Genomic DNA, 143679 nt, shown 5'->3' on the forward strand with positions numbered 1-143679 from the left:
CAGCAAGGCTCCAGTATCTACTTATTTAATGCACCAAAGTTTTGAGCAACACTGCTCTTCATCTGACTAAAGTGATACTTTATCTTATGTACACATGAAAACAGTCACATGAACAAAATCTCAAAATCAGATAACAAAAAAATGCATTTCTAATGAAGAGTAGTGTTGCTCAAAACGTCACTACTTTGGTGCATTTAATAAGTGGCTGTTGGAGTCTTGCAGAAGCGTAAAGTTGCAACGTGAAGAAAAGTAACGTTGCAACGTAAAGAAAAGTAAAGTTGCAACATAAAGAAAAGTAAAGTTGCAACGTAAAGAAACGTGAAGTTGCAACATGAAGAAACATAAAGTTGAAGCATATCCATGGTTTGCAAAAAATGTACACTGACAACATGTATTGTCGCGACTGGGTTGAAACCTGCTAAAACAAGTTCTGTGCAGCTGTGAACTGGTTAGCTAGAAAATACCCACCAGTCTGTGTTGCATTTATGTCTGCACGCCCGTCTGTGTGTAACATTCTTTCGCCTGCATGAGCCCCGTACGAGAAAGGGCCCTTCTCATGCCAGCTGAGGTCAGGTCCGGACACCGTGGGGTGCACCCTTCTCCCACCGCGGTGGGCTGAGAGGCAGGGGGGAGGCCTCCAGCGCTTCTGGGAAACAGTCTGGGCCTAATTGGAGCCCGACCGGTCTCACATGTCTCCACTTACTGGAGGAGACGGAGGATCCCGCTGCCTGGCCTATGAGGGCTGCTGAAGGCGCAGGCCTTTCCCACCTCATTAGCATAACCACAGAGAAGAGAATTCACCGAGCAGCCTTAGCATGACAGCATGAGTGAGTGCTGTGGTCTGTCTCAGGGCAGCGAGGTCACTCGATTTAGTTTTTCTAAAGAATATTTAACCTTAATAAATCCCTCTCGGTACAGTTTGTCCTTTCTGTACATTGCACCCTCCTCCTACAGTTGTTCCCTCTTAACTCGTTCTTGTTAAGCTGTAATGAAACCTCCCCTCCTACTGTATCACATTCCCCTTCTCATGCACACGAACCTCACAGAAGAGACACACCAGTGCTCTGTCTTTTCATGTGTCTGCTGTGAGAAATACGAGAAGTGAAGAACAGCGCAGATGGTGAAAAACAAAGACTTCCCTGCTGCTGCTGCTGCTGCTGCTTCACCACCACCAAAACACATTCTCAAACTTTTTTTCTCTCTCTCTCTCTCTCTCGTCGTGGCAATGTGCCTCTCATTTCCCATCAGTCATGGTCACCTCCTTGGCCCTGCTCTGTAATTCTCAAAAACGTCATTACAGCGCTGGTGCAAAATATTGTTTGACTGCAGATGTGCAAAAAAATGATTACGGGCAATTTACCATCCACATTGTGTTTTTCAACAATGGTCAGAATGCACAGATGCAAAGCAGGAATCTTTATTTTGCAAATGTCTTTTTGAATGCACATCTGGAACAAATTGTTTCATGATTTGTGTGCAGGAGGAAAATATCATGCAAATGAGCACCTTTTCATTTAGCCTCGAATTTATATATCTTTTGGTTTTGCGGAAAACAAACTGATTTCAATCTTTCTCAGATCAAAGGCCTTTTGAAAGCTGCTTTTTTTCTGCCTTCTGCCGATGAGATAAACACGTTTCAACTTGAATGAACTCAGGTATTCAGAGGCCTCTAAAGCCCAACATAGAGCTGCTGTAGGTTTTACTACCTGTATGTCAGTGTATGTATGTCAGTACAATTTAGCTTTTACTGTGACTGTTCAACTGGTACTTGTTGTACTAGAGGTTCTTTTGTAGCTGAAATGTTGACCCAAACTGCTTTGAAGCAGAACATTTAAAGTTAAATCTAGATGTGAAATGGCACAAACACACTTTCTCAACTTCTTACCACAAAGACTTCTTAGCAACTGCTGCAACCTGCTTTTCACCCGTGTCCGGTTGTTGGTTTGTCAGCCAGATTACACAATAACTACTGAACAGATTTCAATGAAACTTGGATGGAGGAAGGATCTCAGCCCAGAATAGATCCTATTAACTTCTGATGCAGATCTGGATAAAGGGACAGATCCAGGAATTTCTTTAACATTGCAAGATAGGGTGTTTTTTGACAACTAAAAATTAACAGAATATGAAGAAATAACAGTTTTAACCACATGTCAAAGACATATTTGTATTGTGTTGCAGGGATACCTACTCAAGTTAGCATGCTGACCAGCTAGCCCTGCACCCTGTACCTCAAGAGGTGATAGTCTGACCAACACTAAAACTCCCAGTGCTCTGAGCTCCCAGTCTGGGTAGAGTCAGCTGATAGAAGCGCTAGCTGCACGGCTAGCTGAGCTAACCACACTTGCCAGCCTTGAGATGTCAAAAATGGAGACGATTTCGAAACCTAAGCGGGGGGTTTTCTGGGGGTCGGGGCAGATTCAAGGACTGTGTTTCCTGCATTCTGGTGACATTTAGAGAATGAGAATAAAATGTCAAACAATTTGAATTTGACTGAAATTCTCAGAAAACAACGTAGAATAAGTTGCCTTCTAGTGTAAGGTTGCATAAGTCTTGGAAATTCATTAATTTCTTGCCCCTGCCCTTTACAGAATCTGTGCACACCACCGCCTTGTGTTTGTCAACTTGTTGATGAGAACTGACCTGGTGTAACCCCATGTGATTGACAGTAAAACTCGACATTGCAGGTTTTACATCCCCTTTCCTTTCACTTTACATAAGAAGAAGGAATTCTTCTCACCAGGGTGTCTAGTATGTGTTTAAATACTATTTTCTCTGTACATTTCTCATTGGGGATGACGAGGCGCAACAGAACAGCAGACTACACACTGTGCACTGCCAGAAACAGGTGATGATGACTGTGATGAGTGTGTAAAATGGTGACAAATTGTCATGAATCGGGAGGAAAACGGGAGTCTCTGGGAAAATCTGCAAAGGTTTGCAAGTATGGAGCTTACTAGCTAAAAGCAGCTACAGTTAACAGCAGTTAGCTCTGGTGATTTGCAGCCCCCTATTTGACGCATGGCCAATTCCTACATATTGCAGCTTTTAATTTCTCAGGGAATAATGCATGGATCTTTAAAGAAAGAAAATTCCGCCATATTTAGGTGGCTGGTATCTATGAGTGAGTACAGTTGGATCTGGCTTGATTGAATTACAGGGACTGTCGGGCCTTGGCAGAGGTATGCGTTCTACTGAGTGTCATTCTAGTTCATGGGAACTTTGGTCATTTCTTTTTAACGTAACCTATAATCTGAGTTAATCTCACCAGACACTCATAGGAATCAGAAGCTGCATGTTGCACATTGATAACTACACACATGCCCTTCTGTTTCCTGCATGCCCGTTCCATTGAGAAAGTCATTTCTATTGATTGCTGTTCCAGGCATCATTTAATATGATACATATTCACTTGTAAATATCGACCTTTCCCCGCTGCCCCGACGTTTGTGCCATGAATACTTTAAAAGCCAGGCTCGTGAAAAGATATGAAATGTTATGAAGCTGTAAATAAAGTCTGGATTTAAACAGGAACAGGAGATTGTTTTTTTTTATTATTTTTATAGAGGGTAAATGTGGTTGTTGGAGTAATGCAAACTTTGAGAGCGGTGTATGATCAAATTTCAAGGCTGCCCTCAAGTGAAAGTAGTATTCAGTATTCATGGACATAAAGCAGGTCGGCCCCACTTAACCTCTAATTTAATTAGCGCTTGATTTGGCAAGACTGTAATTCAGCCGAAATTCACAAGCAACATAAAAAAAGCAGGTTTAGCTTCCTGGCTTGGAGCGGTTTGCCTCGTCAGTCCTGATCACATACTGCCACCTGCTGGAGGTATTTCACTACTGCGACATGATGTTGTGTAAAAGATACTCAGAGTCGGTGTTGTGACATCTGTCTTTATTTCAGCTTGATTAAATGGTAATGATAGAAACCTCAAATCAAACATTATTGAACAGGATAACAAAAGAAAATGGCACAACTAATAAGAAACAAAAATGAGGACAAAATACCCACTATACATTTAAGTATGTACAACTTTGATAAATAAACCAATACTGTCTACAGAATTACGATTGTTTTGCATTTTTCCTTATTTCTCTAGGATTAGTGAGCAGAGAGGAAGAGAAGGAGGAACAGGCAGGAAGTGAGGAGAACGACCAGCAGGCACACATGAAGAGAAGAGAGACGACTGGAGACGGGAGTAGAAAAGACAAACTGCTCGATGCACCCCCAACGCAGTTTCTGCTATTTGGCAAGATGACATGTCACTGCCTCAGCGTGACCCATCAGCCATCCTGCAGCTCCATCTTTCTGCTTCACCGCAAGTACATGGCTGCAGAGGCCCTGAGAGGCAGAAAAAATGATGGTGACGCGTCCTTTAAGTTTGATGTAAATTATTTTCTCTTCTGTATTTATGTCTTGAGTTAAGTTTGTTGATTGTTCAGTTTTTCACGTTGCCGTCTCATGAAAAATGACTTTCCCCGTCTCTCTCGGTTGTCTATACAAGCCTGTGGACGATTTGTTTAATGCTGCTGCGCTGTGGATTTCTTTGAAGGACAGGATTTTCCACCACAGTCCAAAGGATGCGCCTTTCTGCGCGTTAACAGAGCGCAACAGTAGCTAACGTTAGCTTAGAGATGGAGTCTGCTCACATAAACTAAGCGGCTTCTTGCACAACACAGAAGCGCCACAGAGCTCCTTTGAATAAAAAACAAAACAAAAAAGTTTTATGTTTTATAAAGCCTTCCAAGGCAACACACTTCTCTCTACCCGTCTATTAATCAAACACAGAAAAGAAAACAATTAGATCAAACTTCACCGGCATGTATTTCTTGCCTCCCAGTGCTTCCGTACATTCCTCACACTTCTAGTAGTTTTGTATTGTTTCACATCACGCTTTGGATCCTGAGACGGGGACAACCCACTTTATTCCAGGCATAGCTTTGTTTATTCGTGCCACCTTAAATCCTCTACAACAATATGTCATATATTATGTCTTATACATAAACAACCTGAAGCACACAGTATTGTACAATGGATCAATGAGGTCTGGCTGAAGGCTGAAAATGTTTACCATTAAATAGGTAACCCTCTCCAACGAATATTAAAAGGCAAGGAAACAGAAAAGTGTGAATTACTGTCGCTAACCAGCAGCTTTTCTCATCACATTTCATCTAGAGCGCCAGGCACTGTGCAGCAGTAAAAGTAACTAATAATTAAATTGCGTTTTGTATGATACAGTAATAGAAGGTGGTTGTGTTGGTGAGAGAAAGAGAAAAATGTATAAGAGGAGAAAATTTAAAAAAAGGGGGGCCCCGGGGTCGTCTCCTTACAAAGACACTAATCCCCAGAATGCACCTTCAGGACCTTCAGGAAATGAACACCGAGACCCTGTCCAGACAATCAGACACTCTCACGTGTAGCTTCACATTTACAAAAAAACAGAAACAGTTCAGTCTGGGACACGGATGAGTTTTTCATTCCTCATGTGGCTGTCGCGTTGTGACCGGGATCCATGTCAGCGGCAACATGGAAAGTTTCAGAACATCATAACAATCTCCTGAGTGGCAACTTTTTTTTTTTTAAAAAACAGATGTTTTTTTCTTTTTTTTATAAAATCACTAACAGTTGGCAAGTTAAACCCTCCCTCCCAGAACCCACCCCTCCCTGCAGTTTAAGTTGCAAGACCGTTTTTATTCTTATAAAAGCAAACAAAAAGAAAAAAGAGGAATTGCCAGAAAAAGCTGTAAAAATAGACACGTATTACCGTAACATTAAAGCACGTCAGAGAAGCTCTACTCTTCTTTCTGAATGTTTTGGTTGGGGCTCCACACTCGGTCAGACCTGCTGAGTTTAGACGATTGTGTGCTACTGGGGGGCAGCATGAGTGTATGCATGTTGTCGATGTGTGCAACGTATATGGGAACTGTGTTTGTTTAAAGCATCTTCAAAGGGGATTTCACAGCAGGAGTCCTGTTCGGCCTCATAGACCGAGAGCACATACAAAGCTGAGAGAGAAAGAGAGACATTCAGACAGCAGGTTAGAGGAGGCTTTGGCCCCGACTCTTATCTAGAAACCCCAGCATGCTTCCTGTTTTCCTGGCCTGTAGAGTCCAAAAGCCAGAGCTAGTATGTATCCTAGAGAAATCCCCTGGAGAGGTCTGAGGCAGACCTCAACCGTGGCCTCTGCACTGGCCCAGACAGGGCGAGCAGACACCCCCGGACCCCCCCCCCTGCTCTGTCAAGTGCAACGTCGGGAGTGCTGAGCAGCTTCAGTGCCTCTTCATGGACGACACCTTCTTCTTCCTGGCTGCCAGCATCTCGTAAAAGGGGTCTCTGCTGATGGCGGCTCTGTGGGCACACGTGCAGGCGGGAAAATGTCAGTGAGAGAAGGACAAATGGCATTAAGTGTGCAAATTGCTGCACTCATAACTATAGAGATGGTGCATTTGCATCTAAGTAGGGCTCCAGTTTTTATTTCAGACATTCTTGGAATTTATGTGTGGATGTGAGTGATATAAGTCAAATGAGATTGTTAGTTGTCCATGGCAACTAACCATCAATACATTTGCTTAGAAATCACAGAAAAAGACAGGTCTGATCTGTACATTCATGGGTGCATTTGGTGAAATTTTAAATGACGCCAAAATGTAAACAAATATAGGCTAAAAATGGTTATAGCAAGGGCTCAGTGGGCTCTTCTCATTTCTCTATTTTGTGTCTCCTCAGTTCTTCTTCTGAGCTAGAAATCAATCTCAGCGTTCCATACCTAAAGATGTCTCAATTCCTAAAATGTATTTCGAAAAAGAAGAGCAAGGCTTGCCAGAGGAGCTATGAGCGAGTATTCACAGGTGTATCCTTTGCAGAAGTCTTTTTTGTATACCCACGACATGAGAGGCGTGACAGAGCTCTGTGAATGTTTTCTATTCTATTCATAAGTTGAAATCAAACTTTCTGCTCTTCCGCGTGTTTGTCTAACACCTCGTAAGGTGCTGTTCTAACCACATTACATAATGGCATTTCACCACTAATGTGGGAGGGACTAAGGTACAAGGAGATGAGGTAAGGAGAGGAGTCAAGGATGTACAAACAGCAGCTCGGCATGACAACAAAACCTGAGGAAAGAAACACTTACTTGATGCTGTTCATCCATTCCTCTTTTTCCTCAGCAGTGGGGGCAGAGATACGGTAGAAGGTGTGGTTGCCCTCTACGACGCGTCCGTCAGCCTCTGTCTTACACGCTTTTATCACCTGGTCCTTGTTGTCAGGAATGAAAAGCTCAAAGCAGTTCTGCAGAAGCGAAGCGGAAGAAGATTAGACATGAGAGAAAACGCTATAAATTATTATCTGCATCATATAAAGATGTTTTGAGTACATCACTGCCAGTAACAATTGTTTTCAATTGCTCTGCTCTGACTGAGTGTAATCACAAAATGAACCAGCAGAGGGAGCTGAACTTACAGGCTTCTTGTCCTCCACCTCCTTGATGCTCAGGTTCTCCAGTGGGATGATCCCTCTTGGCTCTTTGTCCTGGACAAAGACAAAAATGTGAATGACAGAGACAACAGGAACGGAGCAGGCGTCTTCACTGTGAGAGAAACTACGTTGTACTCACTGTAGTGTACTCAAAGTAGTACAGACAGTTGTCCGTGAGGATGAACCACCTCCTCTTCCAGGTTTTAACTCGTCCCCCTGTGGAGCAGAGACAGCCAGCGTCAGAGAAGCTCGGCAAGAGATAAAGAGAGAGAAACGAGCACCGAAGCACCAGGTCGAGCAGCAGACAGGCAGACAGATGTATGGGCAGACAGACAGATGACGGCTCCAGAGGACTCCTTTCACCCAGAAAATCACCATCACCACAAGTGCAGAGTCTTCAGCTCTCTGGGTGTTTTTCTTTTCCTTTTTAATTGTTGGTTTTCCACACCTACATTTCAATTACAGGTGCTGGCCACTTAGGTGATAAATGCCACATTAAAGCTAATTGGAGTCAATGTGAAGATGCCATACGATACATCTACATGTCTCCATAAATGTCTTGATGTGTCTGGAAACTGTCCTCACTTGCTGACTCAGAGGAGTAAATCTGGAGAGCCAGGATCGATAGACAGGATACAGATCTATGTGCTTTGCGCTCGCTGAACTTAATGAACTACCACCCAAATGGAGATTCTCGAGGACGGTTATAAATGTGGAAAGCACTCTGATGGAAAGGAGTAACTGAGGATTAATTTCTCTTTAACGCCCAGTGGGGGCTCTCTGGTTAACTAACGCTCACTGATTTGTAGCTGATCTCTGACCCCCCCCCCCCCCCCCCCCCGTCACCCATACTTCCTGTGAGGGGAAACCTGATCACAGTGGCAGATGGCAGTCTTGCTCTGAGAGGATGGGATGCCAACAAACTGAGGAGGGCAGGAAGCTCAGCGCCTGGAGCTATGCTCAGCCTCTCTACAGGCATCTCAGACTTGAATTTCCTGTTTTTGGCTTTGTTAAGTAACTTCTCCAGTGAGTCTTTCTAAACATGACAAAGACTTAATCCTTGTCTAGACTTGGCTATCCCACCACCAGTGTTAGTAAAAAGCTGCATCTTGAAACCCATCTACCAAGATAGAGAAGATACAGACATGTAGAACACACTTGTATCATCATATAACAGCATTATCGCTGTATATGATCTCCCATCATCTCGCAAACATCATGACAGGTGAAACACTTGAGTCTACGCTTGTTATCATCTACAGACGCCATCAACACGCTTCACTCGACAGGCAGAGATGGAGAGCCCCTCGCCGCATCTCGACTCGTCGGTGTGTTGCGACAACGAAATAAAAAAGCAGACAAACAGAAAACACAGACGCGATGGCAGAATCACACAGCTTGAGAGTTGATTGGGTTGGGCTGGAGGTTGTGATTGGTTTCATGGTCATGTCAAGTTCCTGTCACGCCAAAAAAGACAGATGACCTCCTCCTGAGCGCACGAATGTCCCAGCAGATTGACGTAGTGCTGCGTGGACGGTGCTAGGCCGGAGTGGAGCTGAGTGGAGGGAGGCACTCATGCAAGACGGGACTGTGGGAGGCCGGGCGAGTAGAGGTGAAGAGGGTTATCAGGTTGTTGATAGTTTTATGATGCTTTTAGAAAAGGATTTATCTTGCCAGGATAAATTAGCAACTGGCTTATATTTTGTGCAAAAATTTGCATCTTGTAGCACCAACACAAAGGCTCTTATTTAGAAAACTAATAGGAAAAGTGCACTTATTCCAGCAATGCACAGTCAAACTACTACCTATGTGCACTTCAAGTGTATAATAAGCATGCCTGAATCTCTTTCAGCACACTCCTCTGCCCACGCTTCTCTCCCACAGTTTAGTCCAGTCCGGTCCAGCACCACACCGGGCCGCAGCCACGCTGCTACCGTTCAGATCTGTTTACAGCATAAGATAAAGAGAGCAGAGCCACATTGTTGAAAAGGTGCAGTATTCCCTTTCCATGCAACCAGCGAGCAAAAAACAATAAGCCAATGGGTTCATGATCAATTTGGAGAGTCAAGTAAAAGTCCTTTGTTGTGCTCGCTGTATGGTAAAAAGGGATAATGCAGCTGTCCAAAGAAAAATAAAAAAAATACACAGATCAAAGAGAGTGACCACCACAGCATACAGAGAAAAAAAGGGTCAAACTGCTCGGTAGAGTGGTCACAAAGCATCAGCTCCCTGAGCCGAGCCCACATGGTGGCAGCCACCCACAGAGATAAAAGAGTGTGGACAAAACCACCAGCTCAATGAGAGACTGAACAGACAAACATCTGAAGTTCAAATGAGTCGATGGCGAGACAAGAAATAAAACAAAATCTAAAGCCGAAAATAAAAAAAACCCTTATGAAAAATGAGGAAGAAAACAAAAGCATGGCGGACCACCAAAAGCACCTGAGAGCTGAGAGATGGACTAGCGATTGGGAAGAGCAGGTGTACATACCTCCTGAGGAAAGACAACAGCCAAAATCATGGGAACAAACAAACAAACGAAGAGGAAAAGAAAACAAAAAAAATTAAATTAAATGATAAGGAATTATTGCACCACAGTCCTGTTAATCTGGTTACAGAGAGGCTTTGATGCACTGCTTTACAGCTTTCATTTTTAAAACTGACAGATTTTATAGATCTGCTCTTACTACATCAGTCCACAAGGGGGAGCTCTACTGTAAAGCATTACATTAAAGTATTGCCTCCACTTGGGTCCACTTGTGTTATATCCAGTAATTTTACCTTCCACCCGGATTGTTTTACTCAAATCTGCCAATATGGAGTAATTGGAGAAAGAGTAATCCTTCACTCCCTTGGTGTAGTCGGTTGTAAAGATTCACAGCGATTGTATGGTTCAATTTTATGCTTCTCTATTGAGCTCATTGTGAATCTGTACAACAGAGAGAGGTCTCAGAGGAAACAAAGGATGAAGAGTTCAGGGGTCCGGGGGTTGTGTTTTTCTGCTTGTAGAGCGATTGTGACCAGTGAAAGTACCGGCTGACATCCTGTGAGACATTTGTAATGATATACGTGTGTGTGCATGTGTTTGATCAATAGGTTTAAATCAGAAAATGTGGAATAAATCTCTTAAAGTGTCAGAAAACACTGGTAAAATATAATTAGTGCAAACAAAACAAGCTTCAAATCTCCAAAAAATTGCACAGGAGGACCGAAATTTCCACATAATGAAGCAAAGAAATCTGATCAATCAAAAATGTCCTCTCAAATCAAACATTTCTAAACTTTGTGCATGTACAGTATGTGCAGACACTTCATTTAAAAGCTATAAAAGCCGGCATTAGTGTATGTCGGTGTATGAATATTCCCTGTCTTCAATAATTCAGAGGCCTCTACATGTGGTTGTCTGATCTCGAGGCCACATTCATAATACATTAAAGCGGGCCGAGATGTCTTCAGATGTCTCAGGTCGAGTGTGTACACACCTATCCACACAAGCTCACCACCTTAACACGCACACACCCGTTGCTAACCTCAGGGGAGACATTGGTTATCACATCATGGAGGGAGATTTTCAGCTTTGTGCTGCTATGAAAACAAAGTTTTTTTTCTGGCAAATCATTATGTGCCCAAGTAACTGTGTGCATGTACTTCCAGCGTCACTCACCCAGTTTTAGCAGCCAGCCCTCTCTGTCTGGGTTGAAGAAAGTGTGCGTGAGGTCGTTGCCGTCATCCTCCGGGATTTTGAACGGCTCGTTCTTGATGCTCTCATACAGATTCTACAATAAAGGAGGTTAAGTATGAATACGGGGCAGGTACGCGGGGGGAGAAATCACTCACCAGAAGCCATACTGACCCTGAGAAGGTCTTCAGGTAAGTCTCCTCCATCATTGATCCCTCTGTTCATGGAGATGAATCGCTCCACTGTAGGCTTGTCCTTCACATTCGGGTTGTGGAGGCTGGTGTTTAGCATGATGATGGCAAACGACAGGATGTAACAGGTGTCTATAAAACACACACGCACACACACACACAAAGAGAGATAACCCCACAAGAGAGGAATGAGCTCTATGAGATAGAAAAAATCTTTCCTGCTGTTTAGCATAAAAATGCTGCCAGTGTTTAATGTCGTATTTAAATATGAATGTAAATTAGCTGTGCTGAGAGGACTGCACTTAGGGGACCACAATCAAACAGAGAGGAGCTGATAGGCGAAGCTTCGTTAGCGAGGAGAGTGGGTGGGAGTGAAAGGCTGAGCGTGGGCCGCTAAGTATGCATGTGCCCTCTAATGTGTGTGTGTGTTTGCGTGTTTGCTAAGAGACGACGTAGCCAGTACACGGCTGACGCAGCAGCACTTTATCTGGCCCGTTAGGCTGTTGAGAACTCCAATGCATTATTCACATCCATCTGTATCCATGTTAGAGGCAGTCGGCTGTCTGCTCTGGGCATTATTTCCCAAAAGCCAGACAGTCTTCCACAACACAGTTCACCTCAGCAGACTTTGTGTCTGCTAAATAAAGCAGCTTAGATACGAGATTCACTGACATGCTTTTAGGTCTCAGTACAGTATGGAAAATAAAGTGCCTTAGGGAGACAAAATATCCGTCATTTTGGTTTTCTGTTTCACTGCTCACACATTACAAACACGGCACTGTGTGGCACGATGGTGTTACCTGTGGACTGGAAAACGCCAGGGTTGCATTGACAGTAGCGCTGAGCGAAGGCCTCCATCATGCGGTCAATCTTCTGAGCTTCTCCCGGTAGCCGAAAACTCCACAGGAACTGTCTGTTAGGGGACAAGGCTCAGTAGTCAGCAAAAGATTCACTTCCACTGTGAAAAATGCAAAATAAGCTATAGACTGAAACTAACAGCTGCATCTTTACAATTTGCAAACAAAGGAGGCTCTTAAAAACAGACTGTATCACACAAAGATATGAGGATCTAGCCAAGGATTTGGTGAGTATGTTCCTGTGGAGATGCGGTCTTACCTGAGGGCCTGAACCAGGTTGAGGTCTGTGAACTCGTGAAGCTCCACAAATGCGTGGAGGACTTGGATATTGAAATCATCTCTACAGGAGAATAAACATGACACATTTCTGACTGTTAGACATTTGTAAACAAAGTGCTATTCTGCTTAACCAAGACAACATTAATATACAAATGATTACGGCTGCAACTAACTATTGTTTTCAGAATTGATTAATCTGCCAGTTAGTTTCTCAAATAATTAACTCGTTTGGGCTATAACATGTCAAAAAATAGTGACTAGTGGCCATCACACTTTCCTTAAGCCCAATATGACATGAATGAATTTCTTGTTTTGTCCACTCCCAGTACAGAACCAAAAGTTATTCAGTTTCCTATTACATAAGACGAGGAAAAGCAGCAAATCCTCACAATGAGAAGCTGAAATCTGGAAATGTTTGGCATTTTTTTCTTCAAAATTGACTGAGCACTGATTAACATTGTCAGACAACGATTAATGATTATTAGAACACTGTCACCACAGTGTGACAAGTGACATTGAGGCAAGTTGTCAGACTTCGCACAGCTCCCTCTGAAGCCACAAAATACACAGTAATACCCCTCAAGACCTGTAACCACAGCAATGTGTAAAATCAATGTCTAGTTTATAATTTTCAGTAATTTTCTGGTGGTTGAATAAACATTCGCTCATTCTTACTCTAAAAGACATCAGTTCCTACAAGCAAATCCATAAAAGTATATTTTAAGGCTCGGGACCCTGACACACCGTCGGTAAGCATCTGTGGCCCCTAGGTTTTGCAGTGTGTCCCACACAACGCACATAAATGTGGCTATATCAGCTAGAGTGGTGTGATATGATAGGAAAACGCTGCTCAGTATGGAAACTTCCAGTTTCCCTTTTTGAGTGATGAACACAGACTAGCACCACCTGGTGGTACGGAGAGTTATTTCCTCTCACGCAGGCACAGAACAAACGAGGTAGTTGGCTGCTCCCTGCAGCCTTTGCGCTGTGTTTAAGTGCAGCTTTTTGTCCGAGTCACAGGTGACGCAACTGTTGCCACTAATTCTTTAATGTTGGCTTGGTGTGTCTGGGACCTAAACTGTGCTTGTTACAGTCTGACCACTGCCTCAGTTGAAAAGTGGACCCCATCAGGGACGTGTCTGAGACTTCAGCTCAGGATGTGATCTGGCTCTCGTGTGCTTAAGAGCTCTGATAAAACGCTACATACTCCCTTACAGAAAACAGAAAAGGAAAAACACCCTCCACCTCCCTTTTCATTTATCAGCTAATCTTGATCATGACATCATCCATGACCTTCGTGCTCATCAGAGTAAATGATCTGCCCTGTGGGATCATGGAAAGGCTCTCAGGAGCTCTCATAGACTGAGTCATATCCAGTCACTACTGGTCCCAGTGGACGAGTGACCAATCGTATCTTGAGGCCCCCACGCTGCTCTTGCCCCTCCTTACAGAATCAGAAACCCTTGAAGAGCTTGATAACAAGCACATGAAGAGCATTCATCACCAGGTTGAGCTCCATACCCTGGTCCGACCTCCAGACCACACCCTGACTGTAACACTGCCAGCCCTATAGTCCCAGAGCAGTGCATACCATACATTAGAGCCATTACTATTTCCTGTATTATGTGTTCAGTCTAACAAGGATGGTCTGAGGATGGTTTGAAGGACGGTTTAAACACGTGCATTCCCGAGGTGTGAGTCTCTCTATGAATGAGTAAGATAACCAAAGACAGATGGAGGCTATTGAGCAACGGACATGGTCTTGAGAGGATGATCTAAATGTGGGACCAATAAACTATGTTTGGGAAAGGATGGGCGTGTGCCTGACCGAGAGGAAACACAGCAATACGGAAAATATGCACTCGCTATTCAATGCTTTCATTAACCACACTGATGGGTGCTGGTGCATTAGATAGAGAGCACAAGAGGGAGATGGTTAGATAGAGGAGAAAAACAACAAGTCAATCTTCATCCTGACCTCTCTCCGAGGTAATCTCCAATGGCTGTTTTGTTGAGGCCCTCGCCCTTGTAGAGGAACTGAGCAATGTCGTCGCTGGTATTCTTCAGCAAGTCATTTTCAATGAGGAACTGGATCCCCTGAAACAGACACATGGCCCCAGGTTACATCCTGCTTATGAAAACATATGCGACAAATCACATTTCTGAAGAATAACAACACCTACCTTTTTGGGGTCCATGTTGAATTTCTTTCGGCCCATGGCCACCTGTTTATTCCTCTGCATATTTTTCCTGGAACATCAGAGAGAAGGCTGTTAGTTTTTCTTAAATATATTAAATTACTGCGGCACGTAAATAACAAAACAATACTTCTTTCAATACCACGGCAAACAGAAAAAAAAGTCCTGACATCCTGTACCAGTACAGAAAAAGTCGCTGAACACATACCAACACATTTGTAATTATGTCTGCTTACGAATCTAACATTGATGGTCTGTCGTCATAGTCTTATTCATCACGGCTCAGACTTCTGCGATAACTGTATTCACTGCATTTCCCGAAAGTATCGTTCCCATTAACATTTTCCATTTGTTTGGCAGAGGCTGGCGTTTCCTCCCCCTCAACAAGTGATGACAAAGTGTTGATAAAGTGTTTAACATCATACATATGGGAACGTCTCATTTCTCAGGCCTTGAGTAATTCACGAGGTCAAAGTGCACTCTGAGTGTCCGCCATCACCATGGTTACATCTCCATCCCCAGCCCGTGAGAGGTCACCACTTCTTCCCACACCAGCATTCCTTCAGCTTTTGTCTGCCAAAGTCCAGCACTCAACTGAACAGACGCTCCACGAGGGTTCACAGCACAACCTATCAAGTGCGTTACTCAATAAATGGATCACAGGAAACTTTGATCACAAGGTGCTGCTGTAACCATTAATGGGCTTTAGATCCAGGAGTGCTTCAGGATTATTCGGTAGCTGATGGGATCCCTATCCACTTGAGTAGACCAAACCCAAGCACTCGCTCCCCTGGGACCATCCATTGTCTGCTTCTGCCCGTACACCCACTGCATTATTCAATGAGGCCTCCCATCATGGGGGTGTGCCTGATGAAACATTTAAACCGCCTTAAAAGCATAGCCAATTTGGGGAGCGGATTTGGTGTGATGGGACGGCCCGACTTGGCCATCAAACATGAATAATTGACAGCTTCATTTGCGAAGTTAATAGAAGGCAAACAGCAAGCCAATTTAGATAAAACGGAGTGGGAAATGTGTAGATGAGATGATTTTCTTACCTCTCCTCAGTGGAACCCAGGTTTTCGATCTCACTCGTCACTTCTGCTATCTCATCCTTCAGCCGCTGCAGAAAAGACACAAACGTTAGTCTTAAAATGTCACGAGAATGACGTGAGAATTAATACATCATCAGTCCACTCATTTCCCTCGATGCAGGAGGTGTGGAAGGGTGTGACCAACACAAACAACATGCAAAGTGTTTTTCTGAAAACACACACGAGGGCTCGATTAAACAGTGCTGAGGGAGATGCTATCATCTCTGAATCACCTCTGTTTGCCAGGAGGCCTTTTATCACGTAGAGTAAATACACACATCGGAGCCATCAGCACATACACATCTCCTCGGCTCCCTTAAACCAAAAACAGATAGCAACTCTCTTAATCTCATATCAACGAATGTGTTTGGGCGTGTGTGCACTCCTAAAAAAATCCTCTCATTCTGAACAAGATTAGGCGCAGAACATTAAAGGATAACCTCAATACAAATGGAGTAAGAAAGCGTAAAAGTGGATTATATTTTGTGTGGCGTTTTAGTGATTAATGGCCTTAGAGGCAGATTTAGTCGATTGAGCCAGAGCTGCTGGTGCCAGACTGGCGCGGTAAGGGCATCGGGCAGAGGATGCAGAGTCCTGTGTGGAAAAATCGACTGTAGCATAACAGAAGTGAGGGTTGCTATCATCAAGACTCACATGCAGCTGCAGTGTTAGTGAATCTTTACTTATGTGAAATAGCAAGTCACTGTATAGGGCCAAACCACAAAGAGAACATCTGTGTTTTCAAGGCCTGCGCAATCACAACACATTCCTCAGATGCTTGCCTCCGCAAACAAAGACCGTGCTCATATGGGAACGCGGGTGGTTGTGTTGGGGGGGCCTTGACATGCAGGAGCAGCAGAGGAGGGTGTGGGAGTCGAGGAGGAGGAGAGGGGTCAGTGTGCAGACCACAGAGTTGGTGGCAAGAGAGGGGGGAGGGGGAGCGATGGTGGCTCATAAAAGAGAGGATGTCGGATCACGCCTCCAGTGTTTGTCCGTCAGAGACAGCGGAAGTTGCGGACTGGGACATCTGAGGCCGACTCTCTGCCGGGGCATGACAGTGTGTCACCCCTGTGTGTCATTTGCTTACGGAGCTGGTTATTGAGTGACAAAGCTAACCTGAGCAGCTAGCTTTGACAACAGCTGTGCTCTCGGGTCAAGGCAGCAGCCCAGAAAATCATCCCGGGCTATGGACAGGAATCAAACAAACCACTTTAGGTAAATTCGGCCGAGCTGATTTGAATCCTGGCTCTCTTTGGAAAACAGAGAGTGCATGAGGGATATTCAACTGGCTTCATGAGCACATTCCTCATAAGAGCATAATCCTACTTTATCTGTATGCAGCATCATTTGCTTGTCTTATTTTTATACTGACATTATATTCAAACCCACATTTCAATACAAATACCTAAATCCATTTACCCAGATCCATAAATGGATGTCTTTGTCAACACAGTTTATCTACAGAACACAAATGGCTAAACAATAAACAGAAATGGTTTGTAAAGGAAGAGAGCACTTGGCAGGAAATACCTCACATTCCACTTGAGGTCAAATGTTTTGAAGACTTCTTGGAAAAGGGAAATTTGTGCAATCGGATCGAAGGTAAATGTTTAATCAAAAAGCAGAGAAGTCGCAGTCGAGCTGAAGGCAGTGGAAGTGAGCCAAATGTCTGGACCTTGTAGGTCACAAAAAATGAAGATCCTCTTGCCCCTCGAGCCTCTAAATCTTAAGCCCGCTCATTTTATTAGGGAGATCTCTTAAACATTTCATCAAGATTGGCCCGACTATGATATAAAGTTTGATTGGAAGCAGCACAGTGACATTATGAGCTTTTACAGCCTAACTGACACTGTGTAGCAATAGGATAAGATAAAAATCATGTAGTGTTTTTCCCCTTTAGTGACACTTTTTAGCATCGAGAACTCGAAAAATTACGTTTTAAAAATCTCAGTTGTCTCACGTTTTCCACAAATGAACTAAAAATTAGAGTAACTAAGGTTAAGAAGGACATTTTCTGCAGTCGAACACGTGGAGTAGATGTACTATATGCGTGTTTTTACCTGAATGTCCTCCAGCAGCTCCTGCTTGCGCCGGCGGATGTTCTCCAGCTCCTGCTGCTCCTCTGGGGTGAGGTCGTCCGGCACTAGGGAGAGAAAAGAGAGCAAATGAAGGGTCAGGAGAGAGCGCCCAAAATATAATGCACCTTTACCCTGTTCTATGCATATCTATCCCCTCAGGCGTGTCCAAAGTAGATTGACCATCCAGAGTGAGTAACATGGAGTATGCCACAAAGAACATACAATGACGGTCATGAAAGGTGTTTATCAGCAGTAACCGATAGGAGGACATTAAACTAAGTCTGCAGCAGCACAGGTGCACTTTAAAGAGGATATTTAGGTGACAATGAAACAGCTAAGGTCAGTCAGGCAGCTCACGTGCATCAGTGCCTGAGTAGCACAAATGTGACAGGTCTCAAAGCGCTGGCAGTACTCCTGTCACTCACGTTATAGACTGTTATAATTAGTCTGCACCGAGGACTAAGGGGCGAGCAGTGTGTCCCGATTGATGAGGGTTGTGTGTCTGTGTGTGTGCTACCTGCACTCCCAGCATAAAGGGACAACACCAGATTTACATTATTTTTACCCGAAAATCATCATGATATGCTTAAAACTCTTAAAATGGCACTAAAATGTACTGGAATCCCTTTACCTTACATTTTGATAAGAAACAAATATTTTTACTGTACCACAGTTAGGACACACATCTTGTGATATTTCAGAATGAATCAAGAAATCAATCCAGGACAGTAATTTAATTTATTCAAGTTAGACAGCTTTGCCAATGCCAATGAGTTAAAAGACCAGTATTTCCAATCAATATGAATAATTATCATAACCTGAACTTCTTGTTAAATAAAAGTTTGGGCCCCCTGACGTTTGAGACAAAGCCATATCACAAAACTGGAGATATTTTGCACTAAAACCCCCTGAACCATGAGCTGCTCAACCCGCAGCGTCTGTGATGTTGGAGGATCATTTCCGTCACTCACTGTCTTTTTCTCTGATTCCCCCAGTGGCCAAGTACAACCCGCCCTCCTGTGACCTCTCCTCCTCCCCTCATTACCACAGCAGCAGGGTTCAAAAGTTTAAAGGAGCTGAGGTAAGGGCAAACGTGGTGGATGTCTGCAAACGGTTAACAAGGGAATGGTTATAGAGTGGTGTGGAGGCAGAGGACGGAGGAATCTTCAACACATGGTTTCTAATTACTCATTCCACCACGCTGTGTAATACCATCCTTCCTCCAACATTTTCTAGGGATTGATCGGATATTCAGCATTCGATTATAAGAATTGCTGTTATGCTTTTTTGTCAGATTGCCAATAAAATTAATTAATTTAAAAATGTTCTACTTTGGCTCTGATTCCAAATAATAATCAAGTATTAATAATCTGAATCTGTAAAGTAACAAGTAAAAATATATATATATTTCCCTCCAAAACAGTTAAATGGAAGTGTTAAGTAGCAGCAAGTACCTCAAACTTGTTCTTAAGTTCAGTACTTTTTTCATTTTTACTGCAAAAGTATCGGTTCCAAATATCAGTCGATCCCTACCCATAATCCTCAGATACTGCAGGTAAAATTCCCATGACAATGTGAGTGCCTAAACTATGGACACAGTGTACCTGCAGTAAAGGGTCAGTGAAATGAAGGTCACAAAAGCTAAACAAAAATCTGGCACAGCAATCAATAAAGTAAAGACGAGGCCAGCCATCCAGAAATTCTAAGCTTCATTGTGCTTTGAGAGGCACATACAGAGCTTCACAATCAGCAAAAATACAAGATCAGCTCATTTAATTTTCCTCTGAATGAAGAAGTAAGCCAAGCGTGAAAATCCTCAATAAATGAGCTTCCTGCGGAGAAAATAAATGCTGTATAACGGAGAGCACTCTTAATAATAGAAGGCATGCTATCCTAAACATCTTGTGGTAAATACCCATGACATTCACTGGAATGTCTGCTAATATTTAACGCAGGGATATTAGACAATGGAAGACCAAAACAAGAGCCTTATAGCGGGGCTGTTAAGAAGCTCCAAAACAAAGCCATGTTGTCTTCCTGTCTTGTTTTGCAGACAGTTGGAGGAGCACGGCGGTCCACTCGAGGTTGACCTTTCACACATCATACCTCACAGCCTACAGCATCCATCCTAAGTGTTCAGCGTATCCATGGCAACCGCCTGTACAACTGAGGAGCTGACAACAATATAAACAGTTGCATAACCTTTTTTTTTTTGCCGTTTTGGCCAGATAGTTCCTGTGACAGCAGCTCATATTTAGCAAGACATGAATGTTTTGATGCAGGGATGCACAAAAAAGTAGGCACACACGCACACAAGTGCTGACAGGTCTGAAAATGCAATAGTCTTCTTGCATTTAACGACCCTGTCTCCCAATCGACTGGACGAGTTAATGTCACATTGACAGAACCCAGAGCAGGCCGTGTGTTCGATTGCACAAGAGCGACAGGGAGGACAGGCTTAAAACAGGAAGTCCGTTCATCTTTTTGGAACTGTGATGTCAGGTTGGGCAGCTGGTGGATGCTGAACAGAGCCACGCCACACAAAACACGAAAACAGGACCCATCGCAACACAACCTCAGCATTCCTGGCTTAGAGGCGGACCACAAAGTGAAGAAGAACAGCAGTGAAGGACTATAATTTGACACAAAAGCGGGAACAGAAAGGAACGTAATCATTAGAGGATGGAAATCGCCAAAGAGCTCGTACAAAATCAGTATCTTAGCTCATCAGCAGAGAAGACGCATGACGACACCCTGGTCCTGTGATTAAAAGAAAGGATTTCTAGCCAAAGAGCCCATAGAGATGTATTCAAGGAGCCAATCAGATGCCAACGTCACTGCCTTCCTGACTCCACCCAAAATAATCAAACCACATTAGGAGAAGGGAAAGGCCCCACCCACGCATGTGCCAGAGGTGGGCACCAAGTGGGTGTCATTTCCCAGAACACAGCAGATGACGGGGGAGAACCCATTCACTTAAGTTAAATGCTGAGAGCTGCTTGTTTCTCTTCCGACTGGGAGCGCTGCTTGGCTGTCATTCAGCAAACCTCTGCACTGGTACGGCCAATGAAAAGAGGCTGTCATCAGAAACAGACTGGGAAAGGGGGAAAAGGGAAAACACAGAGCGATGGAGGGATGTGCAAATGAAAGCTAATTATCTTTAATTTAATGATACCATAATAATATCCATTTCATGCTGATGCAGTGATACCACATTCACATGGACTCCTCATCTGCCCCCGTCTATATCTGGCTTCAGGGGCCTCCCAGAAGCAGAGGGCCCCTACAGTAATCTGACTGGGGCAGGCCTGTATGTAGTGATTTCCACAGGCTGAAAGAGAAACACGGGCTGCCCACATCATCACTCCTTCAGGGACTCGCGCTGCCTGGAAAACAGGTCATTCAGGGGAATCACATGCGCAAGAAGGCGTGTAGTCGTGCACCAGGGTGCAGTCACATGCACTCTCATACGGACACTTTCATAAACACCCACACACGGACGCTCAGGGGCCGACACAGAGCGTCCCCCGCTGTGCCTGGCTGGCACTGTGTCAGCAATGTGCAACTTGGTTTTTGTTTCAACTATCAACACTAACACCATCTGACTGGAACTGTCCAGACTGTGATATTCAACCTGAATCTATTACATCACAGCATAACTGTCTACTCAGTTTCACTTTGAGGGATTATTAACCAAAGTCTGCGTCAGGAAGCAAGGCAGGACATTTAGGTCGTGTCTAGATGGTAAACTCAGACCTGTGAAAGATTATGTGAGACATTTTAACCCAAAACATGATCTTTCCCCAACTCTACTAAGAGTTTTTGTACCTAAACCTAACCAGATCTTAACCAAAGTGTTGTGACTTTATAAAACATAACTAGTTTGTACAACTTGGCCATAAAAACTAAACAGTGTGTAAAAATCTTGAGAGTTTCTCAAAGCTACAGTTACCATCTAGCATTTGCAGGACATTTTCAGTGATGTTATAAGTCCATAACGCCAGAGATGGCTGTTGTATGACACATATCCCGCCGCTTTCTCCCAAAGCTTATTGTCTTCTGTGTCAAAGCGAGAAACATATCAGCCACTGATGCGAGTGCGCAGTTGAGATTCACAACAGTTTCGATTTTGCGCGGCTGCAGACGGATTTCTGATGGGCATGGAGGAGGAGAATATAACGAAAGGTGAGGTTATTCAAACATTAGACACTAAACTGTTGCGTGTTCTGGTGGGATGAGCTGTAAGATAAGTTGGTGTTGTGAAACCATGCCGATGCGTAGTAGAAGTATAACCTTGGGGAAAAAAGCATTTCAAAACCTTAGTATGCGACAAAGACACAACTTTTTAACAGGTTTAACTGGTGATTCTACATGTGGCTCTCTCCCCTTGTCTTGTTAGCCTGAAATAACTTCCTTGGGGCAGTGCCAAGATGGCTGCAGAACGGCAAAAAAACTCAATATTCAAGTTGTTTACACTGGATTGAAGCACTTGCTAAGACCAAGATGGAGCATATTGATTTGGAAATGTGCAAGTGGAGAGCAAATAATGACAATGTCTCTGGATGGACACGAGTGTTTGCCAAAACTGGGACTGTATAATCTGCGCTTTGTGCTGCCATATCCTGGTCCTCATTACTACTGAGTGCTGTTTAACCTAAATGAATGACTTCAAACACCCAATACATTGCCTCACGGTGCCCATCTGCCAACTGAAATGGTGCATCCTTTAACAAATACAAACTCTTCTTGCAAACCTTTGTGCCTTTAACATTTAAACTCACAATGATGATTAATTTGAGCCTTTTATTTCCATTTAACATCAATATATATGACCGTGTAAAACCTTATCTCTAGCTTCTAAGAGCGTCTGCAGAGTTTCTAGATGGGCAAAGCAGTTTTTAGAGAGGGCTGGGTCAGCGGAGAGAGCGCCGGGGAGGTGACATCAAGGGAGATACCAATTATAGCTCCCTCTCCCACAGCGGCGGAGCCCACTAATACACATCCTGATTGCCATCCTGGCAGAAGAGGCAGACGTCTCATTTCCACCCAGATTCACTGAAGAAGTCTCCTTGGAAAATAAGGAAATTAGAATTCTGTGTGCTTGAAGGATCACTAAGCCACCCCTCCCTGCAGATGTGACCCAATTTAGGGAACTCCTTTCAGCGCACAAGGACTCAAAAAATGATTAACTAAAAAAGCTCCTCATCTGGCCTGGCGGGAGTGACTGGACAGGGTCACAAGGTACACACAGGTGAACCTTTAAAGCTCAACACAGACCCGAAAGGTGAAATGACACATCTATTCTCTCAACATGTGCGACATAGAAGGAGCTCTACAAAGGTTTCACGCTAAAATGTAGTTCTCAGAAGCAGATGGAGATGTTAATGAATATATTTACACCCCAGCTTTGCCTATGATCTGCTGACTGAGGGAATATGCAAAGAGATACACATCCATTCCCGCAGCCACGTGCCTGTACATGATTACATTTTGATGAAGTGCACACACTGATCGAGGCAGATGAATGACACTGGGGGCAGAAATCACTCCCTGCATGAGCTCCTTCATGTTTACAGCCTTTTTCATCCATATCTTTGCGGAAGAAACAGCCTCCATTTGGTCCTCACGCACACTTTCCATTAGGCTTGATTACCCTTCCTCAATCATCTCTCCTCTCATCATGATACCCCCCACTACCCAATCTTATCTCCACAATGCAACCAAGATCATCAGCTTTCTCCTCCCCTCCCCCTGTTCCTTAAAGCTGTATAGGCTTTGTCCTTATACCTAAATGGATAGTTCCCTTTAAATTTGGTAAAATGCGCCCTATACTCTCAAGGTCCCTGTAGGCACAGATCAATCGACTCCTTCCCTAAACCAATAAGAGCGCCAGCAGTAACAAGAAGCAGTCTACTTCATGATGAGGTTTAATGCATTCAGCACAAAACACACACATACAAGCAATCGATTATGTGAGCTGGGATGGGCTGAAACACACAGAAAGTGCACCACGGGTCTATTAAAATGGCTTTAAGCTTTCTGATCTCTGCTGCTGGAAAAACAAAAGGTGATTTACGTCTTATCCGCTGATCTCTGATCTGAGACTGAATCTCATTACTACAGTAAATCCCAAGGGGACTCTCCCTCATATATATTTGAAACCACACAAACACAGACACACACCTTCCATTTCTGAACCAGACAGCTTGTAACAAAGCCGAGCAGGGGCTGTGAAGGAATGCCAGTCTTTAACATGGGCACCAGCACGAAAGAACTTCTTCACCTCTGACCTCCAGATCCATGGGTGCCCAGCACGAGAACGGATTGAAACGGACCACCAGTTATGTATCGAGAATCCACAAAGCGTCCAGCCTGACCTGGCCTGAGGGTAGGTGGTGAAGGCGGACTGAGAGATAACAGGAGAAGGAGCCCTGTGTTTGGCCGGGGAGGCGTGGGACGGCGAATGGCAGGAGAACACAGAGACAGTGGGAAGAGCAGTGGGACGATCACAGCTCTCCCTTTGTGTCTAGAAGTGGCCTCGCAGGACATTCCTCAACAAGGCCCAGGCACGGGGACTGCCGGCTTCAGCATCCTTGGCTTTACTCGACATTTACTTGTTGGTCGTCCCAGCTTGCTGAAACCATGACATGAAATCTCTATAGTTGTGGTCATCAGATATATGATCCTAGAGATCCACCATCCCCGCAAATCGTACAGACATACCTCACAGCACACTTCCCTGTCACTGGCCTGCTGCACCGGCACTCAATCATCTCAAGCACCAGTCAGTGGAGCTCCATTCACCAGCAAAACCACAACACAACAAAACCAGGCTGGAGAATGACAGGGAGGCCCAGCAGAGACACACAACGAGGCAAAAAGTCAACAGTACTTTATATTAGTCTAATCCTAGCAGTTCTTGAGCTTCACCTATTGCGTGGCTGGAGCTGGACAGTCCCATATGACAGCAAAGATGACAAACAACACAAGATTAACACATGAGCAAATTTAAGCGCTAACCTGTGTGAAAAATCCTCCAAAAAGTCTTCCCAGTGAGCACCTCTTCTTGTTTCTACTCCTTGATATAAAAGAAGTCCCTTTTTATGTCAGCCCATGTGGCTTAACACAAGCGAGCCGGATGTCCACATGACATAAAGTGGTAGAGAGAAGGAGCCCGCTCCTCCGGTCAGGGACAGTAGATACAGCACAGCACAGCTATCAGCTCCCAGCATGCTCACAGCAGCACACTGACACAGTCCATTTGGGGAAGGAGCCTTACTCACTACCTCCTCTCCCTCCCTTTCTCTCTCTACTCTCTCTCTCTGTATTTTTGCTGTCACTACCATTAACATGGAGGCTCCACCCAGTGGTCAGTCCTTTCTCTGCCTCCTCCTCCTCACACACACACACACACATACACACACAGCAAGGCAAATGCAGGTGTACATCACAATAATCACCTGGCTTTCTTTCAACATCTACAGGAAAGGTCATTTTCAGATCATGTTTTCAGGTATTTGACATTAATTGGGAGAAATGTGACAAAGTAAATTAATGAAATCAAGATAAATAAGTACACTTACTTAAATGATGATGTCTGAATGAATGAATTTCTAACTTCAATACAATACCTTACCTTCTACCTTCTTTGCTAGTAGCAGAAAAACAGCAAAAAGACGGTACTAAACATTAAATATGCCACTTTTTTTGAGAAACATTAGTTTTTCTCTTTAGATTAAGCTTTTAAAAATAATGTGTGTGTGTCAGCTCACTGTCAGAAAGAAGCACAGCTGATACTAGTGTATCGATACTGCAGAAAATGAGTATTGAAACTGTTTCAAATATTCAGAATCGATATGTATTGATAGTTCAATATTTTTGACAACACTAGTGGCAACTAACACTTTGTTTTCATTGTTATTTTCTTGATAAATCAATTAGTTGTTTGATAAACCAAAAAATATTCCCATGTCACTGGTTGGATTCAGAGAAATACACTTTTTCTCTTGAAAAATTACTCACAGTCAATCGATGCAGCTCTACATAACACCATTACAAGGAATAACAAACACTAAATGATACAAAAAACATGAACAAACATTGTTTATAGGGCATGATGCTATATCACACGACCCAGAGCCGGCAGCCCAAAAGAGAAAAAATAATAGACCTTATAAAGCCTTAAGGAAAAAAAAAAAAGGGGCCATATTTTCAAAAAGGGGTTAACTCAACACGTCACATGTTCTAAAAATCCTTTCAGAGACTCCAGAAATCACATGTCAAGCAAAAAGGCACACCAATACAAAACACACTGAGCTTGAAGGTGAAAATAAGTATTAATTCTTCTTTGGACACATCCGGTCAGATCCCAAAGAGACAGAGAGTCATAAACTCCAGCATGAGCTGTTAAATGAGTCAGCATTTTGAGCCAGGTCATCTCTGCGGATAAGTCATACGACCAGTCATGCCGTCATTATTATCACCTGCAGTTTAACAATGAAGTCTGTGCTCAACACAATTGTGCTTTTTTTGTATTGTTAGGAATAGTGTATGAGCGCTATCCTAATGCTAATGATGCATGTCAGAGGATTGTGCAAGATTCTCAGCATTCCTCTGCGGCGGCTTGTTTTTACAGCATGAGTGTACACTTGCCCCGGGTCCGTCTGCAGCTGAGAGCAGACGTGAGCGCTTGCCTCATGTCTGTGCGTCTTTATGAGTCAACCTGGAGCCCTCTGCTGTGCAGGCTGCACTCTGCAGTCCCACAGTGACAGAGCTTCCTGTGACTGGTGTCAATATGGGATCCAGGTGTAAGCAGTGTTATAGCTGCTTCTGACATGGAGCTGTCAAATGATGATACATCTCCTTCATTAATAAGATAAATATGTATGTGGAAATACACGTCTAAAGAAGATCCCAAAATTGACCTGGGGACGACATGTAAAGGACGATAACTATCATAAATAACCATAAATAAATAAAAATCATTCTGACTCAGGTGGATGACGGAGTCCACACCACAGCTATACTGAAAATAGCAGTGGTGAACAGTATCGTTAGGATCGCTTTCAGAGCGATATGATGAAGGATAGAAACACTTACAGCCAATCAAAATCCATCTGAATTTACAAGGCCATCAATTAGCTTGATTTTGGGGACATTTTCCCACACAATAATGTGACAGGGTATCGGTTTCTTACTGTATCCTACCCTACCCCTGACACTCATATTTTGAGGGTCATTTATGTGCCCAAAAAAAACACAAGACACACAATAAACAAAGTTAAAGATGGATTTGATTGCCAGCATTTTTTATTTTTTTTGACAAATTTCTATAGATATTGCAATAATACTGTTATCATGAATTTGTTTGGCCACGATAATCATGTAGTTAAAATCTGATTTCCTGACAGACCTACTTCCGACACAGCTGGAGCAGTGCTTTGTGCCACTGTTTACAGAATGTTATCTATCATCAGTATAAATCCTCACATCGTTATCAATATCGCTCTTGTGTGGCCAACCATAACGAAGTCCTTCTCAGGAGGCCGGTAACAGACAAAAAAAACTTTTATAACATGGGGCCTAGTGTGTAGTAGCCCTTTAATCATGGCCAAGTAACCAAATATGAACAAAATTGGTCCAAACGCTCATCATACCAGAATAGAAACTAAGACCAACAGGGACAGATGTGGAAAAAATGCCAAACATGACCCCCTGCCACCATCGCTACAAAACAGTCACAGAGGAAACACACATTGCAGGATTAAAACCATTCCATATTTTGGACCCTTGTCTAGAATATTTACAACCCCGAAACGGTTCACAGTCAGTCTGCTCTCTGTGTTACATCTGCTGTGCAGGAATGCTGGGACCGGAGGATGTGACTGGGTGGGAACTGGAGCTGGAGAACATATAGCTCGGCCTGCCACCGTACACACAGCTTCGGTGTAAAGAAAACATACAGACGACTCCACAGCATAAACATCCTGCCGCTGCACACAGATCCATCCCATCATTATGAACACAAAAGATCAGCTTTTTTATATAATCTGTTTTATTGGCATTATCAACATTAATTGTTTAGATAGGCCGATGAGGAGGCTTCTCGATGTTTTCCCTCAAAAGCGGAAGTGCTATTTCTACCCACAATGCATGCCTTTGTCCTCTTGATGCTGGTGGCCTTGATTCTTATCGGGGCTGCCCTACTATCAACATCCTCTCTCGCCGCCAGTAAAACCCACACACGCACATCCAGAAAACACATGATGGGACAGCTGTAGGAGACACAATTTTTAGTCTATTAAAACCTTCATTTCTGTTTCTCTGTTGCTGTTTTTCTGTGGAAACTTCAGCCCACGCACAAACTGTCAGATGTCACTTTCTACACGCATATTATCGACTTCTCCATTTCCTGTTTGTGAGCCGTCTTATAGTTCATTGGAGAAGTGAAGGCTGTGGGTAAACCCACCCATCCTGTGGGAAAGGCATAAAATAGCCATTCTTCCGTCTTCATAACTTCAATCCTTCAACTCTGTCACAACACGATGGCATGCGTGTTCAACTGTGATCTGATTAGCGCACAAAAACCAGGGGTTGCAAAAAGACTCCAACAAAGCCGTTACACAAGTCAGCACGCATTGTTTACCTCTTTGACAGCGTTTCTATGGTGCCAGCTCTTTATCAAGGCCTCCTTTGTGTTTTCAAAACCATACAAACAGCATCTATGCCAAATTACTTGGAAAACCAACAAGAGATCTCTCTAGAAATAATGCTGCGCAGACTATTCATGTTTAACTGGATCGTAACCAAATCCTGACCTGCACCAGAGCTGTGCTTCGGAGGCAAATCAGCACACTCCTTCAGAAATGCTTTCTGTATGGAGTTCCTATCAGCCGCCATTTTGAATTTCATGGCCCTATCAACAGGGACGATCACAAGAGTTTTGTCCTGTATGAGGAAAACAACTCCAGGCGTGCCTAAACCTGAAATTCACTCAAATCAGTGCAGAGAGAGAAGAGGCAAGCTAATCTCTGCAAAGCAGAGCGAAAAAGGCAGGAGTAGCAGTGACAAAAATCTGGTCTAAGACAAACTGTGTGTGACTTAAGATGTTTCTGACTTGGACGGCAGTAAATTATGACCAAACTGAAGCCTCAGCGCTGACTAACTGACTGACTGGCAAGCTCTTATCTGCAGCATCCCCTCACACACTTTTAAGTTCAGGAACAGTTGATCTACTTATGGAAAGCTGAGGATATGGCGTCTCACAAAAGTATACGTATGACAGCAAATACAGCTCCCACGCAAATCACTGTCAACTGTGTTTACAATGAATGTAGTAACATTTACAGGCAACACTGAGAGAGACAGCACTAAGTTTAGACCAGGGATGCAAACAACAAATCAATCTGCCGATTACTGTTTTGATTCAAAGACATCAAACACATAATCATATAAAAGAGAGAGGAACAGAAAATGCTCATATTTGAGAGGCTGAAACCAGAAAACATTTGTATTTGTTTTAATAATTTTGCAATTACTTGATTATCTAATTTTTGACAATGAATTGTTTTGGCTTAGACTTGGAAAGAGATGCAGCATGTGGCAAAGAAATCTTATTTTGTTGGATGTGATAAATAACAATCATCTGGCTCCATAATTTAATTTTTTTTAAGATCTGGACAACAATAATAAATCTATCAGATGTAGAAGTTGATTATAAGAATCTTTTTAACTGTTATAAACTCAAATTTACATTTTTCCCTCAATGCATGTACATTTTGTTTTTAAAATTTGTGCTTCTTCTTTGTTTATTAACTCTTTTTAATTCCTGTACCTCTCCTTGGCGATTAAAAGGGATTCTGATTCATACCGTTATAAAATCATTTACATTTTGTTGGCTGCTTATGAAACTAAGACTTTCCAAAGACAAAACGTGTTGCTATGGCAACCAATGAAAGGGAAGTTGTAATTTTATTGATATAAAAACAAACAAACAAACAAACAATGAAAACAAAAGTATTGATCGCAGTTCTACATCGAGCCAAACACTGCGGCAGGTTGCAGCTGTTTAAATGCTGTATACCGCTGTTTTTCTATCTCATTCACCGGCTGGTGATACAGCCCTAAAAAATGTCAGCAATGCAGCCTACAGGGTGTTGCTGTGCTACCAAACATCAGACTTATATTACAACACCACCCAACTGCACTGTCCAGTAAATACACATGTACAGTTGCATTATAGCAGTAAGTATACAGAACGAAACTCTCCTGAGTCATACGGAGGGCTGCAACCGATGCAGAAAGAAGGCTAAAATATGATTATAGGGAGAGAATGACGATTATCAAACCACCGGGCATTAGTGCCAGGCAGGGTACACAGCTCTAGAGGGCCCATTAGGGCTCTCAGCGCCACTCATTAGGGAGCCATTAGTGACAACTACTTTAACTTCCCAGACCACCCACCTCTAAGTGGCAGAGACAAATGGACTCGAAGAGAATCGACTGTTCCCATCTCTCATCCCTTTGAAAACAATGCAGCTGTGTGCCAGCCAGGCTCAGTCGGGGCCACCGAGGCCAAGAGAGAGTGTGTAAATTCCCCCTCTTCATCAGCAGAACAAAGGAGCAGCAGCATATAACAGGATCAGTCAGTCAGACTGTTCACTGTTCTGTAACACGATTAATTGTGACGCAAGTCAAGGGTGCTAATTAATGCTGCCGGGCTAACCGAGCCAAAGAAGATGAAGGCGTCATGCTCGGCAACAAAGGCTTTCTGTATGACTTCAAAGGCTGCACACTCATTTATTTTGTATGGTAACACACTTTGTGGTAATAATAAAAAATAACCGCGCATAAAAGAACTACAACCATTCTTTAATATTATTTAATTAAAGCAGTTTGAAAAGGGATAATACCGTGATTTTAACTAAGATAACCTACTCAAAGTCAGAAATGATAAAGAAAATGTCACAAGAATACGAATAACAGTGGTGTTTTGTTTCTTTCAGGCTGACACTGGAGGAGTTACTGTCTGCTGTCACACCTGTTGCTGCTGGTAGCTGAAAAATGACACTGAGGATGTTTCCTCTAATGCATAAAGCTGGTAAAGTGCGTCCTGCATGAAAGGCCAGGCATTAATATTTAAGTATTAACACGTGGTTAAGAAATAACACCCACAGTCGGCTGCTAAAATTGAAAACCCACAAATATTGATGTGTCTGCAGCTTGACAAATACACTAACCAAAATCAGTTAGGGATATTTTAGGGTTTCACTTGATTGTTTATTCTGTGACATATCTGGATTTTTGTTTAATTTTTTGTTTGGCCTTTATTGCATATCCCAATATCCCTAACTAAATTTAAGTAGTGTATTTAAAGATGCACTCTGCTGTTTTGGGGGAAGACATTTTAATCAGAAGAAAAACTGACTTTATTTTTTATGCCTATACAAACTAATTAAACAAACTCTCTTTGCTTTTAAGACTGAATAAACTTGAATGAACAAACTGACTTAAAGGACAACAACTTTGTTTATTTGTGGCGGACCCTGCCACTAGCTTCAAACAGTGTTCTGGGGACCTTAATTTCCCCTGAGAGCAGCTTGTTTATTCAGTTAAGGAAAACATTAATATGTCTGAGTTTGTGTTATTACATCATTAATATTGTAAATATCAAAATTCTGAGTTTGAATTTCGTCTCCAAAACTACATAGTGCCCCTTTAAATAACAATATCACTATTAGTTTAAGTTGTGCATTTCTCCATGTGTTTTCTCAGGGAAGGAATGTTAAGTTTAGTATTTTTAGAAACCACGGGGGTTTATAAAATATGCATAAAGTAGACTGAGTGAGTCCAGCTCAACTGTGGTGATACAAACGGTGGAGTAAACACTGTAAACAAGGCCACACGCACTCACACGCATTTGGCTCCACTTGGGATTTACGACAGAAAACTTCTCCCGTGAACACAACCTAACAGTTCCGGACTAGCTCGCCGTGTGAACGGATCATAAACACACATTAAACCCAAAAAACAGTCCCGTGAAGACATTTAAACGACATGTCGACGATTAAAAACGTCTTTCCTCGTGAATTTCACTCACCTACGCCGTCTTCTGATTTTAACACCATGCTGTCTCCGCCCGGCAGGTCCGAGTACAAAAACTTTTCAAGCGTTGTCCGAGCGTCAAAAGTCAGAGCAGATACCAGTTTCGGTAACTATATCGATCTTTTTCAAACAGTTTTCAGACGACTTAACAAATACACTTGGGAATGGTGGCTCCGGTGAGTGAAGGGTGCCTCCGTCGACAGCTCAAGGGAGTGGTTTGAGGAGACGGAGGACTTTAAGCAGCCAGTCTTTACACCGCGCCGCTCTGTCACCGGCTACTGAGGGAGATACACCAGCTTCCGGCCACGACCTTCACAATAAAACTCTGAAGGACGCTTCACCAGGCACGTAAGCGGATTAGACTCCTCTGGGAAATGTGGCTGCTGTATACATTTTATCATTTGGTGATAATTCGGCACATGTGGTCATAATATTTAGTCTAAGTAAACCCCATGGAGATTATAAAGCTATGTTGCATCCATTTCGTTTGACTTTTATTGCATAACCATGCATATGCATATATGCAGTGTGTGTTATTGTAGGCCTATATTTCTTGTAAACCAGTAGACCTATGTTTATTTTTTTTATTTTTTAATCAAAAGCTATTCTTCAAATTTGCAAAGGAGGCAAATGTTTCTGCAATGTACGGCACGCAGAATTAAGTAGGAATATTGGGATATGGGTGCATATATGCATGTGCATGGATATGCAATAAAAGTCAAATGAAGTGTGTCACATTATTTTCACACAACACACACAATAAAATTATAAACAATCATGTGCAACACTAAATTTGTATCCATAACAGAAACATATGTGTACTGGTTTACAACAACTATAGGCCTACGGTAACACATAATAATAACCTTCCTTGCAGGTCGTCTAGTGGTCGTCGATGTGCTTAATAGATTATTTATAACGCATGTGTATAGCCTAAAATATACTATTTACTAATAATAGCTATTATAAAGTAGCTATTACATGGGCTGCCATATGATCATTATTTTGGGCTTTTATTTTTAAAGAAGAGGTGCCACATATCCGGTACCAGCCTCCTGTTTCTGTTGACTTGACGTCTCGCAGGATGAAGGTGCAGCAGCGGGCTAGATGACGCGTTGGCTTCCTGCATTTCCACCCTGTTGCCTAGGGCGCACTCTCACACACACGCACAGACACGCACACATACATATACAACACACACACATAGGGCAGAGTGGGGGCAGGGTGTGAGTGATTGACACACACACACACACACACACACAGAGATACAGCACCTCGCTTCTGTGCTGATGGTGCGTTTGTTGCTGTGTTTGATTCACCACATCCGCAGAGAGAGGGAGAGCAGACTTTTACCACAGAAACAAACAAAATAGCAACAACACCTGTCTGTGGCAGAGCAGAGACTTTCAAACACCTGTTGAATCACGTATATCCACAACTGTGAGTGTGTAGGGCTTTTTTTCTAATAATTTGCACTTAAAGTAACATGTAGAAAGTTTGAAAGTCCTCCTAAAAAGTCTTTTGACTTCGGTTGCTTCTCAGATCACACCAACAGCTACACACGCAGGGATGTGTTATTAATGGTGAAACCGGTTTTACCAAATCCAGGTGAGAGTGAGCGACATGTTTTATGTCCGTTGCAGCAATAACACTCCCTCCGTTTCTGATTTAGCACTTTCATGTTTCATCCTGGCCCTTCCACACACACTACGTTCATATTTTATGCCGTCTGTGATCAAAGGTGCATATGACGGGGGTCTCTTTGTTCCAGCAGGCTGCATATTTTAGGGAAAACTGTAAAAATTCTCTCATCCCCGTGTTAAATATGAATAAATCAGCCTGCTGTTTGTGTAGCACCTGTGCTGGGCCGAGCCTGTCCCTGCCTGTTGATGAGCACAGCAGGGCCAACAGAGGAATGCTGCTCTCGCTACCAATGAAAGAGGCCAAAAGAAAACACCTCCTCCACCTCTTCTCCTCTCCTTTTTAGTCTTCATTCCTGCACTTGGAACAATTAAACTGCAAGTTTAATTGTTCCAAGTGCAGGAATCAAGACTTAAAAAGGGATTCAAGACCATGTTGGCTCAGAGAGTAAAATCATCATGACATGAACAGACTCCTGAAAGGCTTTAGTCTGCACGGGTACTTCAGTCGAGGGTCTCGTCTTCAAGCTGTGTCCCATGAATGCCTCAGTTGTGCTGCTCAAACTCAACAACTGACAATGCAGCCTGTGTGGAGTAAACCCTCCTCACACAGAGTTTCAATTCATTGTTACGAGTTCATCCATTCCCGCAAGCGCTGTTGTAAATCTTTGCTAAATAACCCCGAAGAAGTGAAACCAGAGAGCTGTTTGACCTTCAGATGAAAAGCTCATCAGATGAAATCAACACACTGTTGTCTGCGACTTCCCGAGCTACATAAAGACGCGTAGAGCAGATTCTCGGATAACCGTGACGTTAATGAAAACATTAAAACGGCGTGAGGTTACGAAGTGTAAAGAGGGTTTTGTTCTTGCATGTGAAAAGACGCAGCTGAATAAGTTTCAGTGACTTATAGAGAATTCCTCAAATGTTTGCTTCTGCTTTATTTATGCATCACTGCTTTTTTTCGAGCAGTTTTGGTTCATGTTTTTCCCATTTTTACAGTGCTGTGGTTTGAAAATAACAGGAACTGATGATTTAATGTAATGTAACACACCTAAATCATAAACCATGGGCTCAAATCCTACAAAAATACACATGCCAGTATGGAGGACTGAAACTGCCAAAATGGAAAATACATTAATGTCTCAATTAATAAGTAAATATGCCATTAAATGCACCACTAATAAGGCTGCTTCTGTATATATTAACTTCTGTATTAATTCCATTTTTTAAATTTACTTTCCCATTCATTTATAAACCTTTTTACTTATTTACATTTTTATGTATTTTCTTGCGAAATACAAATGAAAAAATAATACATAAATAAATACATTTTTAAAATGAATAACTACATAAATAAAATGGAAAATTAAATGGGAAAGTAAAAGAATAAGAGAATGAATACAAATGTTAATAAATACAGAAGTAAATGAAAACAGAAATATCAATTGTGTCACATTTGATACATTAATTAATGGTTACATTTATTTTTAATACAAGTTTTGGTGTATTTAATTAATTTATTTAGTGAGCCATTTATTTATTTACTTTTGATTTTTGGCAGTTCCAGTCCTCCATATGCGACACCTTTATGACACATAAAGTTAAAAATATAGGCTTTGCAGGTATTCTTGGCAGGGATATTAGACTGGATATTGTCTTGTTCCTCAGGGACGTGAATCTGCGCTGTCTGCTATGAAGGGACGGTTAGAAAATAAAGACAGAGCTTCTTTCGACAACTTTCCAGCTGTACGTGATCTCTCTTTAAGCAGCTAAATCTGCATAAGCTGAAAGTAGCTCGCTAACATCCGAGCACATTTCAACCTGACACGAGCCTCGGTCATATTATGAAATAGCTGTTGCTCGGTCTTAGCGTACTAAGTTGATCCTGTGGATTAGTGTTGTTGCCAGTGACCGAGCCAAGAGATCCTGGTTCGCATGTTTGAAGGGTGCCTTCCTGCGAAACAACCTCCTACTCTGTCCACTGGCTGACCTTCGATCCATGAATCCTACTGACTCAAACAGCAAAGCCGGTGATTTTTTCAGCTTCAGCTCTGAATAAGATATTCCAGGGAAATAAAGGTCAAAATGAATTCAGCAGAGAACGAGTCTTTAGTATACACTGAGCTCCAAAAACACTGGATCCCACACTTTCAAAAATGAATCCTTAAAGTTTATCTGTTTGTTTGGTAAACAACACACAGGACTTTCAAACCCCATGTCTCCAATTTATAACAGCCTTTCCATTACTGGCAGCAGCAGCAGTTCAAAACTGCATTTCAACATTTGTGAGTATGAAACCAGTAGATATTATTATTATTGCCAGACGTGTTTGTGACGTGTGTCTTTACGCCAAAACATGAAATTTTCCCAACCATAAGTGTTTTTTGTGCCTTAACCTATTCAGACCACAGGCACAAAAGTGTCACAAGATGTAAAGTTTCAACATATCAGTGGTTTGCAGAGATCTGCATTGCCAACGTTTATTCTGGTAATAGTTTTGAAACTGATCTTGATGTGTAAAATCAGGGAATGACCCTTTATTGCAAGCCTGCTCACATGGGGGCTCATTCCTGAAACCACAAGGCTCTGTCTTATATGTGTGGGAAAATTCTGTTTAACCATGTCATGAGAAGAGATACCTAGACTGACCCCTGCTGATCATCTATAGTAATTACAGCTCTACCTGCAGAGAGCAGAAAGGACACGAGGACAGATAGGCCCAATCCCAATGCAATATATATATATTAAAAACAACAGACAGGAGTGCATGTAGACACAAATAGCAACACATTAGTAGCTTTGGCGTGTTAGGTCACTTCACACGCACGCTTTTCCTCTGCCTCTTTGACTTTCAAACACAATTCATTCCTACTAAGAAATAGGACATTAGTTTCCACACACCTGCTCGCCATGAAAAATGAGAAAATATTACCGCATGCACGGCAGCATTCTTTGGCACGAGCTGTGGCTGCAGTTTTTGTTGCTCCGTGCCCCCATGACTCACTGCACGAGCTGATTTTGAAACTTTCACAGGTGCAGACAGACGTAATGAGACCTTTGGCTCAATCCATCCTATAATTTTCTGGGTGAGAGGCAATGCAGACTGGAGTGATACATTACTGACATGAGTCATGTAATAAATACAATCTCGCTCTCCTGTCGCTTTTCTCATGCGGTTGTGAGAAACTCTGTGGGCGGCGGATCACTTTTCACTTACAAACATAAAGCTCTGTTTTTAATACGTATAAAATGCTCTCCATGAATTCTGAACTGCTAGATAATTCTGCCTACAGCAGAAGTCACCTACACTTACGCAAATATGCACACAGAGATAGTGCTGTTGGAGGCTCCAACAGTTTTAGAGAGCTAGTGTGAAACGCCTGATGAAGTAGGACAGCTGTCTAGAAGTCACTCTTCCTCAGGCTAGACTCGCAGCAATCTGCACTGCGTACATTTCTGAGACTGACATGGTCACCCCAACCAGCACCATCACTGTCTCGGTAGACTGACAGAGCATTTGTTCAACTGTGATTAATTATGCATAAGTCTTGGGGAACGAGAAGATGAAACCCCTGCTGTTCATAGATGGATCGTGTCTGCAGGCATGAAAGCTTGATGAGGCCAACATGTCTTCACATTTACAGCACAACAGTGGGACTTGGAGCGCGTTAGACAGTAGCCGTAAACACACAACTGAAGACATTATTATCCAGCTTCTGTGCAGCCGCGCCGCCTTCGTGTTATTTTTTTTCAAAATAAAAAGCAAGAACTCGGAGAAAAACAAATCCGCCCATGCCAAGAGAAAGGTCTTATTTGGCTCACAGAGCTGTGTGGATTTCATCTGCCTCTGTTTGGATTCCCACACACTCCTCTTTGAAGCAGCTTTCTGGCAGTCTGTCTCTTTCAGCATCCAAAACACGTCAAACTGTGTTTTACCAGTGGATCAGTTCTGTCTCACCGAAGCAAAGCATACATGAAATCTGTCCAATTAGATATTAACATTATGATCTTCTTTCATGTAAGTGTGCAGAGGCTTACTAATCAATTAGGCCTTAAAATCAGTGCTTTACTTTCATTACTATCATTACACAAAGTTAGAAGTGTGCACCCCTGAAAGGGTTGCAAGGAAAAAATGTATACATATATATATATATATATACATATATATATATATATATATATATATATATATATATATATATATATATATATATATATATATATATATATGTATATACACACTTACAGTACATATATACATGTATATATATGTACTGTAAGTGTTGTTACAACACTTATTCATGGAAATTCATTCTTTTCTGATTTTTTATATCTTATCTCTATCTATTGTCCAATACTGTTTTCATAGTTTCACAATTACTTCCAGTAAAAACCTCAAAGGCCATCCGCTGTCGTCAGCATTTACTGGAAGTGTGTTTAGCTTGCTTAATAGCCTAGTTGTGCCCCTACGCATAGCACATGATGGCAGAAGATAGTGTACAGGCAGATGAAAATCCGTCGTGTATTTAACCAAGTTTTACAGTACATCAGTGAGGACCTGGATCTCCAGGACTCCAGACAGAACCTAAGGGTCACAAGTCAAAAAGCTTAAAACCACTACTGTTATGACGTTAGCATCATCACCCACTGTCTAACTACATCATCCCCTCCTCTACAACAAGCTGAGTTGGCCAATATTCTCGAACACTCTTGTTCTTGCTGTCAACAGACTTGTTCGTGCTCCTGAAGAGCTTACTATGTCCTGAGCTGCGCCTGGAGCCTACAGTAGTAATTTCCATGTCAGAAAAAAAAAGCTATTAGCGAGCTAGTGGCACAAGGATGGCAGAAAAAGTGCAGCCAAAATTTCCCAATGCTAACATGCTACCTTTAGACATGTCCGTTGTTCCCATTTATTATGATTTTAAGTTTTCTTATTGGATATGGTTGTTTAACAGTAAACAGCCTGCAAGCCTGTTGTTCAGCAGCTAGTTAATTCAGCTAGCACAAAACACACAGACTCTGAGCCAAAGAACAAAGCTGTAGCGACAGCAACAGTTCTTCAGTGGCTAACCAAGTTAGCACAAAGCATACAGCTACAGCAGTAAGGAGTAACTGTCGTGTCGGGTGGCGTTTCTGGACTAAGGGACATCCGTGACAGCTATTTTGCTTGTGTTTACATGATTGTGGCATTTAACAAAGGTGTTTAATTATGTTCTTTTTAGGCTAAAAAAGCTAAGAGAGCTTGTAACACGTAACACTTGATGATACGTCATGGCTCCGCTTCCTGCCAGCATTCCCCATTGCGTCCCAGTCCCAGGATGGACCACTAGCTGCATGGCTAACTGAGCTCACTAGCTGATAGCAGCTACAGTTACTAACAGCAGCTGTTAGTGGTTACTTTGTTGATATGCTGCCTCCAATTCATTTGGAGAATGAATTCAACAGGTGGCCATTTCTTACATACTGCACCTTTAATGGGCTAAATTAAGATCACGTCTGCTTTAAGTGATACCCCGCATGGTATCATTCCCAGGCCTGTGACCTGTGATGATTAACCAGGACTGTTGAGCCACACTTGACGGTGAAGGTGAAGGTTAGACTCACAGTAACATCCACAGTCAGTTATTGACTTAGATGCAAACGGAGATGTCACTGCATGAGGTCAGCCAGTTTTTTTTAAAACTTCTCTCTCACGTGTGATTTAATACTTCTGCTGATACAACGTGAACTCGCTTGACAACCCTCAGATGAGTCACACATGAATCACTCGCATGATTCACAATCAAAAACAGAAGCACACTGCCCAACCTCATTTTTTTTTTTTTTACAGTATAAGCAAAGAAACTGACACTTGCAGGCGGGCGACAGCTGAAATTAAGCCTTCGGGAATTCATTGCTTCTCAGCCCACGAACTGGCCCGGAGGCTGAATATTCAAATGACAAACTGGCATTATAATACCTAATGAGAAACTTTCTCTTCAATATATCTAAGTCACTCTGCTGTTCCCATGTTCTTGACTCCAGAGCAATCCAGATAACTTCCCCCATTGCATGTCCGAAACGAATACAGTCCGCGCTTTTCATGCAGCTCCGTGCTGCTGATTCAGGTGTTTTGAAATCACTGAGACAGCATCGCTTCCCCTTGCTCCACACTCAGTCAGCTGATTCACCACAGCCCAACGAAGGCGCTTTAGTCATGTCAACAGTGTTTTAAACACAGAACGCTTAACCCCACACAGCAGACTACACACGCACACCTCGGCCTCGGATCTCGTTATTACGACAGTGTGCAAGGACAAAATGTGAGAGCGTGTTGACAGACGGGGAGTATAAGAAAGAAAAAAGAGGCCAGCTCCACCTCCATCTGTAATTAAACTGGGAAAGCACCGGGGGTTTGTTTATCCAGGTTTAGGAAGACACAGCAATATTATCAAGATCCTCGTGAGCATGATCGCTGCGCGGCTGTGATTTCACTTGAGGTGTCACTCAGTCTGGCGGTGGATGTGTGTTGGAGATTAAATCTGCTCAGTGAGTATTAGCTCTCTCGGTGTGTGTTTGTGTGCGCGCAGAGGTTTAAGTTGTGCGTAATGAGAGAGCCTCCTCAGCCACGAGAAGCTCCCTCTATTTCTGTCCAGCTGGCATCATCGCTGCTGCCAGCGGGAACACACACACACACACACACACACACACACACAGTCAATCAACAGGTTTTCTTCCTCCAAAACACACGAGAAGTCATTCAAAACTAAAACACCATGATGGCTTAAAAGGGCACGGTGTTGTTTTGGAGAAGAAATTCAAACTGAGGTAATAACACCAACTCAGAAATATTTATATTTTCCATAACTGAATAAACAAGCTGTTCTAGATAAGGTCCACAGAACACTGCTTGAAGCTAGAAAGGTGGCAGGGTCCGCCAAATATAAACAAAGTAAAACATAATGAAACCGTGTTGTCCTTTAAGGGCAGTTTGTTTATTTAGTCATGCAAACAAAGAAGAGTTTCTTATTTAGTTTGTCTAGGCGTTAAAAACTACAGAGTGCACCTTTAAAATGAAGCCAACACACCACGAAACACGCTGTCAATACCACAAAGATGCAATCGAGGCCCACTGGTGTGACTTTACCTGGAGCATCTTGGGGCGGCTTCACAGCTGGACACAAGAACGTCTGAAGGCTGGACACGCAAAGTTCGCTCACCGTCCCCATCGCGCCTGAGCGTGAAAGTGTCTCTGATAGTGTCTCTGCCGCTGCCTCCTGACCGTTCACACCAAGAGGGAGTAAAATGGGAAGTCACGGAGGGCCGGGCTCCCCGCTGTGCCTGCACAGACTCACTCAGAGCTCCCACGGCCGTTCAGTCCATGGAGAGGGCTCCGACTGTGAGGTCCTGCTCCTGTGTCACTCCGCCTCACCTAATCCTGCTGGCTGGGATGAATCCTCCGCTCAGCCTCCCCCACTCCTCCTCTCACACTCACCTACTTTCTCTTCCCCCTCGATAAGAATGTGCAACTTGCGAGGACGCCGAGATCACTTCTGCTTTCTCCCTGTTCCCCTTTTGTGCAGCCTCCCTCTATCCTCCTCTGCTCTCCCTCTCTCTTTCTCTCTCTCTCTCTCTTTCTCTCCCACTTGCTACTTTCCATACTAATTCAAGCAGATATTCTTAGAGCTAAAATATTGCACACACAGACGGAAAAGTCGGGTTTGTACTCTGAAGCGCATGCTACAGCTACATCATAAGGGAAAATCAATTAGGGAAACAATTAAGGAGGAAGTTTTAACGTGGCGAACTGTCAGCTGCAAAGTCCCTTTATTGTCTTGTGCGGCGCTGCGTTTGAGTTCCCTCTGTTGCTTTTTGCTTCTAGTCACTCATCATTTTTGGCTTCAAAAAGCCTTGTACATAAAAAATCAAGATTTCATTGTTGCTTGGCAACGGGGTAGAAGAAATGATTTGCTCCTGGGCAAAACACTGTGAGCCATTTGTTTTGATTAGGTTATTTTCACACCTATTGAGGCAATTCACCATGACACAATCACATTTTGGAGAGCACACACACTCAGAGCAAAATAAAACCCGCCCGGCTCTGCCACAGATGCGGTCATAATCAACGTCAATTGATTTCATCTTTGGATTTTTCACTTCCTCTTGTGGCGCGAAGCAGGAAATGTTTACCCCCACCCTTGAACCTCTGCCACTCTGAATTAGCCCGCACGTCACTCACAAAGTGCCACTCACTCCTTGACAATGGCCGCTCTCATTCAGTGCCAGCCGTTAATTAAGACGTCAAATCTACGCTCTCTGTCAGACGCCGCCATCAAGGGCTAGGTGGCAATTACGGAACAATGTAGATTCGACACACGCTTCATTTCACCTCCGATCCAACAATCGTCGGCCTCCGAGCCCCCGAGCGCCTCACAGTGACCCCGGCGTGAACTGCAAAGTCAGTCCCGACCACCCTTAAAATGCTGCAGCTGCACATCACCCAGAGGAGCAGCACTGTCACGAGAGGCACACGGTGAAGTCAGCACAAAGTGTTCATCTTCTCTTTTTTAGTATGCATGTTTCTCCACTCGTTAGCACTCTGAATAAGAGTGTGTTGTCAGCAAGTAGCTGAGCACCTGCAGGGAGCATAAACAGGTAAACAGGTGGGTGTAGATAGATAGATAGATAGATAGATAGATAGATAGATAGATAGATAGATAGATAGATAGATAGAAAGAAAGATAGTGGGTGTGTGGAGTGCACTCGTAAGCCTAGTACTCCTCGTCCCTGCTAACAAGGTCAAAAAGACATCAGTTCACTGCCGTAAATGGAATAATGTCAACATATTACACTGAACTGTCAAGTGGCTGTGCCTGAGTCCACATAGCGAACTGTAAGTGCCCCTAATGACGTCCATGAAGGCAAATTAGCCATAGCAACGACAGTAAATTTCAATTCATTATGCGTATTATTGCCTCATAAGGTCTCAGAGGGTTTGCTGAGCGAGGTGCAACACAAAGTTAGAGACGAGGATGGTTTCACACTATTCCCCCGATCTGCATGTGGTTGTGGTGATGAGCCAGAATATGCAGCAGGAACAGGGAGGAAAAACACTCCCGGCAAGTAAACATGGAGGAAAACAATGTTGAAAAGCTTTTGCAAATGTTTTATGAGGAAGGAAATACACCCCGAGGATACAAACAGTGGTCGTAGTGCCCATAGGTGCCAATACACAATGATCAATTATACAGTAGGATTGCTCTCAATGCGATGATTATTTGATCCCACAGACAGCTCATGTGGCTCTGGAGCGTTTGTCCAAGAGTGTTAAACTAGGATGGCACTCAGTAGAACGCATACCTCCGCCAAGGCCTAACTATCCCCTTTAAGGCTCCCTTGTGCTCAATGTTAGCTACGCATACGCATACGGATACAAACAGATCCTCCGGTCCACACTCTGCATTCATTACGTCTGTCTTTTTCCATGTTTTCTGAAAGCTTACGGATACAGACCAACGGAGCAGTACCTCAGGTAGTCGCAGGGGGCAGTGTAGCCAATAGTTCAAGCGAGACACGACCACAGGACAAGAGGAAGAAGTTTTAAAGATGGCAGAACTTTTCGAGGAGAAGTTATGCGAGTTGGTGAAAGAATTACACATCTGTATGATGTTCTCTTCACTATAAATAGGCCTATGTCACCACTTTCTGTGCGCTGGGGCCCCCCGCTGGTATGTGATGCCCTTTTTATTTTTTCCCCCCCGGGCCCCTCAAACATCCTTAATCCACCAATGAAAGGACAGCTGGGAGGAGATTGGGCAGTGACAAAGAAAAAGTGGAGGTCCATTCAAGACCAATTTGACTCTGAGCAGCGCCCTCTAGTTGTTGTACTGCTTAAACTATATCATTTGTGATGGACATATCTATTTTATTATGTAAAGGGAGTATAAATAAGCCTTTATCTGAATCAAGTTGTACTCACTCATCACTAACAGCCACCAAAATACACCTGATTTTCTCCATCAAGATCCATGTATTATAACCTGAGAAATTAATGAAAATGTTAATGGTGAAAGAAAGTGAGAAAAATGTTTTGGATCCATCCCTTAATCCGGATCTGCACCAGAAGTTTTGAGGAAATCTGTTCAGCAGCTTTTGTGTAATCCTGCTGACAAACCAGCCAATCAACAAACCGACACAGATGAAAACATAACCTCACTGGCTGAGGTAATCACCTGGATTCAAACATAAATAGTTGTGCACGTACTCAGTTCAGACGACTGTGAATAGTCGAGAGTCTCCCGACGGGATAAAGAACCTGCGAGAGAACATATTGTCATCTGCCCACTATAATAGCACGTCTACCATAAAACCAACTCAGTATCATATTCTAATCAAGCTTTAATCCAGATTCTGTAGTTTATCATACAACCTCTATTAATTGAAATAAGAAGCTTCCTATAATCAATACACTTTCATAATATCTAGTGACTAAATGTGCTTATGCATCATGAAACAAACACCTTCATAAAGCAGGAAACAGGCTGCTGAGATCTCCTCTGTACAGTGCTGCATATGTAGTCTTGGCTTTGAACTGGACCCAAATGAACACTTAACTTGAGTGGTTATGCAGACATGCCACCAGGTGGACAGAGTGTGGAACAACACCTTTACTCTTGGTTCACTAAAGCAGCCAGAAGGCTTCAGTCTCACAACAAATTAAGTTCATCACAGCTGATCTAGGTTTAATTCGTCCCCTTAGACTTCTTAAATGTGCTAAATTTACTGCCTTTCTCTTCAATTCATGACAGTAAATGAGTCTTAAAATAGTTTGTTGTAAAAAAGAAGCACAAAGACGTCACTTTGAGCTCTGGGAAATTGTGATTCGCATCATATATCCGGGCTTCCCACACCTTTTCCCTTGGAGGGCCAAAACTGAAAGTTATTGGTGGCCCACAGGCCAAAAGCAAGCACCTATTGTGTTAAATTGCAAAACGGTGAAAATGGAGAGGCCAGAAAGAAAAAAATTCTGATGATTAATACATTGTTTTCTCTCCTGTGTTTGACACAAAAGTTGAGTTGTTAAAAAAAATGTTTTCACAAGCCTCTCCGGGCTTCCGTAGATCCCAAGTTCCCTCACAAAAAAATAGAAGAGCATACATAGCTATTCGTTATATAACTTTCTCTTTCGCTAGAAACATGTGGTGGGCCAAACCCTCACACTCTTGTACAAATATTATAAGCAAAAGACTCTCAGTAGACAGTCTACTGGACTCATGTGTTTGTCTTCAAACGCTCGGGAAGGTAGACAAGAAGTCTGATGAAAGAGTTTCCTCAGTTGGATGTAAAAACCTACACACAGCTCCCTGATCTGTGTTGGTGGAACTCCTACATAGCACATTATCACCTGCAGTGACTAACAACTGGCTAGGTGGGAGCAGAACACCTCAGCTGAACACACACCACAGCCAGACGTCAAGCTGACGGGGCTAAATATAGATTAAATGCGCTAAATAACATCTTTCTGATAGTAAGTTGCAGCAGCGTAGCCCACTTTCTGTTCCATCTGTCTCGGAGCTTTAAATATCCTGCCTTTGTGTGCCTCTCTCTTTATCTGCATCTCTTTGTGATCGGCGTGAGATCATGTTTTGAGCTTAACAAATAAATATAATAACGGTTGTTTCTATACTCTTACATGGTTAAGTAAGAGGTGCAACTGCAGCACAAGTTGACTATGAGGTGCCAGATTTCACCTTCCTCCTTTTTAAAAAAATCTTTTTTTTGAGGAGTACGTCTGCACAAGTCCACTGAGGATTTGCTGCTGCTGCGAATTTGACAGTTTTCATCTGAGTGCGCTTTGAATGTAAGAGGAGCTTAGTGCTGGAGTAAACCTGTCTTCTCACATGAGTAGAGTGACAGTACATAGTAGAAAAACAACTTATTACAAGACAGCAGAAGCAACTATATTTCCGTCAACCCCCTTCATCTAGGAAGGAGGGGTCAAACTGAGACAGATGACACCCATAACCGCAGCAACCACACGTACCTGCCGCTGTAGTGCACCACGCCTTTAAACCAGAACACTGTTTCCTTTGTGTGCATTATGCAAAGCTGCACTGACAGGTAGATGGAAAAAAAGAAGATAAAACAAAGAGGTTTTGACAACCTGCAGCTTTTGAAGTTTTGAAAGAGTGCAGCACCGAATGAATGCTAAGATAACTGGTTTTAGGGCACCAGAAAGCAAAAAAAAAACAGTGTGGTAATCCTGCTATAAAGTATGACATATGTGGCTGTGAGGCTATATAAAATATACAGATTATCCTCAGGCACGTGGCAAGTCTTCACACGATTACGACCATTTTTGTTGCATAAGTCTAGCCTGTATAAATAATAAGAAAAAAAAACACACAGCTATGCCAAAATAAAAGCATGAGAGTCAAGTCTCGACAGCGGATGGATTCCTTCTACGCTCTCTCCTGAACAGTCTCTGCGTTCAGGAACAGAAACGATGATACCACTTACTGTTAATCATTCAGGTCCACGAGTCATGGACAGTGAGAGTATTATTTGAATGTGCTGGACTTCAGCTTCGACACGTCCTCACACTTTAGCACATAATTACATAATCGTCAATTGATTCTTCAGCTGAATGGCGAAGTGCTGACGAGGGGGGCGGCTGCAAATAAATATAATTATGAGTCTGTACAAGCTGCCGAGAAGTCACTCCTGGACTGTGTTTACTTTGTGTGAATAACCCAATCAGAAGGCAAATGTTTAAAGGGGCATTATGTAGAAATTCAAACTTTATGCAACATTCAGGCTTTTTTCAGATATTTCCTCATATATTCTTGCCACTAAGTGAATCCAAATGCTTAAATCATTGTCAATTTTTGACCATTGCACACAAATTCTTTGTAAAATGTGCAAAAATGTTTATCTTTGAGCAACATAATATATAATATATTGAGGAAAAACATCTAGAAAATAAATGATATCCCTTAAACTGTGCTTTATTTTGTTGGATTTAACTGGAGTTCCCTTTTATGTAATTGGTTCTGCTTCTGTAAACATCCTTGTTTTTTGGCATGATGAATACTTAAAGGGGCACTGTGTAGTTTGGGAGAAGAAATTCAAACTCAGAATTGTAATATTTATGATATAAGTGAGGTAATAACACAAAATCTTTTCCATAACTGAATAAACAAGCTGTTCTCAGAGTAAAATAAGGTCCCATGATACTGTTTGAAGCTAGAAAGGTGGCAGGGTCCGCCACATATAAACAAAGGGAAACAGAATGAAACTGCGTTGTCCTTAAAGGTCAGTTTGTTTATTCAGTTTGTTTAGTCATGAAAATGAACCGAGTTTGTTGATTAAGTTCATTTTTTTCTCTTCTGATTAAATCGTCTTCCCCAAAACTACATAGCGCTCCTTTAAAACTCAATGTACAGCTTTTGGCAGGAGTCAAAACGCAAGAATACGTGTACGCCAGTGCGAAATGTTCATCTCCAACGTTCGATCTGAACTTCATTATGTGGGGGAGCGGCCCTCCCTTCCCTCAGCAGAGCATCAGTTGAAATCTTGCAATGAGGCCATTGCTGGTGCTTCTATTTTGAGATGCATTAAGCTCAGAGAAAAACTAAAGTGCTAAATAATTGAGATGAAGCCTCTAACGGAGCTTAAAAACCGAGCCATCATCTGTAGCTCATCGTGGCCTCACGTCGTCACCCTATACGTTGAATTTCCTGCACAGAAGAGGTTTTGTGAGAAGGCGTTTCAGTGAAAGTGTGTCATCTAGAGAGCCGGTGCACCACAGACTGGGTGGTATAAATAAACCAGTTTGCATCATTTCCCATCAAAACATCAACTTTTTCTCTGCATTCACTCCTCTGTGTAAATACGTGGATTTCTACAGTGTCCAGCATGCTGTCACAGCAGCAGTGTGATGCTTAATAATTCATCACACGGGTTATATTTTTATCCCTTCTGGCTGGGGATACTACACATGCCACCTGTTTTTAAGCTGGCTTACAAAAACCCAACTGTTTCTCCCTTTTCCTGTGTGTGCATGCCCATTAAATAAACACGAGTGAGGAGTCCCTGTATGACTTTTTTTTTTTTTTTTTACCAAATTATGAATGCGCACAGTCCTGTCAGTCAGTCACACTGAACATCTATCATGTCTGGATTTCTGTATTCTTGGCACAGCTGAGCACGAACAACACCAGTGCTAAAAAAAAAAAAGAAAGAAAAAAAGCAAACACTCATGGTGCAGTTAGGTGCTCGGAGCGTCCTCTAAAAGCCGAACTAGACTACATGAGAGTGGGATGAAGACAAACCGTGATTCTCCCCCTCCATCCTGGTGGTCCTGATGCTGCTGCTGCTGCTGCTGCAGGCGTCGCTGCCCGGGATGTCTCTCGCCAAGCGCCCGCAGATACCTTCTGCCCGTCCTCCCTCTTTCCTTTCCGGTCTCTTCTTCGCTTTCAACTTGATAGCAGGCTCTCAAATTATGCTGCTTCACTCTTAAGGCGGTACTTTTCAGCGTGTTGCCGTTGTGAAAGGTGTGTGTGTTTGTGTGTGTGTGTGTATGTGTGTGTGTGTGCCGCTGCTCATATGCAGACGCCGGTGCACATGCTGGCCCCGCCCATCCCAGATGTGATGTCACGCTCCAACTTCTCTGTGACCAACAACTTTGTTTATCACTGGTGTGATTTATTGACTGCTTATAGTGTCCTGAAATCTTCATAAACGTGTTATAATTAACATGAAATATTTTAAAGGTACAGACATTTTCCACAAACCATTTTTTTAATAGGCTTTAAAGGTGCAATACGTGAGAATTTTAGTTTAAAACATTCAAAATTAAACAAAAACTATGAACAGAATGTGATGAAATAAAGACGTCAGGCCTGTGTAGTGTGTTGCAGAGATGTCAAGTGGAGGTAGCATGCTAACCAGCTAGCCCTGGGCCGGATAGGCTAGCCCCTTTCACCTCCCCCAGTGGTCGGACTAGCTGCACGGCTAACTGAGCTACATGGTAATAAAGTGGTGTAGGGATGATGTTTGTTTTTTTTTCTGGCTAACCCAGAAGTTAGTTAGTTATGTGTTTTGGTGATAACTGAAAACCCGCTCAAAAAACTAAAAAAAAAAAAAAAACGCGAAGGATATCAGCCGAAGATCTTTATCAAAAATCCATTAATTTCTACCCTCAAACTAAGCATCAATGATACAGGCTAATATGTAAGAATTGAATGTCTACTGAGTCATGACATAGATTCTCATCTGCAAAGGTGGTTGTTTATTGGTGTATTCACCACCAGTGAAGCAAGTTTCAAGTAAGTGTGTTTATTCGCCTCAAACAACCTGATTACTTTACTATTCATTAGTCATATGCTAGTGAGCAGCGGCACGCTAGCATAGGAAGTGTGTGTGTGTGTGTGTTTGAATTCAGGTCAACTCTCACTAAATTCAGCACTCACCAGACTCCAGTTCTCACTCCTTTTTCCCGTCTCCTCTCTGTAACATTATCCTCAGTAAGTAAAACACATTTCTGCTCCACGTCCAGTCAGCCGTCAGCATTACAGTATAAAAACACCCGACAGTAGCAGTCATCTCTGCAGATTGCTGCTACAGTCAGGCTGATAAAGAGGAGTGAAGATAACTCGTCAACAACAACATTGACACTGCATTGTTAGCAAACACGTTTAGCAGTTATGGAGCCCTTATTATCATTCATGTGGGGTCTTGCTCCCGGCAAATGGTGCATTTTAGTCCAGTATCACTCTCTTTTAGCTCCATTTTTGGTCTCCACCAACTCTGACATTCACCAGCTAGGTAGCTGCCAACTGTTTCTGATTTTTGACGTTGAGCAGAAAGTGTTGAGTGGCTTTTTTGGAGCTTTTTTAGCTGAAAAATATGCTATGAGGAGAGCTGTGAGAGTGAACCAGAACAGTAACATTATGGACCTGACTGCTCATTTGAAAAAAAAAACGAGCTAAAACTTGCGATAAAGCTCCGTAAAGCTGAGAGGAGCTGCAGATCCATTGAATAATGGGTGTGTGAGCGACCCCTTTAACATTTGATACATTGTTATAACAAATTATTGTTATTGTAAAAATAAATAATGGATTATTGCAGCTTTTAAAGGTCCCATATTGTAGAAAAGAGGGTCTACATGCTTGAAACACCAGCAGAGAAAATGCAGAAACACAGTGGGCGGTGCCTACTCCGGCCTGTGAGAGCTGACCAATCAGAGCAGACTTGGCTGTTTGGGAGGGGAGCCTTAAAGAGACAGATCATTCAGACAGAGGGTGTGAAATATGAGAATAATAATATAGATTGATTTATTTTTTACCTTAAGAGGATGTAAACATTTTCTAGTAGACACTCAAAATAAGTATAAACCTGAAAATGAGCATAATATGGGACCTTTAAAGTTGCAGCACCTCGAGCTAATCAGTGATGTCATTCTGTGTTTAGCCTCGGGTTTCAAGGAAAGAATACTTATGACATCACATAAAGGGGCGTGGCCACAAAGTAAGACGCCTTAACATTTTGACAGCGATGCAGCAAGTTTTTGTGAATCAGCTTTTTAGAGTTCAGATGTGATACAAGCTTGATACAGAACAACTAGACCAACACATTTGTATAATCACAAACACATGATCAAATACTGAATTATTGATAGCTTAATGTGCTTTGGCTAATGCTGCATTGCTGTAAAATATCTAATTACCTTCTTGCTAGAGTGATCCAACTGCTATCATAACTATATACAAGACAAGATTTATGCAGTAGAAGACAGAGAAATACACAGCGAGTTCACAAAAGTCACAACTTTATTGCACCTTTATAGTTATCTATAGTGTGGTAAGAGCCACTTTCATTATGAAAGGTCTCTTCCCTGGTCAGAAAAGGTGGTGCGAAATATTGAACCATCAATGCAAAAATGTAGACCGTCCATTCACACCGGTAAATGTTCCTGTGTCAGTTTGAGAGTCACATCCTACGTCGATTTCACAGCTGACAAACACATCCTATGGGAGGTTAGACTGCCGTAGCCTCTCTCGTACTTCACGCACTACAGCGACATAGGGAAGGTCTCGCGTGAGAACGGACAACTCTCTCTTATACACAAATGAACTAACACATTTGCAGATTAATTCTCGAGTTAACATCCACCAACTGATCCGAGTATTAGTAGCACATTAAAGATGTGTCTTTTCTTCTTTAAATTATATATTTATAACATTAAATCCTATACTTTTTATAGCCAATTCAAGGCAACATCTCTAGAATGAAAAGAAATGCATGGGCAAATCTTTACAGCGTTGGAGGGAAACAGGTAGCACAAGATGGACTGTACAGTCTTCTACATTGGCAAAGCATTTTTGTTATAACGTTAGTTTCTCTACGCATCTGTGCCCGGTTTGGTGCAAGATGATCCCATGGTTTCCACACCTGAAATACTTTGTATAAAACAGTTTCTACAGGATGTACAGGATGCAAAATGGTGGTCCGGGGAGAGGGACTACTCTGATATGAAACAGGGGCTTCCGATCAGAGACGAGGATGGGATGCAGGATGTCTGGGTTCCTGAGTCTTAGCCCAGATTCTAGGTGACCAGCATGACAGTCAGAAAAATTGCATAGAGATATAAGATACGGGGGGAAAAGAAATTATTAGCATGTGGCAGTCCCATTCTAACACAGTGCCTGAAGTATAAAATGTAACCCTTTTATTTCAGTACATTGGTAAAGAACAGTTTGTGGCAGAGAATGGAAAGGTCGAATCTCCAGACGGAGAGCTTCTGAACGCTGGACTGGTGAGATGAGCTACATGGTTAAATAGCTGCACAGTAGGAAACAACTGCTCCCGTTCAAGTTCCTCCAACTACCCCACGTCTACTATGCAAATGCACATTGCAATATGAACTGTCAGGAAACAGTAAACATACAGATATGATGAAACGTACAGCCTCTGATGTGTTGTTTGTCAACGCTTCCACAAACTGTTAAACTGTTCATACAAATCAGTAAAATGCATCAACACTGAATCTGAAAAAAAAACCCAAATTCATTATGGAACAAATAAGGGGGAGAGCAGAAATAAAAACAAAATCCTTAATACGTTTTTGAACCAGTTCAGACATGCATATCTTTTTTAAAAAAAGAAAAAAAGGTGGCAATTTTAAACCTTCATTTTACCAACAATATGCAGGCAAAATTTGGTCCTTAAAAACAAGCCACATGGCACAGACACCACAGCAAAATAAAATGACGGCGGATAAAGGCATAAAATAAGAAAATTAAACAGAAGTCTAAAAATAATATATGTTTTAATGAATAAACAATATTAGATCTTTATAATTTGGTATAAAATAATTTCAAGAGAAGGGTAGAAAAAGGTCACTTTTTTTTTTTAAACGTCCAACTTGCTGAGCCCTTATGTCTGCAAAAGTATGCTCTGAGATTGTGTACAGTTTTCATTACAAGGCAGCCGGAGCGTGGCTGCAGGCGTACTTTCTCATTCTTAGCCTACCCTTCTCAAATATGGCAGACTATATTAAATTCATCGTAGCCTGATTGTTCGGAGGATACCAACATACAGTAACTTATTTGACATGGTTTCTCTTAAATACTGCGTGCATACTACTGTGGTGTTTGGATTAAAAGGAGATATGAGGGAGTCGAAACTCACTGGCCAGTCTTAAATGTTACTGAAGCCTGACGACAACAATTCACGTTCCTGTATTGGGATCGATGAGGGCGGGCTCGTGTCTAATTAAGGAATTCGGGTCTTTAACTTAACAAAAGAAAGATAAAAACAAAAAAGAGTGAGAGAAGGTACAGAAGTTTGGTATACAGTATTGTTGTCTCGATATCCAGTCAACATGACCTCAACAGCAATTTGGACTCTCAGCGACGGATTCCAAGAAATCTCTTCCCTCCGGGTGTTACAGACCACTTGTTCCGCCTGTCCTGGATCTTTTGGAAGATGCTGCTGCCACCTCTCCACTTCTCTCTTTTATAGTTTTTTATTTTCTTCACCTGTTCAGTCACATGAAAAAAGACAAGGACAAGATGAAGGAGAGTGAGAGCAGAGGGCCTTGAGATTAGCAACACTAAAGGCAAACTGTGATGGCAAGACATTACAGGTGAACTAAAAGATATCATATATAGATATAACACGTTTTCGCCTGTAATATGTGGCTATAAGATGACATTCTTATCATTTCCTGTTGTGTGTTCCCTCACCTTTCCCCTGTCAAAGTCTTCATCCCACTCGTCGATCACAGTGTCACACCTGGCGTGGCGTGCATCTTCAGCAGCATCTCTACTAATGGCAGAGACCTCTCCATCCCAACTGAGGACTATAAAACACAAACAAATAACCTATAAACACATATACAAACTTATTCTTTTGCTCAGCTCATCAAATCAGAGTATTTCAACAACCCATACATGTTTGAAAGGCACTCTCACCGTTGGCTCCGTAGGCCTTATCTGTGGCATTCCTGAGCAGCTCCTCTACCACCCCGCTTGTCTTCTTCCCATCCCAGGCAGCAGTAGCAGCACGAGCTGGGGTGTCGCCTGACGCACCACCATCGGCGGCTGGCGCCTGGCTGCGTTTGTAGCCGTCCTTCACTTGGCTGTCCCACACGACCACTGAGGCTGCATTTGAGATAAAACAGCGATTAAATCTGGCATTCTCAAAATGTAATGACTCATGGCCTCTTAGTGAAATTGTGAAATGGCTCGTTATTTAAATGAAAGGCTGAGAGGCTGTGGTGATGCAGCCATTTTCAGCAAATGACTGATCAATGCTGAGCAGTATTGTTAGTTCTGTGTTGGCATGGAAACAGGATCACACATTCATTTCACACTGCAGATTTCATAGTATGAATACATGTGCGAGTCAAGGCTCACATACCTGCGCCTTGTTTACTTATTTTGCCGTTCTCAGTGGCATTCATTTTGGAAGGGGGCTCCGCTGCCTCAGGCTCTTCGTTCTGCCCGTCCGAGCATCGCCTGCTCTCCTCCCACAGTCTCACCTCGTCTTTTAGCCTCTTCTTCTTCCTCTTTAGTTTCTTTTTCAACAATATAGAATCTCCTGTGTCGTTCTGAACGACTGTGGCCTTTGTCTCAGAAGTGCTGTTGGAGAAAAAATAAGTTCAGTTAGGTTAATGTTGTGCGTAAACAGAGTGTGAATATCTGTCTTTGGCAATGAAAGCAAAGGAAACAGCACCGGGTTTGCCTGCATTTGACCTTAAATCTTTCCCAAGATGAGCTGATTAAATCGTTTCAGAAAGATGTATGATGTTATTTGCTTTGTAGAAAGCTGACTAACTTAACTAAAAAGAAAACGCAAACAACAAATACACAGCAATAGGGGTGTAACGATCCCTTGATCTAGATTGGTGTATCAATTCAACGATCCAATGTAATCGATCCATATCATCATCTTTAAGATATGCCCTTCCCATCTTGGGAATAAATCAGCAGGGTGAAAACATTTTGGATTTTGAAGTAAAGTCTTGTCAACCGGCAAACAGGACATCTCACCCAATCGTCAGCTAACTCGTTGCTTTCGATATGGCAACATCAGCTGCTCTGTTTCTACAATGTTAGGCTGAAAACATATGCATGCAGGCTGAAATTCAGTCCTGATGTTTTTGTTGGGAGATGCAGTGACTTCAACCAATGATGAGTCAATTTCGGCACTGACGGCTGTGCTGTAATTAGACCAACATGCCCTGACAATCGTCATTTACATTTTTTATGAGGTGCACTTGAATGCACCATGGTGCACATCCTTTGCTGTATGAGCAGAGTTTTTAAATAAATTTCCTTTTTTTTCCAATTTAAAATCGATTTAGATTGTGAGACCCCCATGATACATTTGATTTGTTAAGCTGTGGCCAGGGGTTAAAGTCTGCTAGCCACTATTCTAATTTATGCAATGTAAAATGGCATAGGTTTGAGCTTAAAAAGGTGGCAAGCTAAAAACAATCGCTTTGTTGAACTGAATCGACTTTATGACATCAGCAAATGTATTGTTGTTCAAAGATTTGATGTATCACTGTATCGTGATGAAAAGAAATTGTGATTTCCGCCCCTGAACAGGAATAAATAAAATTGGGCCAAGTACAGGTACAGAAGTACTCATGCCTTTCCTTCTTAGACAGTTAGTAGGTAGCACACTGCTGCACTGTGAGAGTTTCTAGAAATGTCTGAGCACAGTTCAATGATGGGGCCAACTGGTTGTTATGGAAACAACGTTATGTGCCTCAGAATTTACTTCAGGCAGCACTTTTTCAACAGACAAAAACAATATTGGCAAAACAATTAGAACCATAAACTTCCACCCACATTTCAGATGCAGGGCGCGCTGACGTTGTGTCCTTCAGAGCCTCCACCAGCTGCATCTTCTTTTTCTTTTTCTTCTTCTTCTTCAACTTCTCAGAGTCCATTTCCTGTTCTTTCTGACTGGACTCGCACTGTGTTGACGTTGCGGAAGCTAACGGAGGCTCTTGCTGAGACGGTTCTGTATCTGGTTTAGACGTTAGACTCCACATGCCACCCTGACACCAATCCTCTTCCTGGTTGTCCAGATGAGACGGGACGCACTCCCTCTCCTTGACTTTCTCGACATCCACGTTCTCCCTCTTTCGCTTCTTCTTCTTCTTCCGCTTCTTCTCGCTGGCCGATTCCACGAGGTTGGCTGGCGTCACTGTAGCTGGGGACGTGATTGGCTCTGCGTCAGCCTCCACCTCAGAATGCCGCCGCTTCTTTTTCTTCTTCTTCTTTTGATTGGCCTTTAGAGGGCTATTGAGGTCTGGTTCTTGGGCCGAGGAGCTGAGGTTGTTGGAAGACTTGGGGTTCTTTGGGCCGGTACTGTGCAGCCCGTTGGTTTTAAGAGAAAGGCTGGCGTTTGGTTTTTGCAGTGTGGAGAGAAGGGACTGTTGTTTGAAGGATCCACTTGAGTGAGCAAAAGGCTGCGATGACTGGACTTTAGGTGAATGGAATGGACCAGCTCTGGGAAGAAAACAAGAGACAACATCTGGATTAACTCGGTCATCTTTATTCTGAGCGCACGTCATGTGTGGTGTGAGGTTCAGAGTTCCTACCTGTGGGTGTGCGAAGGTGAGGCGAAGGTGAGGGGGTTAAGTTGATTGTGATGCGTGGGGTCACTGGACAGCTGGCGTGGCAAAGGGGGCAGAGCATCAATGCTGCTCGGACTCCGGCTGCGAGCCTGCAGTTATCGACATAAATAAAAACTTGGTGGTCTAAAGAAAATAGCCATGAATGTGACAAAAATAAGGAAGATTAAAAAAGGGATGGCAGGAAAAGATGGAGGGAGGAAAACAAAGAGGAGAGGGTATGGCAGAGAAGAATTAGAAATGGTTAGAAAAAAAGGACAAACTAAAGGAAAAGAAGACAAACTCTAAACAAGAGCTACCATGTGGTTGATTAGACAGGCACACTGGAGATAAAAACACATTACATACAGCAGGAAATAAACCAGAAAAGGAGAGTTTTCTTGCCTTAATAAAACTACTTATTGAAACCAAACCGAGGTATCATGAGCTTTCACTGAGACAGGAAGTGGTGCTGCTGCTGTGGATGGGAGTGTTCACCTTCTTGGCTGACAGGGCCAGTTTCTTGGCGGGTGGAGGTGACATGGTGCTGGTGGCTTCAGACGAGATGTTGTTGAGAGCCGGGGGTTTAATTTTTGCCGTCTTCTGCTCTTCTGTGCTCTGAGAGCGCTCCACGCTCTTGGCTGGAGACGCCAGGCCGTTGGAGCCTTTCCGAGGGGTGGAGGGCGTCTCTCCTACTGGCGCACTTTTGGTGCCGATGGAGTCCTGGACAAAAAAACAAAGGAAACATTGTAGACCAAAGGATTAATCGATTACAGCTGGCACAGAAATGTTCATAGTATGCAATATAAGCAACATGGACAGTTTTTGTCAGCATTATGTTTTTTTTATTCCCTGTGTTGTTAAATAGCTTGTATGCATATCACAGATCACAACAGTATGTTTTTAGACCACCATGACCGTCTCAATACTTTCACATCTAGTTAAGCACATTTTGGTCTATTTTGGGCCGGTCTAAATGATGATATTAGATGAGAATAGCAGCCTAGATGCTGCCTTTGAAGTAAGATTCCTGCTTGTCTGTGCCTTTTCAGTGCAAATATTACCTTTGAGTCAGTGGTGTCGGCAGAGGAAGAGTCAGACAAAGACTTAATTGAGGTAGACGCTGCCATGCCTCTGCCCTCGCCACCTTGCTTTTTATCTCCCTCCGTCCTGCTGACCCCGTTGTTGGAAGGGGTCGGGGTGCTGCTGCGGGACTGCGCTTGGCTCTGGGGGGAGGGCTTCTTCAGCTTCTTGAAAGGCTCTTCGATGGTCGTGGGTCCGCCTGGCAGCTTCGGCGGGCCGTTGGAGGACGACGTCCAGTTGGAAAGTCTGGGCTGTGGCAGAGAGCTCACACCGTTCCTGGAAATGGGCAGGCCTAAACCACCGTCCATGGACTGGATCTTACGCAGCTGTGCAGGCTCAAGTTTCTGGAAGGAGGAGTAATTTTATTTAACACTTAAAATGAGCTTAAAGTCCAATGAAAGGCTGGCTGTGATCTGGTCTCATACCTTTGTGACCTGCGGCGAGGAGAGAGGCCCGTTCAGGTTGGCCCTCTTTATCTGCTCAGAGGACGCACTGTTCTTCCCAGGATGCAACATCCCCTGCTTGGTGGTCTGCCCGTCTGCATTCTTCTTGGTTTCAGGGATCCTTTAATACAAAAACAAAGAGTCCAGTTTATTTTATTATATATCCAGGGATAAACAGACATGGTTTTGATCTCTTGCAGCAGCCCACAGTGTCTTACCTCAGGTAGAAAAGCACATAAGCCTGCTGGTTCAAGACGACTTTGATGTTACTGGAGTGCACCATTGAATCATTCATTTGGTACCATTGTCCGTTGCTTGCCTAAGAGGAAACAAGAAGGTTTTTAATAGAAACCTTTGCAATACAAACTTCTTATAGCTAAGCAGCTAACATCTGTTTTAGCCTTCTGTTAATTTGCATGGCAATAAAACAATTTAATGGTGCAGCTCTTCTTCAAAGTGTACCACGAGGGAGCTCTCGATTTGGTAAGATATCATGTTTTAAATTAAGTGTTTCTCAAACTGTCTGCGACACCGAGCGCCTTCAAAGCCTCGCAGTGAGCAAGACAGATGTGTCAAACATTATTCAAACTGGCTGTGTTGCTGTGTTGTCAGACTTCAGCAATGTCACTGAACATTTGGGACCTTTATGCGACACTGCCTGAAAAGGAAAAAGGAAAAACAAAAAAAAAAAAGGATGTTCATTCACTCCCTCATCTTACCTTGACATAGCAGTAGTAATGGCCAGCGTGACAACTGTAGCCAGAGTGCACCAGGACAGCATAGAGGCCGTACATAACAGGATCGCCTGAGCTCTGAGACATGTAGGGTCGGATGTTCAGGAATTCTGGGTAACCAACATCCTGAGAAATACAGACGACAGAAACATGAGATCACAGAGAAATGAGACAGCACTTTCAAAACGGCAGACAGTGTGAGATTCCTCCGTTAACCTTTGTTATTTTTCCTCCGCTGAAGTTGGCGAACCTCTTCAGTGAGAGGGTCAGTACGTTAGAGGTTCGATGGACTGTGAAGCGCTTGGTGGCTGGTACTTTCTTTTTGCACCTGAGGAAGACAAAAGAAAGTTATAAGTCATAAAGAAAAACCTCTCTCTTAACTTGACTATTTGAGACTGTTTTTCAAATCCCAGCAGATTTACTTAAATAAATAAATGTAGGATGTTGTTGGACAAGATAAGCTGCACTCACTTGGCACACATGTAGGCATTCTCTCCACTGAGTACGTCTGGTTTAACAAACAGTTCCAGCGCTCGCACAATGTTTGCTGCTTGCTGAAAGAGAAAAACAAAAACACAAAATATTATACACTTACAGAATATTTCCACAGAAGTGAAGGTTATATTGAGATGTTGTGGAACATACCCGAATCTCCACGGCGATGTCAAGGTAAGGGTCATACGTGTCCGACACACTTTTACAAATAGAGCATTTCACTGAAACACAAGATTAAAAAACAAATAAGTCTCTGTTCATTTAGTGGGGTGATGTGGTGTTAGTGGAGCATTTTACACTTTACCCCACTTCCTGTAAACAGAGCAGTAACTACCAACAACTGCCTCTGACTCTCAGATCAAACATTATGGGGAAATACCTTCACATGTTTCGATTTCAGATCTGGACCAAACGGACACTTTCACTAAAGGTTTTAATTTGTTTCCTAATCTAAAACAGCTGCATCTTAAAACTATACACATATAATCAAACTTGACTTCACTCTATTTCATGTCTGCTGAGGAAATCCTATTGATTTTGATATTTTTGACAACACTACTGCCTACTACTTTGTATCGGCACCCGTAAAAGCAGCGTAAACTACATTTTTAAAGCTGTTTTTAATGATGTACATATATATATAACAATGTTATAAGTCTGGACTGCTAGATAATGGATCAATGACACACAACCAAAAGTTACAAAAGTGGAAAAATAACAACAGTGCACAGCTGTAGAGGCATTTTTCCCCCCACATTTCCATTTGTGACAGTAAAAAAAAAACATTCAATACCTCGTGACCTGAGGTAACCTCCAAAGATCTGATGCACCAGCGTTGTGGCCTGGGTCTGCCTGTCGAGCCTACAGACAGGAAGGAGAAGATCGTCAAAACAATATTCATATGAAACATATTCATGCCTTTAACAGACAACAATAAAAGCCTTACTTCGGGTAGCCATTGAGACAGGCTTTCTGCATGGCATCGATGGTGTACCGCAAAAACTCATGGGCGTCCTCTTGGCTTCCGAAGCGAAAATGCCTGGCAATTTCTGTGGGAGACAAAAGTGCGTATTAGCTGTGAGCTAATTAAAGTCCTATATCACAATTTTTATTACAATTATTATTTTAGCCTCACCACTTACTGAAAATGGGTTTGTAATGACCAGTGCTTTAAATTTAATAAACAGGTGAGCAGATGGGTTTTTTTACGTCACAGAAACAAACACTCAAATATGTTAAAACACTGAAAAGGCAGACTTTTTTATATTCGCATTGTGTCAACGATGATCCGCAGACATGCTGACAACAAAGGGACAGCCCGAGGAAGCATTTTTAACAATCCTTTGTTCTGCCAACGCTCGTATTCTCTAAAAATATGTTTCTGCAAAACACCAGAGAAGAGGCTCAATAAAAGAAAAGTGCTTCAATTCTTTAAAACTTCCTGTCAGACTTTTAAAGGATGCAAAACAAACTACAACTACACAGGCTTCTTTCAGTATTTGTTTCAAAAAAACATTCATATTATTCAAGAGTAGCAGGTTAGAACGTGGTTTCAACTATATAAGATGTTTATGCATAGGAATATGCACATGCACACGTTATAAAGCAGTACTCAGTGAAGATTTAGGTCTATTTTAAAGGTTAAAGAGTACACTTTCATGGGCACTTAGCTTCCCTCTGAAGTTAGTATCTCAGACATACATTCAACAGCGACCTAATAAAAAGCTTATAGTCACTTACTGACTCCAGCCAACTGTCTCATCTGAAAGTCTCACATTAGAGATAATGTAGCTCCGAAACCATTTGCCTCTACTGTTATTTCCTAATGGAACGGAGGAAAGTATGAGCTGGTAGAATTATGATGTGGTCATCACCACATTCCCAGCATAGGACAATGAGTCACCCCTGAGTGGGAAAAAAGGAAGGAGACACCATCGCTCTAATGACCTGTTCAGGGCACCTCTTAGGATGAGAAAGACAACATCTTGAAGATATGAACTCGCGCGATTTTATTTCCTTTGCGAGACCCCAGCTGTGAGATCCTCGGGCGATTTCAGGATCAGTTGGAGGAAGCTTTTTCAATTTTAGTGTGATGACACTGCAAGTATTTGCATTTTTTTGGGGAGGGTGGGCAGGCGGGCTGAGAAAGAGGCACAGATGTTCAACAGAAGAAGAGTCACAAAATCAGCCAATTTTGAAATGAATCTTTTTCAGTTCAGTTTCTTTTTGCATTAAAATCATCTTAACTTAATTGAGGAACACAATTTATCTAATGTGCTGGAGCCTACTGCTCCTGTTTGCAAAGACACCTATACAATAAAGCGCAGCAATAGGGAGCAACAGAGGTGAATGACTTCTGTCCCAATCGTAAGCAAACATAGTTTAGTTTAACCCTAACCCTGCCCTGATGCGATTCCTTCATCACATTGAAACTCGTGCAAAGTCTGGCTTAGGAAGCAGCTGACAACAGACAGCAGGACTGCAGCAAGGTGGGCTAATTAAACTGTTTATTCTGCCGTGCAGTGTAACATTTGTCATCATGTATTTCCCACCATTAATTTTTTGTTTGGACATGTCATGTTTTAAACTCATTTCAGTTAATAGTCTTTGGGCTCCTGTTGTGAAACTAGTAACAACAAATAGAGGTCTCTCGCCCAGAGCGACAGACACGACCGTACCGTACGTGTGCAACTCGTTACATATATGTTACACAATGTAACGAGAGCTGGGTTAGGTATGCCGGCGAGAAGATACCCACCTCTCTTCAAAACATGTCGTACAACTTTGTCACTTTGATTTAACATTTTAGGAAATATATGTATTAAAAAGGTAACACAAAAAAAGAGAAAGACCCAGAAAAATGACCTCGGCGTCCTTAATGGTAGCTACGGCCTGTATAAAACACATCCAGTACATCTCTATGTCCGGGTTGAAAAGAAGCGAAAACGGTGGCCGGAACATTTTTGTGCTAAAGCTGCTCCTCTCAGCCTGCAGTCACAAGGAGACAGAGAGGGCATCGGGGAAGGAGGAGGGGAGGAGGGGGGAATGGAAAAAAAAAAATGAGGCGCAGGAGGTGGAGACATGATTGCAGCAGCACATAAGGACGAAGCAGGCAGGTAGGGAGGGGACTGGGACGGAGGGAGGGCTCCTCCCGTGTGACTCAAGCACAGTGCTTCACCATGTCAAGGTGCAACTCACACCTCTTCTCTGCTCTCTACACGGTGTTCATTCACAGCCTGCAGCCACACCGCTCCACTTTTGGACTGCAGTTACTGGCTGCTGTCACATGGGACACCGTGGCTAGTGTTGCGTCATCGAGCCTCTGGCAGTAATTCAACAACAACAAAAAAAAAGCAGGTGTCTGTGCTTCCTGATACAACCTACACTGAAAACTAGCGAGCAAAAACTCATCTGACACAGTCTGGCAGTGTTGAAGGAAGCTGGTGGTCTTACTTTTCAGGTCTCTGATGAAGGAGACAGGCTTGATGGCATTGCCCGTGTTGGCAAAAGCTTGGATGATGTGGTTCTGCATTACACAGATCATACAGAAGCCTGACTGGTGACCTGAAACACAGACAGCAACAACAAAGAGAATCAGAGTTATTATTAAAAATTATAAATGTGTTATTATGACAGTATTCAGATTGCGAAAAACAAAAATGCACTGTAAAATGTAATGCTAAATGGATCTTTCACAGAGTAAGTACAAAAAGCCACAGTGCACAATCAGAAAGTGTGTTTGCATTTAAAAAGTGAAAATCAGATGAAAAATAATCATATGAAGGACACTGGTGATGACTGAAAGGCGCTCAGCAGCGTACTTTGCTTCTCTCCCCCATGTATGGCTTCACTTTTAATTACCTAAAGCATAATCTAAGCTGTGGCATGCTGCAAAAGCAATTCATTTACTGTAAACCCTGGTGAACCATGCCATATAATGGCAGAAAACAAATGGGTGCTTGAGACTTCAAATCTGGGTGAAAAATCAGCTCAATCTAATCTGCTACCACTTTAAAGAAATCGGTAAATTTTTCAGTAACAAATGGTAAAATACACGACGCACATGTGAGCAAATTGACTTTTAAAGGCATAATAACTGCATCTCAAAGCATTTCACACACATAAAAACAAAAAATAAAAAGTCTTGATGCAATAATAGCTTACTCATGACTGTGCACCTGCAGTAGAAAGTGAGTGCGTTTGTTGTTTGATGCTTACTATTTCAGAATTTAACATGAAGCACTGAAACTTAGAAGTCAGTGAGTCTTGTTTCACAGCCTGAATGAAACTTAATGTGAGCTAACTGGCCGGCTGAAGCAGCTGTTTTTGTTTTTCTTCTTCAGCTGCTTTGGCTTGAATTCCAGAGTGACATTCAGCCACACGTGTCTGAACACTTGGTCACAGTAGCTCGTGGTGTCATTTCCATAACTTAAAGGGTTCATATCATGCTCATTTTCAGGGGCAAAATGTTTACATGCTTTTCAAAAAACATTTTTCTCATACTGTCCATTGCTGCAGCGCCCTCTATTAACCCTCTGGTGCCTTTCTCTTTAAGGCCGCCATCAGCCAGTCTGCTCTGATTGGTCGGCTCTCACAGGCCTGAACAGGCACTGCCCACTGTGTTTCTGCATCAGCTCTGCTGGTGTTTTTGCAACCACGGCTGAGGGTGACAAAAGTTGTGACATCACACCTTCATGAAGTCCTGACGGTTCATTTGAAAGCACAGTTTCTTAATACGTGTGCATTTTTCCCAATTGAGTGTTTTAACACCTTCAAATATCTATATAGCACTAAGAGGTGCTTTAGGAATAAAAAAAAAAAACAGACAGGAAATCTCACTTTTTACAATATGGGAACTTTGCAGGTGTTTTCAGAAAAATATAGGTGAATGAGAGCGTACATGCCCCGAGTCTGGCTGCATTTTAAGAGCTCGATTCAAGTACTCACAGGCACGGCTGTGCTCCTTTGAGAGTAAGTAGTTGGCAAGTGGCGGAGTGTAGGTGAGACACTGCACTGTGGAGTTGAGGAAGCAGGTGTTCCCGAGGTTGTGGAGGCCGGCTCCCACCCTGTACACGCGCTCCCATTTAAGGGTAAGCTTGTTCCCTGGAAAGAGCATCTTTTGCGGGGCGGGGATCCCATCGCTCTGGCCCCCAACCACGTTCTCTGAGACTGAAAGAGGGGATTCAATTATCAAAAAAGTATTATACAGGACTTAGAAACTGAGCTTTCAGGCCTGGTAAAGCAAATATGGAAACACTTCAAACTATCCAGTTCAATCTGAGAGCTTACCTTGCCTCTTTATTTGGGCAGGCTCTGTGGCCTTCTGGCCCGTAGCGCCCTCATTCCTGGGATTGAGGATCACATACTTGTTCTTCAGGCTGTCCAGTTGATAAGAGAAACCCTTGCTGGCAGGCTCAAACTCTATCTTCTGCAAAAGGACTTTCTTGGCAGAAGAGGCCAGCAGTTTGTTGAGGTCGCCCTCATCGCCCGTCTCCTTTCGACCAGGTTTTAATGCCTCCTTGAGTTTATCAACTATCGGCATTGTTGGAACATCACTGCAGAGAAAGTCGGATTAAGTGTCAGTGTCAGAAATTTCTCACACAAGAACTACATAAAAACAATGTGCATTTTCTCCTTTTTGCTCAAAGAGATCAATCACATCATCTTATTAGGTCGAGACCCTCCTCAAAAGAACCGTAAGTAACTTTACTGTCTTTTTTTTATTAAATGGTCAGTTTGCTGGCATATGAAACACTGGCAATGGTCTTTTACACAGCCTGTTCCAAGGTGGGACAGCTGTGCCTTTATTCAGGGTATTTCTGCCTCCGAGATGGCAGTAGAGGTAATAACGGCGTCAAATTGACGTTAGCGGTGTGATGCTTTGACGACATGTTACGTGTGCGACCTACAGCTCAGAGATTTTTAAAGCAGTTAGCAGCAGTTTGCAGCGAACTAAAAGAAGGACAGCAACCTAAAATGTCTGCAACTTCAGGAGACATCGAGGTCGGGGGGCTCATAACCGTCCAGCAGAGGAAGACATCACCTGCCTTACCAGTGAGGTAAATTATGTTTGCCTTCTGACGTGATCAAAAAACAAAAGTAAGCCTTGAGTTGATCAAATATATATTGAATCCTATCTCTCAGATAATCACTTAAAACAAGCAGGATGTATTTTCTGCCACTAGGGGTCTCTCAATCAAAACAGTAAAAATAATTTGATGACCTTGATTGTGAAGCTGTGTGGGATCATGGAAGTTGTTGTCTTCATTGTTTAGCAACCAACACCGCTGATGAAATTATATCTACGTGACACAGGCAAGCGTGTTCACAGACTAGGTAATGTTTTAAAAATGTAAAGTTACGTTTTATCACGTTCGCTGACATTTAAAATGCACCTTTACCTTATATACAATAACGGATTTCAGCGGTTTGAAATTGTTGGAAACATTTTGCATAGTTACACATTATATCTTAAACAGCCCAATAACGCTCCTGTCCTCCAGCAGGTACCTCTTCAGGACATACATCCTGACGTGGCTCCACAAGGGATGCGAGCACCGAGTGCATCTGAGGAGCCAGCTGGGTCTTGGCAGCTGTCCCCACAGTTATGCAAGACATGAGACGTTGGTCACATAGGGTGGGGGGGGGGGCAGTGTATGAGACAGAAGAGCATTTACAGCACATAAGGTGTAAGCAGCTGCCAGGTCAGATTTCTTATAATTTGTTTTGCCTGCATCAATGTTTTTATTGTTATCCACCCAGCAACTGGCATGTTTCTTCGGTAAAGCTGTAAATCATCACATGTGGTCATCTGGACTATCAGTGACATGAGAGATAAGATAACAAATGTTGCTTGAAAAAAAATACAACATTTACATTGGCTGTCTGCTGTCCCTTTAAATACAGTGCAGCTGAGTGCACTAAAAGGACCATTTCAGTGTAGATAACAGTGTGTGCACATTTCCACAACAACCGTCTGCCAGAGTCAGCTCAGTGAATGACTTCTGACGTGTGATTTTCTACAAAAGGCAGCAGGCAGGCAAAACGTGTTCAACTCTAACTGAGGAGCGTGTAAACCGCATCATTCAGTCTCTAATTCCTCTCATTTCGCCCAGGATGGAGCAGAACTGACCCTGAACACAACAAACCCTCGTAAAAGTGAAAGCATCACATCATGGAGATGTTACGGTGCTACATTAAAACCACCACAGGCATGGAGAGTGCGGTGATGAGAGTCGTGTTCATCAGAGTGGGCAGTGACGTCACAAGGAGGGAAGGAGGGCTGAACATGCATTGTATGCACAAGGGCGAGCTGACCTTCACGTGCCGCTGATACTGATACAACTAAGAACGACACAGCCCAGAGGGACACGGATAACTGCAGTGATGCAATGTTAATACACTGACCTGAACAAGGTGTTTGATCATGCTCTTGTGTCACAACAATTAGTAATGTCGTTTATACACAGCACGCAGAAACTTTCCAATGTTTGTGGCGATTTAGCAGCTACATCTGCTTATCTATGGTACCTGCATTCCACCATATTAGTGTTATTAAAGTAAATATATTTCAAGTTTATGTGAAGTTTTGTGAAATTACATTAAAAAGTCATTGTTCAATCAAGAGCATCCTTCTGTTTTTGAAGGGGGACTCTCATGTTCATGCACATCAGTGATGTAACTGATTATAATAATTGTAATACCTTTAACCTTGATAACCATCTCAGAAAAATGATCATGGTATGGTACAGTTTTTAACATTGTACACTGGGACACTGACCACTGCGGTTGTTCATTTCTGTCTTGCTTGCCTCAGCCATCCATGTATCAATGCATCAATACAATGATGGCGTAAAATCACATTATGTTAAAATAAAAATTACTTCAAGTAATGACTGTCTGATTAAATCTGACCTCTCTCTATATGAATATGATAACAAGGCTCATTTTTATGTGCTCTAATGAGTTACTTTGGTTATACAAACTCATACTTTGGAAATAATACTCACATCGACATATTTGGATACATCAGTGGATTTGCTAATGGCAAAAAATGCTATTTTCTTAGGTTTCCACCAACATACACATAATATTAACAAGTCTAAAGGTGTATTACCACATCATAACAATAGCAATACTACATACAAATGTGGATTTCACATAGCCTGTATGAAACCGGCTCAATTTTATCAATATGTTCATTTTAGTGGATTTTTTATGGAGCCTTTGTCAGACTGCGTAAATGCATTTAGTGTTAACAACAACAGCATTTTAATCCTGTGTTTTAGATGTATAGAATTTACTTGGGTGACCCAGGAAGATTATTTTTCTATTCAATTTTTTGGTGTTATTTTTTCCCTAAATTCAATCAAGTCCAAGTGATAACAGACAGGGTTATCTGAGGAGTCTGCTAGTGCTGGTGCATCTGTGCGCAAACCTAGAGAATACAAAAAAGTGACGCTAATCCGAAGAATTCAGAGGACTGTCTGCAGGACTTGACCACTTGAGGTCAAGCAACAGAAATAATTTGTAAGACTATTTTTAACACATTTAAAACAGCAACTCTTCAAGAGACAACATCTTTTGGTATTGGACTGCTTGGCTATGACTGCCATTCTTTACTATTGCCTAATATTTTATAGACGAACCAATCAACCAATTAATTCTGAAAACAATCAGGACTTTATCAGTGATGTAAATAATGCTAGTTGCAGGCCTATTACTGATGTAAATGGTACAATATGCAGTATTTTTATTACAGTCAATGTATAAGTAGATAATTTGACAATCTTTTGGTAATTATTTAATTAACGTAATTATATTGCTGGCACAAATAATGCTGCTGGGCCACCTAATATTTAACTAACAAGGACAAAAAAAGCAGATGTTATGTGTGCATTATTAATATAATAACTATTATTAGAAGCAGCACTTCTGATCTCAAAGTTGAGTAAAACGCGAACGGTTGACTTTTTGAGGAGCACCTGAAGGCAGCACAGCCATTGCTGTCACTTCTAAAATCTCTCCATCGTTATTGATCGATTAGACGACTAGTTAGCCATCTGATTTAACAAATTATTAGTACTTCTGGTTCGTAATTATCTTGAACAACTCCAGCTCAGCTTCTGTGCACCAGCTGGAGTCAACTCACAGGGCCAGTCATCATGGCTTAGATGCTAAGTTGCTAACACCAACCACAGCTAACGTTAATGTCGACCCGGACGGAATCTAGTTTGGACACAAAACGTCGCCATTGCTTCGGTGTATACCTCGACCCATCATAATAAACTGTGTGTGTTTCCCTGCTGTCTGTCGTATCGTTGTCTGTCTTTTCACGCTAGCAGCAGCAAATTAGCCAGCGAGCTAACTTAACGTGGCGAGAGGCTCCAGCCTCCCTCACTGCTGCAATGTGGGTTAGCATCCGAGCGTCCAGGTGGCTAACAACCCCTAAACCGCCACATCCCGCCTGTTTATTTCACAACACCACCCTGGAAATACATGCTAGCGGTTACTACGTATATCAAAATGGCGTTTATTCGCTCACCTTTCGTTCAATCGTCCAAAATCGTTGACAGTACAGGGGTCTGCTTCCTCAGCTGTAGCTCTTGAGTCTGGTATTTTCGCCCATGCTGCATTATCAGAGGGCGGCGACAACAATGACTGACGGGGATCAAAGACCAATCAGAGAACAGGTCACGCCGTAGCTGCAAGGTTCAGCCAATCAGCGCTCGCACTGACGTTTCGCTGTCGGGAGAGAGCCGCACGTGACTTCCAGCCAGCGCTGTTTACCATTGATGCAATCGGCGCGATTCATGTGAACACATTTCAATGCAGCTGCAAAGAGCGCCGAAAAGGAAAGGAAAGGAAAGGAAAGAAAAGCCCTGTGTTGGTGCTCTGCAGTCATGTCAGGCTTGCATCACTGTGAGGACATGAAGCTGCCTTTGGCTCGCTCAGATATGAAGACCCCCCCCCGCGAGGAATTAAACCACCGCACTCGTGCCAGATCCCCTTATTGCTGCTGATTTCAACCTGCTCAACATCTTTATGGTGTAATATGAGCAGATTTCAGCCCTGTTAGGTGACCCCTCACCCACTCCATACACATTTAATAACACTGGAGTGAACTGACTAAACTAATACTCACAGAGGACTGCTTTTCATCCTTGAGTGGATTTAGATATATGGAATATCATGCAGTGTTAAATACTGCCATTAAATCTAAATTATTTTATATAGAAATCACGAGAGTATTATATTGATAGTGGTACATTTGTGCACATGTATAGGCTCGTGAAGGAATGTCTGTGACTGTCACATGTTGTTGCCTCCACTAGGCGGCAGCAGATCGCAATAACTACTCTGTTAGGGCTCTTAAAGGGCAACTCCACATTTTTTTTTTACACATTCAAGTGTGTTTACAGGTCTCGGGGGGGTACTACTGAATATGTAAAAAACAACAACAACAACAACTGTATTATGAAGCCTTTTGTGGCTCCAGAGGAAGTGGCATGTAATCTGATATATTCCTCCAGTGATGTCATTGATTGACTAAATTGCATTCTGGGTAATGTAGGCACCAGGTTTGCATGGAATAATAAGGCATTATCTCTGGTTCTGATGTATTGATTTTGACAATTTCTTTATAAACTAATCATTAGGAGTCCAACAGTGTTATACTATTTTTCAAAACCTAGTGCCTACATTACCCATAATGCAATGCCACTGAATGTCATCACTGGAGACAGTTTATCAGATCACATGGAGCTTCCTCTGGAGCCATAAAAGACTTTTTACTACTTTTTCCTCCAGTGATGTCATTGAGTGGCTAAATTGCATCGTGGGTAATGTAGGCAACATGTTTTGAGAAGGAAGAATTTATGGAATAAAAAAGGTGAAATCTCTGGTTCTGCTGTATCGGTTTTGATAATTTGTTTTTAAACTGTCCATAATGAGTCCAACAGTGTTAACCTGGTGCCTACATTACCCATAATGCAACCCCACTGAGTGACAACACTGGAGGCAATTTGTCAGATTACAAGCAGCTTCCTCTGGAGTTAACTTTTAAATACTGATTGAAGAAACTGAATTATACAGAATCCTTTTTTAGGTTTATAAATCTTGCTCTCCATGCACCTATGTGTGACAAGTTTTATTTCTACTCAAGTCACATTTAAAACCTGAATATTGTGTGTACATAACTAACAAACAAAGCCACTCTGAATCTTCGATGGACAGAAATCCTTTGAAATGAGTCATTTGAACTGAATGCTGGAGTCACATATTGAACATTAATCTGAAAATAACCAGTGCAAAGCATCAAAACACGGTTTGGCATTTAATATAATAGTCAAATGTACAGTATTGTATCAGTTAGAAACGCATGCAAAAATCATCTCAAATGTCTCATGTGAAACCAGCACAAGACATCAAACTTGACTACAGCTTCAAAATGAAAAATCTTTTTACACTCTCATATTAATTATTAAAAGTCACATGACATTTGCTCAACACTTTCATGGTCATTTCAAAGGCTCTGCAAGTAAATAAACGATTGGTTACAATATGTTCTTTAATTCACTGCCCTAAAGGATGAGCCAGCCAGACAGTTAACAATTAGGCCTCCAAATGGGACCTTTAATGCACATAAAATGTGTGTATTTTGCTAATTCTGTCAAAAATATTTGGTCTTTTTTCATATCAAAGGTGTCAAAAATGTGGGCATTTTTTTCTCAATAAGTATGATGAATTATAACATCCTTAAATAAAATATGCTCTTACACTAAAGCATTACAAAGAGAAGAGCTGTTGATAAAAAATACAAAGTACAAAATGGAGGATTCAATCCTCTTTTTCAGCCATTTTTCATTAGAGACAATACGACTGCTGTGACAATTGAGTTCAAAGTGCATTCTTGTCTATTTAGGATTATTTTAAGGAAACAATTAGCAAAAGCACAGACTTTGCATACTAAAAACAGGTTTGCCACACCTTAAAAGAAAACCAGAGGAAAAAAGTTTTGCCTGTCCTGCTTCAGAAACAATCTGAAACAGGACAGGAAAGAGGTGGCGCTCGTCACAAATCAGAGGCTGAAGGCCGGTTAATGTTGTTTATGAACACACAGATTCACAGAATAGTTACACTCTGAGTTATAGGCATGTTGCATTACAGAATGATAGTCCTCTTTAAACAATACCTTCTGTTAAAATTCAAATAAAAAAATTAACAGCGTGAGAAAACAAGAAGTTGCGGTGAACATTAATGATGAATTGTGATGATTATCCCTTTATTTCAGCTGAGGGAGAAGTGGTTTATGAGGAAGTGCTTTGGATTTAGGGCTACGTGGTCTGAAAGTGCTGAATTCATAAGACTGTTGATTAAAAAAACATAATGAGTCCTGCAAAATAAAAAAGATCAACCTCACCACAGAGCACATGACTTATGGCTCTCTTAATAAGAAAACAAAACAAAAAAACAAAACAAAATAAAAATTTGACTTTTCTTGTTTTTGGTGTTTATATTTTAGTATATTTCAACTGCGGACTATCGGACAGTGGTGAATTAAGGGTCTTCGATGTCCAGGAAATCCCTTTTGGGTGGTGCTGACCCTCTGTACCAGGCGCACGAGTCATCACTCCTCTTGATACAAGCAAAGTGTTTGGCTTGCTGTCCGTTGACTGTCTTCTCGATCACCCAGTCCAACCACAGGCACTCCGCCGGGCTGGTGATCATGCAGGGGATGGAGGTGCAGCGTGTGATCTGGGAAATAAAACAAAACACAATCAGGAACAAGCAACAGATCTTTTTCGGGATTATTTTAGTTTGTGGTAACTCCACTTTTAACTGCTTGACATCCTTTAGCTTTACCTTGCAATCACAGCCCATTTCATAGCGCTGAGTCAGGCTCTTCCTCTGGGTGTCACTTGTGTCATCCCAGGGCAGAATGAAGTCACACAGCGTGACGTGCATCGTCCCGTCGGCCTCCAGTTTGCCTGAAGTGAGAGGCGAGGCAGTGAGATGACATGAAAAAAACCAAGGAACACTAGTTGCTATGATAATATGTAACGTGGTAAAAGTTATACCTGCGATGAGATACTCCTTGCCGTTAGTCTCCAGAGTCACTCCACACACGGCAGAAGTGGGAGCAGTGTAGATGGCATCGATATCCTGGCTGGGTCCTTTGAACATCTGACGGTTCAAACAGAGAAGAGAACATTCAGATTCATACTGTATTTGAGTTTATACCCCAACATGAAAATGACATCGTTTTCCCACCCACGTACCTTGATTTGTTTGATCTCATACTTGATCCGCTTGATGGGGTTTCCATAGATGTCGTTGCCGACTTCCACCTCCTGCTCTCCGACTAACTTCGCCCTGATAACTGGAACGAAACAACAAAAACAACCAGACGTTTAAGTTCTCTGAAACGCTATTGTCGTTTTAAAAACTGCTTGATCTGAAACAATATTGTCATGTTAACGCCGCTGGATATGAAACAATATTGTCATGTGAAAACCGCCGGATCTGGGTCCGTCTGTATATGATCTAAGCCCTGCCTAGGTTCGGCATGCTGAAGTTGGCCACAACACATTGCTGTGGCTTGGATCTGAGGAGTTTGCATGTGCCAGGTGCTGGGAAGACAGAGGCACATGAGTGTTTCATCAGCTGCAATCAGAGGGAGGAATGTGTGCTGCCTGCTCCTCGGGCTCCGGGGCGGACGCAGGAGGAAGCTAGTCAGCAAATCTTTGAAAAGCTGAACTAGAATGCTCCCCTCGCCCCCAAGGCCTCTCTGCCGGCCTGCCTCTCTGTCTGGATAGAGGTGCTGACATGCAAATCAACCTCTCTCCCTTCCCTGTGCAGCCCTTTCCCTCATCTCTCTCTCTTGAACTTTGCAGATTCAGAAAAGTTTGGAGAAGGGGAAAAAAATATAACAGTTCAAGTGGAAAAACATTATCAGAGCCATACGGATGAGCCTTTGAGCTCTAATACTGAAGAAATATGAGTCATGGGTTTCATAAACACTGCTTCTGTCGTGTGAATCCAAACACTGAAGCACAGTGTTGCACTGATCACATGCCAGTATTGCTAAATACCTGTGGATTATGGGTATCATTACTGCACACTCACATGACTGCTACCCCGAGTTTACAAAATTCAAAATCAAGCTTTTAAGTGGAAGAGACTAGCGCTAATGATAACCAGATGTTCCCTCTGAAGTCCCAGCTCAGTCCTCGCTTTCCCAAGGTGGCAGCTACCGACTTCCTCAGACCATCACCTCGCCTGCTTCCTCACCAGAACAAGATCGAGTCGTTTCGTTCACAAAGGTATGAAGCTGCGAGCCATATGTGCCCTAATTCGATGACAATAGAGGCTTAGAGAACATCTCCTTTTAAGGGTCTAAAGAGTCGCCCCTCAAGAGAAAAAAACAGGGGAAAAAGGGAGAGCGTGTGCACAGATGGAGAGAGTGATGGGAGTGTTGAGGAACAGACGAGAGAACGGACAGGGAACAGTTTGCAGAGGTAGACTAACAGCGTCCTGCGTGCCATGCAAACATACGAGTTGACACAACAGAGGGAGGGAGGATTTAGTTTGCAGCCAGGAAAATGTTCAAAATCCTGAGCTGTGCAAGCTGTGAGAGCTGCTGCAAAGTAGCAGATACACTGACAAACAAGCTGTACACGCTAAAGGCACGGTTTAAAAATGACAAATCAGAAACTCCTTCAAAACACTCTGAGCAAGTAAACGCTGAGAAACTCTCAAACTTCTCCGGCTACAAAGTGGATTAGCGGTAATCCCCTTCGCCTGAGTGTGCAGAATCACACACAGATGACTTCTTCTTCTACTGGTGTAAAGTAGGGCAGGTGAAAATATGCACTGTATGTCAAAAAAAACACTGAAAATGAGGGATTATGTGAATGATGTATATAATCTGAGCACTTGGGCTTTAAAATAACTTTTTTGATTGCTGAAAACAGAGACATTATGGTAAACAAGTCATTATTTGCAGTATTTAATAACCAGTGATCCGTAAAATCCAAAACATGCTCTGATTTTCTGTGCCAACTCTACTAAAGCACTAATAATAATGATAATAAATAAGTTATTTATTGTTTTCGAGTGAGAAATATGACAGATTTCCTCTACTGATACACAGTGTTGACCCAATTCTCACAGGACGGGATGACGTTCACTGAAACAGGCTGACCAAGCCCTTTAAAAACCATATGTTCCATAAAACTGGGCATTAAGGGAACCGTCTAATTTTCTTGTTACTCAAACAATAAACGCGTTATTTTGTATGTAGTATTGTGGACATGGGAGTGCTTTCAAAAACAAAGAGGAAAAAGAGAAGAAAGCAAATGCATGTCATGTAATTGCAGGGCCTGGACAGCCATTTTCCTCTCGGAGAAGCCACAAAGCGGTCATACTTCGAAACGAGAAAAACGGAGCTACAAATTCAAACCGACTCCTCGAAGCTGATCCTATCTAAGGACACATGGATCCAATCCACCATTGAACAATTGTTTACTTAAAAAGAAAAGTGCTGAAATGTGCTAATAGTTTGTCCACATTTATCCCTCTATTTTGTAGATTGCACATAATGACGCTAATGTGCAGATATTCACCTGAAGTATTCCTACACTGAGCTGCTAAAATGATTAAATCAAAGTATTTCTGCCTCAGTGAGCACGATAAAATTAACCTGCGGGACGGATGGATGCGATGTTTAACACTAGAGATGCTGGAGTGTATCGCAGCTGCTTTTAATATCAGCTCTGCTCACACAGCTTGCAGCGTGCGGCTGTGTTTATACCGGAAGTCATTTTTAAGACAGCTTTCTTTTTAAAGATACGCAGGTACGCTCTGTTTTCACGGAGAATTTTGAACTGCAAATACATAATGAGCGCAGCATATGACTGCCCGGCATTCCTCAGCTGCGGCCAAAGACTCGAGGGATGGATTTCAATTTATGAGGAAAGTTTTTTTTTTTGTTTTTTTGCTCCTGCTCTCTCTGCTTTTACAAGACAAATGGAGCTACATGTTTACAACTACGGCTGACGTATTTTGTTTACTGGAACAGAGGGAAAAACAAGCCAGACGCTAGTAAAATAAGGTCAACTAGGGGCAGAGGTGGAAAGTTAACCAGTTAAAACTACAGTCAGCGACTTTTAATCTTTTCATCGGGATTTTTCTCTTACTTCTACTTTTTATGTTGACTTTGTCTCCATTAAAGAAAGTACTACGTGAGGTGCAGCGCATCATCTTTGTGACTGACGTGACCCTGTGACCTCATCCAAAGATAAACTCTTACTGTTCTTCCCTATTTTAAAGAAATTTCACTTGAGACACTGACACCTAAGTTTGCAAGATACTCTTGCTCTTGAGTAATTTTCCGTCGGCTCCAGACACGGTCTCTTCGTCTGTGCAACTTAAGTAATACTTTCACTTCAGTAAACTGTCAGACACTAAGTAGGGGTTCCTCAAGGCAGCATCTTATTGTGGTGCAACAGCATGGAAATACTACACCAATTAGTTTCTACATCATCATACTGCAGTTAATCCAAATAACTTTGATTTATTATTAAGCAAGCGCCAAACACTTTTAGTATAGAGGATAGTAGACTGGAAACTAAAGTTAAAAAGTACTCGTAAAGAAAAGGTAGAGCTAGCATCGGTAGATAATGATCTTCATTATGACCGTCTCATCACTTCACACCACCCACTCATTTTCAAGGGAGTGCAGGTGGAAACCTATGTAGCAGCCGGTGACTTTACACGCCAGAAGCATCACTGATCAACAAATTTTCTGAACTGTAGAAAAGATGTTCAACTCTTGGGAACAGTTTGGTACAGTTACGAAGATTCCTAATGTGGCAAAATCAAGACATTTTTGGCCAGGCAGGATGATCTCCTCGACAAAATGGTGGTTTATGTCAGTGGGAGGGTCAATCCATGGTGCTGAAGCAGGAGGGGTGGTTTTTAAGGTCATCTTCGGACCTGACCTCAGAGACCGGGATGTTGTGCCTTAGTTAAAGGTGTAGTACATAAGAATTTTGGTTTAAAACATTAAAAAGTCAACTAAATTTTTAAACAAAATGTGAAAAATAATTTTTAACCACATGTCAAAGACATCTTTGTACTGTGTTGCAGAGATATCTACTGAAGTTAGCATGCGAGCAAACTAGCCCTGAACTCAAGAAGTGATAGTCCGATAGTAAACAACACTAACACTCTCCCGGGGCTCTGATCTCCCAGTCTGAGCAGAGTCAGTTAATAGGAGCGCTAAGTGCACGGCTAGCACCGCTAACTAGCTGATGGAAGCTACAGTTAGCCTCCTATTTGTTTTGAGTATGAATTCGGCTACAACCCAACCGATACTCATATATCGGCCAATATACACAGATTTTTTTTGCAGTGATTTCTCAAATGTGGTTATCAAACACTTACTTAACACACAAATTTGTAATGCAGGACGGGTATTTTACAGTTTCAATAAACTTTATTGTCCAAAATTACATCAATGAGTTATATTGTGATAGTTATACTGCCGGTATATGGTAAAAAATATTGTGATATTTGATTTTATCACCCAATCGTAGCATTTATGAATTATTTTTATGAAGATTTCCACATAAAAAGACATATCGTGTATCGTGATATAGCCTAAATATATTGTGATATTATTTTATGGCCATATTGCCCAATGAAATTCTTTCATTGTGTCAAAATAAGAGTTTTAAAGGTGCTGTATATAAGATTTGGTGTCAAATAGGGGGCAGTGTACCACCAGAATAACCGCTAACTGCTGTCTACTGTAGCTACCGTTAGCTAGTTAGCTCAGTTAGCCATGCAGCTAGTGGTCCGGACTGAGAGCTCAGAGCACCTGGAAGGTGTTGATGTTTACATGGTGTATATGATGGCTATCACAGGAGCTTTAGATCAATATGGACCAGGGGATAGCTGGTTAGCAGGCTAACTTCAGAGAGAAATCATAATGTCAAAACTGTTATTTCTTCATAATTTATTGATAGTTTTAGTTTTTTTTTTCAGGTTTTAAACTAAAATTCTTACATATTACACCTTTAATTCAATATTTTGTCTATTTATGATTCGAAAAATGAAAATATATCTTATCAATTTGGTCTATTATTTGAAAAAAGCACTTTTTGCATTATTATTATTATTGTTATTAATTGTATTATTTGTTATAATTATTATTAGGGCTAGTTGCAGAGTAGCAGTAGAAGTAGTAGTGGCTACAAATTGTTGTTAGACCCAAATTTAATGTCCAAATCATATAATACCTTTCTTCACTATCTTTAAATGTCTTACATTAGCTCTCCTGCTCCAAAGAAAAGGTTGAAAGAAACTGCTCAGAAAAAAAATATCTGACTTCCCTTTACAGTAAACTTTCGGGCGGGATAATGTGGTTTCTTCACCCTCCAGAGTCGTGGAATCCAATGGTAAAGAGAAACCTTTGAATAAGTCAGCTTCTGTATACATACCACACACTCAGCCAGCTCACAAGCAAGAAAAAAGGCCCTCAGCAAACCCCAATTTAAATAGCAGCACAAGCTGGTCACTGTTGAGACTGTCGTTAGCTGAAGGCCTACGCTGATGGCAGCAACAAGCAGTGTTTTGTAACAGGTAAAATGAGAGGGGAACTATCCTGCATGGCCTTTGAGAAAAGCAAATTAAGCTGCCAGTTAGTCGTGATTAGGGAAGTGCACCGTAAACCTCTCAAACCACTGATCTGAGGATGATAGGAATGATTTCTTTTGCATGATCCTTTGCGTTACTTCTCTACCATGCAGAGAGATGAGTAACAATCATCAGCCTTTAAACTCATCAATAACAGGCAGTGATGTGGCAAGAATGCAGCTTGGAAAACTTTTCTCTAGGAGATCTTGTAAAAAACTTGTAAAAAAAAGCTCAAAAAGCAGGCTACACAATCAGTCACCGAATGAGATTTTTAAAAAACGCCATCATGTACATGAAGTAGATTTAAAGAATATCAACAGATGATTAGAAAAAAAGAGAAAAAGGGAGGAGGGAAGTGGAAAGAAAAGATTGAGAGACAGAAAAATTCCATCCTCCTCCCCCTTTAATTGTAAACATAAGAGTAGGGAAAGTTTCCCCCACTCAGCATTTACACTTTCAGATCCTTGTCCTCCTGCATTAAAACAAATAGTGACTAAACACTGAATCAACTTACCGACATCTGAGCTGCAGAACGCCTGCTGAGGATGCGCTGGGGAGCAGCTGCAGGCTTCTGCTATTTCTTCCACCCGCCACAGAAACAGGATGGCCAGAGTGACAAAACAACTGTTCGCCGTCCAAGTCATCTTAGAAAAATACTCTTGTTTAATTTAACAAAGGGAGAGGTGAGAAAATGTGAGAGAAGTCCTACAGGAAATGAACCAAAAGTGACCCCAGCTTCAACAGACGATCAGATGTCAGAGTAAAAGATGCACAAGGCATGAGAGGGAGTTCATTCCTGTTGAAAGCTGCAGAAGAGACTCCTCCAAAATCTGTTTTCCACTACCGTCAGGAGCAGTTTTTATTACCACAGGCTGGCAACTGACTCCTCCCCTGCTGTGGTCTCAGCCAGTGAGCTCAGCAGCCCTGTGGAGGTCAGGGGCTCCCAAAGTGTTCACATCCACACACAGGCAACAGTCACTTTCTTTCTGTCACAATAGTTTGATGATTTGTGGTGACACATACACTATCTGCTAACTCACCCAACTGTCGTAAACACATGCATTTTTTCCATTGAACCACTTCCTTAAACCAGAAACGTTTATACTCACATATAACTATAACCCCTCCCCAGATCTACATCTAAAATCACATCAAAATAACTGTAACATTATAGATTATTAATTCATAATTACCTGAAATCAACTTGCTAAAATGGTCATTATATTGGAGGTATTTCCTAATCTTAGCATCTTTGTCTGACGGATCTCACAAATCACTATTTTGTGGTTTTGCCCTTCCCACATACTCTATTTAATTCACTGTTATTCCTGGAATAGAGCGTCTGGGGAGCATGAATGTGCGAAGTTAAATTATAGCAAGCCAGTCATGGATTTAGATTTGTTTGTGTGTGTGTTTAGAAAAGGACATTTTGGCATGGCTATGGAGCAAAAGAAGAGGTTGAGAGGTCACTGACATGAGAAGGATTCAGTTTGCGAATGCCATGACCATCCACGCTAAATTTAAAGGTGCTCTATGTAACATTTTGTGGCAATTTATATGTATTAATCACTTCTTTATTGCTCTTTTTTTGGGTCAAATTTTCCACGACAGTCCAAAGGATGTGACTTTATGTAAGTTCTACGGCGCCTCGTCCCAGTCTCTTTCTCCGCTCCGCTTACGGAGAACAACAGTAGCTAACGTCCGCTACCACGGAGCCTCTTTGAAGCAATATTTGGACGTTTCGTGAAATATGCTTGTTTTGTATTCTTGTCAAGACTTAGATGAGATTGATAAATTGCTCCTGTGGGCTATTTGAGTGGTAAATAACAAGCTACGGCCAGCAGCTGGTTAGCTTAACTTAGCCTAGTTTAGTGTAAACATTGGAAACAGAATGAAACTAGCCTGACTCTGTCCAAAGATAACAAAATCTGCCTACTAGCATCTATAAAGCTCACCCATTAACACTGTGTATGATAATTTGATGTTTTGAAAAGGGTTTGTAAGACTAATGTAATAAGACACATTAAAGACAAAAGTGCTAATAAACAGTATACTCTGTAGCTTTAACAGCTGTTGTTGTAGCAAAGCAGCTGTCTTGGATTTTGAGGTTAAGGTTGGTGAGGCTCGTCCGACTTCCCGGGTCGGAAATCTGACTTGAGGGGGCGTTTCCAGTTGAAAGTGCTGACCGGGGATTCGGAAATTCTGACTACAAATGGAAAGCTCCATATTTCTCGGTTGGGATCAGTAACTTCCTGAAAGCTAGAGGTAGCTTATTTTTTATCATACACATATGAAAGAGTGTAATATGTATCTTAAAGGGACAGTTCACCCCCAATCAAAAATACATATTTTCTTCTTACCTGTAGTGCTAATAAAACATGAAGATTGTTTTTAATATGAGTTGCTGAGTTTTGGAGATATCGGCCTTTGAGATTTGTGTTTTCTCTCGAATACGATGGAAGCACATGGCACTCCGCTTGTGGTGTTCAAATATAAAGATATATTTCAAAAGCTCGACAGCAATGTCTCCTCCAGAAATCATGACCCGGTTACTCAAGATAATCCACAGGTATTGCTGTGAGCAGTTTCATGTCGGAACTATTTTCTTTCCGTATCTGCTCAGAGGGAAGTCTGCATCTACTCCCGGACGAGAAAAGAAAATAGTTTCTGTGTGAAACTGCCCACAACAACATGGTATATTTCAGAGAAGTCGGGCATCATATCTCCAAAACTCAGCAACGCACCGCAAAACAATCTGGGTGGATAAACAGCACAACAGGAAAAAGGAAGAATATGTATTTGTAATTTGGGGGTGTACTGTCCTTTTAAACCTAAAATTACTGATTTTTTGGCCACTTGGAGGCAGCAAAAACAAGCTGTAAACAAAACACTGACATATCAATAACTTTCAAGTTGCTACGGCAAATTTGCTCACAAACAGCTGCCTATTTACACATTATCCCAATGATAATTCCCTATATTTCATCATCAAGAAATTCCCCTTTTGATCATAATTATAAAAATATTGATTACAGCTTCTTTAAAACATTTATGCTAACGCTAATTCACAAAGGGAGGAAATACTAACGTGGGTCCAGCTGACTAATCCTCAGCCCACACTGCACAGCTATCTGTGGTTTAATCCAGTGAGAGTGTTTTTGCATTTCACAGTAACCATTAAAACACTGTAATAGATGAAAATACAGAAGAATGAGGATGAAGGAGGAGTGGCAGAGTGGAGAGAAGTGACATCATCCCCTTAAACTTAATAGATTCAATCTGGCGGCGATTCCCCGAGCGTAAGCTGCCCACACCCCTGACGCCCTTCTGTGAAAGACACATTATGCTATAGTCAAATTCTTGACTTGTTTCTCATCCCTTACTCATGCACAAAAATAGATGGCGCTTTTGTTGGAAAATTCACCACTGCAGCACCACCTCAGGAAACTGAGGATCTCAAGAGTTTGGGGTTTGTGGCCTCCCGTGTTGATTCTGGCGTACAAACGGGAGATCACAGTGAGGGCACGGCGTGTTTGATGATTAGAGCTGATGATGAATAATGAAGAGGATCGAAGAGAGAGAGAAAGAGAGGACTGCTGCGGCTGCCTCGCTCCCTGACATCATATTTGGCCACCGACTGTCTGCCTTCTGGCGACTCTGGCAAATATTTCCACTGTTTTCCATAGTTGAGCATTTTTGCCTGGTTGCTTTTCCACAGGTCTCTGTTACTCTGTGTAAAATACAGGCAGGCAGTAGAGAGGGAGAGCAGAGAGGAAAATGGGACAACCTACTTAATGTGCATCTTTGTAATGTGACTAATCTTTCTGCTGAAGTGGAAATATCATTCATCTAATCTTTGCCTGTAGCTTTGGAGTAAGAATGCCATCAGTAAGATAAGGAAAATTCCCGAACCTTTTTGAAATTTTGCAAGCCAGTGTGACTCGTCGTATGAAGAGTGGAAGTTACCAGACACAAAAGACGTAACACGACAAACAACACAGATGTTGGGCGTGGGGCTGAAATTAAGACACATGAAAGGAAGTGACACATCCCGAGACCGAATGAGTAGAAAATACGCTTCCCTCTCTTTTCCAAAGTTTACTGAAGGCATCAGAGGAACAGCAGGCGCCTTCTTCTGGGCAAAGCCTGCCGCCCCCTGTCCAAACAGTCGGCTTCCTTTGCACCGAGATGCCGACTAATGTGGTGGGCTCTGCTCAGATCGCAGCCGTGTCCCCGGCTCCTGGGCATATTTCAGATGACCTCACAGCATGACCATTCGGAGCTATTTCCCACACTGCAACTCTCCCTTTAGAACGGGGTTTTACTCACCAGTTAAAATCTGGATTATTGTATCAACATTTGGTTTTAATTTGTTGAAAGAGGGCGGATTTGTCAAAGAAGTGCAATGTAAGCAACCCCCTGTGTACATTACCCACTACAAACTCCAAAAGGGGCTTAGGAATGGCCTGAACCTCCATCCCCTAAATTACAGACTTGCAAGGCCAGGAATACTCTCTGAAGGAAGTGCCCAGCAGGACAGAAAAAGAGGGTCTCATTGCGGGAACTGGTGGGTGCTGTGGCACTGACCCACATCCTCTTACTCCCACCCTCTCGCCTGACCACCTCGTAGCTTTTCGACTATCCTTTCCCCTGTTGCACGTCCGCCCCCTCCCCTTTACCGCCTTTGTTTTGATGTGACCGAGCCACCGCCCAGGGGTAATTCCCATCATTTTCCATTCATCAGTGCGGCTATTCACATTTTATTGGTGACAGTGAATCAGCCTTAGCGATTTCACCTCAGGGACGGGAGGAGCGCATCTGTTTAAAAAGACAAAAACCCCATTAAGGCTCTTGGGTCACATTATCTCAACTGGCCTCAGTGTGGTTACAACAATTAGTCAGTGAGTCTGTTAACGGTGTCCTCGAAGCGTCGTCACAGTCTTGAGTAGGTTTCCTTGGAACTCTTACGTCTCCAACTAACACTTACAGGAACTTTCACTTCTCCTAACAGGTTCACGCTGTGTAAACGACATGTAAATATTTGTAGAGTCATTTCCTCTATAGCACTACGGCAGACCGTGACTAAGGCGTCTGGGGCAGCGCTTGAAATGATGAGCAATTCAAACAGCAAATTGGTGTTGGTGCAAGTGTTAAAACCCTCTTCAGCCCCCTCAGTGCACCTAGCATGTGATATGTTCATGAACGAAGCTCATGAAACCTGAAAATGTATTATTAATGTAGTTAAAGCAGCATTAATTGATTTTTCTCTGGCTTTTTTTAATTAACTTTTAATTTTTTTTAAAATTTTATTTAACTATGACAAAAAGTGTTCGTCAATGACCATTTTTCATAACCAAGACCAGAAGCTGATGAGAGAAAAATGTCTTTAATAATAAAAACTATGACGGAAGGTATGTTTTGTTTATGTTGACGAGACGTGACAGGACTGAAATGCACAAAATAAATAAATGAATAAATAATTAACCTGTGCATCTAGTCCGTCTGTCAAAATATGAACAGTGCTCGTCACTAATTGAGGTGTTGAGAATACCAGTTGATTAACGACACAGTGATTAATGAATCTACGGACACACTTTATTTATACTTTGGCACAAAGGAAAACACAAAGAAAGGCGATTCAGAGCACATTAATAAAAGAAAAAGATGAAAACTAAGCTTGATGAAAAAAATATTCCCATGGTAAGTCAAAATGACGAGATAAAAAGTCAAAAATTAGCTCATAATTGCATCTTCTTAACTTATAATTCTGACTTTTATGTCCTCATTTTGACTTTTTATCTCAAAATTGAATTTTTAGCACATAATTATGACTATTTATTTAAAAATTTGACTTCTCACAATTTCGTTGAACAGGTAATCTTTCGTCTTTATCGTGGATGTTGTGGCACAGATAACTTTCATGCCGATGCTGGCTTGTGACTGTGAAAGCTGCCTTTAGTGTTTTTCTGTGTTATTAGACGGCGTCGACACAATTTCTGTCTCTGCAGTGTTGTCAACACTTGTTTACTTGTTAGCCTCCATGTTAGCATTGTAAGCTAACAACAAGCTAACATTGCTATCATGTTTACACCAAATCAGCCCATGTATTTGCTCGTGGCAGCTAAATGAAGCAGCAGAGCTAACCTAGCCGGTGATAAATAGTAACTTATTACGTAGCTGTAACATGCTAATGACGTTGTGCTAACTTGGCTGTGCGTTGTAGTAACTTTACCTGTGAATCCGACATCGTTGCTCGTTACCCGGCTTGTTGCTCCTGGAGGGGGGGTGTGTGTCGCGGGAGGCTCCGAGCGGAGAGCGATACGACGTCGGAGGGGAGGAGAGTAAGGAGCACAGAGGGGAGGTGTGTGTGTGCGTGTGTGTGTGTAGACCAGAGCTTTTTCATAATATTTTTTGCGGATTTTTTACGGAAATGTGCTTCCATACAATGCGGTACTAGTAGTAAAGGGCGATAGAGAGACACCCTGTGATGACAAAAAAGGTGAGAAGAAAACAACCTAAGCAGACCTAAAGAGACGCGTGAAGACACACCACCCTGCCGATAAAGCCTCGGTAAGTTTGCTAACAGTAAGTCTTAATGCTAACAATACATTTGTTAATGTTAAGTGTCAACTTAATGTCAACTTAGCCTGGCTGGAAGAAACTTTTTTCTGACGTAAGGGGAAATTGGGACATTTTGAGAGGGAAGTGGAAGAGTTCAAGGTTAAGCGGTTACCTAAAGCGTTGTTCCCAAAAACCACTAGATAGACTTTCGAAATGTTGGGGCAAACCAAACAAACAGGTCATGACATGAAGGGTCAATTAAATTGAAATTACAATGAAATTACAGCCATATAGACACACCACCCTGCCAATAATGCCCGGGTAAGTTAGCTAACTGTAAGTCTGATGCTAACAATGAATTTGTTAATGTTAAGTCAGTTACTGGGCAGTTGGCTATTGTAGCAAATTTGCTAGCTTAGCCTGGCTGGAAGAAGTTTTTCTCACAAAAAAAGGGGGAAAAAAGTGACTTTGTGGTTGTTAAAATAATGAATGAATGAGCCTGATTTCCGGGCTAACGTTGCCTGAGTTAATGTGTAAGCTAACATCAGCTTGCTAGCTTCAGGGCTTGTGCGTGAACACGCAGGCCCGACAGTTAGGCTAAGGCTAACGTTTAGATTAGCAAGGACAGCGCAGCGGCGTTGCATCGATGAGAGAATCTCAGGCTCGAGATATAAGGTAAGGGATCCAGATATTACACAAATAAAAGTGTCCACGTTCAGCCTAATTGGATTAGTTTAAAAAGAGAATAGACTAAAAGTACTTTGGCTGGTATAACTGTGGACAGATGTTTTGTTTCGGATGCAGTAAGGACTTTGTAGGTGTGTAGTTGAGGTCAAAATGTCAGACTGAGTTCAAAGATGATCATTTGAAAATGTAGTAATGACAAATGACAACATGGTGACGTGTGTCGCGTCTTGGGAGATCCCGTCATGAGATGGTCTCTAAGGTTTTTGCTGTTGTTATGTGTGTTTTTGTTATCACGACACACTTTTTTCTGACGTAAGAGGAAATTGGGAGATTTTAGAAAGGGAACTGGAGTTCAAGGGGTTAAGCGGTTACCTAAAGCAGTGTTCACAAAAACCACTAGATAACATTTCGAAATACTGGGGCAAACCAAACAAACAAAGCACGTCATGATGTGAATGTTCAATTATTTCGTGGGTAAAATGACACAACAATGAAATTACATCTGTATAAATTTTTACAGTAATACAAGTATGCCCTGTGATGAAATATCTGACCTTTTCCTCTTGACATCCGGGTAAATTCATTACACCTGCACACGATTAGTTGTGAATGAATCACAGTTGCTCCACTCTCTCCTGTGTCTGACTGAACCGTAGGTATGAGTTTGTACAGCACTGAAGCGTGAGCGCATGTGGAGGAGTCATCTATAATATATACACAGTGATCACGTAATCTTTGCAACTGATCAGACTTCTTTTTATAATGTCATGCTTTGTTACAGTCTCAGGCGATTGCACTTCTCAGAAAGCCGTGAGTCATTGTGTGTTATGTTTTGTGGTTTGTTTTTTTCCCACCTGTCCGGGCATGTAGGCCTGAATGTTGTCAAAGTGTGACTGTCAGTTGTGGGAAGCAGAAATGCGGGAAGGCTTGAAGACAGTCTGGTGTGCGGTGAAAACACAACAGCTTGGGGAGATTCCATGATTCATGAGTAGGAAACTGATACCATCCTTAATCAAACCCATGCAAAAACAAACCCTTTCACATCCAGTAACTTATCTAATGATGGAGAATAAAGCAAACTTGTTTGAAGTTTTTTGTTGGGGAGAAGTCGGATGATAAACGGGAGTTTTGTTTCACAGGGAAATAAGTTGAGTGAGGATAGTGGAAGACTTAAAAGCATAAGGCCAGGGCAGATACTTATACAATATTGATAATATTTCTATGTAGACAAATTATTTTTTTAGATAATACATCTACAGAGCTTGTAGAAAGGTTCAGAACAAAAATATCTCTTTTTCTTAAAAACCTTATTATGATTGTGAATCAGTAATTAATCTTTGTCGGGTCCAAAATTATTGTTTTGTTTATCTCTGTGTAAAAATTGTGACAGTTGGTTCCAGCTTCTAATAAGGTTTGTGAGGAAATAGTATAAAATTGTTGGTATCATGCGGTATCTGTATTTCGTCAGCGATCAACAGTCTTGGTAGTTGCCAGTTTGTGGGGGGAAAAGCGTAAAAATGGCTCAGATCTACAGTATACATCCAGCATAATGTATCGCCCTTACGTTAGCTAGCTACCTTAGCAAGAAGAGAATGCCACATTTAGTGTTTGAATGTTATCAATAATACCGAAAGTACACACAGAAAGTACAAGTCTGCAAGAGTGGTGAAATCTGGACACTTGAATTCAGCAGTATTGATCGGATCATCTAATTCTCTACCAGATGGTGTATTCAAAAATGGTTGAATTATTCCTTTAAGTAAGTATTTCAATGTCTTAAGCAGAGTTACTTCATGTTCCGACGCTAAAATCTCAAGACATTTTATTTGCAAATAAACAATGCTGCTCCACACCAGTGATAGACATTTGTATTTGTTTATGGATAAGGACCTTATTGGGAAGTTGCCATTGTATATATCTGCTATGCTTCGTTGGCCCCTCTGGTCCTTATCAGTCTAATGACTGGCTTTCATCACAAGTGACTCAGAAGATTTGCTTTTGGTTTCTCTGCCCCGGCTGCCTGGAACTCTTTACAAAGCAAAACCCTAAAATGAACACTTTGATGCCATTTGGTGAATTTAAATCGGTGATTATAAACCGTTCAGCTTCTGTTTGTACCTGTTTTAATTGAATGGTTTTAGCATCTTGTAGCTTTTATGATATTTTGTATCTTTTATGCCATTTTAAACATTAACTCGCCATCATTGTTAACAAGGCCCTGCCCTCAATGACCTTAGAGTTTATATGAAGGTAATATATATTTTACTACTCATATAGTGATAATATATGAACCCTTCTTCAGTGAACTGGACAGCAGCAAAATATCTGAGGTCATGACAGCACATAGATAAACCTATATTACAGCATTTGGCCTTAACAGAACTGATTCATTTTGCATCCGTCCAACTTGGCCGTGTTTACACTTTATATTTCATGTCTCTCATATCTAGATTTATATTTTTGGCTGCTTGTGTGAAGGACCAATAAAATCTTTTGAAAGAGCTGACACACAGAGAATGATCTGGAAATCACTTTATTTATTTGCCTTTTTTTTTTTAAAGACATCAGGAAAGGATACTAAAGCACAGCCATGCAATTGATTTGTAGCTAATCAAAACAGATTGATGAAAAGAAAAATCACACAGATAATATTGGAGCACCATTGCAATCTATTGAGTATAATGCAGACGAATTGACCACGTGTGAGAATTATTTAGTCTGATCCTGCTATTGGATCAGTTGTAATCTGGTCTCACTACAAAGCGGTAGATGTACTGGTCATCAGGACAGGGATAGGCAACAACGTGGGTCTCATTCACAGTGGTATGAGCCATATTATCCTTGAAGTCCTGAAGCTGAGAGATGTACTTGCCATGGCACATCACCAGGAGCTGGTTACGAAAGAGGACGTTTTGCTGCCGTGTGTGGCTTTGCGGAGCGAGCCTCGCCACAGGGAACGACTCGCAGGTCAGACCATGGTCTGAACACCCTTGTTGGCTCTTAAGGACATTTGCCTTCCATTGAACCGTCTTGTCCTGAAAGATCAGGCTGTTGTGGATAGGTGTGCTGAACGACTCGGTTATGGTTTGGCCATTTGGACTGACAGTTGATACAGGATAAATTTGCTGGTATCTGTAGTCATAATATTCATGTCTGTTGTACGTAGGATAGCGGCGTGGGACTGGATCTGGTTGAACTACCCTTGAAGGGTCAATATCAGTGCTCCATGGCTTAGCGATGTAGATCCTGGGATGGTAACCATCATCATCTTTGTTGAACTTTGGGTCGGACAGATGACTGCTAAAGAGCAGAATATTAAATTCAAATGCTTTGAAAATGTTTTCACGATACATAGCCTTGTGAGTGCTGTAGAGAGAAGACATGGACTGAAGTTCATACAGTTTCTCAGCGGGGATCATGGGGAAACGAATGCGACTCAACAGGTCAACCTGGCTCTCCAAACTTGTTGAGTTGCCCTTCTCTGTGATCCAACTCTCCAGAGTCTGAAGCACGAAATATTCATCTGGCACCACTAGGTCTGAGCGGGATAGAAGAGCTTGAAGGAACCCAAAGGAAAGGCTGGTCCAAGCAGGGGACTCGGTCAGATTCTGGTAGTTCCAGGCCAGAAACTGAATACAGTTCTCCTGGAGGACCAAGTCCCCAGTCTCATTTGCATATTCGTAAAGAGACACCTGGGTGTGAAACGAAGCGTCCTCTGGGAGGATTTTAGTGAACATCCGGCCTGTTTCGTCCATCAGCTGCTTCACCCCAAACTTCGAAGCCATCCAGTGGAGGCACTGCACTGAGGAGAAGGTCACATCAATCTTGCGGGTGTAAATGTACCTATTGAGAAACAGATTGTAGAGTGTTCAATTTTTAAAGACGCTTTTAACTGATTTTGCCCAACTTTCCATCAGCGTGAGGGTGAGTAGGTGAATTTTCATTTTTGGGTGAACTTATTACAGGAGTTTCGGTTTACCTGAGAAAGGAGTTGAAATGCGGTTGGCAAGCCTGGCTGATGCTGACCGTGATGCTAGTTATCTCCTCTGAAGCATTAAAGAGTGGGAATTTTGAGAGGATCAATTTGTGCGTACAAATCGTTGTCTCCGTGCTCCCATTCTCCTGTCTGTTTCCAGTCTCTCTCTGGACCAAGATCAGGAAATCACAGCCATCGCCACTGTCAAAGATTTGGCCGAGTTCATCAGACAGACTGAAGGTGTGGTCCAGCGAGTATGTAGAGTCAATGGGGGTCAAATTTGTGTCTGGAATCACAAATCAGAATGAAAATGAGCATGAAGAGTAATGAGCAGCGATCACACCAACCCGATCTCATCAATCTGCATACAAGTAGCACGACTTTACACTTTCAAATTGCTTACAGTGCATACGCCAAAGTCCGCTTGTCCTTTCCACTGACCTCTGTGGATAGCAGATCGATAGTCTGCTGACCTTTGGTTTAGGCAACAAAACTACTTGGCTAGGTTTAGCTAGAGATGATGTCACATGCATGACCCAAGTTTGATATGTTTCGTAAATTAGGGCCCTGACATCAACCAGTGCCGGTGTCAGTGAGTGTCTGCCCTAGTTGTTGCGGTGTGTCCTGCATATTTGGCACTACTCAGTCCTTGCAGTTGTCTTTTTAAGCTGATTGAGCATGTTGAATCTGCGGCAGAGCCCATCAGGGAGGGACATCATTCTCGATTGCTATTCAGCTAAACTAATCAGTAAGCAAGAAGGGAAACATAAAAAGGAAGGGAAATCCCTTCAAGCCAGACACTGTACCATCCACGATTTCCCCCATTTAGTGCTGCTTCTGCTTATTTTTTCTTCTTCCGCCTCTTAGCCAGTGCCATTAACAACGTTTAATCAGACATACTCTCAAGGTCGTTAACCTCAATGCTGACAATGCCAAATTAATGTCAGGTATGCAGTTTATACATACATGTAAATATGTTTAACTTACTTTTACTTGTACTTTTGACACTTAAGTACAGTTATTGCCAGAACATTTCGTTTAATACTTAATTACATTTCATATTAGATACTTTAGGACTTTTACTCAAGTACTATTCATATGGGAGACTTTCACTTTTTCCAAAGTAATATTTTGACGCAGTATCTTTACTTTTACTCAAGTAATGTACTTTTAACAACACTTAGAAATACTACATTTGTGTTAATGTATTCAGATTGAGGGGACTGGGCTGATCAAACAGAATCTATTTTGTTTTAACTGGATCATGTCTTTAATATTAACGGGCCTTTACCTTGGAAGAGTTTAGATACGTACCGGTACCAGCTTCTTCACAAATAACTCCAACATCCTCTTTGTGGGAGCAGTCAGTTACTCCCCAGTTTTTGAAACTACAAGAAGTCAGACGGTTCTCCGTGCCTTCACATTTCATATCATCCAACCAAATAGGTCCAATTGCTGTGAGGGGAAAAAGAAGGGAATAAATGTGTTAAATGTGACCTTTTTGATGGCTTGATTTGTTGTGTAACTAGTGCTAAACCTCAAATCACAACTTTTTCAGTCATTACAACAATCGCACTGCCCTCTGGTGGGGGATAAATGGAAGTAGAGGGCACCTTGTTTGTAGTCATTTCCAATGATAACAGATTTGGCCCCGGGGAAGTTGAGCTGACGACACACCACCTGGGCCTCAGCCATGTCCCAACCGTCGTCACACACCGTACCCCATTTCCCTTCATGGTAGACTTCCACACGGCCCTGTGAAACACTCTTGGAGCCAAACAGCCTCACATCACCGTCCTGTGGGTCAGGGTTTCTTTCTGTATGCAAACACGGATGTGGAATAATTGCAGAGAGGTTATACAAACTTAGATAAGATTGTAATGAATGAGTGCAGTCAGAATATATTTGCAGAAGGCACGTAGAGACAAGGCAAAATTGTAAGCACGTTAATAGTTTTCACAAAAATGTGATGTTTCAGATGACTTACTGAAAAAGCTCAATTTGAATGCACTTCCAGTGTCGTGAAGAAGCATCAGAAGCCACAGAGTGCACACTTTTCGATGAGTGAGCATTTTCAACCACCAGTGTCGGACTCTGACAAAGAAGACTCAACATGAGAAATATGATAATCCTTCTTTACTTTACAGATTTTAAATTACTCAAGAGAGAGAGCACCAGTCGAACTATGGTGTTGTTCTTGGTCTTTTTGCATACAAGCATCATATTTGCAGATTTAAAGGGTGATGATAAAACCATCAAAGTGGAATGTCATTTATTTCAATATATACTCAAATTGAAACTATCCTAAATCTGTGCATTTAACATTAAAGGTCAAACTTAAAACGCAAAACTATCACGTTACCTTCTGATTGTAAAATGCTGTTGTCCTCAAGTGTGCTTCTCCCTTTTGAGGTCTCTGACACAAATCTCGCCCCTTTTAAAGTCCTGCCTAAAACAGGTTGTATAGTTTTACTTCTCTATTCCGACTGCTTTCCCAAAGTTTCGTTTCACATTAAAAGCAGAAAATCGTTGGTGTTGCACAAAACGATCCAGTTGCAGCTTGTTTGAGGACAAGGTTATCTCTTGAACAAGTGTAGTAGAGTGGTCTACATGTAAATTAAACGGCAAGACTCGTGAAGTAAGAATCAAGGTTTTACTCATCCCACCAAAAAACATTACATACAATATTATTAATTTTTCACCAAAATGTCCTTCAAATAATGATTGATGTAGAATAAAAACAGGCCTTTGCATGTTTGGTGTGTACAGAATGATGTTTAACATGGAGCAAAGGGGTAAGAACCTTTGAGCTTTTGAGAGTGTACAGTATGTGCATGAAAATGTTGCTTCAAGGAAAAAAAAAATCACAGTCTGATGAATCAATATTTTGTACATTCATTATAAGAAAGGCTACAGTGCTGTTTAGGGCCGCATTTGGCCCCTGGAAGAAAATGAGCCACCACCAGACATGCTGGCTTTGTCTGTTTCGAACTGGAAATTTCTCAAAACCAGGACTGTAATTTACAGTCTCAGATAGCCCATTGTTGTTTTATTTCTACTGAAGATGATCATTTACGGGTTGGAGTTGTGTCTTTTACTCGGTGAGAAAACAGCGAGTTCAGTTACTTTGACAGTGACTGGATTGTAAACAAAAGAGAACAACAGTGCAGTGGCCTCAGAGAGCAAGTCACTCAGTCTATATGAACTCCAAGCCCTCATATTTCACATCCCCGATCTTGGTTTCAGGCAAAAGGATGCGTCCGTCAAGTGTGAAGGCCATGATGTACGTAGCAATATTCCCGGCGTCTTCCTCCGATTTGAGAGCCAGAATGATCTGGTCGTCTGTGTTGGGGACAAACTTAAAGGAGGAGAAACCGTGAGTGGGGTTAAGAGGACCCACTCGGCTTACAATGATGTCTTTGAAATCTGGCGAGCAGCTAAGAGCGAGGTTCGTGCCGCGACGCTCGTCTGACGTCTCGTCGTAGCGCTCCTTGCTGGCACGGCGGGGGAGGAAAAACCAGCGCTGCAGGGAGTCGCTCCACGCTGCTGACTCGTGGATGAGATACCCTGCAGAGAAAGAAGAATACGCTCAACAAAAAGAAAGAAGTTGGACGCGATCATGAGCAAGCCTGAAATTAAATCCTCACCTGGAGGCTCTATCCCTGCAGCAGACTTCAGAGATTTGTACTTGGGAACCCAGTTCTCATGTTGCACATCCCCTCTGAAGCCTACTACTTTGACCCACTCTGGGTTGTTGTTGACGAACTCGCCTTCGGTCGTGGTCCACTCTTTCCCCAGACCGCCGACGTACAGGTGCTTGTCCTTCACTGCCAGCCACTCAGCTTTGAACCCTATTAGGAGAAAGTACACGAGTACTTACAAATTCAGCATCCAATCAAGATTGAAGCCCTTACTTAAAAATGTATTCTCAAATTATTATTATTATTAGACTATTAATACTGATGAATTAATGTCTAAGGTGCAGTTTGACAGTTTGAACTACTTTATATACTGTTAAATAGTGTAATCAAATGGTTCCCAAAGCAGGGGTCAGGCCTTCAAAGGGTCACAAGACATTTCTGAGGGGTTGCGAGATGATCAATGGGGTAGAAGAAGAAGAAGAAGAATCTTTATTTTGTCAGTTGTCTTTTTTACATGCGACATGCAAACACACCCGAAATTAGTCCTCTGCATTTAACCCATCACTAGCTACACATTGTAAGTACACACACTGCAAACTAGGAGCAGTGGGCTGCCATGACAGGCGCCCGGGGAGCACATGGGGGTTTTGGTGCCTTGCTCAAGGGCACCTCGGCAGTAACCCAGGAAGTGAACTGGCACCTCTTCAGCTGCCAGCCCACTTCCATATTATGGTCTGTAGCTGGACTTGAACCGGCCACCCTCCAGTCCCCAAGCCAAGTCTCTACTGACTGAGCCACTGCCGCCCGGCAACAGTGAAGATCAAACAAAGAAACAACAAGGAACTCTGACCGGAGTTTGTAATGGCGTCAAAGGCCTAAAAGGTTTACAGCCACTACTTTAATCTTTAGCAATGTAGTTTTATAGTGGACATCTTGCTCTGAAAAGTGCATTTTATTTGGATTATACTTGGAAAAGTACTCGTTTCAGCAGAGTATTCACTCAACTTTGATGAAAAAATACCGTAATTCCCTCTGAAAAGTAGGAGTTGCACAAAGTCAAAATAATAATGTTACATGGATTACAGGATGTAGCAGAGTAGTGTAATACTGACCTTTGGCAACATTGCCGTTGCCGTCAGTCAAGATGACCCAGGGAACAGCTTTGTCACCGTCAATGTGGTAGACGATGCCCGTTCTGTCATCGACGCTGTAGAGCTTCCCGTTGAACACCACCAGCTCAGACAGCTCCATACCCCTGCCCTTCTCCGAGAGGTGGCTTTCCAGCACCACCCTGTCCGCATCCCATTCAACTGCTACCTTGTCACCACTCTGGGACACCAAAAGGTAACCCCGCCGCATGTAGCTGAACCACGTCAACTTCTTGTCACTGCGAGAGTTTGTGTCCAGGTCAGCGATGACCCCAATGCGGTAGCGGGTGCCAAGCGCCGTGTGCTCGGGCGGACTGAGAGGGTAGGTGTCGTTGTAATGGGAATCTGAATGCTGGGCGTCACTGTGACCGGCTCTCCAGCCGTGTGAGCTGTAGGAGTGGGAGCGAAACCCCGAGCTCAAGTGCATGAGGAGAAGGAGCAAGGCCAGCGAGACGGCCACCGCCACAATGGGCTTCCACTTAAGGCGGAAGCGAGGGTCCGTGGTGTTGGCCATGGAAGCCAACATGGGGAGGCCTCCAACAGAGATACGCAGATTGTTCATAGGCTCATTCTGCTCCAGTCGAGTGTAGCCTGGGGGAGCAGGCATGGAGGACGGAGGCCTGGAGGGACCTGGAGGACAATAGAGAGAGAAGGTGAGTCCATTTGAACAACACAAAACAGGGCAGCAGACTGTCAAAAAGAAAAGACGAGGCCTCATCTGTGTTCAGTCATTTAATAATCGACTGACGATCAAGCTCTAAAAGTCCGGTAGATAGACTTTCCAAATGGTATCAGACCACATGGCTCAAATTTTGATAGTGAAACAAGTCATGTGGCAGGGGTTGTGACACTCCAAAAAAAATAAATGTAGTCAGCATTTTTCAGCAGCTTCTTTCACAAGGTAAGCTGGGAAAAAATGTGACGTTATAATTACACAGTTTGGTGACTGTGTCAAATGTGCTTCTTAGTCCGGGGGTTGTTCCTGGCTTAATAATAAAACATCGCTTGAACATTTGTTATCTAAATTTTCAGAAGGCAACTTGTTAATCACACTCTTATCCTCCTCTTCCTGATCTAGCAATGTGGTGGCTTCGGTCCAGCAGTGTAACAAGTTGACAATTCTGTCTGATATCATGCAAACAATGTGGCTTAAGGAGTCGTGTGCGGAGGCCAACAATCCTCTTTGATTACTTCAGGCCTTGTATCCATTAGCAAATAAGACAACCAGTCACACCTTTTTACTTGTGAAAGGAATTTTTCTAAAGTTACATAGCCTCACTTAAAAAATGGTAGTTTTCCCTCAAAATACAGGTTATTAGTCAAGATATACAGGGTGGTAATGGCATGCACATGCATACGCACCCATATCCTAATATATCCGTAACTAATTTTGAGTAGTGAACACAAATGAGCAAAAGGTACGCAGAGTTAATGGACAATTTAATAAATAAACTTTGAACAATGTAGGTTATTTTGAAGTCTTCAATCCTACTCACATACTCTCCATAAGTCGACTCTGTTCTCCTCTACATCAAATCTTTAGTCCCGATGGCAGGCCGATCATTCAGTCACCCTTTATTTAAAATATTATTCTAAATTCTGGTCAGAGCTCAAACAAGTTGAGTGTGTGTAAAGTGACAAGAAGCAGGAAGCAGTCCGGCTTAAGGTTGAGGGAGAAGCAGGTGGCTGGCATGCCAGCGTGGAGGCTGGGAGGAGCTCATTCAGTGACAATGAAGGAAAGGGAGCGTGTGAACAGGTAAATCAGGAAATGCAAGACCGCCTGGCTGTTCTTGCACCGGTATCACTGCTCTGATTTGTTAAATATTAATACTGCAATGATTAGTCCACTGACAGAAAATAAATCGCAAACCATTTGGATAATCAATTCGTGGTTATTTATAATGCAAAAATGCCAAAAGTGCAGCTTCTCTAATGTCATGACTTGCTGCTTTGCTCTGTTTTGTATCTTTGACAGTTGAAAATCTTTTTTGTCCCCGTAGAGCACTTTGAGTTGCCTTGTGTCTGAATTATGCAATCCAAATAAACTTGCCTTGCCTTCGTGTTAGGGGCGGTGACCAGTTCTTCCACCATTTTGACATTTTATAGACGGACCGGTTAATTATTTACTCACAATATTATCAAAAGATTAATCAATAAATGAAATGAATTGTGTTAGCTACAGCCAACTCTGAAATGAACACTCTGAAATGGCCTTTTCAGTTTACAGATCAAATTATTTAATGATTAGGTGACCAACAAAAAATTTATCAGCAACTATTTGAAGCATTTTAAGCAAAGATTTGTGATTTTCTTTGCTTTACATTACATTATATTGATATTGGTTTGATTTGAAGACTTTCAGATGGACATGTTTCAGCGCTTTATGACATTCGATAGACCAAATGATTGGTTTATTAATCAAGAAAATGTATTGGTGAGGACTAGAGTTCGACCAGTACTCAGTAAATGATTTTATGGGTTCTTATTAACACATGCACACCACTGCAGAACAGGACCTGATTGTCCAAACATACATTTGACAAATCAGCTGAAACAAATCCTTTGTTTTAGCTGTTTTCCGGGTCAAAATGGGAGAAAATCTTATCAATTTGTTCTCACAGCATCTACCTCAACAACCAAGACAAGGACTATACATAGTTTGAGATCATTCAGCAGCTGGGATACAACAAAGATGGTGATGTAGCGGCTATTCACTCGATTACATTATATGTTGGTCACAGAAAGAGGCTTTTGGGGTCCAGGGGGAACTTATTGGACCTCACTGACGGAACGTAAACAACCAAATCTTATCTGTGAAGTGTACTTACTACCTTTACGCAAACTGGGGGGGACGGGGACCAAAATAGAACACGGTATTGCCGATAATTCGCAAAGATGCACGTTTTGCATTGCAATGATCCCTCAAATGTGTTTTTCAAACTAACAATAAACTTTTTGGGTTAAAATGACATCAGTGCACTAAAACAGTAAACTTCACTGGGACTGTACTAATTCTGAACTACCCCAAGCATTATAACCTCTAAAAGATGTTTTTCTATCGATGCGTATCAGACAGCAGTTGATATCACACTGATATATCTGTGATCGGCCAACCAATAAATCCGTCGGGCTAACGTAATCAATAGTTAAATTAAGTTAAATACAAAACAGAGTCTGCACACTAGATAAAAGATTAAAGACTAGGAATATGTGGAGGTAATGAACTTTCACGGGAGCACTTATCTAGTGTGCGGACTCCGTTTTCTTCTCTCTCCCTTGTGTTTAATTGTTTTTAGATGTGCACGCTGCTACAAACTTTTCAGTTCAGCTAAACAAATTGATTTTTATTTAATGGTTAAAGAGCAAGTTAAGAGGTAACTCTTTATAGTTGCTTTCAGGATGAAAAACATCACTAAGCGCTTCATGGAAGGAGGCAATTGACATCAATGCAGACATGGGAAGAATAAAACTCAGAGTAAAAAGAAAATGACACAAAGGTCATTCTGAACAGGTGGCTCTTTAGCTGCTTTTTAAAGGAGTCATAGGTGTAATAAAGAACTTGTGATATTATGAGCAGAAAGGGAAATCTGTATTCTCTTGTCCTCCCTTGCTCTCTACGTTTGAAGGGGCACCACCAGGCTCTACGGAGCATAAGTTGTGTGCTATCTACTCCCAACCAAATTCCAGGGAACTCAGGAGCGTCACACTGCGGCCAAAACATGGCTGAATTTCTCCGAAAGTCGCTCAGGAGCTGAAAGCCCCTTTCATAAGAGGGCCCCAAGCCAAACAGCAGTCCATTATGGCAGCAATATCAGGGCTGTTATGATGAAAACTACCCTGTTTAAATCCCTGCACTGACACCAACAAGTGGCTCAACTTTTTCTTTAAACGCAAGCAGGCTTACCTCGTCGTCTCCTCCTGCCAGATTGCTGATCCCGTGTCATGAAGTTTACCTCTAAAGCAGACCTCTGCCGAGCTCTGTCCTCTCTGTCTGCTCACAGGTTATTTGCAGTGCAACCATGACTGGGCTTGTTACAACGCTAGTGAACTTTAACTAGACTTCGAGGATTACTGATCCAGTCCAAAGGGGCAAACCTCACAGGAGGCAAGCCGACACAATTCATTAAGTTATGATTCATTAGAGCGGCCTTTGAGTGGCCAGGTGACAGAGGTCAGGAAAACATTTGTTACCTGCAGAAACCTCTAACCTGAAGCCTACATAATGGAGGTGTTTCTGTGACACAGTCAGTACTGTGGGGGGACTGAGGCCAGAGATCTGCCTGATTACAGCAGCAGAGCAGTTTTGAAAAGGAGCCAAGACTTCTGATCATCTGTTAAAAACTCCAAAAAGTTTTTCAAGAAATAAAAGATAAATCGACAATCAACTTCTGACCCTCAAAGTTTTCAAAGGTCAGAGTGTTGCATAACACACAATGAATGCAGGGCTGAGCAACATGATGATTAAGATAATGCTTTGCGCTACAGTTTGCACAGAGGTGTGTGGGAGGTGTGCAAGATGCAGCAATGTTTGAGGATTTCTGCATTTCAAATTAAAAGGTAAAGATAAGATAAAGTTCAGTCATTACCGCGTCAGCCGATGTTTTGCAGTCCACAAAACTTTTCTGGAGCTTCAGGAAACGAATCAGCAGCAATTCCGATCATCAATAAATCATTTCAATTGATTTTCAGGCACAAACACCAAATAATCTCTAGTTCCAGGTGTTCAAATGTGAAGTTTTTCTTCTTTTCTCTGTTTTATGTTACTGTACATTGGATGTCCTTAGGTTTTGGACTGGCGATTTGGACAAAAACAAATATTTGTAGATGATGTCCTGATGAACTTTAGGAAATTCTGGACACTTTCATTCTTCTTTTCAGCAAATTATGAGCTTTTATTGACCAAATAATTAATACAGAAAATGACCGTTCCATCCTAAAACTTGATGTGAAGTGTCTGTTCTGGTTTATCCAGCGAATTAAACGCTTGACAATTCAAGGCTCTTTATTAAAGGATAAGTTCACCCAAAAATGATAATTCAGTCATCATCTACTCATCCTCATGCTGGTGGAAAGTCGGGTGAAGTTTCAAAGTCCACAAAACATTTCTGGAGCTTCACAGCAAAACAGGGTTGCAGCATTCTCCTACACAACTGAAGTAGATGGGGACTTGTAAAAGGGCTCCATACAGCTAGTCTGGTGTATTTGAAGTCTATGGAAGCCTGGAGATCCCAAATTGCGTTGAAAAGATGTTATTTACACCCTTTATTAAGCTTAAATCTTCACTGTCGCTGCAAAACTAAAAGCGTTTCTGCACACTTCATCTGATGAGGGTGTAAATAAAATTTTTTTGAGTCAGTTTAAGATTTTAAGGCTTCTGGGGACCTTTTCTAACATTTTAAAACAAGTCCCCATCTACTTCAGTTGTTTAGGAGAACGCTGCAACGCTGTTTTGCTGTGAAGCTTCAGAAATGTTTGTGGATTACGAAACCTCCCTCGACTCTCCACTGACATGAGGCTAACAAGATAATGAGTGGGTATTCATTTTTGGGTGACTTCATCCTTTAATAATGTTGCTTGAATAGTCAGATATTTAATTCGCTGGATAACCCAGAGCAGACACTTCACATCTCATATTTTATCCATAAAAGTTTCTCAACTTAGTTTCCGAAAGGTTGACATATCACCATGTTTACATCAACATTTCAATCTAAAAGTATACGCAACTTTATCGATTGATGGACTGACTGTTGTCGCTCTCAGCCTGCTTCTTCAGGTGTCATCTCACCTCCCTGACATTATAGACATGTAGTCCAGCAGGAACTATTTTTAGACAGCTGCTTGAGATAAGCCTCAATCATCAAGTCGTGAGTGACTGCAGAGTGAAAATGTGGAGTATCTCTGATCTGACCTCTGTGCCGCCATAAAGGGTGACACCTGGGGAGCTGGGGCTTCAAAGGAGGCAGATCAAGGAGAGAGAGAGTGTGTGGGGCCCATAAATAGTTCACTTATTGCTGTAAGGCAGGGTCCCCAACTTCTGCACGGCCAAACAGATGTGCATCACACCGAGGAGCTGATTTTCAGGTGGTTTTATCCAAAGAGAAATTGCTGTATGGTTAACAGAACCACAATAGTGATATCTGAATATTTCTCATGTGGTTGCAGACATCTGGTACCATCTGAAAGGCCTAAAAAGTAGCCCTCGGGCATTCCCACTTTGGTTATTCACCAAAGCTCTGAACTCCAACACCTTCATTAATCACGTTACTATTATAAACAATTTGATTTGAGTGTTTTCTTAAGCGGACATCCCATCTGCATGTGTGTGTGCGTCTGTGTGTCAGCTCCTGTCCCTGTCCTGCCAGCAGCTCAGAGGATAACACAGATGCCATCACAGATCGATGAGGCGACCTGAACCTGTTTCGGAACCAGCAGCGGCTCGTTTCGCGTCCTACTCACCGCGGAAGTCGTTCGATCTTGGGCTCACAGATGTCCCGCGGCCGGCTGGAGCTCAGATGTCATTGTTGTGTCGCTTCTTTCTTCGGCTCTTTTTCCTCCGCTGCCCGTTCACCAGACAGCCGACCATTACTTCCTGTATGTACTGATGACGACAGCATCGTGCACCGCGTGCGCGCTGTGGGACGGAGGAGCGTTTGTCAAACGTTGCCTTCGTGGGCAGTCGGAAATTTGACTACTACTGATTAGAAAGGTATCTCCATTAAAGGTGCACTATGTAGTTTCTGGGAAGACATTTTAATCAGAGGAGAAAGATCTTCATTGACTAAGTAAACAAACTGACCTTAAAGGACAACACAGTTTCAGGCTTTGTTTATATGTGGCGGACCCTGCCACCTTTCTAGTTTCAAACAGTGTCCTGGGGACCTTATTTTCCTTATTATAAAAAAAAAAAAATAGTATATTGATTAATATCCATCCATCGTATGTAACCGCCTATCCTTTTCAGGGCTGGTGCCGATCCCAGCTGACATTGGGCGAGCGGCGCCAGTTCATCACAGGGGTGATATATAGGGACAAACAAGCATTCATGCTCACATTCACACCTACGGACAAGTCACCGCTGTGCTGTCTGATTAATATCGTAAATATTAAAATACATTAATTTGGATACAATTTGGACATACTACTCCGTCATGACGCCTTGACCTTTGACCCTTTGCCTCCTTTATCTGTCGCAGCCTAAGCACCAAATTTTGGAGGATGTTATATGTACCCTGTATAAACGATAAGGTATGGATGACATCATATCTTATGAGGTCAGAATGTCCCGGACCTTTATTTTTTTTCCCATAAGGAACTTACGGCCTAAACCGGCTTTCATCTGTGATTGCGGTTTCTGTCAACTGTCAGTAAACTGTCATGTTTGTGCTCGATCGGCTTTGTTTATATTTGCATGACACACTGTGACGAATGTGACGTATCTCCCTTTGTGCAAAGGGTTTTATGTGGGTCAGAACAGACAGAAAAGCAGGCTGGCCTGCATACTGTAAAATGCAACCGGATGTAGCAGGACATCCTGGTATTTTTGGCATACTGCATTTCAATCTTTGGTTACAGGTAAACAACAAACATTTTATTCAACATTAAGGTGCATATTATTCCATTATTCTAGTCATTTTTTTCTGACTTATGACCTCAGACTGACATTTATGCAGCGTGGTTATAGTATAAATATGTGATTATATATTCTTTGTTTTGTTCCTCTGTAGTTTGTGTATCCGTTACTGTCTTTATGTCATTACTGTGCTGCCTCCACCTTCACCCACAGTCACAACTTAAATATTTGCCAAAGGAGCACAGGCCTGCAGCGTCCGTAACGTTCTTTGAAAGAGGACAGAGTGGGCGGACCCAGAGGTTCAAACAAGAACAGCTTTTATTTGGCAAACCCTGTGTGATACAGAATACTGTACAAGGCACTTTAGCGGGGGATTAGTTTAAAGCCATTGAGTACAACTCGCGAAAAGGAACTGGAGCGTGAAAAAAAGCAAGAAAAATCAAGGTAGATAACAATTATGGTTTGATTGTCATGAACCTGACCGACAGGTTCAAGTAAGACAATAAATATATCAATTTACCCCAATATTACTGAATTCCTACAATCTAATTATGGCTGAATTGGATATTTTTAAAAAACTACCTCAAGAAAGGCACATTCGATTTCTCCAGAGGTAGCTGATATAAATGGATCCTTTGGCTACCTTTAAAAAAAAGCAATCAGCAAAACTAATTAAACTGCAGCAGGAGTGGATTTAAAATGTTTAAATTAACAACCTTAGATCAAATATTGGCAATTAACCGCCCCAAAGACATTAACTCCGTTTTTCAGTGCATAATAGCCATTTTTTCAGTGGTTGATTATTGAAAAATAAACAAAAATATTACAGTAGTTAAAGAGGGAACTTCCTCGGCGCACCCGTTGATTAATATGGTTTGTTTTGTGGCTGAATAAAGATCTGTAATGACATTGATCACTTAATTATGATTGTTGAACTGCCTTTTGTGAATCTGATAGTAATGTAAATATATTTATATGTACTTAACAGTAACATTTCCATACAAAAAAAAAAAAAAATCAATTAACCACCTTAACAATGCAAATCAAATTGCAAAAATGAAACAAATGGGGAACCGAAATAACTAGTTGGCTGCTACAAAAGGCAACAAAGTCTCTCTTATCAAGACAATCTCCTTACAAAATACATTTTAAATTTCCTCTGCTGTGCATACATCAGCATACATCCAAACAACTTACAACCTTGAAATGAACATATAAACATCAGTGCACCCACAAATATGCAAAAACGTTCTGCAAGGAAGAAAATGGGAGCGCAGAGCGCAAACCGTTGGCACGTCTTTTATTTTAAAAAAAAGAAAACTCCCCCGTTGGATTCTTGTGTTTGAATGTCAGTCCTTCAGTAAGCTGGAGGCTGGTAATCCCCTGGATGCTCCTGGCTGTGGGGGAAAGGCGACTGCTGGTAGCCCGTGGGTCCGCTGCTGCCGGGGTACTGAGCGGGCGGGTACGGAGTGGTGTGGTCGTTGGCTGGGTCTCTGTACTCCTGGTCAAACTCGCTGACGCCTTGGCGATAACGTCCGAGCGCAAAGAAGGTCAGGAGAGCCTGTTGAGAGAATCAGTAAGTGGAGCTTCAACCGGCTGACTTGTGTGTTATCGTGATTTTGTTAGTCAAATTCTAGTCAGAGTTGATGAGAGGCTCACCCAGGTGGGGATGGAGAAGAAGGAGAAAGCAATGACAGCCCGGGCAGCATCACCAGCAGCTAGGCCCTCTTTGGGTGTTTTGGACCACTGGTTGGCCAGGACACAGAAGCAGATGAACCACAGGAACGTCCATGCCGCTGTCCCACGATAAAAACATCAAAGCAGATAAAACATAATGACAGCATTAACTTCAACTAGGCTGCACTTCCTGTTTTTGGGCACAGTTCCTTTATTTTAGTATGAGCAGTCAACAGTGAAACCTCACTCTCACCTGAGAACACCAAATCTGCTATAACGATGTATTTTCTCTCCTTGGCATTGCTGATCTGTGGGAAGTAGGCGTCCAGTATGAGGAAGATGACACAAGCCAAGAAAGCCAACACACCGATTCCGACCCCGTAGCTACAGGCGCTGTCGGTGCCGTTGAACATGCACTGTGTCTCAGACTTGGTCAGTGGGTTAATGTAGCCTTCAGCTGTGATGGTTGCAAACACCACGATGGAGAATAACTGGAAAGAAGGGACACACAGGGTTGGAAAAAAGCTTTCACCGCAACTGAAATCATCTGAATTCACATTTCAAACAGCTGTCAAGCCTGTTCAGACAAGTGGAGCTGAGCAGATGATGCTTTGACAGTTTCAATTCCTGATCTTTTTTAATACTGTTATTATGACATAAAAATAGAGTACATCATTCCTCGCACCTGATCCACTTTTAACATGAGTATAGTTAAAACAATGACTGAAAATTAACCCTATTTTTGACCAAATACCTCGGTATTCATATGGCAACAATATTGTAGGTATGACAACAGGTACTTTCACAAAATCTTAATAATCAGTACTGTGGTCAGGAGGTAAAAGTGAGCATAAAAACAAGTAGAACTGTAAGGTATGAAAGAGAAATTCTTAATTTTACTATAATTTAGCCTTTAAAACCAGGACAACAAGACACTTGAAGCCATATTACGATATTAAAAAATCTAAGACGAGGTTCCAGCGTCTCAAACGTGAGGATTTGCTGCTTCTCTGTGTCCAAATGATTTTTTAAACTGAACAGCTTTGGGCTGTTAATCAGACAACCAAGACGCCGGAGGATGTCACCTTGTGGTTGACATTTCAAAGACAAAACGATGAATCAATAATGAAAACAAACATTACTTTACATTTACATTACTTGCAGCTCTACATTCACATCATTTTCTCTTACTGATTATGTATTAGACCTTTTAGTGCCTGATGTTCCCCTCAATCCCTGAGATCCTTAGATGTTTTACTTCTTGTTTAGAGCTCATGATTATTTTCATTGTAGATGAATATGTCAATTAATTTCTTGATTAGATTCATTAGTTGTCTGGGGCGCCTCTCTAGCTCAAAGTGACGTATGGAGGCTGGGTCCTCGCTGCAGCAGCCCAGGGTTTGTATCAGACCTGTGGCTGCATGTCATCCGCCCTCACTCATCAGCTGCACTGTCTCATAAAATATTAATAAGGTCTGTAAAATAGGGAAAATTGTTGATCAGTGTCTTGCAAAACCCCAAGATGACGTCCTCTAAAGACGTGTTTTCTCCAAAATGCAAAGGCTTTCATCTTGCTGTCATACAGGAGTGTGGAAAATATTCACATTTAAGTGGATCATTTTCTTAAAAATTACTCTAAAATCTGGTTAATCAACTATCAAAACAGTCTATAACTAATCATTGCAACTATTTCTTGCTCAGAAATTTACAGTCAACACAAAGGTGAGCATTGGATTTAAATTGACTTACCTGAAGAAATAAGGGCATCAAAAACATGTACAAATCGGCCTTATAGTTATTTATTCATATTTGTATTAATATAACTTTGCTGTTGTCTTCTACTGCTGTTTTGATTTGTATTGCCTTATTTTAAAGGACTCTGTAAATATGTGTTAAATAGTGTAATAACTAACAATATCATCCTTCACCATACTTCATGTAGCTGGCCTGTAACTCATCAGACACTTGTTGATCTCAACATGTGACGCTGGAAAAGTTTCAATTCCTAATTATTTCTCACTCCAGAAAGAAGCGACATCTTTTGTGAGTTTCACCTCTTCCTGGTCGACTTACAAACCGGAGTTACAACAACAACAATTAAAAAAAAAGTGCCAAACAAAAGATCCATCATCAGGTGCAACACTGCGGTGACACAGCACTGGCGATGCTAGCTAACTTTAGCTAGTGCTAAAGAAAACACGTCTAATTTCCACTTAATGTCACTTTTATTTAAAAATTCAACCTAACGCCCAGTTCGTGTCCAGTGTCGACAGCTCAGAAAGCCAACACGCTGTGTAATAAGCTAATTAGTGTCGACTCTGGCGGCTCACATCTGTTAACATAAAAGTGATGTGACAGCTGGCTGATGCTAACGTTTCCGTGTAGCTAGCTAACAAGTTACTCACCCAGCTCAGGCAGCGCAAAATGGTCTGAGGCTGTTTCACAAAACTCTCCAAATCAAAAGTACCGCCGGCCAGTGAGGCCCCGTAAGCGCTGCTCTGCATTTTTATCGCCTCCAAAAAAAAAAAACAAACGCCAATTTTAAAGACAAGCTGGAGAGAAGTCCTCCTGTCACAGTTGGGACAGTTTCGTTTTGTCAAACAGCTTCCTGACAACTTTTCAAAGACCGCCCCTGCTCCGATGCGTTCAGGCGCTCCTCGGAAACTGGACTTTCCCTGTTATCACGAGGTACCGGCGTGATATTCTTGATGTGTTTCTAACCGGAAATATTATTTGAATACATGTAAAAAATAACCATTTATTAACTTATAACATTAACCCTTTCATACATGAATTACTAAATCACAAATATTTTTTCTTTAATGTTTGTTTTTACTTTAAAATAAGGGAAGTAGTGCCAATAACTTTTTCCCACCGATAAATGATATTTTGAAGGAGTTACGTAAATGCCGCAGTGGACACCATGCATCAATATATCAAGTGGTTCAGGAAGAAGAAGAAGAAGAAGAGGAAGAAGACATTTTTCAGCTAAATAAATGATGTTAGAAATACTTTGAAACACATTTCAATAACATTTTTCTTGAACATCTTTTTTCTGGGACTGATAACACATCCATCCACTGGATATTCTGCCTGTTGGGCTTAATTTTAAATGAAGCGGGCCTGTATTTATATAAAATCTGAGGACTGAATATAGCTGTGTAATAAATCTATTAGGATATACAAAGATATAAATCAGATGGGAGGAGCTAACATCTAACATCTGGGGACTGGGACACTGTACTCCAACTGAAATGGTTAAAATGGCCTCCAATAAAAGGGTTAAGTTATAAAATACAGTTACTTTGTAACTCGTCACCTGGAAAAAATTACAAGGTATGAGGCTCTATGGCAAAGAAAACAAGCACAATAGATAGGTGAGAGTTTATTGCAGTGCTGTTCGTTTTTACAAGGTGCTAAGGTTCACATTGTAGTTTGATCATAAATCATGTTGAGCTGATTTAAGGTAACTCTGTTGGCATTACAACCAGTGTGTTAAAAAGTTCCCACAAGTCATACTTTTAGTAAAAGTAATCGTGTTAGATATCGTGTTGAAATATTACTTTTGGAAAAGTAAAAGTCACCAATAAGAATAATATTTGAGTAAAAGCCTTAAAGTATCTGATATTAAATGTACTTAAGTGTGAAAAATACAAGTAAAAGTAAATTATACATTTATTTACTACTTCCTTTGTTGTTGTAGCTTAAGTCTGAAACCTTACCAAATATATATGATACACACTCCATTCCAATAATAATAATGATAATTATATTCATCATTATATATCTTTTAATTTGAAGTTGTTTATGCATTATTTTAACTTATGTATGTTTTATTTTCTAACCCTAACCCTGTGTTGCAGTTCCTCACTATGACCACCGGGGGGCAGTGAATACTCATGATTGAAACCGCACACCTCTGACGTCTCCTCCAACTAGCTTCAAGTAAGACACAACAGCACACTGACGCTTCCAGTGAAACTTCTCCCAACAATGTTTTATAATGTTATTTTTAAATATATTATTATTAAATGTATTAGCCGCTTCAGCCCCTCATACAGGGCATGCCAGAGATACTTAACCGATTGCTGTGCAGACAGATAACGTTGCACCAATTGCAAATATCACACAGCTGATAGAGAGAGAGTGAGAGAGAGGAAGTGTCTATGATGTGTTTTAGCAGTTAGTCACCAGCCTGTTTCAGTGCCACAATGTGATGCAGTACACAGACAAACATCAAGAACCATGGCCCACAGTGTGAGCTCCAACATTTGTCGAAGGGATTCTGACTCTGAGTAAGTCCTAATTTAAAACATTTAAAAATGGAAGTTATTTTCTGCTACTTGTTGTATCTGTATCTTCCTGCCTGAGTGGGTAAGTGCATGATGTAATCTGTCTTTAGAAGCACTAAATATAATGCAGCGAATCAACATGAATCAACATTCATCTTGGTGTTCCTTTAAGTCAAAGCTGCTGCCAAGTGTTGGGAGAGAGCATTTCCAGTGCTTATAGCGAATGTTTCTGTAATATGAACATTTTCTAGTCATTCAGCATGAAATAAAAAAATAAAAAATTAAGATACTGGCTACCTTTCCTCAGGAACCTGGAAGAAGTTGAACCAGGTCAAGACTCCTTCCAGCATGTTGGAGAGCCGGCAGCCAGCACCCAGAGGTGTCCTGAAACCTTCCAGATTGATGTTCTCAGAGAATACTCAGGTACAAATATGGTTACGGTTGTATTATCAACACACTGAAAAGCTTGTTCAAGTAAAATTTTCTGCTGTTTAGACAGTTCAAGTGACAGCAGCACAAGCGATGAGACACTTGACGGAAGCCGGGTGAGCTCTCTGCAGAGGCACGAGTGGTCGGCTGTGACCCACAGTTGTTTGTCAGTACACAGACAAACATCAAGGACCATGGCCCACAGTGTGAGCTTCAACATTTGTCAAAGGGATTCTGAATATGAGTAAGTCCTAATTTACGACATTTAAAATTGAAGTTATTTTCTGCTACTTGTTGTATCTGTATCTTCCTGCCTGAGTGGGTCTGTGCATGACGTAATCTGTCTTTAGAAGCACTAAATATAAGGCAGCGAATCAACATGAATCAACATTGGTTGATTAAGTTTATAATTCACACCAGTCTTCTTGGTGTTCCTTTAAGTAAAAGCTGCTGCCAAGTGTTGGGAGAGAGCATTTCCAGTGCTTATAGCGAATGTTTCTGTAATATGAACATTTTCTACATGGTAATTCAGCATGAAAAAAAATAAATAAAAAATTAAGATACTGGCTACCTTCCCTCAGGAACCTGGCAGAAGTTGAACCAGGTCAAGACTCCTTCCAGCATGTTAGAGAGCCGGCAGCCAGCACCCACAGGTGTCCTGAAACCTTCCAGATTGATGTTCCCAGGGAATACTCAGGTACAAATATGGTTACGGTTGTATTATCAACACACTGAAAAGCTTGTTCATGTAACATTTTCTGCTGTTTAGACAGTTCAAGTGACAGCAGCACAAGCGATGAGACACCTGACGGACAGCAGGTGAGCTCTCTGCAGAGGCACGGCTGGTCGGCTGCGACCCTGAAGGTCCTTTCCTCGATGCCCAGTCGCTCTGCTGGTGAGTTAAACCTCTCCCTGCTGTCTACTTGTTTGTTATACATGTTACATTTACAGTTTAAAAATAGTCCTTGTCCACACAGGGCCAAACAGTGATGCAAGAGTTTACTGGCGTGGCACAAAATCACCTCAGCCGAAGCAACCCCACCCCTCCAGACCAAACCAGGATGAGGTTGTCCGGCCAGAAGTGGCAGAAATCACCCCTGAAGGTGGATGGAAAATGCTCAGCTTCTTATTGCTCCAAACATTCGACGACTGGTAATAATTTGGTCTTTTGTAACTTTTGGTTCCCAGAAAACAAGAAGGAGCAGCTGGTGTCCAACCTCAGAGGCCTCTCAGTGAGCGAGAGGTTGCGCAAGCTGCGAGCCATGACGTTTAGTCTGGCATATAAGATAGAAATCAGGTACCAGTGGCTTTAAAAACCTTCCTGCAAAATAAAGCTCTATAACTGTGGTAACACCTCCTTCACCCATCTGTTATCAGGCGACTTGCTTTCAGTGATGTAGCTGAGAGTTCCCTCATCAACAGAAATATCCCGTACTACAGTCGTCTGAGCATGTACATTTCGAGGGTGAGTCCTAACAGTGTGCTGCATTTCTTTTGATTGGCTTTTTATGTGGATTTGCGTTTTGCACATGTGGAACAACACATGGCACATGAAGTCACATGAGCTATTTTTTGACATGTGAACTAAAATTTTGACATTTGAACTTGACATTTAAGTGTTTGGCTTTTTTCATACATGAATGAAAATTTCCACATTTAAAAAAATGTACATTATACAAATTTACATGATTCACGTCAGGAGATCACATCAAGTTCGTTTCTTCACATGTGAATTCCAAATTTTCTCACAATTTCATGTGTGATTGGCTATTTTTCACATGTGAACAAAAAATGTTGACATGTCAAAATAAAATAATGTCACATGTGAACTGGACATTTTCACAAGTGAAACACACACATTCATAGACTGTACAAACTGTATCTTCCTTTGGTACTGCCAGTAATATTTATATACTGCAGATACTGGAATATCTGTCTTTGCTGCACTATTTATACTGTACATGCTTTGCTATTTACTGCTTTTTGCACTTCTGGTTAGACCCTAACTGTCATACTCAGTCATACTCATGTTTTTCTCCCCTCAGTCTTGGCGTCACTGTCTGTTCAGCTGCCCCCCCGTCCTCAGCTCCCTCCAGCTGTGGCACTCACCCATGAAGAAACTGAGCGGACGTTTCGGAACCGGAGTGCTCTCCTACTTCCTGTTTCTTCGGACTCTCCTGCTCTTTAACCTCCTCCTCTTTGTCATCAACGGCCTTTTCCTGGTCTTCCCTCAAGCCGTCAAACCTCCTCCTCTTCATGACTCTCATCCCAACACTTTCACTGGCCTCGAGCTTCTCACGGGCACGGTAAGAAGCCTCTACAGTACATCAAGACACACGATTATTCCTCCCTTGAACCAGATCTCCACCTGTTCTCTCCGGCAGGGTTTCCTCTCTCAGAGTGTGTTGTTTTACGGTTACTACACCAACACCATGATCAAAACCTGCGTTCTGCCAGGCTGTGATACCAGCAAGTCCGGGATACCATACAGCATTCCTGCAGCCTATTTCTTCACCATCGCCATCGCCTTCTTCATTATCTGCATCATCCTGGTGTACAAGTGCGACATTAAGCGAATTACTTCTACATTAATTTTCTTTTAGTCCACTCTTCCTATGTGTATTTTATGGCTATAACCTTCTCCTGCAGCATATCCAGATCCCTCGGGCGAAGGTTTCAAGTCCTCAAGTCTCATGGGAATCTGGCAGTGAAAGTTTTCTGCTCCTGGGACTTTAAAGTCAGCAAGAAGACCTCTGTGAGACTTCAATCTGAGAAAATCAGCACTCAGCTCAAAGTACGCAATCATTTTCACATGCACTCAGATTGCACGAAGAGTGAAACTCGCTTGCTTACTTACTTTATTACAGTAATGTGGAACTATCTCAGTATTTGCATGGCTGGTGTAAACAGGAAGCTTTTAAAGATGCAGGGTTGACAGTGTGACAGTTTTTGTTCTACTTCCTTTTAAGTCTCTAATTAGCTTCAAATATAGATGTGCTGTTCATTGTCTTTGCCAGAACAACCAGGGCTTTGCAACTGAAGAAAAATGTTCAGTGAATGTTTTTTTATGAAGGAAGGATTTTCAAACATCCGTTCTAGATATAATCCTTGTCAGCTGATGCCAGTTTCATCACACTAAAGTGTAGATCATTTAAATGAAGCTACAAACGCTGCTATTCCAACAGGAGCTGCTTTCTGAGATGGTCAGAAGAGAGGAAGAAAAGAGCTGCATGCAGCGACTCTGCCGCCTCATAGTGCATCTGACGGCGTGGATCACGTGTTTTGCCTGCATCTTCCTGGGCGCCATGGCCGTCCACTTTCTGTCAGAGGTTAGAGAAAACGGTACAACAGCTGCTGTGCAGCCACACTTCACGGACTTCATGCACATGTGAGCAGCTATACTGTTGCAGCTGCGAGATAGCCTTTCTCAAGAAGGTCACAAAAATAACTCTGACCAAAAAACACCTTCCCACCACAGGCTGCACTTCTTCTTTTTCTTCCTGGCAGACGTTCTACAGTCGTTTTTATTGTTTTTTTTGTCTGCTGGTGTTGCACTACAAAACTGCAGTGTGCGAGAATCACGGTAGATGTTTAACATGATGTTTCTTGCAACTTGTGCAAATGAGATAATACAAGTTAAACTTTCGACTGTCGAGAGCAAGATCAGCCTTTTCAACAGCAGACATTTTGACTTTGCGGGGGAAGAGAAAGTCGAACTGACAGCATTTATTTCAATGTAACGAATAATTCTGTTACATCAATAATTCTTTTGTAAAAAAAAAAAGGTCTGTTCAACTCTCTCCATGTTTTTTTTCTCCTGGTCACAAGCTGTTGGTCTCACTGTGATCTGTCCATTCCTTCACAGGATGCCATCAAGCAAAGAACCTTTGAAGACACTGAGCTGCTGCTCATGTCTGCACTGGTGTCGGGCATTAACCTGCTGCTCCCCGGCCTCTTCAACCTGTGCGCCTGGGTAGAGAAACATGACTCACCTAGTGTTCGAGTCTATGTCTCCATCTTCAGGTGAGAAAAAGATCTGCAATCACATCCCACTGGACAGTCATCACTGACGTACAACTGCACTAAGCAAAAGTAGACCTGTGACAGCAGAGGGCAAAATAATTATAATAATAATAATCTATCGCATTTTAGAGAACATCCAGTGAGCTGTTACATTGAACTAATAATATTTAAGTTCTATATAAATGTTTTAGATTTTCCCCTTTTTCTTTTTTAACATCGCCACCAATGAGATTATGTTTTGTCGGTTGGTTTCAGTAGCAGAGTACAAATTGATGTGGCTCCAAATAAAAACCTGGCTCTCATGGATTTAAATAAGTCTTACTTGATATTGGATTTAGCACATACAAAAGTGGGAAAACAATTAAATGAGAGTGATGAAATTTTTAGTTTACTCCTGTAAACTTCACTTATCTGACTTCTATTGTTATTATATTAGGCACTGTTTTTTTGCATTTACTCCTTAATCACGTTATATTTGTATATTTCACTAATATGTAATACTCCATTGAGTTCATCTTCATCATAATCTTATATCTGAATCATAAGAACAAGACATACACATACAAATATAATAATTTGGGTCTGATATAAACATTACATTACATCTACTCACTCTCCCTCACTGAACACTTTATGTGACACTGAAGGTTACAAATTTAAGTCTTGTCATAAGTCTCATACTGAACCATGTCCAACTCTGCACAAGGTCAAACATTCAAGTGATTCATCACCCAAAACAGTTTTTAGCTCAGTTTTTTTTTTTTTTTTTGTCATTTTCTCAGGAACCTGTTGCTGAAGGTCAGTATTGTTGTCGTGCTGTGTTTCCGCTGGCTGGGAAGAATTGCTGTGGAACCAGAAAGTCGTGGTTTACAGGTTACAAACATCCTCACTGAGCTTCTCATAATTATAGTTGTGGTGCGACACTGAACTGTGTAATGTCTCATTGCTAAAATACATGTTTGTTTGTGACCTAAGCCCTGATGGTGTGATGGGAAAACAAATCTCAAATCTCGTGGATTCTTTGTGTTTCTGTTGTCCACAGTGTTGGGAGAGCTTTGTGGGGCAAGAACTGTATCGCCTGCTCCTGATGGACTTCATCTTCACAGTGCTTTACAGTTTTTTGGGAGAGTTCCTGTGGAGGCAAGTTGCTGCTGTTTAACTTTGATTCTGTTTTGTTTGCTGCTTATAAAACCGTTTTCTTCTTTTCCAGGCTCTTTACCAAGCAAGTGCTGAGGAGGAAGAGGAAGCCAGTGTTTGACATTGCTCGTAATGTGCTGGAGCTCATATATGGACAAACTCTTACTTGGTAACGACACTACATCCTTGAAACCCCATCACTTATTTAACAACAAAAGTGAATTAAACACTATCGTCTTTGGTTCTTCCTCAGGCTCGGGGTGCTGTTTGCGCCGCTGCTTCCGGGGGTGCAGATCATAAAACTGATTGTGCTATTTTACATGAAGAAGGTCGGTACAGCAGGTGCTTCAACATCATGCAGTGTCTACTCAGACTTGCACGCTGCTCAACATTCTGCTCTGGTTTCTCTCATCAGAGCAGTCTACTACTCAACTGTCAGGCCTCCAGAAAGCCCTGGAGGGCCAGTCAGATGACAACGCTGTTCATCTCTCTTTTGTGCTTCCCCTCATTTCTTGGAGCTGCCGTGTCTGTCATGTATACAATTTGGACGTGAGTCACCCCCCCTCTGAGTCTGGCATGTAGCAATTCCAATTCAAAGGACTCGCACACACACATAGCTTTCTAAAAAAACACTTTAAATGGCAGTCTGTCGTTGTGTTACGAGCATATTTACAATACTGTAGTCTAGCATGTCAGTTTCAGGTTAGAGTCACATTTCAGGGGTTAATCTTTTGACATCCATTTTGGGTGAAAGGTGTAGGGTTTGGAGCCCAGTTATCACCTGCACTGTGAAAACTGGGAGACTAATAAGAACTGCTATCATGCACTTTGCACCAGATATATCTCTTATACCTAAAGTATAAAGCTGTGTATTTTTCATATTGTCACGAATCTCATGAAAAGACCAAACTTAGGATTGTGTAGCCGAAGCCAGATGTAGCCATGGAGTTGTGCAGTGAAAATGGGCACTGTGGGGTATTTTCAGTCAATCCTGCATGCACTGTTCTGGTGCTGTAAATATTCCCCATGGTGTATTAATCCACAGCTGAAAGTAGTCCCCAACAAATGCAGAATGTATTCCGGTTAGCATATATCAGCTTAAAAAATACAGACGATCAAAACTGTTTCTATTTCTGACCCATTTTTTAAAGGAATAGTCGACCATTTTGTGAAATACACTTATTCACTTTCTTAGGGAGAGATTGATGAGAAGATTATTCCTACTCTCATGTTTGTGCACTATAAATAATTTTGGGCTGGTTCAACTTAAAAATGTTAGTTTAGTTGCTGCCTTAAATATTTAAGTTGATTTTACTTAGGTTGAATTGTTACATTTAAAAGTTTACTGCACATGTTTGATAAACTTGCAATGTTAAGTTGCATCAACAACTGTTCAGTCACATTAACAAATAATACAAACAAACTTGATTATCTTTTACATTTCCCCAGTTCGAGACTAACCTTATCATGGTTAGCATCACAGGCTAACCAATCAGATCAACAGTAGGAGAGTGCTACCACCAGCGGAGCCCTTTTGTAAATCAAACTCTTGCCGAAGTCAGTCGAGACAAGGGCGAAAACAAAAGGTGCTTTACAGTGGTTATTTGTCAGACTATTTCTTGGACAGTTGCAAAGCCAATAGGGTGGCATTTAACTGCCAGATATAATGAGATATTTGGCCTGTTGTTGTTGACTTTGGACACAGCCCAGCTAGCTTCTTCTTCCTGTCTTCTGTAGAAATGAATGGGCTCGTGGCTGAGTGCCATAGACAGGGTAGGAAAGTCAGACAGTATTGAGAGATGCACAAACTCGTCCATCATCTTTAAATCCAATGTGCCTGCGTTGTGAGCCAGAATAGTTGAAAAGGTGTTTCTGTTCGGATACTTACAGTCTGCGCTGTCTGTCATCCATAGGATTAGACCCTCGTCAGGGTGCGGCCCCTTCAGGAATCTCACCACCATGTTTCAGTCTGGGCAACTGTGGGCCCGGGAGCTGGAGAACGCCCACCCCGTCTTCTCTTGGCTCAGCTGGGCCTACAAATCTCTGGTGGACAAGCCTTTTTTCTTATTCCTTACCGCTGGAGTCCTTCTGTGAGTGGTGACATGAACGCAAACAGGAACTGTCCAGTTTGGACAAACATCTCTCGTCTGATGTTATCATTTCATATTTGCTTTGGAGTTGGAATTGATCTGTTATTGTCTCTGTTTTTTTTCAGAATGGTGATATACTTTCACGCTCAAGTTGTTGACGGCCAAAGGGGAGTCATCAGTCGGTTAGAAAAGCAAGTTAAAAATGTATGTATAATTAATGATTTTTTCTGAACCTTCTGGTGGCACTAGAAGAATCACCTGAGTCAGTAGGATTCAGTGCTTGGGCATCGTGAAATGAAAATTTTAAGAGGAAAAGTCACGAGATCGGCCAAGTAATTTGGCTTCATTCAACAAGGCAGGCAAGGTTCTCCAAATTTATCATACAAGGAAGGAAATATTTTAAAGAAGCCTTTATTGTAGCTGCTAAATCATAACATTTTTCAACTACTATACTTGTACGCCTCTGGAAACTCCAGAAAAACTATAAAGAACAGTATTAACATTGATCTTAATGCATCTTCTGTGTTTTTCTCGTGTATACAGGAGGGTAAGGACAAAAAGTTCCTCATCACCAAACTGCAAGCACTTGATGAACAGAGTAGTCAAGTTTCTCCCGATAGATAAGGTGGGTAGTCTCAATACTCTCTATCCTTTGCGTGGCTGTAACACATCCTCGTTGTTTGCACACATTTTTATTATCACCCTTATGATCTGGAAAGGAATTTCCTTATAAAACGTTTTCCTCTTTTCCCCGCAGTCTGTGGCTGAACGACATTCACACGGCTCATCGGTGACAAGCATCGTTTGTTTGATACCATCTCATCCGTGCTGAGACGCTTGCCAACATCATCACGCCAATGCCCCCTCGAGAATGTTACGCAGAAGCTACAATGAATGTATTGCATAATGTTTCATGAGTCCTTCACATAGAAACAAACACAGACTACATCTAGTTGATAGCACGAGTTACTAATATTTATTTATACATGATTCCTATTGTATGCTAGGATGTTTAATATATGTTTATGTTTAAGAATAATCTTCTTGAAAGACAAATGCATTTGTTTGAACACGTCTGCTGTGTTATTGGAATGAGGAACCCTCTTGATGTGCTCTTATCTGAATTCTCCAAACACGGCAACTATTCTTCCGTGTCATTCTTCCGACTTCAGTGTGTTAATGTGTGACTAGTCGGATTTTGTGAGCAACACTTCAAGTCAAATTTCAAGGTCAGAGCAACGACTCAGAAAGTCAGAGAAAACTTTGGTGCCCGAGTTGCTGGGTTGACGTCATATGATGCTGAAACATGGTGGATGGAAGTAAACATTGGCTTGATGGCAACTAACTCCTGCCAAAGTCATGTATTGTATAGTCATTGTATCATTTCCTTTGCTCTTTCTTGTCACTCAAACACTGGAAACAGCTGTCAATGTGTTGTTTAAACACTCTGACCGATAAAAAGCAAAACAATGTCTTTACGGCGTTCATGTTGCTCCCACATGAACACACTGAAGTCGGAAGAACGACTTTGCACCTCAGGAAATGGGACCGTACAAGGAGCACGTGAATGCAGCATTATCTCCAACTTTCCGAGTCGTTGTTCCGACTTGAGGGGGCGTTCAAGTGAATTTTATTAAGCTGAATACCGTTTATTCCAATTATTCCCACACCACATGAATGCACTGTAAGTTCATCCAGTACAGAATTGGAAATAAAGCACACACAAGTATGTTGTTCAGACAAAACTGTGATCAAAAAAATATCCTTGACACTAAGGGTGGGCATTCTTACCAAAAAAGCCATTTGATAATCACCGGGGACCATTGAATGATTTTTCGATTATTCGAAGATGTGCCGTTTGTAAGACCGTGCTACACATTAATTAGCAGAGCTTGGTGTAACATGATTCTACCAAGGCCTGTAATAATGTGTTAGCTGGAGGTATCTCTCGTTATTTCAAGGCGGCGGTAAAAACAAAAAATATATTTTGCATGAACTATTCGAATTTTCTAATGTAACGACTATTTTAATATTTGAAAAATCACGACCCATCCCAACTTGATATTCGGCAAAATACACAGGGGTGTTGGGTAACAAAGGCTGAAATTTAGCCTTTAGTGTCAACTTAAAGAGCATCACAAACAACATTCCTAAGGACACGTTAGACATTACTTCATGGAACAAGAATGCTAAGAATCAAAAAACGTTCACAGCAATAAATCAGAACCAAAGGCGTGACTGATTGAGTGACAGATAACTATTCAGCGGATGTTATCTTAAAAAGATATCTAAAAGCCAAAACACAGAAGGAAGTTCGGTCCTTTGTGTATTGTGTTATCTTCTAGTGACCTGATTTATTTACAATATGTTTGTTTTGTATGTTTACTTCATTTGAGACGTGGAAGATAAAAGAGAAAAAGGATATGGATATTTCATGACAGATATTTTTATTTTTTTTGTCTGTTTTGTAATATGTTCCCTTCCTATTTGCTGCAAAACCTGTATTTACTACAGTATGTTTTCTAGTTCTTATTTAGCTTTTAAATGTCTAAACGCCTGGTTTGGCAATATGTTCAGTGTTATTGTTATTGTCATTGCAATAAAGCCATCTGAGTTGAATTGTATAAATACAATTCAGGCTTGTGATTTTTTTCCACCTGCTAAAACAAAAATTTAAACAATGTTTAAAAACATTTTTATTATCACCCTTATAATCTGGAAAGGAATTTATGTTACCATATAAAACGTTTTCCTCTTTCCCCCGCAGTCTGTGACTGAACCACATTCACATTGATACTATCTCATCTGTGCTGAGATGCTTGTCAACATCACGAGTTACGTAGAAGCTACAATGAGGAAAAAAAAAGCAAAACTAGTGGCAGTAAAGTAATTAATATTTAGCTTTGAAATGTCTAAACATTGTATTGTATCGAGTTGTATTGTTAAAATTCGGATTTGTGACTTTTTCCACCTGCTAAAACAAGACCTGAATTTAAAACAATGTTGTAACGACAACATTCACCTCATTTTTCTGCTTAAAAATGTCCATTTGAAACTGCAGCTGAGAACCTGATTGACTTGTGACTGCATACCTCTGTTATATGTGCATGTCTATTATCAAAGTGCTCGTCAATGTCAACAAATTCCAAACAAAAAAAAAACAGTCACTCAAACATGTCCCAGTAAACTAACAAGAAAGAAAACGGTGGGAGGGGATTTCCTAGTTGTGACACAGGAGGACACTATATGAGCAGGCCAGTCTGTATTTTTGAGTTAGTCTGCTTGGAACATCAGCTTGATAAACATTTCAGCAACGACATCTAGTGAGTAACACCTTTCTTCATTTCACGCCTAATTTAAAAGTAAGATTGTAAGTTGTCATTGGCATCATTTCACATTTTGACTCCCTTATCATCATCTCCCTCCAGGTAACATGGATGTGAAGAAGGCATCCAGTAAAAGAGTGTTCATCAGTCTTCCAAGTAAACACATACCTGCTTTGGCAAACTATTACGAACTGGTAAACACTTTGTCATTCCTATTTATTTAAAGGGAGCATGACTCGATTTATCTTTTTTACCTAAGCTCTAATATGCAATGAACCTCATGATTTCCTATTATTTACCAGGACCATGGACTGTTTGTAAAAGACCTGAATCCATATATAAATGAAGGATATATACGAGCCTACTTCAGAGATTATGGCACCGTCACAGCGTGCAAGGTAAAGAGTGAAGAAATACAGCTTTATTAGTGCCTTTGTTTATATATTTTTTGATGAAGATCCAGGAGATTTGGTCACCATATTAAAAAAGTTCTCGTCTGTTGAATTGGATCCCAGATTAGGAAGAACCCAGACTCGGCGGAAGGTAAGGCAGTGGCCTATGTGAGGTTTTCTACAGAGGATGAAGCAGATCGAGCAGAATGGGCCGGTCCTCATAACATTGGAGGCGATGTGATAGTGAAACGAGTTGTCAGCCCAAAGGTGAGTCTGCGTCAGTGTTTCTCTCTCAGCTGGTTTTACAACCCAACTGGCAGAATAAATGTTGGCAATGTGCGTTTCTGCAAACCAAAGATGTTGTGCAAACTTTACATTAGATATGTTGCAGCTTTACATTTGTTTTTGTTAAATTTTATTCTGGCAACTGGGCTGGGATTTCTATTTGTACATCTGTCCACATAACAGACCTAAACATAAAAAAAACTTTGATATTGTAGTTATAGCAGTGGTTGACATTAAAAGCATGCATATTGCTTCCTGCGTCTTCATCAGCTTGCTGCAAAAATCTGTCTTTCAGTTGGACGACAGCTCAGATGAGGAGGTCACAACAGCCTCTGCTCAGCCCCGACCACGGCGCTCATTAGGTATGGGCTACATACTGGAAGACGCTCAGTGGTTAGATAATGAGTGTGAATAAATTAATAAACAAATACTGTGTAACTTGTCCCTGACTTTTACATAGACATCCTCATACATTTAAATGCACACAAACATATCTATTTTTCTACCTACTTGTATGTACTTTAGTGCAAGACTGTCTATTTCCACCTTCCTGTAAATTGGTTTTGGAGCTGTGTGTACATTGTACACATACTTGGCCAATGAAGCTGATTGTGATTCTAATTCATGTTTTTAAGGGTCAAAATTGTGTTAATTATCATATCAAATCGACATTTTAGAGTATATATTTGATGTTTGCTCCCTTTGTGCAGCCAATCTTGGTGAATGTAACATGATCTGTATTTTAAATATTACACAACACTCTGCAAAGTTGCGTAAATAATAAAATTGTTTTGACAGCCTCAGTTTTGTCTTTCCTTCCTCTTATGTTGCCTTTTTACTGAGAAGATAATCCTGTTAAACAAGGCCGATGAAAACTAACAAGTTTAGTGTGTACGTAAGCCTAAACTTCATAAACAACATTTAAATGTTATATGAATCTATTTTATTAGAAAATAATATTCATAGGAATAATTGCCTTGAGTGATGTAACTCACACAAAAATCTTAATTACTATTTTAATATTTAATGTTGTTAATTTTCGTCTACGGAGGGCGGTGCGAATGACGTCAGAGCTTGATGGCCAATCCCTATGTAGAGCGCCAAGCTTCTCTCACACCGTCAACAAACATGGCGGAGACAGACGCCGAAACTGAGTTCAAAAAGGTAGGAGCGTCCCGACTATGTTACTTATCCTCTCTCGGTTTCCCAGGCTGGTTAATAAAATTGAACATTGCTTCTTCTTTTCCGCTGAATTGCATTCATTTACTTCCATTAAACATTCACGCCAACGGAGCATAAAATGCTTCTGATTTGTCTGTCAGGTGATTAAACTTTACACCATGGTGAGATTTTATGGAGTGGATGAGAGATAAATGTACGCCGAATAGAAGCTGATGGTTCACAGAAGTGTTTTGTACTCACTGTTCTGGGATAACATCAGCTGCTGTCGCCGATATACCAGAATCTATTAAATCGACTACTTTCCAAAGGAAGTTTGGTACTAGGAAGCCACGAAGGAGAGGGCACGATTTTATCAAGTGAATTACCAATAACATAACGCCGAATGGAAGATAATGATTCGGAAAAGTGTTTTATAATCACTGTACTTGTGTAACATAAACTACTGTCGCCGTATTACCAGAGTCTATTAAATAGACTTTTTTCCAAAGGCAGTTTGGTACCAGGAAGCCACGAAGGAGAACGCACGGATCAACAAAATAAGAGCAATGTAATCTGGAAAATCATCACATACACAGAACAGTTATTCTCCTTTCTCCTTCTTTACAGGGCACAGTCAGCAAACTCTTAGCAAGTTTCTTCAAGGAGGATAAAACAAGACGTGAGTTGGACAATCATCTTGAAATTAGTGACATCACCCAGAGCTGTTTGTGTTTTTTTTCTTTTCTTTGATAATACTACAGTTTTATCTCCTATATCTCACTCTGTTACAGTTGGTGGTGATGCAACGCTTCTCATGGCAGAGATGCTCAAAGTATTTGTCCAAGGTAAGAAGTTGTGTGTGGCACAGTCGTATACAGAAAGCTTTATAATGAAACTTTTAATCTGTTAATGCTCATTTTTTTCCCCAGAGGCCGCTGTGAGATCGCAGAAACAAGCTGAATCTGAGGATTGTGACCAAGTAGACATCGAGCACTTTGAAAAGATCCTACCTCAGCTGGTGAGTTGCCCAAAAAAAAAAAAAATCTAGCCTATATATACATATATTTATGTTATCTATATGTTGCCAAGATCAGCAAGGCATTTCAGAAAATTGTGCTCTCCCTCTTTGTCTCCTGAATTTTGAATTGTTTCTGTAAACTGTGATGCTAAATGATTATCTGTGCAGCTAATATGCACCTTTACACGTTATTTCACCTGCTGCCTGTGTGACAGATCATCATAAAAACAAGTATAGAGCCTTGCCTGTGTTCACTGAACCAGAGTTGATTTTCAAACTTCTTCTTCTTGTCTTTGAGTCAGTAGTCTTTAAATTGTCAAAGTTTAATTGACTTTTAATCACTTTTTAAGCCATTACTCTTGATCTATGGCTCACGCTCAACAGTAATGAATGAGCATGAGAGATTCAGCACCTACAGATGTAGTTTCACATACATATATAAATTCATGAAATGCCATGTTGGACCTGCCTCAACTAGTGTTTTGTTTGTTATATGATATTTAAAATAAATAAATAAACCTTTTAAATAAAGTACTTTCCATGTCTGAGGGGTGAAAGTGATGAAAATGCATGCGACTTTAAAAACTGGGTGATAAATGAAAAGCAGTGATAAATTATCAAGTGACTTATGAATTCATAGCCGATCGATGAAAACAGTTGTGTTATGATGAAATCGGAGTCACCTTTGATAATTTTCCCTGTCTTGCATCCATTATTCATCATTCGCGTCACAAAATTGCCATACGCCATTTAAGGAAAGTGGCCTCAAGGGTGGTAGTAACAAAAACAAAGCGATGAAAATGCTTACGACTGAATAATGGAAGTATGTGAATTGATAAATTGAGTGATCAACTTGAGTGACATTTTATTTGAAACAGTGTTGCTCTGCTAATCAACTGTGTTGCTGTCTACTGTCTACTATTCATCATTCACAATACCCAACTGACATTTAACATTAGAGCAAGCAATTTTTGTTACCTAACTGGCTCACAACTAGCAGGTTTTTCCTGTTTGTGATTTGCCGCCGCCAGCCAAAAACTCGATCAACGATAAATGTCAGTAATATGAATGATGAATAGCAGATGGTCGACAGGAGCACAGCGCAGGTGATCATCAGAACAAAACGGTTTCAAATAAAATGTCAGTCAAGTTAGTCAGACCTAATTTATCACTCCTGTTTGTCAATTAAAATGCATTTAATCACTTCAGTTATAAATTTGTTAGCATTTTCTTCACTCTTATTTTTGCCTCTCACTTATTTTTTGTTACTCCCATCCTTTGTGTTGTGATTGACTTGCAAATAAAACCAGAAACTTAAAATAATACAGTATACAATACAATAATACAAGTTTTTTTTTTAAAAAAAAAAGATAAGTTTGGAGGAGTGATTTAAAAGATGTCACTGATTCTGCAGCCTCAGATCATCAGGCAGGGAGATCCAGAGCTGATTAAAAGCTTTGTCTCCAGCCTTAAAATCTATTCTAAAACTAATCAGTGAAGAGATGCTACAACAGGGCCGCTATGATCTTGCCCTCTAGTATATGTTAAAAGCAAAGCAGCTGCTTTTTGTACCTGCTTTGTTTTTTTTGGGCTTAATCCTGATTTACAATGAGCTACAATAATCTAACCGAGGAGAAGTAAAATCATGGATGACATTCTTGAGTTTAGGACAAGAAAGACAGAGATTTTTTTGTGTAAATTGCCCAAAAAAGCAAATAAGACATGAGACAAGTCTCCCCTGTGCATCATCAAAGCACCAAAAGTTTCATTTCCAATATGAATCTCAGTCTTTCATCTCTTTTCCAACACAGCTGCTGGACTTCTGACACCGTGACACCATAAGATGGAGCCAGAGCGTTGCCTGCAAGCTCCTTCTTCAATGCTACGACTTCAGTTCCTACAAGTTCACTTTTATTGATGTTTATATTTTCTGTATAACTGCAATTTCATAATCCCTTAAATCTGAGATTAAATTAAGATTGTGGTTCTGTATTTATTGGAGTTGTTTGATTTTAAGTGGAAAACAGCAGTGCTGTCCGCACGCCTCCTTGCCACCACCAATAAGGCCCACCTGTGCTCCACTGTGCAACAACAGGTGCTTCCAGCGTGCTCCATGGCGCCCTTCATCAAAGCCTCCTGGAGCAGTTGGAAGCAATTAGAGTAATAAGGGGAGCAGCCAGTCCCTTAGATGATGACAAGTGCCAGGAAAAAAGGAGTACCCCCTCCGGCCACTTTGAAGTTCCCTTTTGCTATCCTGCGATGTTTAGTTAGAGGTGGGGGGAAGGGCAAAGGGGACCTCTGGCACAGGGGGAAAGTTGAATGGGAGTGTGCGTGCACGAGTGTGTGCATGTGTTAGCCAAACAGGGCCGAGACCACACGCATAGATATTCTGTTTGAAAGGAAACATAACAAAACACATTGGAACATGGTCCAAGAGGAGCAGGGTGTAATTCTGAAGGTAAATAAACAAAAGAGGCGAGTAGTAGAGGTGCTTTCTCTCCTTTCATCACAGCGCAGGGGGAACTTGGGCCCGTGAGGGAGAGGCTAATGTGGGGTTTTCTAACCCGAGGGCCTCTGATGGTTTTCCACCAGCGGTGTATTTGACCGATGTGTCTTCACTGTGAGTCAGCATAGCTGTACGACACCTCACACTTTTTCTTTGTGTGGCTCTTGAGTGACTCACTACGCTTACAAATGCTGCCCACATACAGCTGGAAGCAACTTTAGTCCAGGTTCAGAAAGGTGCTCGAGGACAGCGCACCTGGAATTTGACCCGGCACCTTTTTAGTACAGCCCAGACTGGATTTGTGTTTCCCAGGAGTAACGTCCACAGCAGGCCCTCAGGAGAAGGTGTGTGTGGTTGAGTGATGTTCAGTTTAATGATGCCATAAGGACCACAAAACAACCTAAAATGGCACTGAGTTGAGCGCATACTTCCACCAAGGCCCAACAGTCTCCCCTAATAATCCAATATCACAATCAATAGATGTGTATCACTCTTTTTAAACCACCCATAACTGCTTAAATGTAATTTAAGCTAATCAGATCTAGGATCTGCACCAAACTGTACTCACTCACAGATACCAGCCACCTTAATACAACAGATTTTCTTCAAGGTTTTCAAGGTTTTTGTATAAACTGCATAAAATTGTAAGTGCATTACTTTCATAATAGATTTTCTTATTACTGCTCAGCCAGGTTGTATAGGACACCAAGTCTACTTACAGACAGGTAATGTTTCTTTTAACTTGAAGCTCTTTTCTTTGTTTTCCTCTATTTTGTTACTTTTCTGTTGAATGCTATCATGAAACATACTTCAAGTAAAAAACAAAATCTGTATTCCAGCGCACACCAGGATAAGATAGACACCATTTTTATTACAATTACACTAAAAACAACGAAGAGCGAACGATGCGATAAGAAAGGTGTAGGTGCCGGTCACTACAGCATCAAGTCCTGCCCTCCAGATATAGGTTGTACAGAGTACAACAACCTGCTCGTTCAGATGAAATTCTGCAGGCAGACTCAGTTTTTATATCCAGATATCAAACCAAAAATCAAAAGCCTACAACATACTCTTACTTATTGCCATGATAAGAACACTAATTTGTAAAAGGTGCAGTTTTGGATGTCCTAGTAGTCGTAGTTTAAAGCCTTTCTGGAGGTTTACCAGAGATGAAGTGGATCTTCTCCAACTGTCAATCCTCGCAGATGAAATAAAAACAGTTATTCTGTTGGATCTCTCACAAATTGCTTTTTTCTTTTCCACATTATGAGCTGTTGGAAGGGTTTCTGTACTGGCAAAGTAGTGCACTACTGTACAACTTTTCTCCTGATACATCTTAGTGGAACAAATTACATCTGAAGGCGGTATTATTAAACATACGAAAGCAGTTAGGACAAGAATGGGGAGGGGCGTTGAAGAGAGTAATGAGTTAAAGCTTTTCTTGATCATACATTAAAGGCAGGGAGTGTCGACAGCCAGTCCAGACGCTTTGGAGAAGCTCCGGAGTGAGAGGCTTTTCCCAGGAGACAGAGACTGATCTGTCTCCAGCCTTCTGGCTGGTCCTTGGACAGCGCTGCACATGGGATAAGGCTCTCATTATTGTGGGCCTGATTGTCGATATCAATACCTTCTTCAGCTTTTAATTTCACATATAGTTAAAATGGACTAATATCCTTTCATTTATCAGGGTGATTGAGTTGTGCGTCAGTGTTATTATTTAAAAGTAAAGCTCACCATCATAATAAAACTTAAGGCAGTCCACTTAAATCTGAGAATACCTGTCCTGTGGCTTACTTTATACAAATACAAATTGAAGAATGTAAGTGTGATAAGGCTGTAAACAGCAAACGTGGTTCGGGGTGACGCTTGTCCAGGGTGGAGCCGTCTGCATCGGTCTTGTGAGTCCATGTGAGGTCAGCGTTATGTCAGATTTCACTCCTTAATTCACCACTCACTTGTCTAGGGTTGTTTTTTTATGTCCGAATGACACCGATTCTCCCATTTGTCCAACTTTCTGTCATCTCAACGCTCCTTTCTTCTCGGGCCCAACCTAGGGTAACGTCGATGAAAAAGTGATCATAATACTGGCCTGTCTGAGAGGGCTGTAACAACGTCCCAGCAGGCAAGATCTGAAGTGTATGAGCTACATAAGAGTTTATAGGCTTAGAGGGCACATAAAACATTCACTTTTATCATGAATGTGTACATAAAACATTTACTGTACCATATACATCATTTTCATTAGTAATGATGTAAGTCTTTGCTCTTTTTAACTGACAGACCTTGTACTTCTTTGAACCTGGGTTGAAAGACAAATAAGGTCGTCTCTCATGCAAGCAAAGACAGTGAATGACAGGAAATCTTAATCCACAAAGAAGCCACAGGTGTCATCTGTCATAAGTGCCAAATTTTACCGCCATCATTTCAATTTCACATGTTTGGGACTACATATATAGCAAATATGTGATGGAATGCATATGTTTTTGGATGTTTGCATGCGTGTTGTGCTCGATCTGGGGCTGTGACGCATTAGTGCTCAGGAGACAAGAGGCCCTTGTGGCCCCCTCATGGGCACGGAGCTGTCTGACCATAGAGGAATGCTGCAGGGGACACACACACAGCGAGTGCATTCCTGTCAGACGCTCCACACGCAACGAGAGGAGTTACAAACATTTACAGCACAAACACTCGCAAGCATTTTGGTGCGCGTGCACAGAAAGCTTGCGTGTGTGAGTGGAGAGAATGCAAATACAGAGGCAGCATCTCTGCCGACTGTATACACTGCTGTGACATATGGGTTTCCTGGAGGCCCCGGGCCTCTCTGAGGGGCCTGGGGTCCTCAGGCTAAGCTTTGTTAAGGAGCCACGGGGCCCATGCCGGGGATGATTAGAACATACCTGGCAGTTTGAGCCACTTGGGCGCTCTGCTGGGATCACTCCTAACTGGTTGTGGCGCTTGGCTGTTAGTCCGAGGCTGAAGATGGTCTGCTGCTGTGCTCTGTGTATCGGCCGGGGCTTTGGTAGCCACAGGGGGCGGAAAGGATTCTTCCGGAACCAGTGAGGTGGATGATAAGGTCAAAGACCTTGGCATGCAGCTGAAGAGGGAAAAGGGAGCAAGAGAGACGTACAATTAGGCCCGCAGCTGGGTTATTTCTGGAGCATTGTACTACTACCTTAACTACATTACCCTCCTCTTCCACTCCAAGTCCCCTCGACTCTCTGTCTCCACCTCTCTCCTCCTTGTGGTGGCCTACATGGTCTGGGCATAGGCAATAACAACACAGTAATCCCCTTACATAACACTGCACAAACTCAACGAAACAATTATTTTTGTGAGCGTCTAAAAATAAAAAAGGAGATCAGTCGCGGTGACGTCAAAAGAGGTGTGCGTGGGGGGAGGTGGACACGTACCCCAAACGAGCAGACTGGAGCGGAGGTCAGCAGAGCACTCTATTTATAGGCCCCATCAAAGGCAATGATATAAAAATAGTCTGGCACTGACCCTCACAAGATCCGTCAGTCACGCTTAGAGGAGCTGTGAACCTGAAGGTCACACTCTTGGAATGATGAAAGGGCTGATGTTTGATGATATTTAAAAAGGAGCAAGTAATGACCAAAATCTCTTTAGCTGGTGGCAGGTGGCACAGTGTGAGTTTGGCCTTTGTTAGACTTGTTAAAGGACTTCATCAGCAGACATGTGAAGCCCTCGGCGACGGGCTAATTTTACTTCACAAACACCGTACATATTGCGTGGACAGAAGTGGGGAATGCGGCAAACTGCTGCCTGGCTTTGATGTCAGCTTTGAGTGATCATGGAGATCAGATTGACTTTCTCAGTGTATGTAGATTTAAAAAAAAAAAAAAAAAAAATCCTCAAGCCTGAAGGAAACCAGCGTAAACAAGAGTTAAAGGTAATTTCACACTTTTTGTCTCGGGTCAAACAAGTCCGTCTAAAGTTCCCTCAGCATGTTGACTGTCCTCACAGTGGTCGGGGGCACCGGAACTCTAAATTAGCCCTTGTGAGTCAACAGGACAGCTTTCATGTCTCATGTCAGATTGCTGGAGAGGTCAGGATGTAAGGGTCAAAGGTCACGACGCAGTGTTGGTCTTTGTCTTTAACAGCTTCCTGTTTGCTGTGTTGTGCAAACCTGAACAGTAATCCCTTGTGATACAGGTTCAAAGCAAAGAGATTGCCTCACTCTCTGGTACAGGTATGGGACTCATCACTCCACTTGTACTTGGTCACATAGCAACCAGTTAAGACTGAGGCCCAGGTAAATGAAGGCTGGATCAAGTCTCATGATGTTACCCACAATAAAATCAATCCTCTCATTTTATTTTCGTTTATTTTTCATGGCTCTATGGATGGCAGTGTAGTTTTGGCTATTGGTGGGTAGGTCAGACAGAATTTCAGGATGAATCTGACTGACTGGTGATCCACTGACATTTCCTCTGGCGACATATTAAAGTTGAGATTTTTGGATGTTATCGACATGCCTAGACAACCATTTGGTGAACTGTCAAGAAATTTGGCACAAACTTTCATGTCAGGAGCTTCAGCAATCAGTTCACTTTTCAACCCTTCACTTTCAGACCTCATCAGGTCAAAAATGTAATTAAATTGATTCTGATTAGTCCAGCTTGATTTAATACAACATCAACAACATCACCAGTGACTGACTGACACACAAATGACGCTTCAGACGTGTGGTGTGTTGATTACGCTTTTACATTGGGTTAAGTAATAATGAGTGTGACAGAATATAATAAACATGTTGAAAATAAGTAAAAATGTATTATATTATCATAATTTATTTTAATGTTAATCGAAGTGACAATTAGGCAATTTGGTGGTAAATGTTGAAAAATGGAACATTTAGTTTTTTTTTACAGAGGTCTCTTTAGATTTGTTGCCACTGTTGACACCCAGACAAACCAGGACAATCCTCGAAAAACTGGGACATCTTAATCTAATTCCATTTGAACAGGAAAGTAGGAAATTCAGAGTTCCCAGTCGCTAATTTAAACTGGAATGCCCTCTGAAGTCAGATTTGGACACACCTCAACAGCCTGACCTCAAAATCCAAGATGGCTGCTTGGCACGTCACCAGCTGGGAAGGCTTTAGATTATACCACCCGTATTGCTAACAATGGCCCAAACTGTTTGTCCGATTTGTTGAACTGGTATGCGTTCGATTTGGATATGACATCATTCCCAGCTCTGACTTTTGACGTAGACTATTAACACTACAGCTGGTCCAGTGTAATGCAGGATAGTAAACATGATTAATCAGATCAAGTAGTATTTATGGACCACCAGTCTGCTTGAATTATGTAGCAGCAAAGTTCACCGTCACAATTTATTTGACAACGATTTACTTCAAACAAATCTTGAACCACAACCTTCGAGATCCTTTGAGATTCCACGGTCTGCCCACAATCATTTATTTGATCCTTGACATGAATGTTTCATTTCAAGAAATATAACAGGTTGCACCGATGCTCCTGCTCACCCTCAGACTTTGAAGGCGCACCTGTTTCTGCACATATGTAGCTCTGTAGTGCTGGAGGGAAGGTGAAACTCCAGGGTCAATAGGAAACACAGCAGGGTGCTCCACTGCAAGGTGTCTCTTTTTCTCTTTTGAGAGCAAGACAAATGGAAGAGGCAACTGAGACTCTTTTTGTTTCTCTGGCATGAAAACAGGGGCGACCAGAGGAGGTGATTTACCAGCCTGTCTTGACATCAGGATGGAAATAAACCAGAGCTGGTGGAAACACGCTCGCCTGGAGGAGCAAGAAGGGGACGGAGTTAAAGCACAGTTTCACATCACACGACTGGAGCTCAGATGATGAATGGCTACTGCTGTGGGGGACAGTTGGCTCTGAAATACGTCTGCAAATCACATGGTTTGATTGAGAATTTCTTATAATCGAAGAAGAATACAGAAGACGAGGGTGTGAACACAAGATGACCTTTGAAGACAGATGCAGCGCAACACTCTCTCCCATAAATGTTCAACATCTTCAGTTGACATAGAGAAGCGGGCAATACTTTGTTTCCAGACATAAACCCTCTCCAAAAACAGCAAAGGAGCAGATCCACTTACAATGAGCTGTAATTTACAAAAAAGCCTCTGCTGGAATAACAACAATAAATTTGATGGGGCTTCAAAGGGGCCGCTGGTGCTCTTACTTTTCTGTACATAAAACAAAGCACCGGTATGCTCTAAAACCACTCAATCGCTCACCTTGCGATGAAACACACTCAGCTTGAGAGACTGAGAGCGAGATGTAGCAGACAAGGAAAAGAGAAAGGAGACGCTCCTTTGAATTTGACTTACTGTGCAGATGCTTATATGGAGTCTGACTAAGAGACCGCTAGCTAAACAGTCTCACTTTTCAACAAAACTCCATTGCCCAGGGGTGTAGGTGCTTGTAATTCAGCCCAGTCGGCAGGATAAAATGTTGGCACTTGATGATTCTGCAAACCAGTGATTCATTCACATTTATATGTGTCATACCATATTGTCATTTCAACAAATTGTGTCATATCATGTTCTAATTACATGATGATGACCTTACCTTCATCTTTGGAGGTGGAGGGGATGGTGGTGGAGTTATAGGCAACACGGCTGGCTAGCCAGTCAGTTCAAGACTATGTCCCAACATTTTAAAGTGTGAAACCACTGGATAAAAAAAAACAACAGATATTTTTGACTATAAATTGGGACATCTCCAGCCGTATTTGTAGTACTGGGTGCTTTTAACGAGATCTTGGGAAATCTCTAGCTGTGTTTGAGGCGACAAAACTGGGTGTTATTAACGAGACATCGGGACAATTTCCAGCCATAGTCGTGGAGAAAAAAACAGGGTGTTCTTCACGAGCCTTTGGGAAATCTCCAGCGGTAATTGTGAAGACAAAACCTGGTTTTCAGTGAGACCTCAGGACATCTCCAGCCGTGTTTGTGGCGACAAAACGTGGCATTATTAATGAGACCTCGTGAAATCTCCAGCTGTGTTTGTGGTGATATAAAAACAGGTGTTTTAAACGAGAGCGACAAACAAGTGTTTTTTGTGCTAAACTTAACCAAATGCAACATAAAGAAATGCACATTTTTAATGTATCTGTGGTTTTGCAGAAACATACATTGCCAACATTTATCCAGGCAATTGGGTTGAATTAGGTTTAAAAGCTAATCTTCTGTCAGTGGAAGCGGGAACGTCTACTGTGGCCAGATATCCCGGTGATGCTGTAGGATGTTGCATTGATACACTACACGGGCTGAGGAGCTTCAGGACGCACATCAATGGGAGGGCAATATCCTGCATCCTGATTCTGTCAAGAGGCAAAGCCACGACATGTCTGAGCGCCCAAAGAGAAAAGGCCAGGTGTCCCCAGTTCCTCTTCCATTTCCCCCCATCCAGCACTGATCCTGCTGACTAATAGCACCAGGGTGCTACCACCCCTGGCACTGCGACTCGGATCACTCAGCTGTGGAGCTGCGTGGGAGTGAGGACTTAGTTGACTTACAATTGCTGCCTGACAGGAGAACTCAGAAGAAAAAACAATCAGTTTAGAGTAGCACTTCAGGGTGTGAGGTGTCCCAGAGTAACAACACTGATTATATCAACACAATCCATCTAACCACATAACTACACAGTATAACTCGCTGCCCCCTCCCGTTTGACACCTTAACATTAAATAGAAACTGACCTGAGATGCAGAGCAGCAGTAAGAGTAGGAGTACAATTCTACTGAAATGTGCTTTCCATTAAGGTCTCTAAAGTGAGCTGCTGGTTTCTATTTTCCGGGCTCAAGATGGAGACCTTTCCAAAAAAAAAAAAAAAAAATTCAACAGAGACATGGTTCAGAGTGATGATATGAAATGTATCAACTACAAAAGAAACGATCCACCGAGTAAAAGATCTTCAATCATCTGTGGGGCGCATGTTTGTCAGAAACACTGGGGCTGCTTCTTATCATAAGTATTGATTACTTTTCCAATTAACTGATTAATGACTTTAGATGAGAGCTGCGATGCACAAAACTATCAGACTTAAGTCTCCTTGTCTAAGAATAGTTAATGATAATGATAAATAATGTTGCACTATACTGCTACTGGGTTATTTGGGATTTTTGATGTAATGCATTAAAAAACAAACAAACAAAAAAACTGGTCTGTGATTTGGGTGATACTGTGGTATAAATTAATTTCTCATCCTACTGAGGTCATGGGAAGAGTTAATACACAGGTTGTTATATGAATGCGTATCCCAGGGTGTTGGGCTGCTGACCTAGGTGGAGAAAGCACAGAAAGGACAGGGCGTAGCATGTAGTGTGGTTTTTGAGGTTGTGAAACCTTGTATTTGCTGACAGTGGCCCTATCTCCTTCCTTCATCTTTCCTCGCTGAAGAAATATTGTCACAATATGAAAAAGGAAGGTCAGATGCTCAGCAACAACGTAAAAACACACATTTTATTCTTCAGTGCATCTCAGACGGTGAGAGGGGAAGTAGAGCTTGTTCATCCACAGCTGAGTAAACTACTTAAGTCTATCTTATATGACTACAGACATGATTTTTGAAATGGAAAAACCTCAAAATGTGGTAATGATAGAGACAGACAAACATAGCCATGTTCGATTGCCAGACTTCCTTTTGTTATTCCACTGTGTGTTTGAAGTCTTGTGAAATCTTAGCGAACTGTCTTCAATTTCTGCACTTTCTCTGAATCAAAAGCTGGAGATAAAATCTGCTGGACAGGATTCAGAGAGGAGGACGCTTTGACAACACACTATACGGCTACCAAAGACCGTACAGGCAGCCGCTGCCTTGTCTTTCCTTAAAATCTCTTATTGTCCTCTCAAACCAGCTGTGTTAAACCTGTCCGCAAGAAGATAAGCTGTGGGTCTGTTTCCTGTGCTGCCTATAAATACGGCCTAATCACTCTCCTGTGGAGCTGGTGGGACAGATGTTACAGTTGCATCCCTCCGCCATGCTGAAGTACATATTGATGGCTCACAGACTGTTTACACAGTTTTCATTCATCTGTGCTATGACCATTCCCAATTGGATCCATTTGCCAGCCCGAGTCTGGTGGTTTACATAGCGGCGCCCCTCCGGCATGTGGAGCCCATGCTCTTTACCCTCTGCTTCTTTCGTGACTGCATACAAGCAAATAAATAACAAGTGAAGATGTATGTCCACAAGTAATCCATAGAGGAGCGGCCCAGCGGGTATGGGATCTAAACAGACTCTGATGATTGTATATGTGGAGTGAGTTAAACAAGTGACACAGAACATTACGCTTTGATCTGCTAATTATAGTGGAAAACAACCTGGCAACAAGACGGCTGTGAGCAGTTTGACCACATTACCTGAATTTTCCACCTTGCAAACAACAAAACTGTCCAAGACACAAACATGGAGATCCAGCAGGTGAAAGTCTTTGTTAATCTCAATTACAGCGTTTCTTGAATCACAAACAACTTTACAGAAATTCCTGAAAACATCTGTTAATAGTTTCAAGACTTAAAAAGTGAATTAACTGACTTTTTGGCCACTTGAGGGCAGCAGAAACAAGCTGTGAACACAACACTGACATATCATCGCCTTTAAAAGTTGATACGGCAAACTTGTTACCTCATGTGTTTGCTTGTTTTCCACAAAACTTGGATGGAGGATGGGCCTCAGCCCAAAATAGACCCCATTAACTTTTGGTGCAGATCCGGATAAAAGGGACGGATCCAGGAATTTTTTCTCACTTTCTTTAACATTGCACAATAGGGTGTTTTTCCATATTTTTGTTTATTTCTACAATACAATAAATCTATCCACCAAAATCACAACAATTAATCAAAGGGTAGCTGACGGCTAGCTAGGGTTACATCTGATTGGCCAAATGTTTGTTTGCTGAATGTGAATACATAGAGCAAGTAAATACAATTATTTTTCTTAATCATCAGTCCTTTGTGATGTGTTTTCTTGCGCTTGTTCATATAGCGATGATGACGAAATAAAGATTTATCAGGAGCACTGGTTTTTAGAGCTTTTTTTGAATGAAAACAGCGCCTGAAAACAACTCTGTAAACAGTAAAGTTGTGGGCCGGACTGATATACAATGAGCTTAAAGGAGCAACATTGTTTTCATTGTTGTACTCTCCTCTATTTAAGACACTTTAATACTCTTGCTTTGCACATTTAAATGCTGAATAAACATTACACAAGGTGACGTAACTTATTCACAGTATATTTTTTCTCCAGTGACAAAGAAAACTTACTGTCTTGCTGTCATTTTTATCTTACAAAGCCTTTGTGCTCCTCAAAGGCATTAATACCTACACCTTGGTGATGCCTTTAAATGCCATTTAGCATTAAGCTGGCTGAACAATAAAGCCCAGGCTGAGGGGATGTTGTCAGGTTTAATGAGGCCCTCGGTGAAAGAGGGCTGCTGTGTCGGCACCACCAAAGGCTGCTCCCTGAATTCACCTCCAGTGGACCAGAGTGGTCCTGCGGGGATTTGATTGGCTGAGGGAGCACAGACTGTCTCTCCCCCACTGTTGGGGTGTGAGGGGCCGCAGTGGCATCAGTAGCCCTTGCTGTGCATGGCTGGGCGGGCGGAAAGCACAGAGTGGAAGGTTATAACCGCAATGCCACGGAGCAATGTGGCAGCGGTGGTCACCTCATAGAGAGAAGTAACTTTTACCAGCTGGTGGTCTTTCACATCACCTGACTGCAAGGATTAAAATATGGGCCTTGTTGCCTCATTGGTCGAATTAAAGAATGACAACATACAGTGCCAACAAAGCAAATATACATATGGAGACAATGACATGTAGCACAAAGGAGCAGAGCCAAAAAAAGAGAAGCAACGACAACTGTGAACTCCTGGCCCATATTTAAGAGGGGTACATGGTTCACAGTTTCACATGGAGTCCTCCGCCTCCAAACCCCATTCCAGTTACTTTGATTCTTTATTCACCCTCCCCACCCCTCAACCCCCACCACCCCATCCTTAAATCCAGCTGATGAAGGCTCTTTTGTCCACCAGCACCCAGGCAACAACATCAAAGGGCTGCTGGGTGTAAATGCAGAGTGCCCGAAAAACAAAACAAAACTGAAAAATAAAGAAGTCCCAGAGGGGATGGGAGGAACAGCACCCTGGAGAGGGAAGGAAAAAGAGCTGCTGTGTACAGGAGGAAATAAAGAAACAGGGTGAAGGGAAAGAAAGAAAGAAAGAAAGAAAGAAAGAAAGAAAGAAAGAAAGAAAGAAAGAAAGACATCCTTACTCGCTCAGTAGCAGTCGTTTGTCAGGCATTAATCATCATTTACTGAATACACAAAGGTGTGGGTTGGGTCATTCTCCATTTAATGACGACAATAAACAAATGAAAAAATGACATCAGACTTTGTATGAGACCATTATGACACTTTCTTTGTGCTGGATCATCAAAGCCCATTAGGGGAGACTGAAAGGCCTTCCATTGCCGTTCATGACCACTTCCTCATTCAGCGACAGCTGAATTGGAGGCTTGATGGATTGTTGTGCAAGACAATGTCATGCTTTTGGACTGAGCTCTTTGCTTTGATCTCACTGGATGCCCTTGAAGCTACAACAACGGCTGATATGTTAACAACCAGTCTGGTTATTCTAGTTCTATCCTCCACCTACTGCCCTGCCAGTCAGAGCACCGAGGGGAAGGGGACGGTGGAGGAGGAGGGGGTATAAGAGGAGATAAAAGCCTTTCATCTCTGCCCCCATGTGGGACTCCTGTAGAGTCACGCTTGGCGTGGCGGCGTGCCTTGTCTCGTACCCACAAAGTACCCGCCAGTGACACGCTGACTCCAGAGGCTGGCACCAGGTCTCCAGCCAGCGCCGAGCAAACCCTCTATTCAGCAAAATGGAGGAAACACAACTACATCGGGCCCACAGCTTATAATTAAAAGTCCTCAGCCTCAAAGAGCACAGCATCTCCATCTTAATGGTAGGCTTCCATCTGAGGCATTGGTTTAATACTCACTCTGCGTCCCATCAGATAGTGATGTGGACAGAGGAGGAAGAGAGACATTAGGACTACAAAGAACACATGTGTACCATCCAGGATTAGAGGTTCACTCTTCCCTCAGTAGCCTAATTGCTGGATTGGCCAGATCAAAATCACTTCATCGAGATCAAGGCCACTGTCTTCTTCTTCTTGTCTCACTACTCTGTTGCGCAATAACTCAACAAAAGCAGCGACAAACCAGTGGGGGGAAAAACAGAGCCCAGAAGTCGTGGAGCGAAGATGAATGTAGTTCATGTTTAGAGAGCATGTTGTGTGATTAAGGGCAGCCCACATCAAACATTGTGGTTTAGGAAAACCACCAGTTGAAAAACAAGATGCTTCTTCTGTGCAGAGCGGCGCAGACTGGAGATGCTGTTGTTCAGAAGGCGGACCAGCCCAAACTAAACCGCCTGTCTGTCTCTGGAGACAAACAGGGAAATAAGAGACATCATAGATTCGCAGAAGGACTTGGAACTCATTCTGAGTGAGAGAGCAGGATGAACGACAGGCTTTAATTCAGAGCAGCAAAAACACAACAGATTATTAAGATGTAAACACGCAGTGAATTTGAAAGATTAATGCACAGTTGTTATTTCAAGAAAATGCGACTAGAAAAGGTTAAAAATATGTCTGAATCTGAGACATTTAACAGAGATGTCTTTAAGGCATTTGCTGGCTTTGCATTTGGACAAAACCCTCTCATGGGTTCTGTCACGTATCGGTGGGAAACGCTGAATGAAAAGACATAACACCCCCTTTTCCCACACAGAGAACGTCTCTGGACAGAAGAACAGCAATATTGTGGCCACATGTGTGAGCTTGTTTACTTATGCTTGCCTTTTTGACTGAAGGAATCTCATGATTTAAACCACAACATAACAGACTAAATTATTAGCATGTTACCACACTACACAGTTTTTCCCTTTGATTGGAGCAGGAGAAAGTGTGCATGTGTCGACCGACATCGACGGGGCATTGTGGCGGACGCATGCCCACAAGATGTCTCTCTCTCTCCTGTTGTCTCTCACACACACGGCAACACACAGGGCTCCACAATCTCTTAGGTAAAGAGATGGACGGTTTATTTTTAAAACCCTAATCATGGAAATCTCTCCTTTAAACAATAAACTTTCAACTTTATTTCATCTCTCTTGCCTTGCCAGTACCACATCAAACAAATCCTAAGGTCAACAAGGGTCAGCGAAAGGATTTGGATAATGATGAGGCTCAAAGGAAAAGATTGAGGGTGGTGAAAGAGAGATGGTAAAAGAAGGGGAGGGGAGCTGATGGGAACAGAAGAAAGGATGGGGCTGCTGGAGAGAGAGAAGGTGCAAAGGCTAGGTCTTGTAACGACAGACCCCCTGATTACATTGTTGCACAAATAAACAGGCCCTCTGCAGGCTCCCTGGAGTCCAGCTGCGGCACAGGAGAGGAAAGCTTTCATTTCAGGGGGCTGAGGTCGAGCAAGGCAAGTGATGGGATGGGGCCTGGCTGTCTCCCCTCGCCGTTTCCTCACATCTCCATCAGCAAGTCAATGAAGAGGGGGAACAAGGGGGACGTCTCATTTGAGAAGCTCGTTGATTACGTGCCATTTCCTGCACTTATAGGCTGCCTGGAAAGGCCGTCAGCGTGTGGATTAATAATTGTCAATCTCAGAGAGCTACAAAAAGGTTGAAAAGAGAAAAAGGATGCTGGATATGTGTGCTTTTTGATGATGATGAGGGGCCATCTGTACGGGGTCAGATAAGTGTTGTAGGGACGAGGCTGAGAGAGACAAGGTTCAGATGCCCTTGAGCCACATCTGTAATCGTCTTTCCTTCACCTCCGACCATTACAGAGCTCTGGTCCTCTCTTCTCTCTGTGTCCTGCAGCTATCAAGGCCCACATCAAGGCATACCCCTGCTAAATGTATGCCCCCCATTAAGGGGCCATCATCAGATAAACAAGATAAACAAGTCCAATTCCTGGCAGGACTGATCAAAGGACTCAATGTTAACCCCATGGCCAATTCCAAGTAGGCAGAAAAATCAAACACAGATGAGGTCACATGGAAATAAGGCAGGCTAATCCATTGTCCCTTTACAGGCACAGAAAGCAAAAGGGACGGTGAGGAGCGTGGAGAAAAAAAATGGAAATAGTTTGAAAACAAGGAGGCATGCAGATACTTTCTCAATCGCATCTGTGCATCTTAATATCCCTGAGGAACTGTAGCTGTTTCCTCACAGTAAAAAAAAAAACCCCGCCAGACTTCACACGGACAGGTGCACCTGTTCACCACTACACATCAAGAAAAACACTGAGTTTATACAAGACAGACAGTGAATCCCTCAGATAAGTCTTCGAGGTAATACCAAGGGCAGAACTCCAAGTTGTAAAAGACATCTTGGCTACTGATCTTGGGTGCAGCAACTTGGCCAAAGTAGTCGACAAGAGTGATACACACCCCTTCACTTTCTTTGAATTTTCCTGGTAGATGATTGCGTCATCCAGACCAAGAACTTGCGTATATGTTGGTATTTCATTAATCTTTTTTCCAAAGCTCCGGTGTCATCTTACTTCTGTAAATCACTTCTTCCTTAAATGTCAAACCTCTCTCCAGACGCACGCGTTAAATGAAATGAACAGCTGAACGACAAAATCTTGCCAAGTCCGCATTCATGGATACACTTCCTGATTTATCTCCATATGTCTGCTCCCAGACATCCAAGAGCATTATCAAATACAACAGATTTTGGGACGGATCCAGTGAAGATGTGAAACCGCAAGTGATCTCTCAATCAAAACGTTAAAACAAAGGACGTAGTTTGAGGATGCAGTGAAGTAGTATGTGATCGTTGGAGTTGTTGTCAACCACCATGAAAATCTATCTAATGTGACTCAGGCAGAAGTATTTGTTTGCCGACTTCCTTCTTACTCTCTGTATGTATCATCTGATGTTTTCCTGAATGTTATAGCGACAAGCAACCAAATGAAACGGACTGTTATGTTAAATAAAATTAAGGATTTCCTGGGTTTGAACATCGTTGGTTAATGTAAGTTAATATTGTTGGTTAAAGGTCCAATTTGTAAGATAGTTGATTGTTGAGTCTCATTCCCAACACGTCAAGTACTGACGCTTTGGGTCGGTGGGTCGGGCTGGCAGCCAGCCAAAAGTGTCAATGTTTGATGAGTTCAGAAAGAGATTCAACAATCAACTATCTTACAAATTGGACCTTTAATGTAAGTACACAACTCAACAATATATATAACAAATGTCAACTTGTTTTTAAACATTTTAATGTAGTAATGTTTTATAACATATCTCAGTAAAAATTAACAAAACAAACGTGGAACTTTTTTTTACTTCAAGGTAGGACAGAAACAAAAAAAATCCTGCTTTCGGTCATGTAATCAGTTCATTCACACTCACACGGGGTAGAAAAAGGAAATTCCATGGCTGTCTCTCAAGAGGGCCATATTGAATTGTAATCAAAAGATTATCCCAGAATAATCAAACAGCCCCCCATGGGACCACCCACAGAGAGTAGAGAGAAACATGAGACTGGCCACATGCTCTGCTTTTCACCAAGACCTCCATGGCATGGACGAACATGAAGGAGACGGAAGGACAGACGGCTTCTGTACCGACGCTTTTGAAAGATGTGGCTCTTTTTTGTGAATGGCATTGATGGACTACTGGAAGCATCTCAAGAACAAGTACTTTTTCGTGTGGGGTTCCTCATCAGAGATCTTGAATCCATGTTATAGTTTGTTAAAGCTCGCACACCATGCTGTATGTCATTGTTTGGGTTCCTAGCTTATCACATAATGGGAAAAAGTAGCTTCAAGCAAACAACTCTCAAATGATCCTGATAATGACAGGCCCGGTCTAAATTTAGCTCTTGTCTCTCTGACAGACCTTTGACTGTTGTAGCTAGAAGGGAGAGCCGTAAACAAAGCTGGCAGAGCTTAGACAAGCATGTGATGGCTTCACTGTGCTGCCTCAGATACAAAACCATGGGGTCCGGAGGATTGGGGAGATACGTGAGAGGAAGTTTACAGACACCACCACTGACTCTGGTAGGCTTGTGGTTCATGGTGTAGCCATGACTGGCAGAAAAGTGTTACAAAAGATGAGGGATGCCTGCAGGATGCTGGTGAGGATTGTTAGTTTTTCATTGGAAGCCTGTCTAATTGAGGAGATATCTTCCAAATCAGTGTTGTGAGGTCAGATAAGAAGAAAACATTTAGGCATCAAGAAGATATTTCCTTTTCTTCTTCGTCTGGAGTGTTGGGTGGAGGTGCTTGTGGTAGGTGGTGGGTACAGGGTAGACAGACCCCACCCAATTTCTTCAATCCTTGCTAATTAAAGGACCACAAATCATCCATAGAGATTTGATGGGTTCAAAGAGACCTGGCTGTCCTCTGCTGTAATTTAAAATTACTGATTTCTGTTATTAATTATACATCTTAAGTGCCTTTGAAGAATGCTGCAGACTATCCTTCATCGGGAAGCCATAATGTCTGGCGCACAATGAAAAAAAAAAAGACTTAAGAAAGCAAAGAAGCTTCAATTCATCGGCTCCGATGAATCAGAGCTTCCAGGAAAATCAACAGTCCCCCGTCTTATTGTATCATTATTATTTCTCTGCCTTGGTTTTTTTAGCAAAACACACGCTGACGTCAGTGTATCATTGTCATTTCAAGAGTCGTCTTGGAAGCAGAGCAAGGGTTGTGATTGAACTCTGAGAGCTGCCCCGGAGCTGTACTTTGAGGAAGAAACCACGGAACCACAGATAATGCTTTACAGTCCACTAGTCTCAACTACTGTCATCAGATTTTCACTTTGTAAGATACTTGAAAAAGATTGTCGTTCCAGTTTCCTCCAGAGCAAAGGGCACTGCACTAATGTCAAACTGGAGACGTTCGGTGAGCGTGAGACGCGTGTTAAGAGTTGATTAGTATAGAAAATAAATCAAAGAAAGTGAAATGGATGTAGTCTATATGAATGCCTGGGACAAGAAACCTGATTCAACTTGCCTGAACACGTTGGAAGTATCAGAAAGGATAAATAAAGCATTGTCTCATCATCAAGACCTCCGGACAGACAGACACTTTTGACGTTGTCCTCATTGCCGGGATCATCTAGAGTCATCTGGGCAGAGTTTATGGACTGAAAACAAAAGCGCCATAGTGTCAAGCACACAATAAAAACGAAACCACCTCTGTTGACTGGTTGAAGACGAGGAAGGCACGAGACACGAGTTCAAACGCTGCAGAGTCTCTTCTTCGTCTACTTTCCACTGGTGTAAAGACTTTTCAGGAGACAGGGGAAAGCATCTCCCTTTCATCCTTCACCACAGACAAACATAGACATATAAAAACATCCATGTTGAAAAGTGGCAATAGTCCTTTTAATTCCAGACAAACCCAATGTGAAGAACTTAATTACAGAACGGGGGCAACCCAGCCCTTTTGAAAATTACACTTACAGTAAGACCTTTGAAGCAAATACATCCTTTATCCTATTTTTTCTTTTGTTCAATGTTTTGTCTCTTGTAAAGCATGCCATTGACTGCTGTGGTTTCCAGCGGGTCTCTGTCTTTTCTCGTCTGTCTCCATCTCTGTCAGGCATTCACTCATCAAAGGACTATCTGTTGGACACACAGTGGAGGGCAAATATATTTAAAAGCCCAGTTGGTTTGATTTTTTTGGCAATTAATGTAATCAATTACCAATCCCAGATTACGATTTAAGAACATCACACAAAAATAAAGTACAATTAGACAGATTTTTACTAAATTTATCATAATGAAGGAAATATTGATTGGTTAATGTCATGGCTAGAAAACTGGCACATTCAGGTTTAGATTGGCTCTCTATTCTGTCTGCCAGTGGGCAGGATTTTTACTGGAAAAATGAAGACTGGATTTATGACATGAAGGAAGCGGGTCAGCCATTGTGCAACCAGAAAAGGAAGATGATTTCTTTTCCCTGGTTGCCATTGGTTGCTATCCCAAGATGACGGTAGAACAATTGGAGTAACTTTGGGAACTCACCTTGCAAAAGCACCCTCCCTTACCCCAACCTTTGAAGTCGGTCTTGATTTTGATCTCAGCTACACACTCGCAATGTTTCATGACTGTATCAAAATTAATATAGAGCAGGGGCGTAAACCGTGTGGGGAGAGCAGGCACCCCCTACTTCAGCCCCACCTACTTCTGGCCCCCTTCCTCAAACCACGGCCATCTTCAAACATCATTTTAATCTCAACTACACACCTGTTACATTTTGTGAATGCATCTTTCACAGTTGTGACCCTCTCGCACTGACAAAAATCTTTCCGCAGATACACAGAAATATAAAACCCTGGCAAAGTACTCAAAACCACTTCTGTGGTAATTCCTGCTACAAAAGGTGTCTCTAGAACCACATTTTGCCATGATGACTAACAGACTTATAAGGTGAAAATAAAACCAGCCGATGCCGTCACGGCTGGTAGACATCTATGTTTGTTTGTGGTTGCTAGCGTAAGTGATTCGGCTTTCAAACAAACACATTAATCCCTAATAGTAAAATTGTTCTTCCCAGCATGGCAACAGTTTAGGTGCTTTACTTGTTTGCTTTGACATTGACTCAACCATTGATGGTTAAGTGTCTGACTGTGCTCAGAGCGGGAATATTAAGAAACACCATTTGGTGTGAATGAAGATTGTGCAATAACAATTTTACTGCCTTTTGTTGATTTATTCTAACAAGTTGTAACACAGAGCACAAGCAGCTACAATTGGTGCTGAGAATTAGCCAGATGCTTCTTTACAACCTGCTTCAAGTTTCCAACTGCACCCCCAAATAACACAATCATCTATCAACTATTTATTCAACACAAACATGTGGAGAATAATCCCACCGCACTCAGGTAAAACAACTTCAAAAGTGGATTGCGATCCTATGACATAATGCCCAGAAATGAAAAACAGACGTTTCCATTTTGTTTGACAAGAATGCTGTTAATTCCTTTCTGTTGAGCGTGGGTGTCTGATACAAGTTAAAGATTTCCTCTGCATTAGCTCATTAGAAGGTAAAGCTTTGTGGAGGAGGCCTGGCACCAAACCTTCACCTGAAGCCATCAGTAAACCACAGGGAAAGTCTTTCACTTTCCCTGTAGGAGTGTTGGGGGCCGTGTTTTACTCTCATCTTTCAGGCGTAGGTGATGCTCTGCCAGGTCTGAGCCACGGTGTTGGGTTCGGCAGTAAATCAGCTTGGTCTCCGATGATCAAACGCTCGTCGTTATTTCCCGCGCTTTCATGTAATCTCATAAAAGGGCCGACCGCTCTGATGGACTGAGCCTGCCTGCCAAGCCAGCCAGGCCTCCCATGCTGGCACCTCAGTGTGTGTGGCTCTGCCGGTTTGTTCTTAAAATCCGAGCTCGGAGGAAAACAAAACAAGGCCAGACAACAGCATGAAGAGCATCCCTATGAGGATGAAACACATTGGGGTCACTTCCTCTATTCATTAAGCACACAGGAAGGACAGAGCCAGGTAAAAACACAGGATATAACAATAATACTTTAGATGATAGTTATGTTAGATATAATCCTGGGGCTTTATTGTAGAAAAAAGTCCTGTTTGTCCAGTCTTATCTGAAGTTTTAAAGAAAGGAAAACTCCTATCTTCCTATTACAGAAGCAATTCCTAAACTTATGGTGGTGTCCTATCCTGTCTCAGACTTCGTATTTTATCTTGACCTTACAAACCCTACTAAACTTAATGCAAACGTTTTTAACCATCACTCTGCCTGTTTAAAATGTAGACAGCGACGGCTGTCTCTCTTCACTTGTCACTGGCTAGCTAGCTTGCTATCACAGACAAGAACAAACGGGCTTAAAATGTAAGCTTTGATACGTGTTGGTGGAGGAGAGGATATATGTACCAAACTATTAGTACATGGTGCAGGAAATTTGAAGCTAACAGGCTAACGTCAGTGTAACCTTCTCCAACAGACTAATATCGTTGTTAGCGTCTTCAATGGCCTAACATTGGTGTTAGCTTCTCCAACGCACTAACATCAGTGTTAGCTTCACCAACAAGCTACTAAAAGTGGTGGCTCCTCCAACAGACTATTATCAATGTTAGCTTCTTCAACGGACTAACATCAATGTTAGCCTCTCCAACAGGCTAACAACAGTGTTAGCTTCTCTTTCAAACTAACATCGATGTTAGCTTCTCTAGCAGGCTGACATCAATATTGATCAAAGTTTCTCCAAAAGCTACAGTTTAGACGTTCAATCATAATATATCAGTGTTCATGTCATTCCCATCTTCAGTGGTGCTGCCATTTTCTGACAGCAATAGGGAAACATGTTTTAATAATACCAGATATCCTAAATGTCATCCCAAACTGAGTTAAGTTAGGATTTCTTGCTTCAGAAGTTTCAGTAATGAGGCCCCATCTTACTAAAATTAAATTTTACAAAATTAAAATTGTGCAGGTTCTTTATTGACCCATGATAAAAAATTGAAAATGGACAAAAGAGGCTTCATGCTTTCATTCGAGAGGTTTGCATT

At 41.9% G+C, this 143679-nt stretch overlaps 8 protein-coding genes across 9 annotated transcripts; 2 read left to right on the forward strand and 6 right to left on the reverse strand.

Annotated features, from left to right (window-relative positions):
- Positions 1-3883: 3883 nt before the first annotated feature.
- On the reverse strand, positions 3884-41080 carry cyth1a (cytohesin 1a). Its single transcript, XM_073493935.1, has 13 exons — positions 40726-41080; positions 17836-17918; positions 15740-15804; positions 14667-14733; positions 14462-14580; positions 12464-12544; positions 12148-12260; positions 11331-11479; positions 11142-11253; positions 7617-7693; positions 7463-7531; positions 7137-7291; positions 3884-6352 (listed from the first exon to the last, which is right to left on the reverse strand). Exons 1-13 carry the CDS (start codon positions 40805-40807, stop codon positions 6274-6276), a joined length of 1251 nt encoding a protein of 416 aa, XP_073350036.1. The 5' UTR covers positions 40808-41080; the 3' UTR covers positions 3884-6273.
- A 10207-nt stretch (positions 41081-51287) lies between these two features.
- Positions 51288-68088, reverse strand: usp36 (ubiquitin specific peptidase 36). Its single transcript, XM_073493879.1, has 20 exons — positions 68013-68088; positions 63758-64023; positions 63416-63637; positions 61922-62032; positions 59415-59517; positions 59262-59329; positions 58619-58689; positions 58445-58527; positions 58190-58301; positions 57959-58099; positions 57458-57558; positions 57222-57360; positions 56778-57140; positions 56212-56436; positions 55702-55826; positions 54944-55609; positions 53505-53725; positions 53057-53245; positions 52829-52944; positions 51288-52621 (listed from the first exon to the last, which is right to left on the reverse strand). The coding sequence occupies exons 2-20, from the start codon at positions 64008-64010 to the stop codon at positions 52490-52492; spliced, it is 3441 nt and encodes a 1146-aa protein (XP_073349980.1). The 5' UTR covers positions 64011-64023; positions 68013-68088; the 3' UTR covers positions 51288-52489.
- Positions 68089-69777: 1689 nt separating this feature from the next.
- On the reverse strand, positions 69778-78007 carry timp2b (TIMP metallopeptidase inhibitor 2b). The gene is made up of 5 exons (XM_073494530.1): positions 77685-78007; positions 71749-71849; positions 71548-71653; positions 71333-71457; positions 69778-71224 (listed from the first exon to the last, which is right to left on the reverse strand). Exons 1-5 carry the CDS (start codon positions 77812-77814, stop codon positions 71027-71029), a joined length of 660 nt encoding a protein of 219 aa, XP_073350631.1. The 5' UTR covers positions 77815-78007; the 3' UTR covers positions 69778-71026.
- An 8928-nt stretch (positions 78008-86935) lies between these two features.
- On the reverse strand, positions 86936-90849 carry lgals3bp.1 (galectin 3 binding protein, tandem duplicate 1). Its single transcript, XM_073494256.1, has 6 exons — positions 90757-90849; positions 90382-90488; positions 90008-90211; positions 89709-89849; positions 88398-88680; positions 86936-88261 (listed from the first exon to the last, which is right to left on the reverse strand). Exons 2-6 carry the CDS (start codon positions 90464-90466, stop codon positions 87154-87156), a joined length of 1821 nt encoding a protein of 606 aa, XP_073350357.1. The 5' UTR covers positions 90467-90488; positions 90757-90849; the 3' UTR covers positions 86936-87153.
- Positions 90850-91033: 184 nt separating this feature from the next.
- On the reverse strand, positions 91034-99780 carry cant1a (calcium activated nucleotidase 1a). 2 transcript variants are annotated; one of them, XM_073494258.1, is made up of 4 exons: positions 99640-99780; positions 93148-93813; positions 92042-92245; positions 91034-91961 (listed from the first exon to the last, which is right to left on the reverse strand). In XM_073494258.1, exons 2-4 carry the CDS (start codon positions 93788-93790, stop codon positions 91591-91593), a joined length of 1218 nt encoding a protein of 405 aa, XP_073350359.1. In that variant the 5' UTR covers positions 93791-93813; positions 99640-99780; the 3' UTR covers positions 91034-91590. The 2 variants fall into 2 exon arrangements, with proteins under 2 accessions (XP_073350359.1, XP_073350358.1); XM_073494257.1 differs by lacking the exon at positions 99640-99780 and adding an exon at positions 97088-97192 and having other exon boundaries at positions 91506-91961.
- Positions 99781-102036: 2256 nt separating this feature from the next.
- On the reverse strand, positions 102037-105029 carry syngr2a (synaptogyrin 2a). The gene is made up of 4 exons (XM_073494852.1): positions 104836-105029; positions 102684-102921; positions 102413-102549; positions 102037-102314 (listed from the first exon to the last, which is right to left on the reverse strand). The coding sequence occupies exons 1-4, from the start codon at positions 104932-104934 to the stop codon at positions 102111-102113; spliced, it is 678 nt and encodes a 225-aa protein (XP_073350953.1). The 5' UTR covers positions 104935-105029; the 3' UTR covers positions 102037-102110.
- A 2003-nt stretch (positions 105030-107032) lies between these two features.
- On the forward strand, positions 107033-116970 carry tmc6a (transmembrane channel-like 6a). The gene is made up of 21 exons (XM_073493706.1): positions 107033-107145; positions 107218-107395; positions 107733-107848; positions 107921-108046; positions 108129-108254; positions 108340-108448; positions 108529-108616; positions 109197-109457; positions 109536-109711; positions 109801-109945; positions 110337-110480; positions 111017-111174; positions 111957-112047; positions 112217-112314; positions 112385-112480; positions 112565-112640; positions 112727-112860; positions 114225-114401; positions 114527-114605; positions 114945-115026; positions 115159-116970. Exons 2-20 carry the CDS (start codon positions 107346-107348, stop codon positions 115023-115025), a joined length of 2331 nt encoding a protein of 776 aa, XP_073349807.1. The 5' UTR covers positions 107033-107145; positions 107218-107345; the 3' UTR covers position 115026; positions 115159-116970.
- A 2562-nt stretch (positions 116971-119532) lies between these two features.
- On the forward strand, positions 119533-122575 carry cenpx (centromere protein X). The gene is made up of 5 exons (XM_073495002.1): positions 119533-119568; positions 120193-120244; positions 120357-120410; positions 120495-120583; positions 122395-122575. The coding sequence occupies exons 1-5, from the start codon at positions 119533-119535 to the stop codon at positions 122407-122409; spliced, it is 246 nt and encodes an 81-aa protein (XP_073351103.1). The 3' UTR covers positions 122410-122575.
- The last annotated feature ends 21104 nt before the right edge of the window (positions 122576-143679 follow it).

The sequence above is a fragment of the Pagrus major genome, chromosome 23 (assembly GCF_040436345.1).
Source record: "Pagrus major chromosome 23, Pma_NU_1.0".
NCBI classification, from domain to species: Eukaryota; Metazoa; Chordata; class Actinopteri; order Spariformes; family Sparidae; genus Pagrus; species Pagrus major.

Bases quoted from the DNA above. Each gene is read 5' to 3' on its own strand.
- cyth1a (XM_073493935.1), bottom strand. From the start codon at position 40,807: ATGGGGACGGTGAGCGAACTTTGCGTGTCCAGCCTTCAGACGTTCTTG. The intron at 11,480-12,147 runs GTAACACCATCG...TGTGTTTTATAG, and splicing joins TGGCGTTTTCCAGTCCACAG to ACACCTGTTACATCCTGTCG. The intron at 6,353-7,136 runs GTAAGTGTTTCT...GTGTGCCCACAG, and splicing joins GAATGGATGAACAGCATCAA to AGCCGCCATCAGCAGAGACC.
- usp36 (XM_073493879.1), bottom strand. From the start codon at position 64,010: ATGCCGATAGTTGATAAACTCAAGGAGGCATTAAAACCTGGTCGAAAG. The intron at 58,690-59,261 runs GTATTGAATGTT...CTTGTGTTTCAG, and splicing joins AGGTTACCTCAGGTCACGAG to TGAAATGCTCTATTTGTAAA. The intron at 57,141-57,221 runs GTATGAGACCAG...TCCTCCTTCCAG, and splicing joins CCTCGCCGCAGGTCACAAAG to AAACTTGAGCCTGCACAGCT.
- timp2b (XM_073494530.1), bottom strand. From the start codon at position 77,814: ATGACTTGGACGGCGAACAGTTGTTTTGTCACTCTGGCCATCCTGTTT. The intron at 71,850-77,684 runs GTAAGTTGATTC...GTTTCGTTCCAG, and splicing joins GTTCTGCAGCTCAGATGTCG to TTATCAGGGCGAAGTTAGTC. The intron at 71,458-71,547 runs GTATAACTTTTA...CTCTCACTTCAG, and splicing joins CAAGGAGTATCTCATCGCAG to GCAAACTGGAGGCCGACGGG.
- lgals3bp.1 (XM_073494256.1), bottom strand. From the start codon at position 90,466: ATGCTCACTCATCGAAAAGTGTGCACTCTGTGGCTTCTGATGCTTCTT. The intron at 90,212-90,381 runs GTAAGTCATCTG...GTTTGCATACAG, and splicing joins ATTCAAATTGAGCTTTTTCA to AAAGAAACCCTGACCCACAG. The intron at 89,850-90,007 runs GTGCCCTCTACT...TTCCCCTCACAG, and splicing joins TGGAAATGACTACAAACAAG to CAATTGGACCTATTTGGTTG.
- cant1a (XM_073494257.1), bottom strand. From the start codon at position 97,127: ATGACACGGGATCAGCAATCTGGCAGGAGGAGACGACGAG. The intron at 92,246-93,147 runs GTCAGTATTACA...TTCTCCTAATAG, and splicing joins CAACGGCAATGTTGCCAAAG to GGTTCAAAGCTGAGTGGCTG. The intron at 91,962-92,041 runs GTGAGGATTTAA...CTTTCTCTGCAG, and splicing joins TGCAGGGATAGAGCCTCCAG to GGTATCTCATCCACGAGTCA.
- syngr2a (XM_073494852.1), bottom strand. From the start codon at position 104,934: ATGCAGAGCAGCGCTTACGGGGCCTCACTGGCCGGCGGTACTTTTGAT. The intron at 102,922-104,835 runs GTGAGTAACTTG...CCTTCTTTCCAG, and splicing joins TTTTGCGCTGCCTGAGCTGG to TTATTCTCCATCGTGGTGTT. The intron at 102,315-102,412 runs GTGAGCCTCTCA...TTCTCTCAACAG, and splicing joins TCTTCTCCATCCCCACCTGG to GCTCTCCTGACCTTCTTTGC.
- tmc6a (XM_073493706.1), top strand. From the start codon at position 107,346: ATGGCCCACAGTGTGAGCTTCAACATTTGTCAAAGGGATTCTGAATAT. The intron at 107,396-107,732 runs GTAAGTCCTAAT...ACCTTCCCTCAG, and splicing joins CAAAGGGATTCTGAATATGA to GAACCTGGCAGAAGTTGAAC. The intron at 112,481-112,564 runs GTAACGACACTA...GTTCTTCCTCAG, and splicing joins TATGGACAAACTCTTACTTG to GCTCGGGGTGCTGTTTGCGC.
- cenpx (XM_073495002.1), top strand. From the start codon at position 119,533: ATGGCGGAGACAGACGCCGAAACTGAGTTCAAAAAG. The intron at 119,569-120,192 runs GTAGGAGCGTCC...CCTTCTTTACAG, and splicing joins CCGAAACTGAGTTCAAAAAG to GGCACAGTCAGCAAACTCTT. The intron at 120,245-120,356 runs GTGAGTTGGACA...ACTCTGTTACAG, and splicing joins CAAGGAGGATAAAACAAGAC to TTGGTGGTGATGCAACGCTT.